Source organism: Urocitellus parryii, chromosome 4 (assembly GCF_045843805.1).
Source record: "Urocitellus parryii isolate mUroPar1 chromosome 4, mUroPar1.hap1, whole genome shotgun sequence".
In the NCBI taxonomy this organism is placed as follows: Eukaryota; Metazoa; Chordata; class Mammalia; order Rodentia; family Sciuridae; genus Urocitellus; species Urocitellus parryii.
Genome location: NC_135534.1, coordinates 111,402,908 through 111,547,086, shown reverse-complemented (window position 1 = coordinate 111,547,086; position 144,179 = coordinate 111,402,908). Strand labels below are relative to the sequence as shown.

Below are 144,179 nucleotides of genomic sequence, written 5' to 3'. Positions count from 1 at the left end.
CATTGACATGACAGGAAGTGACTCTAAGTTTGGCAGAAAGAACACTGGGATGCACAGACTTTGTGTGGGGTTAACTTTTTTAAGGAGAATTAACAGGATGAAGGCAACTTCACAGATCAAGATCAGTAGATATTTCAGCCACAATGCCGCACCTCTTCTCCATATAGCTGACACCACCCCTGGATTCCACTGCTGCCATGCAAATGGTTTCCAGTGGTTCCATATGTTTGCTTTGTTGCAGATATAATTCTCAGGTAGGAGCATGCAACGGATTGAACTTGAGTCAAAGTACTTGTACAATGATATGAGTGTGTCCCCCCCAAAGGTTTGTGTGTTGGAAGCTTGGTCCCCAGTGTGGCAATGGTGGGAAGTGGTGGAACCTTAAGAGGTGGGGCATAGTGGAAGGTAATTAGCTCATGTTGGGCACCATCTTTGGTAGGGATTAGGGCTCCTGTTTTGGAGTGAGTATTTCATGAGGGCAGATTGTTATAAAGCAAGGGTTCTGCACAGGCTTAGCTTTTTTGCATGCAACTACTTCCTTGTCAGCTTTCTCATAGTGCTGTGATGCAGCCAAGGAGACCCTCACCAGAGGCAAAAAAGAGAGGGCCAGTAAATCTCAAGACTTTCAGCCTCCAAAACCATAAACTTTTTATTATGAAGTTGTTAGCTTCAATTAATTGTTATAACAACACAAAATGGAGTAAGAGAGCCTGTTTCCTGGCTGCTAGGGAATATGGGTCTTCTTTCCCATGTGGTTTCCATGGCTGGAAGTTGGACACTGCATCCCACCAGCATGACATCGAATGGAGAATTATTCCCCCCAAAATACATACCCATATAATTGTGTTTCACATGCATAAGGAGAAAAAAGATTTTTAACTCTGGTTATTTACATAATACCAAATATGACATTTGGAAGCAGTGTGCTTGCTATTTTTCATTGCATATGATTAAATTGATGTCAAGGATTCAAATAATATTCCTCTAACTTATTTCATATATTCAATTTGTTTCCACATATTTTTAGATATTTAAAAAAATTTCTGGCAGATGCATTGCATATTGATGGAATCAAATACTAAGCTGGTTGGCAAAGTAAAAATGTAATATTCAGAGGCACATCACCAGGCTCATAAAAGTATAGAGACAAATTCATGTGGGTCAAAGAAATAGGTACTAGTAGAGAAGTTTAACAATGCTTACCAAGTTTAGAAATATATATACCCTTAGACTTCATAATTGCACACTAAGAATTTATACATATTCCTGAAGATTTATGTACTGAGTTATTCATTACAACTTTCTTTGATAATAGCAAAGGACTGGGATTAACTTTGAAATTAATCAAAGAAGGACTAATCAAATGTATGTTTGTATAAAACATGCTATGAAGGTATTAAACAATGAATACATCTTCATGTGTGAATATTAAACTATTTCTGAAATGTATTGGTGAGTGATAAAAACTTTTTTATACTATGTTTCAGTCTGTGCTGGTTGGCCTACAGACTAGTTGCACAGATATCATGTGGTACTCTTCTTCATTACTCTTCTGCGTTTATTCTTTCCCAGATCCTAAATCTTATTCATTCTCCAGGTGTTTCCCAAGAAATGGTATATATCAGAGTTGGGGGTTAGAGGTAGAAGAGATTTTGGTTAAAGGCTACATAGTTACAGTTAGGAGAAATAAATCCAAGTAATCTATGGTACAGCATGGTAACTATAGTTAAGCAACTGCAGTTAATTCTACTCTTGAAAAATTCAATAAGAATGGATGTTAATTTTTCTTAGCACAAAATGACAGCATTTGAGGTAATGAATCTGTTAATTAGCCAGGTTAAAGGAGTTCATAATGTATATACACTTCAAAACATTATGTTGTACATAATAAATACATGCAATTTTAGATATCAATTATAAATAAATAAATTTGGAAAAAGTAATTGACAAACAGTGCATATATGTTACTATTTGAATAAATTTGGTAGGATAATGCACAATGATTTTATTACAAATGAGTAAAATGTACTGATTGTAATTGATCACATTTGTTGTCTCCAGGGGGGAAAGAGATGATAAGGGACAAGGGTAGAAGGGAAACTTTCACCTTCATATCTTTTTTAAAATTTTTGACTTTTTAACCATGTGAATGCATTATGGACAAATGATTTTGAAATCTTCAATACTAAGATATGTCTGGAAAGGTGTTATGGGCCAGGCTATATGGGCAATGACCAAACAGACTCCATTTTACCCTGAGACTCCATATCATGTAAGAAATATTTCTCCCGTGGGAGAGCTCCACCTCTGTACCCATTCACAGTTACCTAGCATAACATACTTGGCAACACAAAATAGCAATACTTATACAATATAAACTGTTCTCTTTGCTTTCCATTTTTCTTGGGCAATGTACCCAAGATTAATTGTGAGAGATTAATTGTGTAGACATTAGTAACCATTCTCTAACTAGTACTCAACTAAGGTCATTTTGACCCACTTCTCTTCTGCTTGCTTGCTGCTTGCCAACCTGGAGAGTCCTGTGGGAAATACCAATGTACCCATTGCATTGTCTCATTAACTGCCCAATTCAGCTTCTGAACTTGTTTGCTTTCATTGGCTAAGCCCCCAAATGTCCCTTTTGTGGCTTTTTGAGGTCAACTGAAGGTGGGCGCACCACTCTATTTCGTTCTTTAGAGAGCAGAGTGTCTGCTGCTGGCCAGCAATAAAGGCTTAATTGGAATGGCAATGTGGGTCTGAGAGTTATTTGAGGGTCTTGGTATTGGTATAACAAGGCAGGTAGGGGACAGGTGCCTGCTACCTAAGATACAGTCAATATGAGTGAGGTTCATGACTGAGGAGGGCAGAACATATCAGAGGCTATTTTTCAAGTGGTGTTTTAGTCATCTTTTTCACTCCTGTGACTAAAGGACCTAACCAGAACAGGAAAAGTTTATTTGAAGGCTCAAGACTTCAGAAGTCTTAGTTCATAGAAGTCAGGCTCCATTCCTCAGGGCTGAAGGTGAGGCTGAATATCATGGTGGGAGAGGATGGCAAAGTGAAGCAGCTCACATCACAGTGATCGGAAGGCAGAGAGACTCCACTTGCCAGATACAAATATATACACAGAAGCCACACCTCAATGCCCACCTCCTCCAACCACACCCTACCAATTTAGTTAATCCCATCAGGGATTAACTCTCTGATTAGGCTTAGGCTATAACCCAATCCTTTCTCCTCCAAACCTTCTTGCATTGTTTCACATGGGAGCTTTCGGGGGACACCGTACATCCAAACTATAACAGGAAGTATTCTAATACTTTATATAGAAGAAATCATTTAAACCTCATAGCAGCTTCTATTCTAATTTTACAGATTAGGATACCAAGGATAAAGAAGTTATATAACTAGCCTAACATATCAAAATTTGGAAGTGGAGAAACCCTGTGGATTTAAATTCAGACAGTCTGACTTGAGAGTTCGCTCTTTTTAAAACCAGCAGAGCATTTTTTCCTGTGGAGCTCTGTATTGAATACAAGGAGAATGGCCATGGGGGATACCCTCTACTCTACCCCTGGCATCAAGAATTCCTGGTGGGAAATTACAAATTGAGTACACCTATTGAGTTTCAAAGATCTAATGTTAGGCCTATTATGTAGGGTCTATACACAGGCTCAGTAAATCTACCCTCAAGGGTTTCATCCAACTTGGGAGGAAATCATAAAGGAGAACATAATTCTCTGTACTTCTAATTAACTTTCCTAGAACTATGGGTCATGAGATAGATTCCCATGTGAATGAGGTTATGTTTTGGAGGCTCATGTGAAGTTATTGTTTTGCTTCTTGTAAGTGAAAAGAACCTTATGAAAACATTTTCAAATATAAATCCTGACATATTAGAGTTCCTCTCCCTAGCATGTGAGAGACTGATCTAAGCTCATTGCTATTACTGCTCTCATTATGAGACACTTTGTCCCCTCAGGATAGGGAAGAGGAAGGCCCTTGAGGTCCAGCATCAGTGAAACCTCCAGGGGAACTAGGTAAGCACTGAACCATCTTTGTGTTGAAACATTCCCTTCAAACCAAAGCTATATAATTCATGGATCTGGAAAAGTCCACACTTTAGTTGTTCTTTTTAGCCTTAATGAATTGAAGTGAACAGTGGGAGGAAATGCTGGCCAGAGACACTGGGAGGTCAGTTAACATTTTTTCCTTGACAGAAAAAATAGTTGGGAAATGGAGTAACTGAGGATTTCTACAGGATCATAAGAGGAAGTTTTGGTCTTTGGAGGCCTTACTGTGTGTCTTCAGACAACCCTAAGCTTGGAAACCAGCAGCTCCTGCTCTCCTTCTGGTATTGAACAGTAAGGGTTCATTGCTAACATCTCTTTTTATTCTTTTTTTTCTATAGGTCCCACACCTGAAGTCAGAAGCTATGGAGAATGACTCCTCTGTGACAGAGTTCATCCTTATGGGACTAACTGACCAACCTGAGCTGCAGCTGCCCCTGTTCTTCCTGTTCTTGGTGAACTATGCTGTCACTGTGGTGGGAAACTTAAGCTTAATGAATTTAATTTTCCTGAATTCACACCTTCACACCCCCATGTACTTTTTCCTCTTCAATTTGTCCTTCATTGACTTCTGTTATTCATTTGTCTTCACCCCCAAAATGCTGATGAGCTTTGTTTCAGAGAGGAACATCATCTCCTTTGCAGGATGCATGACTCAGTTATTTTTCTACTGCTTTTTTGTGAACTCAGAGTGCTATGTGCTGACAGCCATGGCCTATGATCGCTATGTGGCCATCTGTCAGCCTCTGCTGTACAGGGTGGTCATGTCCCCTAGGGTCTGTTCTCTGCTGATGTTGGGTTCTTACTTGATGGGGTTTGCTGGTGCCATGGTGCACACAGGGTGCATGATCAGGCTCAGCTTTTGTGACTGCAACCTCATTAACCATTATATGTGTGACATTGTCCCACTGCTCCAGCTCTCCTGCAGCAGCACATATGCCAATGAACTTGCAAAATCTGTTGTTGTGGGGACAGTTATCATTGTATCTAGCCTCATTATCTTCATCTCCTATGCTTTGATTCTTTACAATATCATTCATATGTCTTCAGCTAAGGGTTGGTCCAAAGCCATGAGCACCTGTGGTTCTCACATAGTAGCTGTTGGCCTGTTCTATGGATCTGGGCTGCTCACTCATGTGAAGCCATCATCTTCTGGGTCTGTGGACCAGGGGAAGTATTTCTCACTTATTTACACTTTTGTGGTGCCAGCGCTGAACCCTCTCATTTACAGCCTCAGGAACAAGGATGTCAAAGTTGCTCTGAAGAGAACCCTGAAGAGAGTCACAAACTGAGCAGAACCAGTGGGGATGCCTTAGTTTCTATTCCCTTTGTTGAATTTTGTTGCTTCTTGCTCCTTCTACTTACTTTCCTTCTCTTCTTTCTTCTGTTCATCTTTCTTTAAAGACCGGGTAGTATTCTGATGTAACACCTTTCCCTCTCTCACCATACGACATAACCATGTGGGCTTAGTGGCTTTGCGAGTCCCGTCCAAGGAGGCTTCAACTTGATGTTTATTTCCCGTATAAAATGAGCCACTGGGTTGATATTATTCTTATCTAAAGATAACATGACCTCCTGTTTTCATTCTTGTATATCTTCTCTATCCAGGGAAGCCCAAGGAGTTGTGTTTTTTCTGACAAGTTTATTTATTTCTCCCTCTTCGGAGACAATTGTACAAAATTTTTCCAGTTTTTGGTGTTTTATTACCTATAACTGCAAGAAAACAGAGGTCAAGGCAAAAATTCTGGACAAAGTCATTGTACATTTTTTCAGGTTTCTTCAACATGATTTTAGTGATGTGCCTCTTCTGGGGATTTATTCTTATATCTGTGATGATACTGTGATTTATTAGACTATATTTCTATTCCTATGGATATGTGAGGATGGATGAGACCCACCACTCTGCCCACCTTTGTCAAAACTCACCCATAGTGACACAACATTGGTTGATTGCTAGACTGTAATAAATAGAACTGAAATTGTCACCTATTTGTCCATGTATTTGTGGATTGTGTCTTTGGCTTTGCTTCAAATTTGCACAATGATATTCCTGACTTAGGCCTTGTGGTATTGTGTAAGGTCAATGTCCTTTGTCTTCCCAGCTGCATACTAAGTATTCCTTTTTACAAAGGAAAGTGTACTTTTACCTTTAAAAACACAAAACAAAAATGTATGGGATAAATATTACCCAACTGCAATTTATTTTTTCAATTTGATTTATTCTAGTCTGTTAGAAGTCTGTGGCCCGTATTATCTGCTTCATTCTTTTCAAATAACTTTTAAATGAATATGTTGTTTTCCTGTTCCCTGTATCAGGAAATGATTCTGTGATTTGCTTATGGCTGTACACCTAATGATCCAGATTCTCTTGTGCATTTAAACATTTTTGGTGGGAGAGGCTTTTGGGCATCCTAGGAAGAAAAAGGAAGGTAGGTAGGAAGGAAGGAAGGAAGATTAAGGAACAGAGTGAACTTCTGGAGAGTCGTTTCAGCTTGAGCCTGAAAATTGGGTTTTTATGGGATGATGTCCTGAGTAAGATTCCCATAGCAGGGATGATCTATGAGGCTTTGATGGCTAATGAGAAACATGCCATGCACCTGCAATATTCTGATTTATAGTGTAAACTGGACAACCTACAAGGAAAACTTTCATCTCAACCTTTTCTAAAAGTAAATATTTTCTGAGGATGTGAGGCTGAGGTCATGCCAAGGATCTCTGGTGAGACGTGTCATTGTTTCCATAGCAGCATAATCCTGTCAGACATTATGCTATTGTTTAGAGTAAATGAAAAAGTTATGTATAGTAAAAAGAATAGAAAATTGTGCTTTTATTAATTTTCTTGTTGTGTGTGTTACAGAGAAGAGAAATTATTTATTTTCCATAGTGGATGAATCCTTGTCAGAAGACAACAGTTCATTATCCCTGAGATTATTATATTTGTTATTTTTCTATGGTTCTACAATATTGGTTCATAAGAAAAACCTTAGAAGATAATGATGCCAACTAAGTACTTTAATTCAATCTTTACTGCAATATTTTTGTCACTATTATAATGTTTTGAAATGCTATTTCTCTAGGAGTGGCTCAATGACCAGTGTCTAGTTTCATTCTTTCATCTATATTTAGCACAGTGCCTGGTTTAAAAAAAGAGCTTACCACTGTTTTGAATTTCACTCTAAAAATATCTATTTTAGTAAAGACATAGAATGCTTTCACTAGGACACAGAATGAGCTATATTACATCCACGTTTATGAAACACTGCATAATTAACAAAAAGGTGAAAAGTGAGTCTCAGACATAGCACATTATCTGTGATCTGAGAATGATATTGGAGTCAGTGGTACAGCCTGGTGGAGAACCAATCAGAGGTAGCCTGGCTCTGTACTGTGATGTCAATGGCTCAAATTTTCAGGTTAAATCTATAGTATTGACCTGGCAAATGCAGTTGATTTATTTTTTCAGTAAAAACCAAATTTAGCCAGCTGTGGTGGCACATGCCTTTAGTCCCAGCAGCTCGGGAGGCTGAGGCAAGAGGATTGCAAGTTCAAAACCAGCCTCAGCAAAAGCGAGATCCTAAGCAACTGAGACAGTCTCTAAATTAAAAAAAAAAAAAAATACAAAATAGCACTGAGGATGTGTCACAGTGGTTGAGTGCCCATGAATTCAATCCCTGGTACCCTCCCATACCAAAACAAAAACAAAAATAAAAATAAAAACAGCCCCCCCTAATTTAGCAATATCTATACCTAAATTACTTAAATTCAAGGTAAGTTTTATGAATTAATATAATATGTAAATTTAACATAGACTAATTTTAGAACATGTATGTTTATTTGATAATTATTAAATATTTAGATGTTTTGTATGTGTTGTCGATTAAACATATTTATATTGCCATGTACTACTTTCTTCTCCTACTGTTTTTTCATATTGGCAATTTCAAATGTAAAATCTTCGTTCCACTGATATTGAACGCTGTATTAACACAGGTTAAAGACATGTGAATATTGGCTTATTAATGAAAGGTTTTTAGGTACTTCTACACAGTCCTCAATCTTTGTCCCTCATGAATACAGTCCAGAACAGAGCTATTTAACTATATAGCATGGCCGACAGAATGGCAAGTGGGGCACAGAAAAGCATCGTGTATGCCCAGAATCGTCAGCTTGGACCTTGTACATTTGAGGTTTCTCTTTGGGTGTCCTGAGAGGTCAAAAATAAGGATATCTGATATGACAGTGTACCATGTGTTTGGCAGGAGTAAGAGGATGAGATGAAGTGAATTCCCTGCTCCATTATAATAGCAGAAAGAGGTGCCTCGCCACCTGGATGTCAGGTAGAGCAGTCACAGGAGAAGGAACGGAGCCCACTGTGGGCAAAAGAACTCTGGACTGTTGGTGGAGATTATGTTTCATGTGCCCAAGGAGCACAGGTCTTTGACACCCACCTGTAATCCTAGGCACTTGGGAGGTAGAGGCAGGAGGAAATTCAAGGCCAGCTTCAGCCATTTTCCAAAACCCTGTTTCAAAATACAAGAGTTGAATGTGCTGGGGATATAGTTGAATGGTAGAACATTCCTGGATCCAATCACCAGTACCCCAGTAATAAGAAGTAGGTAAGTAATTAAATAAATAGTAAACAATAAAATAAAATTAATGTTAATTACCTTCAGTAAAAATAAATAAAAACTATATAATTTTCTGTAAACTAACCTAGAGTTAAAAATGAGCTTTTATAGTCTTTCTTATAGAACGACTCAAATAATTCCATGTATGGCTTTGTATTTTCTGTAAAACCTGCTTGAATTTTAGTATTCTAATCAGAGAGGTGCTTCATTGCCTTTTAAAAATGTCCCTCAAAGCCTTGCTGTGGATCTTGTGCCATGCCTGATGTTAAAAGTCTAGCAATGCTTAAATTCTATAGGAACTTAAAACAACTTTAAAAATGCATTAATAAATGAAACCCAATGGACAATGATTGATGAGTTCTTAGCAAAATTTACAAAGAATGGACTTAAATAATAAAGATTTCATGTTTTATAAAGACGAGTTCCTATGTTTTCTGCTGATTTTTCTTTTCTTTCTTTCTTTTTTATTGCTTAAAACAAAATTAAGTCCTAGAAGAAATCAGGTTTATTCAAGCTTTTATTTGTTAAAAAGATTATTTTGGTTTTCAATTCTGGTTACATGAGCTACCAGTTTTACAATGAAGTGTTATGTGTTATTGATACAAAACCTATAAAACTTACAAAATCTAATAGTCTGGATATAATGCTGTAAATCTTGATTGTTATCTTAATAACTGAATTTTGCTTGTTAAGTCACAAAGTTATGAAAGTATTAATCAACCTTACATATGGTTTGTAGCCATTTTAAGTAGTGTGAACAAGGATAAAGGCAAATCTGCTTTATTCAACCTCCGTTTCAAGACAAATTTAAGGTTTAGCAATGTTGATATAGGATATGTATAAGACTGTCAGTTTTTGAAGGTTTTTATTTTTATTTTTATTTTGATGAAAACTGCTTATTAATATAATAATATATAATATATCACATATAATAATTTATCTTGTTTACAAAGTACATTTAATTATGTATGGATGTTCATAATTGGAAGAATGACATTAATTCTTGTGTACTATGTTCCAAGTTTTTACACTCTAAAGATGTTAGGACATATGGGTTAAACAGTCTACCCACATGGGGATTAACTGTGATTTACATAAGCAGGACACCAGCTGTTAGACCCTCTTTAGGCAGATCTGACAGGACTGCTTTTTACAAAGCTGGGCTTGTTGGTTGGATAAAGAAGATAGAACTAAAGAGACTGTGCTTAGTAGTTCACATGTATTATGCAGACAGGATGGCTTTGCTTTTATTAATGTTTTTTAGTGCTTTTATTAATGTTTTTTAGTTTTCTGGCCTAAGAGATGATTTTTCAAAGAACTTCCATTGCTTAATATTGTCTAAAAAGGGGTCTTGAGATATTAATCCATAAACTGACAGTTTCCCTCTTACATGGGACCACTAAGGTCAAAGTACAGGACAAAGGTCCTACATCATGAGACAAGAGATGCTTGTCAAATAATCAGCGACGTACTTAATGAAATCATTCAGAGATCATGGCATCATTTGTCGAACTCCAACAAAAATAAAAATTTTCTCTAGTTTATAAATCTTTGCATTTTTTCATGTATTTTAACTTTTTGCTGTTTTTCTTTGCAATATCTACATAACCATTTTTCTTTTAAATAACCTGTGTTGGAAATACATAGCATGCTATTTGTTGTTACTGTTTTATTTTTTGAATGGACCATTTCTGTACAGGCAACGCACAATGTATGATTGTGATAGACTATTTTCACGATGTACATAGTATAATCCTGTCTGATTAGCACATGCCAAACCTTGAGGACAAGTATATGTTGATAATAGTCATTTTACCATAATCTTTGAAGAAAATTATTTTAAAAAAATCTTTCATTTTCTCCTTGATGGTACAATTGATAGCAATTCTGTTGGATCTCTTTTCACTGCATTGGAGAGCGCATATAAGATTAAAACCAAGCAGAAGCAAGCAATACAAATGTTGGGAGAGAGACACAGCCCCACAGTAAGACTAAACCCTGCCTGGTTAATATGAAACCATTTATGTCCTTGTACTATCAGCTCCCTGGGTCTTCTGGCACAGGTTGCCCTGAGGAGATTTGACTTGGATTTGCTGTATTTATGGTTAGGTTTGATGAAGAATGGACAGCCATGTAGAAATGTGATTGGCAAAAAAGATTACATATAATATACTTGAATAAAAGAAGAATCTCAGGAAGGTTGTGTGTTCTATTTCTTAGTCTCTATGTGGCATTCCCTCCTCCTGAACATGGAGGTGGAAATTTGTGGCATAAGGAAGGGTCTTATGGTCTTCCCTCACACCAGGAAGATCAGAGAATTACTTTATGTGCAGCTCCTACAAAGAAAGGTGAGAAAAGATTGGAATTACATTTCTAGGCTTCATGGCTTACTTTGGGGAGAGGGGTTCTAATTTCTCAACCTGCCTACTTTGAGGAAAGTAATTGTTATTTTCTGTGACCTGTCTTGGGGGATTAATGAAAATAGGAAAAGAAGTGAGACAAGGTCAGAAATAAACTTCATTCTGAACACTTCAAATGTCTTTCAGTTCAAATTACTCTGCATGCAAAAGTGCCATTGGAGTATTGTTTTCAGAACTTCTAGACTACCCCAGGGACATTTCACAGTATCTATAGAAAAATTTGATGATCACACTAGTATTTTATTTGCATATGTACACAGGAAAGGGCTATCACTGTCATCTGATAAGTGCCAAGGATGTGGTGCATTCAACAGCCCTACAGCTAAGCCTACCTCCTTCAAATATCAGTAGTGCCAGGCTTAAGAAACCCATGTGTGTGGCACAGAGGAATATGTAAGTGGTACTATCAGGTCTTTTTATATGCCAGGCAAGAAGCTAACGGTTTGCCAGAATCATGTTATTCCAACAACCCTATAAGATAGCATTTTATGGACCTCATTATATGGACAAACATAGGCATTTATAGTTGTATTTGAATAAACAAGAAGTCAGAAAAGTTCTATCATTTGTTGCAAGTCTCTTTGTTAGGACATTCAAAGTCTGTATTTAACTTCAGACTGATTTAAGAACTTACCCCTATTCTTTGAGACTTTCTGCTACAACATTCTTCATTAGTATGAACTCCAAAGTATGTAGAGTTTTAAATCTATGGTCTAAAATTTATTAATGCAATCCTTTAGCCTGAAGGAATATGCTGGAACTGGCAAGTGACTATACCCTGGATAGTCCTCCTGTAGAGCTCTGCATTGGATGATGAGGGGAATGGCCATGGAGACCACACCCTACTTTGCCCTGGGGATCAGGAATTCCTAGTGGGAAATTACAAATTGAGTATTCCCTTTGAATCTCAAAAGACCCAATGCCGGCTCATTAATTTCTAACCTCAAGGTGCTCATCCAACTTGGGAAGAAATTGTAAAGGAGAGCATAATTCTCTGTGCTTCTAATTAACTTTCTAGGGGACATGAGATAGATTCCCATGTGAGTGAGGTTATGTTTTGGAGGTGCTCATGTGAAGTTTTTATTTTCCATTTGCAAGTGAAGAGAAACTTCTGGAGATATTTTCAAATAGAAATCTCAGTATATTTTTGAGAGTTGCTCTGCTAGCATGTGGGAGACAGATCTAAGCTGATTGCTATTATCTCACTCATCATGAGAAATTTGTTCTCTTAGGACAGTGGGTAGGAAGGCCCTTGATGCTCAGCATTAGTGAGGCCTCCAGGGAAACGAGGTGAGCACTGAACCATCTTTTTGTAAAAATTTCCCTTCAAGCACAAAGCTATATAAAGCATGGGTTTGAAGAATACCAATTATTTATTGCTATTCAGCCAGAGTGAAGATTGAGTGAAGGGACAGAAAGAAATGCTCTTCAGAGGCGCTAGGAGGTCAGTTAGCATTATTCCTGGACATAGACAAAAAAGGAAATGGGAAATTTTCAAGGATCAGCATAGAAAAATCTTGTGTTTTGGAGGCTTTGCTGTGTGTCTTCAGAAAAACTTGAGCTTGGAAACCAGCATTTCTAGATCTCCTTCTGGGGTTAAATAGTAAGGGTTCATTTTTAGCATCAACTTCTATTCTTCTACAGGTCTCATCCTTGAAGCCAATGGCTATGGAAAATGACTCCTCTGTGACAGAGTTCATTCTTATGGGATTAACAGACCAACCTGAGCTGCAGCTGCCCCTGTTCTTCCTGTTCTTGGTGAACTATGCCATCACTGTGGTGGGAAACTTAAGCTTAATTCATCTAATTTGCTTGAATTCACACCTTCACACCCCCATGTACTTTTTCCTCTTCAATCTGTCCTTCATTGACTTCTGTTATTCATCTGTCTTTACTCCTAAAATGCTGATGAGCTTTGTTTCAGAGAGGAACATCATCTCCTTTACAGGATGCATGACTCAGTTATTTTTCTACTGCTTTTTTGTGAACTCAGAGTGCTATGTGCTGACAGCCATGGCCTATGATCGCTATGTGGCCATCTGTCAGCCTCTGCTGTACAGGGTGGTCATGTCCCCCAGGGTCTGTTCTCTGCTGATGTTGGGTTCTTACTTGATGGGGTTTGCTGGTGCCATGGTGCACACAGGGTGCATGATCAGGCTCAGCTTTTGTGATTCTAACCTCATTAACCATTATATGTGTGAGATTTTCCCCCTTCTTCAGCTTTCCTGTAGCAACACCTATGCCAATGAGCTTGTGAGTTCTGTTGTTGTGGCAACTGTTGTTATTGTGTCTAGCCTTGTTATCTTCATCTCCTATGCCTTGATTCTTTACAATATCATTCATATGTCTTCAGCTAGGGGTTGGTCCAAAGCCATGAGCACCTGTGGTTCTCACATAGTAACTGTTGGCCTGTTCTATGGATCTGGGCTGCTCACTCATGTTAAACCATCATCTTCAGGGTCTTTTGGCCAGCGTATATTTTTCCTGGTGTTTTCAGTGTTTAATACTCTTGTGGTGCCCATGCTGAATCCCCTCATTTATAGCCTTAGGAACAAGGATGTCAAGCTTGCTCTGAAGAGAACCCTGAACAGATTAAACTGAGTGAATAGTGGGGCTGTATTTTATCTGTCCCCATTTATGTGTCTTTTCTCCCCCTCCTGGTCCTCCAGCTCAATTTTTGTCTATTTCTTTTCTTCTCTTCATCTTTCTTTCTATAGTATGGAAAGGACTTCTACTTTAGTATTTTTCATTTTCTCATCATGTACTATTGTGTGGGCCTAGTCTTGGAACGGAAACTCATTCTGAGTCTCATGATAGCTTCAATGTGGTCCATATTTCCCTTACTAGGTTGAGACACAGGCCGGATATATTTTCCAACCTAAACGTAATATTGCCTCCTATTTTTCTCTTGTATATTTTTTCTTTTCTTCTTATTTTTTAAAAAATATCTTTTTTTGTTCCACATAGGGAGAGCCAAGATTTGTGTATTTTCTGACAAGTTCATATATTTTTTTCTGAAACAATTAAAACTCTTTTCTGTTTCAAGAGTTTTATTATCTGTAACTATATGGAAACAGAAGGGATGACAAAAATCATGAACAAGATCAATGTTGAAAAAATTTGCCACTTTCTCAGCATTTTTTTTTTTTTGATACTGGGGCACTCAACCACTGAGCTACATTCCCAACTCTATTTTATATTTTATTTAGAGACAGGGTCTCACTGTCTCACTTTCTGTCATTATCTTGAACAATTCAGGTCAGAGGTCTTTAGGAATTGTATTATTTTCAGGGAATAATGATAGATTATCCCTGAAGTTTTTATGTTTATATGAAGATATCATGGATTTTGAAAAGTTCTAAAACTTTGGTTTATTAGAATAGCCTTAGAAAATAATGATGCAGTTAAGAACTTTAAGGCTTGGAGCCTCATTGTTGCTGAGACTGGCTTTGAACTTGAGACTGACTGCTTCAGTTTCCTGAGCTGCTGGGAGGCATGCACTACCATGCTCAGCTTTTCTCAGCATTCTTTTGGTGATGTTTCCTATTTTGGAATTTTATCTGTACAACTATGATGGATCTGTATGCTTTACTTGACTAAGGATCTATTCTTATGGTTGTGTGAGGCTGGATGAGCCAAACCTACCCATAATGAAAATACACAGCTTGATTGTATTTATTCATAAAGAGAAATGAAATTCTCACCTATTTTCCTTGTTTCTGCGGATTGTGTCTTTTTGTTTTAAAATTGCACAATGATTCTCTCCTGGCTTAGATTACAGTATCATGTGTAATGTCAAGATTTTTTTTGTTTCTGCCCTTTTCAATGAAATTTCTATTTTCCTTCTTTAAAAAACACAAATAAAAATATATGGGATGAATTTTGTCCTATTGGGATTTGTTCTTCTCAATGTGTAATTTTGACTTCTTTTTCTCTCAGAAGAATACTTTGATTTGGTGACCATATCATACTCTATTCTTTACAAATCCTATTAAACCATTTCCAGAGGAAGAAATGATTAAGTTACTTGCTTAAGGGCATAAAGCTGAAGACGCAGAGCCCAGTACTTGATCCCAATATGATTCCTGTTGGGGGGAAAATGGGAAGGAAAGAAAGGAGGACTGTGAAGGAACAGAGAGGGCTTCCGGAAGTTGTTTTGGTGTGAGACTGATATTAGGGCTTCAATAGTGATAATGTATGGGGCAAGATTTCTATAGCAGAGAAATGATCTATAAGACTTCAACAGCTAACTAGAAAAAATGTCATGAACCTGTAGATAAGTCTTATTTTAAATAGGGTGAGCTACAAGGAAACTTCCCTCTTGATCTGTTAAAATAGTGAACATTTTCCTGGAGTGGCGAGGCTGAGTTCAGGTCAAGCCTCTCTAATGAGACAGATTACTATTTCCATAGTAGTCCAATCCTGTTAGAAAAAAATGCCATAATTTAAACTAAGAGTTATTTATAACAAAATTATTAGAAAATTAGAACGGGGCAAATACTCAGTGGTAGAGTATTTGCCCATCATGTGCAAGACCCTGAGTTCAATTTCAAGAACCACAAAAAATTAGAAAATTGTGCTTTACAAAATTTTCTTCCTGTGTGTTATGCAGAAGATATGTGGTCTACTTTCTGTCACTATCTTGAACGAGTTCAGGACAGAGGTCTCTTAGGAAATGTATTATTTTCAGGGGATAATGATACATTATCCCTGTAGTTTTTATGTTTATATGAAGATATTATGAATTTTGAAAAGTTCTAAAACTTTGATGTATTAGAATAGCCTTAGAAAATAATGATGCAGTTAAGAACTTATTCAATCTTATTAAAATTATTGCCCTCAGAGCAGAGAGCAAAGTATTTATATGTTTCCCAATATTTTTGTCACTCTTATAATGGTTTGAAATGTTATCCTCATGAACTGTCTTAATGAACAGTGACTACTTTAACATTTTTAATTTGTTTTAGTTAGTTATGCATGACAGTAGAATGCATTTATGCACTTTGATATAAATCAGACATAAGTGGGGTATAATTTCTCATTTTCCTGATTGTCCATGTTGTAGAATCACATCAGTCATGAAGTCATACATGTCCATAAGGTAATAATGTTTGTTTCATCCTACTGTCCTTCCTATCCCCATATCCCCTCCCCTCCCTTCATGCCCCTCTACCTAAAGTAGCTCTATTCTTCCCTAGTGCCCTCCCACTTCGCTGTGAATTAGCATCTGCATATCAAAGAAAACATTTGGCCTTTGGATTTTTGGAATTGGTTTATTTTGTTTAGCATGATGCTCTCAAACTCCATCCATTTACCAGCAAATGCCATAATTTAATTCTTCTTTAAAGCTGAATAACATTTCATCGAATAAATGTACCACATTTTCTTTATCCATTCATCTATTGAAGGGCACCTTGGTTGAGTCCATAGTTTATCTATTGTGAATTGAGCTGCTATAAATATTGATGTGGGCATGTCACTGTAGTATGCTGATTTTAAGTTTTTTCATTTATATTCGTCACAGTGCCTGGTTTTAAAAAACCTTTACACTGTTTGGCTTGAATTTTTCTCTAAAGCATATATTTTAGTAATTATGCAGAATGCTTTCATTAGGGCATAGAATGATATATATTACATCTATGTTAATAAACCCTACAAAATTAACAACAAGGTGAAAATGAGTCACAGACATAGCACATTGTCTGCAGTTCGAGAATGATATTGGGGTCAATGGCACAGCCTAGTGGAGAATGAATGAGAGGCAGCCTGGTTCTTGTGCTGTGATATCAAAGGCTCATTTGTAGGTCTATAGTATTGACAAATACTAATACATGTAACTAACAAATATAGTTGATTTAATCTTTTAATTAAAACCACTGTAATAACACTTATATCTAAAATTGTTTTAATTCTAGATTTGAGTTTTAAAAATTAATCTATAAGTAAACTAAATGTAAAATGATTTTACAACATGAAACTTATTTAATGATTATTGAATATTTGGATGTTTTGTAATTGTAGTTCATTAAAAATATAAATATTGACATATACACCCTTCTTATCCTCATGTTGTTGATTTCTCCATATGCACAATTTACATTGGAAAATCTTTTTTCTATCTACATTGAATCTCATATTAACACAAGTTAAAGGCATAGCAACATTTTTATCTACAATCTTAATTTTGTTACGAGTTGATATAAGTAGATTTGGGAACAGGAATGTAAAAGGGCAATATACCAAGCTTTGCCTTTCAGGGAACATATGAAATTAGAAATCTTAGAAACTGGATGTTTTGGGCTGACGTAATGGTACCTATTTACCCTCAAGTTCTTTTCATCACCCAAAGGGATTGAAAAGGTACCAGGTCATTTACTTGACATGTCATCAATGTTGACTTAGTAAAGTTTGTAGGTACTTGTCCACAGTTCCCATTCTTTCTCCTTTAAAAATCAAGATGGGACACAGCTTTCTGAACACTGCAAGGCAGACAGTGTGGCAAATGGAGTAGAGGTGATTGTATTGTGTTCAGGCCAATCAGGTAGGACCTGCTACAATTTGGGTGTCTGGTTACTCTTGCAGATTGTGGTCCAGAAGGGAATAACTTTTAATGTCATACCGAATGGCAGGATAACTGTGGTTTACAAGAATTATAATCAATTTTGTATTTTCAAATATCTAGAAAAGAGAATTTTAAATGTTTCCAATTCAAAGAAATTTGGAGTGATGATATGCTGATTGCCCTGATCTGTTCGTTATATGTTGTGTATGTAATATTAGACTGTCACCCTGTGCCCCATGAATATTCACAGATATTATGTGTCAATTAAAAATAAAACTAGAAAAATACATTGTTACTAAAAAAAATTTTGCTGCTTCTACTGTGACCACTGTTGAAGAAGGCAAGGCAAAGATTTTTTTCTTGACTTTGCTCATGTCCTCTGAGGTCTCATAGAATGACTAAACTTCTACCTTGCTTTGGGAGTAAAGGGAGACCCTTGTCTTCTTTTGTCCTGTTTTTCCCCAAAGGTGGAGTATCGGCTAATGGAGGAGGCTAATACTGGACCACCTTTTGCTTTGAGCGAGTCTACTCTGCAGCGGAGAAAGGGATCAGGCTAACTGAGCTTTCCTTCCATGCCTGTTACTCTTTTCTCAACAATCCCTGTTTCATGTGCATGGATCTTTTAAAAGTTGCCTTTTCTCCAACCTGGAAGGAGAGTACATTGTCTGCGCTCCTCCCCTCCCCCAGGGGGCAGCCTGGTTCTGTGGCTGAGATTTATTGCTGCTTCTGCCTTATTTTTTCTTTCTGGCACATTTGCATCATCTTGGCCTTCCGTTTCATGGTGGTAGTATAATTTGCCGATTCCGCTGCAGTGTGTGTGAAATTCAGAGATTCAGTGGGAGAAAAAAGGGGAACTCATTTTGGGCTCAGATTTCAGGCCCATATTTCTGTCCAGCTTTGTTCTGAATCCTGTTTGAAAAGCCCTTCTATATAAATATATAAACTATAAACATGTCTGATGTTTCCCTTTAGATTTTTAATTCTTAGGGATGAACTCCTTTGTGTTAGAAATGAAAATTAAATTCACACTAAAAACACATTAAGATGAAATCCATTTTGTTGAAGCTTCATAACTTTTCCTTAAAATGAAATTCTCTTCCTTCCGTTTTTACTTTCCCCCTTTCCCTTCCTCTTTCTTTTTATATTAAGCACTAATCCTTTCTTAAAAATAAAACATTGCTCATTCCTTCTTTGTTGAATATTTTCATGTTCTTGGTGTCTCAGCTATTTTGCTCGATTCTCTGCTACTTCTACTAACAAACACATACACACACGATTGACTATACCTGCTAACAGCACAGACCTCCATCCCTTGCCCCTTCTTCTGACTGTAGATAAACACTCTTAAGTTCGTGTGTATTAAACACTCTTAAGTTCATGTGTATTACTTTTTACAATTTTTGAAATTCTGCTCCCTACTTGTGAGCACATAAATTATAATCAGAATAGTGTTATGTTCAAAAATGTACATACTGTCTTCATACTAAGACCAATCTTTTGCATCTTCTTTGTAAATTCAAAGTCATGTTTTTAATGTTTTTCTTCATGTTAGCTTTGATATAAGCAGCAGGTTTTTATTTATTTTTAATCCTGGATGACAAGGCCTGTGTAGGAGCATCTGCTGAGGTCGCCTGGCACTTAAGCTGAGATCCCTTCCCTGTGTTGTCTATCTCAGTCCATTTCGCTTTCACTTGTTGGAAAGGCTCTTCTGCCTTTTCCAAAGTTCATGTACTTTCATTAAGATCAGTTACTTTGTCTCTATTTAAATAGCCATACACCTGTTAAATAATTGCTATAGACACTGGCCTAAATTTTGTATTCAAAATGTGGTTACACATATAGCAGCTTTAGAATTACTTGGTAGCCTAATTAATTGACATCCAGAATATATAAGTAATTAAAAAAGCAGAACACACACACACACAAATAAGCACATACACACACACACACACACACACAAAAAAAAACTCCATAAATAACCCTATTAGAAAATGGGCTAAAGAACCAAATAGACACTTCTCAAAAGAAGACATACAGATGACCAAGAAGCTTATAAAAATAAGTCCAATGTCACTAATCATCAGGAAAATGCAGATCAAAACCAGAATGAGATATTATCTCACCTCAGAGTGATTATCATCAGAAAGACAAACAAACAAAACACAAAAGGTACATAGTGTTGGCAGGAATGTAAATTAGTGCAGACATTATGGAAAGCATAATGTCCTCAAAAAACTAAAAACAGAACTATCATATGATCTAGCAATTCTGCTACTGGGTATGTATCCAAAGGAGATTACATCATATTACCAAAAAGATACTTGAGTCCCCATGTTTATTCCCGCACTATAATAACTAACATATGGCATCAACCCAGATGCCCTTCAACGGATAAATGGATAAAATAATGTGTTTTTTTTTATTTATTTAAAAAATAATGCCACAATGGATACTTATTCAGCCATAAAAAAGAATGAAATCCAGTCATTTGCAGTATGTATGTAACTGGAGGTCATTATGTTAAATTAAATAAGTTGGACACTAAAGACAAACATTACATGTTCTTACTCATTTGTAGACACTAGTAAATAGGTCTCATAGAAAAATGGAATTAATAATGGTAACTAGAGACTAGGAAAGAGAGGAGTGAGAAGAAGTGGAAAAGTTCAATAAGGGGTACCAAAACACACAGTGGAGGGGTTACTTCTAGTTTTTTTTGTATAGTAGGGTAACTCTTGGTTATGAGTCTATCATATATTTCAAAATTACTAAAAAAGAAGACTGCAAAATTACCAACACATGAAAATGATTAGTGTTCGAAGAGATGAAAATGCTTATTACCCTCATTTGATTATTACACATTGTATATATTTCTCAAAGTATCACAATGTACTCCATAAAGATGTACAATACTCTCAGTAAAAATAAAAAATGTTAGTATATCAGATTCCATCCTAAATATATGGAATGAGAGTCTGTCTTCTCTTTTATTTTTTATTTTTTGCAAACAAAGATTTAATTTTTTCTTATTAAGCACAGATATATATTTACATTTAAAAACATTGGCAGGTGTGGTGGCACATGACTATAATCACAGCAGCTCAAGATGCTGAGGCAGAAGAACCACAGATCTGAAGCCAGCCTTCACGATTTAGCGGGTCTGTAAGCAATCTAGTGAGACCCTGTCTCAAAAAGGAAAAGAATTAAGGATGTGGCTCAGTGGTTAGACACCCTTAGATTCAATTCCTGGTATAAATATATAAATAAATAAAATAAAAATATAATAGCCAACATTTCTAAGCATTCATAGAAGATTAGATGAGTGTGATATAATCCTGTAAATCAAAAGTCCAGAAATGCATATTTCTCATTTCTATAATTTATGAAAATATAGTGTAATATAAAGATTTTTGAGTTAAATTATCATTGACTTTGACAAGGTTGAACATCCTGTGCTTGAAAAGAGGTTCAAGGATGATGTTGACTAAAAGTGGTGAAAGAGAGTATCCTTGTTTTGCTCCAGTTTTTAAAGGGAATGCTTTCAATTTTTCTCCATTTAGAATGATGCTGGCCTTGGGTTTATCATATATAGCTTTTATGATGTTGAGATATGTTTCTGTTATCTCTCATTTTTTATAGCGTTTTGAACATAAAGGGTGCTGTATTTTGTCAAAGGGGGGATTGGCTTACTTCTGCATCTATTGAGATGATCAGGATGCTTGTTTTTAAGTCTATTGTTATGATGAATTATGTTTATTGATTTCTGTATGTTGAAACAACCCTACATCCCTGGGATGAACCCTGTTTGAAGGTGGCACACTATCTTTTTAATATGTTTTTGTATGTGATTTCCCAGAATTTTATTTAAAATTTGCATCTATGTTTATTAGGGATATTGGTCTGGAGTTTTCTTTCCTTGATGTGTTTTTGTCTGGTTTTGGTATCAGGGTGATATTAGCCTCATAGAATGAGTTTGAAAGTGTTTCCTCCTTTTCTATTTCATGGAATACCTTGAGAAGTATTGGTTTTAATTCTTTTTTGAAAGTCTTGTAGAACTTGGCTGAGAATCCCTTTGTCCTGAGCTTTTCTTGGTTGTAAGGCTCTTGATGTTTTCTTCTATTTAATTGCTTGAAATTGATCTATTTAAATTGTGTATGACCTTCTCATTCAGCTTGGGTAGGTCATATGTCTCTAGAAATTTGTCAGTGTCTCCGATATTTTCCGTTATTGGAGTATAAATTTTCAAAATAGTTTCTAATTAGCTTCTGTATTTCAGATATATCCGTTGTGATATTTCCTTCTTCATCACATATTTTACTATTTTTAGTTTTCTCTCTTTTTCTCTTCATTAGCATGGCTAGAGGTTTATCTGTTTTATTTATTTTTTCAAAGAACCAACTTTTTGTTTTGTCAATTTTTTCAATTATTTCCTTTGTTTCAATTTCATTGATTTCAGCTTTGATTTTAATTATTTCCTGTCTTCTACTGCTTTTGGTGTTGATTTGTTCTTCTTTTTCTAGAGCTTTGATATGTAATGTTAGATCTTTTATTTGTTGACTTTTTATTCTTTTAATGAATGAGCTCAATATAATGAACTTTCCTCTTAGCACTGCCTTCATAGTGTCCCAGAGATTTTGATATGCTGTATTGGAGTTCTCATTTACCTTTAAGAATTTTTTAAATTTCATTCTTGATTTCTTTTATTATCCATTCATCATTTAATAGTGTATTATTCAGTCTGTATTTGTTAGAGTATCTCTATTTTTTATTTTATAATTGATTTCTAATTTCATTTCATTGTGATCTCATAGAATGCAGAATATTCTCTCTTTTTTGTATTTACTAAAAGTTGCTTTGTGGCAACTTTTAGAGAAGGAGTCATGTGCTGCCAAGAAGAAGGTATATTTGTTTGTTGATGAATGAAATGTTCTATATATGCCTGTCAAGTCTAAATTATTGATTGTATTATTTAGTTCTATAGTTTATTTGTTTAGTTTTTGTTTGGAAGATTTGTCCAGTAAGTGAGAGAGGTGTGTTAAAGTCACCCATTATTATTATGTTGTGATCTGTTTGATTCTTGAAATTGAAAATGGTTTCTTTGATGTACATAGATGTTCCGTTGTTTGTAGCATAAATATTTACAATTGTTATGTCTTGATGATATATAATTCCCTTAAGAACTTATGAAAAAAAGTTCTTTATCTCTTCTGATAACTTTGGCTTGAAGTCCACTTTATCTGAAATGAGGATGGAAACCCCTGATTGTCAAAGCAGTTTGATTGATGATTTTAGGCTATTAACATTTAAGGTTATTATTGAGATAATATTTGTATTCCTTATCACTTTAATTTATTTATGGTTTAATTTGAATTAGTTTCCCCTTTGGTTGACTGTTTGTTTAGTGTAGTTCCTCCCTTTGCTTGTTTTCACTTTTTTTACCCCACTTTATCCTCAGGGACTATTTTGCAGAGAATGTTCTGTAGTGCAGGCTTTGTGAATTCAGTTGTGAATTCTTTTAATTTTTTTTTTATCATGGAAGGTTTTCATTTCTTCTTCAAATTTGAAACTCAGTTTTGCTGGATATAAAATTCTTGGTTGGCATTAATTTTCTTTGAGCTTAAATATATTATTCCAGGACCTTTTAGCTTTGAGGGTCTGGGTTGAGAAATCAGTTGAAATCTGAATTGGTTTCCTCCTATATGTAATTTGATTTTTTCTCTCATGTCCTTTCAGATTTTATCTTTATCATTTGTGTTAGTCATTCTCATTATAATGTGTCTAGGTGTGAGTATGCTGTAATTTTTGGTACAAATGTAAGCCTCTTGTATTTGATTTTCCATTTTATTCTTTAAGTTTGGGAAATTTTCTGATATTATATTATTGAAAAGATTGTATATTCCTTTGGTTTGCATCTCTGTTCCTTCATCTATTCTGATAACTCTTAAATTTGGTCTTTTCAGGTTATCCCATAATTCTTGGATGTTCTGGTCATGGTTTCTTACCATCTTCTCTGCATGGTCAACTCTATCTTCAAGATTATATATTTTGTCTTCATTGCCTGAGGTTTTGTCTTCTAAGTGGTCTAGTCTGTTGGTGATGCTTTCCATTGAATTTATAATTTGATTTATTGATTCCTTCATTTCAAGAATTTCTGCTTGTTTTTTTTTTCTTTTCACAACCTCTAACTCTTGAAGTGATCGTTTACTTCTGTATTTTTTCTTTGATTTAACTCCTTATACTATCCTTTACTTTGCAGATCAGTTTAGCTATATACAATCTGAACTCCTTCTTGGACATTTCTTCTTGTATTCTGTTGTTGAAGCATCTTTGTTTGGGGCACTTTAGTCCCTTGTTTTTCCATGTTATTCCTGTGTGTTTTCTCATCTAGCAGTATTGATCTGAGGCAGTACAGATTCTACCCAGGAGACCTAGAGTGTCCCTGAAATTTTCCAGCACCTTTGAGACCAATATCAACAGAACCCAGTGTACACAATACATAGCCTTAAACCTCATAGCTCCCACTAAGGCATCTACTGCTTTCTCAGAATACCCCAAAATTATGAGTTCAATAACTGTCTACAGTATAAACAGAAAATTTGCTGAAATGGTTTCCAATTTAGAATGGTGGATGAGACAACAGAAGTAGCATAGTCTGCAATGTTCATAAGGGAGGAAAAGAGAGACTAGAAGCAAAAATTCACAGGAAGAGTAGAAAAGGAACCATCAGAGATTGTCTGTTGGTGGGATAATAGGTGGAAAGAGAATTCAGGGAAGAAGATGAGAGGAAGAATAGCAACAAATAAAAAAATTAAAGACATAATAATACAACAAACTGCAAAACACCATTTATATACCATTGTCCTCCACACACTGATGCATAAAAACCACCCTGTTCCAAATATAGTAGAGATGTTAGTGAGTAGAAAAATAAAATAAATGGAAAAAAATCAAACTGTCTTCATCAGCATCCAAGAATTTCACATCCCTGTCTCTAATGTCTTACGGGACCAATAGGCCCAAATCATCCTTCTAGACCCAGTCACTATCTCACCTGTCTGGGCTTCAGATACCCCACACTTGGCCATGCTGCAGACCCAAGATCTCAACACTACTCCAACTTGCAGAGAGACCACCGGGGATATGCTCAAACAAATGAGCTTTCCTGGATGCAGCAGCAAGACAGAGGCCACAAGAACTTCCAGCAGGAAGACCCCAGGCATAGCCAAACCTGAGGCATCCCCACACTGAACCTCCAGGTCCAAACTGGAGTCCCTAGACAGAGGCAGTTTTGGTGACAAACCTTCTGGCATCTTGCCCTCCCAGGCCCTGGGTAGTGTCCCAAGATGGATGTGTCCACGTGCAACCAAACCTTAAGTCTCCCTGGTAGCAGACCTCTGGGCAGTGATGGCAATGGTAATGGCAGGGTTGATGGTAGCAGGTGCTGGATCAACAGCAGCTGTAGTGGAACAGTGGCAGTCATGGCTGTGAGGACAGCATCACCCAGGTGATGGGGGGCAGTAGTGGTGTCAGGGGCAGTGGCGTTGGGAGCTATGATGTCTACAGCAGTGGCAGTGGGTTGGGTGAAACTGTGTGGGCAGTGGTACCCAGAAAGAAGATCTCCAGCTGACCTCCGGGTGGCAGCCGTGTTGGCTGTATTGGTGCAGGTGCAGCAGCAGTATCAGAGAAAAGACCTCCCAGAGTCAGTTGCAGCAGCCTGGGGGTAGTGGTAGTGCGCCTAGAGCAATGACCTTGGGGCACGGAAGTGGCATTTGTGGCAGGGCCTCTGCTCTCTTCCTTCTTCTTCTTCTTCTTTTTTTTTTTTTTTGAGAAAGAGAGAGAGAGAGAGAGAGAGAGAGAGAGAGAGAGAGAGAGAATTGAGAGAATTTTTTAAATATTTATTTATTTATTTATTTTTAGTTTTCGGCGGACAGAACGTCTTTGTATGTGGTGCTGAGGATCGAACCCAGGCCCCATGCATGCCAGACGAGCGCGCTACTGCTTGAGCCACATCCCCAGCCTTCTCTTCCTTATTTATAAAGACTTTCATTTACCATCCTCTTACATTGTTAATCTCAATTAACTGTATTTAAAGCATAGATTAGAACTATTTGGTTTATATAACTTCTTCCCCATTCAGTTATGTTGCTACAGTTATTAGTCCTATGGATAAAATAGTTGACACCTGCTGTTTAATGGAAGATCTAGTACATAACTACTTATTATTTTTGCTCTTGGTATTTGCCAATCCTATAATTTCAGTTTTTGTGGTAATTAGTGTTGTATTTTAGTAGGCATTGTATATTTACTTTAATGCTCTACATTATGTTTTCCTGTTGTCACTATTATTTGTTTCCCCCTTTTCTGTTGGGTGCTGGTAATCTATAGGAACACAACAAGTTTACAGGTTAGAGACTCTGTAGCTAAATAAATATAGCCAAAGGTGAGCACATCTTGCTTCACACACAAACTATCCACACTAGAACTTCAGTTATATCTCAATACAAAGAATAGAAGAGAGAAAACCCAATACTAACAACTAGGCCCCAGGTAGAAATGGATAGGTGTGGGCCTCCACATTCCACTCACAGATATCTACTCCTATGGTAAAAACAGAGAGAATTAACACAAAGGCTGTGGATAATACCACACCTCTGAGGGAGTCTCAGTCTAAATCACTCAGGGACATTTTGGCAAGTTAAGATAGTCTCTAAAAAGGCCCACATAATAGTTGAAGAGAAAACCTGTTCCAACAGATACATAAAACCCGACAGAAGAATACAAGAAATACGAAAAAACAAGGTAATACGACACCTCCTAAAATTCATAATTTACCAGCAACTGACCTCAAAGTCATTGAAATGGATGAAATATCAGATGAGGAATTTGAATAATGATTATAAAAATGATCAAAGAATTTCAAGAGAGTACAGAAAAACAATTGAATGCATTAAGAAAGTCAGTACAGTATGTGAAGAAGAAATTCAATAAGGAGATGGAGAGGTTGGAACAGAATCAAACAGAAACCTCAGAAATTAAAGACACAATAAATTAAATAAAGTGCTCAATTGAAAGTCTCTCTAATAAATAAAATAGACCATGCTGATGACAAATTCTCAGAGCTGAAAGAAATAGTGGCTAACCTTGAATATTCTGACAGTATTAAAGAATAGAAAATAACAATGATCAGAATATACAGAAACTCTGGGACAACATTATTTGAGAATCACAGAATCAAAGAAGTTTGTGAAATGCAGGTAATGGAATGGACAAACTCTTCCAGGGAAATAATAACAGAAAATTTCCAAATCTTCAGAGTAAGATGAACATTCCGATACAAGAGGCATTCAGAACCCCAAATCTTCAAGATCATAAAAGAATCTTTTCATTACACATTATGAGTAAAATACATAACATATAGAACAAGGATAGAATTTTAAAAGTCTCAAGAGAAAAATGTCAGGTCACACTTAGAGGCAAGTCAATCAGAATTACTTCTGGTTTTTTAAACTCTAAAAGCCAGGAGGATTTGGTTTCCACAGTGATGTAGTCTAAGTCTTGAAAGAAAATAACCTAACCAAGAATACAATATCCAGTAAAGTTATCTTTCCAAATCATAGAAGAAATATAAAACTTTTTAAGATAAGCAGAAATTTTAAAAAACTAGGATTACAAAACTAGAGAACTTAATCAGAGAAGTACTTCACACAGAAGTCAAAACCAACAGTAGAAGCATCAAGTGAACAAATATTTTTTGACAAGTAGGTAAGCAAATAAGAAACAAGACCAAATTAAACATTAGAAATAAATCAAAGTCATAGGAATTAATAAAAACACCAAATGTAAATGGTCTCAACTCTTCAATGAAAAGACATATAGTAGTAGAATGGATCAAAAATCAATATTCAACTATAAGTTGCTTGTAAGAAACTCATCTTACAGGCAAAGATAGCCACAGGCTGAAAGTGAAGGAGTGAAAATTCATATACCATGGAAATGAAACCTGAAAATAAGCACAAATAGCTACTTTCACATCTGACAAAGCAGATTTCAAATAAAAATTAATCAGAAGAGTGAAAGAAGGTTACTTTATACTGGTAAAGGGGAAAATCCCAAAAGAAGATATAATGATATAAATATTTGTGGTACAAACTTCAGTGAACCTAATTACATAAAACAGACAGTACTCAAATTAGACTCAGATAGACCCCAGTACAACACTGATTTCAACACTTCTCTCACCAATAGATAGATCATCCAGACAGACACAGTGAAGACTGTACCTGAAAATGCAAATCAAATGGGCTTCACAGACATCTATAGAATATTTCACCCAACAAGAGCTGAATACATTTTGATCTCAGCAGCTCATGGAAATTTTGTGAGTTTCTTGAAAATAGACCACATTTTAGGACACAAAACAACTCTTAGAAAATACAAAAACTAATATAATTCCTTGCATCTTATTATATCATAATGGAATAAAATTAGAAATAAACACTAAAACACCATACAAAAACAATATAAATACATGGAGATTGAAAAATATGTCTTCGAAGGAGAAATTTAAAAATTCTAAGAATCAAATGAGAATTGTGGTTTAATATACTTGAAACTCTGGGACATGATAAAGGCAGTTTTAAGAGGAAAGTTCGTAACTATGAGTGCCTACATGAGAAAATCAGAAAGATCCCAAATAAACAAACTAAATGCATCTCAAAACCCTGGAGAATAACAAACAAATTGCATGAAAGAAAAGGAAATAATTAAGATCAGAGCTGAAATCAATGAAATAGAGAGAAAATAAAACAAAACAATACAATTTACTTAACATGTGCAAGTACCAAACAAAACAGAATGAAACCAAAAACCAAAAAACTATACAAAAGATTAATGAAATTAAGAGTTGGTTAATTGAAAAGATAACCAAGATTGAAAAGTCCAAAATAAAGAAAATTAATAATAAAAAGGAGAAGCCACCACAGACATCACAGAAATCCAGAGGATCATTAGTGACTTTTTAAATGCTTATGCTGCAATAAATTGGAAAACCTAAAATAAACAGAACATAAACAGACCAAACATAAATAGACCAAAAACTAGCCATGAGATAAAAGCAGTAATAAAAAGTCTTTCAAAAAAGACAAACCAAGACCAAAAGTCTTCTCAGCTGAATTCTATCAGACCCAAAGGACTTAAAATCAGCATACTATAGTAACACAGTCACATGAATGGTTATTCAGCTCAATTCACAATAGCTAAGCTTGGATTCAACCTAGGCACCCTGCTGATTTTAAGTCCTTTGGGTTTAGACTGAGGAGTGGGATAGCTGGGTCAAATGGTGGTTCCATTCCAAGTTTTCTGAGGAATCTCCATACTGCTTTCCAAAATTGTTGCACCACTTTGCAGTTCCACCAACAATGTATGAGTGTACCTTTCCCCCCCCACATCCTTGCCAACATAATTAGATGCCAACACTGAAACTAATTAATTAAAAATACAAGTAAAACCACATCATTGTTACTTGCATTCTTGATAATTAGATGCAAAATTCTTACTAAAATATTAGCAAATTATAGTCGACAACATACTAACAATATTGCACATAATGACCAGTTGATTTTATCCCAGGAATGCAAAAATGGCTTAATATATGCAAATCAATAAATGTAATTCATCCACATAAACAGAATTAAAGACAAAAATCACTTAGTCATCTCAATAGATGCAAAAACATTCTAAGACAAAATTGAGCACCCATTCATGATAAAAACTCTGAAGAAACTAGAGACAGAAGGAACCTATATCAACATGACAAACCCCAAACCAACATGTGGGGGAAAACTGAAAACATTTCTTTTAAAATATGAAACAGGACAAAAATATTCATTCACACTACCCTTATTCAATATAGCACTAAAAATTCTTTTTTTTTTTTTTTATTCTTAATACTGACAGTGTTGTTGAGAAACCAGAACGACAGATAGACTTGTGGGTCCAGACATCATATGGAAATTATAACCAGTCATTCTTTCTAAAAGGTCTTTTCTAGGCATGAAATAATATAAATATAGCTGAGAAACAGCTGAAGAGCCAAATATAGACTTGGTCAGGTATCCCACTCAGTCTAAGTTGTGCCAGACACACCACTTAGCAATGCTCACATTTGACCCACATGAAAGGGATAATTACCTTGCTCTCACAAGCAGTGAGTTGAAACTAATCACAGGTAGCCAATCTGGATCAACACATCTCTTAACACAAAGATTCTATTCAAGTTCCACAGATTAAGTAACATCCTATAATTTTTTTTCCATTTTTTTTTTATTGGTTGTTCAGAACCTTACACGGCTCTTGACATATCATATTTCAGACATTAGTTTCAAGTGAGTTATGAACTCCCATTTTTACCCCAAATACAGATTGCAGAATCACATCAGTTACACATTCACCTTTTTACATAATGCCCTATTAGTAACTGTTGTATTCTGCTACCTTTCCTATCCTCTACTATCCCCCTCCCCTCCCCTCCCATCTTCTCTCTCTATCCCATCTACTGTAATTCATTTCTCTCCTTGTTTTTTCTTCCAATTCCCCTCACAACCTCTTTTATGTAGTTTTTTTTTAACAATGAGGGTCTCTTTCCATTTCCATGCAATTCCCCTTTTCTCTCTCTTTCCCTCCCATCTCGTGTCTCTGTTTAATATCAATCTTTTCTTCCTGCTCTTTCTCCCTGCTCTATTCTTAGTTGCTCTCATTATATCAAAGAAGACATTTGGTATTTGTTTTTTAGGGATTGGCTGGCTTCACTAAGCATAATCTGCTCTAGTGCCATCCATTTCCCTGCAAATTCCATGAATTTGTCATTTTTTAGAGCTGCGTAATACTCCATGGTGTATAACTGCCACATTTTTTTAATCCATTCATCCATTGAAGGGCATCTGGGTTGGTTCCACAGTCTAGCTATTGTGAATTGTGCTGCTATGAACATCGATGTGGCAGTATCCCTGTAGTACGCTCTCTTAAGGTCTTCAGGGAATAGACCAAGAAGGGCAATAACTGGGTCAAATGGTGGTTCCATTCCCAGATTTCCCAGGAATCTCCATACTGCTTTCCAAATTGGCTGAACCAATTTGCAGTCCCACCAGCAATGTACAAGAGTACCCTTTTCCCCACATCCTCTCCAGCACTTGTTATTGTTTGACTTCCTGATGGCTGCCAATCTTACTGGAGTGAGATGGTATCTTAGGGTAGTTTTGATTTGCATTTCTCTGACTGCTAGAGATGGTGAGCATTTTTTCATGTATTTGTTGATTGATTGTATGTCCTCCTCTGAGAAGTGTCTGTTCAGGTCCTTGGCCCATTTGTTGATTGGGGTATTTGTTATCTTATTGTCTAATTTTTTGAGTTCTTTATATATTCTGGTTATTAGGGCTCTGTCTGAAGTGTGAGGAGTAAAAATTTGTTCCCATGATGTAGGCTCCCGATTTACTTCTCTTATTGTTTCTCTTGCTGTGAAAAAACTTTTTAGTTTAAGTAAGTCCCATTTGTTGATTCTTGCTGTTAACTCTTGTGCTATAGGCGTCCTGTTAAGGAATTTGGAGCCTGATCCCACAATATGTAGATCGGAGCCAACTTTTTCTTCTATCATAAGCAGAGTCTCTGATTTGATATCTAGGTCCTTGATCCATTTTGAGCTCACTTTTGTGCATGGTGAGAGGAGGGGATTCAGTTTCATTTTGTTGCATATGGATTTCCAGTTTTCCCAACACCATTTGTTGAAGATGCTATCCTTCCTCCATTGCATGCTTTTAGCCCCTTTATCAAATATAAGATAGTTGTAACTTTGTGGATTAGTCTCTGTATCCTCTATTCTGTACCATTGGTCCACCCGCCTGTTTTGGTACCAGTACCATGCTGTTTTTGCTACTATTGCTCTGTAGTATAGTTTGAAATCTGGTATTGCTATACCACCTGATTCACACTTCCTGCTCAGAATTGCTTTTGCTATTCTGGGTCTTTTATTTCTCCATATGAATTTCATGATTGCTTTATCTATTTCTACAAGCAATGCCATTGGGATTTTGATTGGCATTGCATTAAACCTATAGAGGACTTTTGGTAATATCGCCATTTTGATGATGTTAGTTCTGCCTATCCGTGAACAGGGTATATCTTTCCATCTTCTAAGATCTTCTTCTACTTCTCTTTTTAGGGTTCTGTAGTTTTCATTGTATAAATCTTTCACCTCTTTTGTTAGGTTGATTCCCAAGTATTTTATTTTTTTTGAGGATATTGTGAATGGAGTGTTTTTCCTCACTTCCGTTTCAGAAGTTTTGTCACTGATATACAGAAATGCCTTTGATTTGTGCGCGTTGATTTTATAACCTGCCACTTTGCCGAATTCATTTATTAGTTCTAGTAGTTTTTTTGTAGACCCTTTTGGGTCTTCTATGTATAGAATCATGTCATCTGCAAATAGTGATAATTTAAGTTCATCTTTTCCAATTTTTATGCCTTTAATTTCTTTCGTTTGTCTAATTGCTCTGGCCAGTGTTTCGAGAACTATATTGAATAGAAGTGGTGATAAAGGGCATCCCTGTCTCGTTCCAGATTTTAGAGGGAATGCCTCCAATTTTTCTCCGTTCAGAATGATGTTAGCCTGTGGCTTAGCGTAGATAGCTTTCACAATATCAAGGTAAGTTCCTGTTATCCCTAGTTTTTCTAATGTTTTGAACATAAAGGGATGCTATACTTTGTCGAATGCTTTTTCTGCGTCTATCGAGATGATCATATGGTTCTTATCTTTAAGTCTATTGATGTGGTGAATAACATTTATTGATTTCCGTATATTGAACCATCCCTGCATCCCAGGGATGAATCCTACTTGATCATAGTGCACAATTTTTTTGATGTGTTTTTGTATCCGATTCGCCAGAATTTTATTGAGGATTTTTGCATCTAGGTTCATCAGAGATATTGGTCTGTAGTTTTCTTTCTTTGAAGTGTCTTTGTCTGGTTTCGGAATCAATGTGATGTTGGCCTCATAGAATGAATTTGGAAGAACTCCCTCTTTTTCTATTTCCTGAAATAACTTGAAAAGTATTGGTATTAATTCTTCTTTGAAGGTTTTGTAAAACTCCGCTGTATACCCATCTGATCCTGGGCTTTTCTTGGTTGGTAGTCTTTTGATTACTTCTTCAATTTCATCCATTGATATTGGTCTGTTCAAATCGTGTGTGTCCTCCTGACTCAGTCTGGGCAAGTCATGTCTTAAGAAATTTATCGATGTCTTCACTATCTTCTATTTTATTGGAATATAGGTTTTCAAAATAATTTCTAATTATCTTCTGTATTTCTGTGGCGTCTGTTGTGATATTGCCTTTTTCATCCCTTATGTTAGTAATTTGAGTTCTCTCTCTTCTTCTCTTCGTTAGCATGGCTAAGGGTCTGTCAGTCTTGTTTATTTTTTCAAAGAACCAACTTTTAGTTTTGTTAATTTTTTCAATAGTTTCTTTTGTTTCAATTTCATTGATTTCTGCTCTGATTTTAATTATTTCTTGCTTTCTGCTGCATTTACTATTGTTTTGCTCTTCCTTTTCTAGGGCTTTGAGATGAAGTGTGAGCTCATTTATTTGTTGGTTTTTCCTTTTTTTGAGGAATGACCTCCAGGCGATGAATTTCCCTCTTAAAACTGCTTTCATTGTGTCCCATAGATTCCGATGTGTTGTGTCTGAATTTTCATTTATCTCTAAGAATGTTTTGATTTCCTCCTTTATGTCTTCTGTAACCCCTTGATCATTCAGTAACATATTGTTCATTTTCCATGTGATATTGGATTTTCCCTTCCTTCTTTTATCATTAATTTCCAGTTTCAATCCATTATGATCAGATAAAATGCATGGTATAATCTCCACCCCTTTATATTTACTAAGGGTTGCCCTATGGCATAATATATGGTCTATTTTTGAGAAGGATCCATGTGCTGCTGAGAAAAAAGTATATCCATTCGATGATGGTTGATATATTCTATATATGTCAGTTAAGTCTAGGTTATTGATTGTGGTATTGAGTTCTATAGTTTCTTTATTCAACTTTTGCTTGGAGGTTCTGTCCAATGGTGAGAGAGGTGTGTTGAAGTCACCCATAATTATTGTGTTGTGATCTATTTGATTCTTGAACTTGAGGAGAATTTGTTTTATGTATTTCGCAGCACCATTATTTGGTGCATAAATATTGATAATTGTTATATCTTGTTGTTTAATGGTTCCTTTTAACAGTATATAATGTCTTTCCTTATCCCTTTGGATTAACTTAGTCTTGAAGTCGATTTTATTCGATATGAGGATGGCCACACCTGCTTGCTTGCGCGGACCGTGTGCGTGGTATATTTTTTCCCAACCTTTCACCTTCAGCCTGTGTATGTCTTTTCCAGTCAGGTGTGTCTACTGGAGGCAGCATATTGTTGGATTTGTTTTTTTAATCCATGTTACCAGCCTATGTCGCTTTATTGGAGTGTTTAAACCATTAATGTTTAGAGTTACTATTGATATATGGTTTGTACTTCCAGCCATGTTTGATTATTTATCTCTTTTTTTTTTTAATATTTCGTTTGTTTCTCCATGATTACCTTTCCCCGCTCCGTCTGTCTTTACTGAGGTACTTCCCACTGTTGGCTTTGGTTATTGTTTTCCATTTCTTCCTCGTGAAGTGTTTTGCTCAAGATGTTTTGCAACGCTGGTTTTCTGGCTGCAAATTCTTTTAGTTTTTGTTTATCGTGAAAGATCTTTATTTCGTTGTCGTATCTGAAGCTTAATTTTGCTGGGTACAGAATTCTTGGTTGGCATCTGTTGTCTTTCAGTGTTTGAAATACGTTGTTCCAGGATCTTCTCGCTTTCAGCGTCTGAGTTGAAAAGTCCGTTGTTAACCTTATTGGTTTACCCCTGAATGTAATCTTTCTCTTTTCTCTTGCAGCTTTTAATATTTTCTCTTTGTTCTGTATATTGGATATCTTCATAACAATGTGTCTTGGCGTTGGTCTACTGTGATTTTGTATGCTCGGTGTCCTGTATGCATCTACAATTTGTATATCTGTTTCCTTTTTTATTTCTGGAAAGTTTTCTGCAATTATTTCATCTAGTAGATTACTCATTCCCCTGGTTTGAATCTCTATCCCTTCCTCTATCCCAATGACTCTTAAATTTGTTTTTTTTATATTATCACATATCTCTTGTAGGTTTCTCTCGTGATTTTTAACCAGCCTATCTGAGTTGGCTAGACTCTTTTCCAGATGATATATTTTGTCTTCGTTATCTGACGTTCTGGCTTCTACTTGCTCCACTCTATTAATGATACTCTCATTTGAGTTTTTAATTTGGTTTATAATTTCCCTCATTTCTAAGATCATTGTTTGATTCTTTTTTATAGTCTCTATCTCCTGATAAAGATGCTTAACTTCTTGTTTTATCTGTTTATGTAATTCCTTCTCAATGTGTTCTTTCGCTGCTTGAATTTGCTGTCTCGTATCCTCTTTAAGGTTCCGTTCCATCTGTCTCAGGTGATCCATGAGTTCTTTATATGACCATTTTTCTGGTGACTCTATATCCTCCTGAATATTTAGGCTGCCCTGCATTGTTTGCACTCCTTTTCTTCCTTGCTTTTTCATGCTGTTCATATTGTTTCTTGTTCTGTTTGACTGCTGAGTTACTGTTTACTCCTATAAATTTATTTGATGCTTGGGAGGAAAGGTATTAGAAGGGATGGGAAGAAGTCACTAAAGAGAATGAGAGTACGCAGGTAGAATTCAAGGAAGGGGGAATAAGAAAATTGAAAAGAAATGTAAAGGCAGGAGAAAAGAAGGAAAGAACAAAATAGAAAATTTAAAAGAATTTAAAAAAATAATAATAGTAGAAATGAAAAATGAAATTAAAAAAATAGAATAAAATAAAATAAGATGGATTAAAAAACATTTAAAAGGACAGCAAAAAAAAAAAAATTGTAAATGTAGTCCTAGAGTTCGATTAACTGCTCTTCCAGTAGATGGAGCTATGCCTACCGGGCCAAGTCTCTCTTCTCAGTAGGCGGGAGTCAATCACTGTGCAGCAGTTCTTCCTCCCGGACTGGGCGAGTCTCCACTCCTGCTGTGGGCGGGGCCTTTCCCAGAGCTGGTCAGGGGTCCTTTGCAGCACTGGGCTGGCAGGTGGGGGGTGGTCGTCTGTAGCTCCAAACCACCAGAGGAGGTTCACAGAGGTTCACAGAGCGCCCGCTCCCCCACTCACTGCAAGGTTGCAGGCAGCGGCTGCTTGGCGCCAGCCGGCGGCAGTTCACAAAGCCGCGGCGGGCGTGGGCCCTGGCAGGCAGCGCCCGTTCCTAAGTTTGCTGTAGCGTGTGGGCGGCTGCAGTTCACAGAGCCGGGTGGCGGGGGCCCAGGCGGTCAATGTCTGCTCCTACCTTCGCTGTGACGTGTGGACTGCAACCACCCGGCAGCGGCCGGTGGTGGATCACGGAGCCTGGCCGGTGTGGGCCCAGGCAGGCCGCGCCCACTCCTAAGCTCGGTGCACCCTGTGGGCCGCTCATCTGGCAGCGGCCAGCAGCGGTTCACAGAGCCAGGCCAGTGTGGGCCCAGGCAGGCCTGCCGGCTCCTTAGATTGCTGCTATGTGTGAGCAGCGGCTGGCTGCGGTTCACAGAACCAGGCAGCGGGGGGCCAGGCGGTCAATGTCTGCTCCTACGTTCGCTGCAACTTGTGGGCTGTAGCCACCCAGCAGCGGCCGGTGGTGGATCACGGAGCCGGGCCTGTGAGGGTCCAGGTAGGCCCGCCCGTTCCTTAGATTGCTGCTACGTGTGAGCAGCGGCTGGCTGCGGTTCACAGAACCGGGCGGCGGGGGCCCAGGTGGTCAATGTCTGCTCCTATGTTCACTGCAGCCACCCGGCAGCGGCCGGTGGTGGATCACGGAGCCGGGCCGGTGTGGGCCCAGGCAGGCCACGCCCGCTCCTAAGATTGCTGCTACGAGTGAGCAGCAGCCATTTGGCGGCTGCTGGCGGGGCTGTGCCCCTGCTTTGCGTTGCCGAGATTCAGTAGTCTGTGACAAGCAGACACCTCCAATTAAACTTACTAGTTCCCGGAAGGTCTCCTTTCAGTGGACTTTTGCTTGAAGTTTCTCAGCCTGACGCATGTGGGTGTATTAATGAGTCTCTCTGATCCCCTTACCACGGACGCATTGAATGTGCTGCCTCTTCGCCGGCGGCCATGTTCTTTCTCAACCAGCACTAAAAATTCTGACCAGAGCAATTAGGCAATAAGAGGTAATAAAAGTAATAAAATAGAAAAGGAAGAAGTCAAACTATCATTGTTTGTAGATGACATGATCCTATACTTAGAAGATTCAAAAAGCGTCACTGTAGAAGTAATAAACAAATTCAGCAAAATAGCAGATTATAAAATCAACATACAAAAATCAATAGCTTTCCTACACAATGTATCTGTTGAGGAAGAAATCAGAAGAACAATTCAATCCACAATAGTCTCAAAAAATTATCAAGGAATAATCTAATCAAGGAGTTAAAAGATGTATACAATTAAAATTATAGAACATTGAAGAAAGATGACAGAAGATAGAAAGACCTCCCATGTTCTTGGATAGGCAGAATATATTATATTAAAATGTTCATAGTACCAAAAGCAGTAAACAGATTCAATGCAATCCCCATCAAAGTACCAAAGGGATTCTTTACAGAACTAGAAAACAAAGTGCTAAAAATTTATTTGGAAGAATAAAGGACTCAGAATAGTCAAAGCAGTTCTAAGCCAAAAAAACAAAAAACAAAAAACAAAAAACAATGCTGGAAGCATCACAATACTGGACTTCAAATAACACTATATACTGCTATAGTAACAAAAACTGCTTGGTACTGGCATAAAAATAGACACCGACCAATTGTACAGAATAAAAAGACAGACACACCCACACAGATACAGTCATCTGATTCTTGATGAAGTTGCCAAAAACATACTTCGGAGAAAAGACAGCCTTTTAAACAAATGGTGCTGGGAAAACTGGTTATTGATATGTGGAAGAATGAAACTAGACTCTTATCCGCACAAAAATTGGCTCAAAATGGATCAACAATCTAGAAAATAGACCAGAAACTTTACAGCTCCTAGAAGAAAATGTAGGATCAACATTCCAATATCTGGGCATGGGTAACAACTTTCTCATTAGCACCTCCAAAGCTCAGGATATGTCAAAAGTTAATAAATGGAATGGCGTCACATTTAAAATCTACTGCAGAGCAAAGGAACAATTAGGAATGTGAACAGAGAACCTATGGATTAGGATAAAATCTTTGCTATCTACTCTTCTGACAGAGTATTAACATCTTGAATGTATTAAGAGCTAAATACTTAATACCAAAATAAGTATAACATAATTAACATGTGGACAAATGAACTACCTTTTGTGAAAGGAAAAAATATATATGGCAACAAATGAAAAAGTTTGTCCAACATCTTTAGCAGTTATGGAATGCAAATCAATGTTACATTAAGATTTCATCTCACTCCATTCAGAGCATCCATCAAGAATACAAACAATAATAAATGCTGGAAAGGATGTGAAGGAAAAGGAACACATTTACATTGTTGGTGGGATTGTAAATTAGTACAACTACCTTGGAAATTGATCTGGATGGTCCTCAAAAGGCTAGGCATGGAATCACCATATGACCCAGCTAAACCACTCTTTGGTATTTATCATAAACAATTATAATCAGCACACTATAGGAATACATGCATGCCCATAGTTACAGCATCACAATTCACAACAGCCAAACTATGCAACCAAACCTAGGTGTCCATCAGTGAAACAATGGATAAAGAAAATGTGGTGTATGTACACAATGGAGTTTTATTCAGTCATCAAGAGTGGAATTATGCAATTTTCAGAAAAATGGATGGAACTTAAGAACATTAAGTTAATGTGCTAAACTCAGAAAGTCAAGAGTTGAGTGTTTTCTCTCATATGTGGAAAACAGAGTAATGTACTTGGGATATCCAGTTGTTCAAAACTGAATGTATAAATTTTATCACATTTCCAGTCTTTCTGAGTTGCCTTTGTAGTAATACCATAATTTATCCAAATACCTAGGCTAGTATTCTGGGAAATTGTATTATCTATTTATATTCCCTTTGTGAGAAGTCCTGCTGAATCTTCTCTTGCAATGTCTCTTGCAGATCTTTGCTTCTTATAACTTTTCAAAGCAGCAGCCTTAACCCAAGAAGTTTTTTCCTTTCATTTGTTATTTTCCAAAGTCATTCATTTTTGTAATTGCTTAAGCAGCTCATTCTACCTTCATCTCTCTAACACTAGTCATTCCTACCAATGCCACCAAATTAATCCTTATTTCCATTATTTTTATTTTAAAATTAAATAAAAACTGGAGTGACTCTAAATGTCCTACTAAAAGGAACAGGTTCTGATTTAGGCACCTAGAGCTTCCTAGACCACCTGATCCAAATCTGCCTCTGATCTGAGACTATGCTACATTCCTGTAGGAGAGATGTTGGGGGCTTGCAGAGAGCCTGTGCAAGTTCTCAGGGTGACATTCAGAGAGGGAGGAGATGGCAATATTCCTTTGAGCTCATCGACTTGGACCTGGAGTGCTCCTAGATGACCCTTTACAAGTCCAGCAGTGGTCCTTACGTGTCACATTGATATTTTTCTTGTCCTGCATTCTTGTCTACAACTAAAAGCACTGGAACTACATAAACCTCTGCCAGTGGAGCCAAAAGTCTGTGCGGTTTCCAGTACAGGTTCCAGGAGTAATGGAAAAGGCATCCTCAATCACCCAACTTTTATTATTTCTTAAGTACCTTCTGTAAATGCTAGTATTATTCTAGGTACTGCAGACCTAGAATGATAAAACAGGACTGAAGAAAAACAGAAAAACAGCCATGCCATTATAAAGCTTATATTCAAATATATGTAGGTACATGAATTGAAGGAAGACACAACAAAGAAATGAATGAATATATAGTATTTAATCTAGTTGTAGATAAAAGGAAGAATCCACTTTGGATATGGGACAGGTTTTCTTGCTTTCTGTTTGTGGATGTGCCACATTTGGGAGGAAATCAATATGTATGCACAATGATATGCTTCATTTTATTATCATGAACTGGAGGACTACAAATGCAGGGTAGATATGATCTTTTAATTGCAAAAAATGATCTCTGAGGAAAATACTGGGGGAAACACAGGTCTTCTGATTTTTAATCAGGTCCCTAGGATTTCCAAACTTCTTTTAAAAACCCCTTGGGTCCTATTAGCAAGTGGCTCTTTTGGCAACAGTAGAAGCTATTTACCGCCTTGTAGGGGGAAGAGGACATTGGACAAAGCTACCACCAGAAATCATGATCCATATCTTATGACTTTTCTGAGCCTGGAAGACTGAGGACTGTGTTCTGAATTCCTTTGTCCAAAATTCATCCCAAACAAAAGCAATATCAGAAAAAATCTCTTTACTGGGCTGTGTACCTCTAAAATCCATCAGTGCTACCTATTACTCTGTGAGAATAGAGCAGAAGTGTTATCAAGAGCCTCTCCTGGAGTCCTGATGCAGGAGGGTGAGTGCTGAATTGTACCTATCCTGCTGTTCTTCTTCCAAACCTCAACTGTGGGAGCCAGAGAGTCCTTGAAAAGCCTCATCTGCTCCCTGTGGTGGGAGGTCCACTGTAAAAGCAGAGTGGAGCTGAGCCTTATTCCCTCAGAAACTACCTTCTGTGTGTGTTTTAAAGTCTTCATTGTTATACATTTTCTGAAGATTATAAAATGGAGAAAACAGAGGCAGAGAGAAGGGTGAGCTTGAGTTCATCTCCCCATCTGGGTCTCAACCTCATTGTACTGGGGCTGGGTAGAGAGAGCTGGCTTCTCATTCTAATATTACTATTTCTCCTTCTCTCACAGACCAGATCCAGGGAGGAATGGCCTCAGGCAATGGCTCCTCAGTGACCCAGTTTATCCTGCTGGGTTTAACACAGCAGCCAGAGCTCCAGCTGCCTCTCTTCCTCCTCTTCTTAGGAACCTACATGGTCTCTGTGGTGGGGAACCTGGGCTTGATTGTTCTGATTGTTCTGAATCCTCACCTGCACACTCCCATGTACTACTTCCTCTTCAACCTTTCCTTCATTGATCTCTGCTACTCCTCCGTCATAACCCCCCGAATGCTGATGAGCTTTATAAATCAGAACATCATCTCTTATGCAGAATGCATGGCTCAACTCTTTTTCTTCTGCTTCTTTGTTATTGATGAGTGTTATATTTTGACATCAATGGCCTATGATCGATATGTGGCCATCTGTAAGCCTCTGCTTTACAAGGTCACCATGTCCCATCAGGTCTGCTTCATGCTGATGGTGGGTGTGTATACCATGGGGTTTGTAGGTGCCATGGCCCAAACTGGATGCATGCTGAGACTCAGCTTCTGTGGTGGCAACATCATCAATCACTACATGTGTGACATACCTCCTCTCCTGAAGCTCTCCTGCACAAGTACCTCCATCAATGAGCTGGTGGTCTTCATTGTGGTGGGTGTCAATGTAATAGTGCCTAGTCTTACCATCTTTATTTCTTACACCTTGATTCTGTCCAACATTTCTGGCATCCATTCCACAGAGGGTAGGTCCAAAGCATTCAGCACCTGCAGTTCTCATATTATTGCTGTTTCTCTTTTCTTTGGAGCAGCAGTATTCATGTACCTTACACCATCTCCTACTGGGTCTCTAGATCAAGATAAAGTATCCACAGTTTTTTATACCATTGTGGGACCAATGATAAATCCTTTAATCTACAGTTTGAGGAACAAAGATGTCCATATTGCACTGAGAAAGACTTTGAAGAAAAGGGTGCTATCCTAAATAGAAGCTGTATTTGTTAAATATGTCAAATCTTATGTTAGGCAAATGATATTTAAAACTATGGAGTAAGCTGGGGGTGTAGCACAGAGATACAGTGCTTTCCAAGCAGGCATGAGGCCCAGGAATTGATCCCCAGCACTGAAAAACAGCCTCAGTTGCAGTTACAACCATCCAAGAAACTAAGGAAAGTATAGTAAGAAATCAAAATAAATGCAAGTGATTCAATATTACACAAAATTAAATTAATTGTAGAAATCATTTCAGAAGTGAAGACAATATATTCAGGAAGCTTAGTCTATCATCCTTTCAGAGAGTAGAGAGACCAGTTAATTCTGTCATTTTCCAGAAATTATTTATATGTACATATATATGTATATGTACTTAAATATATTTGTTGCAGAGCTGAGAATTGAACCCCCACTCTTTGTGCAAGCTGAATTCCAGTGAGCCCTACTCCTAGACCTAGAAATCATAAAATTTTAAGTACAAAATTTGGACGATAATAAGCCAGAAATGGAAAAATTGTCAAGCTTTTTAATCTAAGTCTTTTTGCTTTGTTGTCCAACAAACCTAGTCTGTTGTCCATGTTGGCAAGAGGCTTTTCTGGTGAGCCATGCTCCCAGGACTGTTGTGAGATTTTTTGACAGGGACTCATCTAGAATTCCTGCATAGCTATGACATGGAGAATATGATTTTCACAGTCTTAGAGTCAGTAACTCTAAGATAGATAAAACTCTATCAAGTGTTCTAGGAGACTACGTTTTGGGAAATACCTTTGTTTCTATAAAGGGGAGAAATACGGATCTCTGGTCAGTTCCCTTAAGCCTCAAGGGAATGTGGTATAGTGAGGCCAAAGATTTTCTTGTGATCCTACTTCCTAAGGACAGGAAATGAAGGAGCCACTCAGAGCAGCCAGAAAAAGGACCCTCCACTGGATTCACCCCTAAGACTTCAGGGCAGAAACGTGGGTAGGAGGACACATTATTATCTTCTTTCACACGCAGTTTGCTGCTGCAAATGTTCACCAACTCCCAGTAGAGGAATTTTTGTTCTTTATTCAAGTAGATTTTATAATTTCAATTCATGAACAGGTCTTTCCCTTTAACATTTTCATTCTCATTTTGTCTCAGAGTTTTATATGGTACAGATGATGTAGTTTATTTAACTGGCAGGTATAAACTGAGAATATATGCTGTTTTAGACACAAAAGCATCCAGGATCTGTTTTAAATATAAAAAAAGACTGGTGAGGAAGAAAGAAAGCACCTGTGCTCTCAGAGTGCTCATTTTCTAGGGTGAGGTGCACTTGAGGTGCAGGTGGGCCAGAGGGAGAGGTAGCTGATAAGCAAAAATATATACACACATGTGAATCTATCAGAAAATGCTATACAAAGTCTCAAATTAAGATGATGGTACAGAAAGTCACTGTGTTTTACTTTGGAATGGGTGGTTATGAGGGGATTTTTCTGAGGAGGTGGCATATGAGCAGAGACAGCACTGACAGAGGAAGACAGTCACCTGTAGACCATTTCCCTCACAGGGTAGAGCTGGGTCACAGTCCCAGAGGCCGTAAAAATCTTGATGATTATGAGGGACAGAAAATAGACCAACATGTCTGTGGTGTAGTTGAGGTGTGTGTGGTACATAGTTAATTAGGAAATAGGTCCATGTATTAGGGGTTTGTAAGGGAAAAGAGTGGATGCTGTTAAAGCACAATAAAATTTATGTGTTATTAACCACACAAAGGACTTAGCTCTCTTTCTCCTTCTCTGTTTTGAAGCTTTGTCTATGTGGTTTCAACTGATCTGAAAAAATGTTAAGGGTTCCATGACTAATTTCTAGTGAAATTCATGAAGTGCTATACCTAGGATTTTCAAACTACTCATAAAACCCCTTGGGTCTTATTAGCAGGTGGCTGTTTTGGCAACAGTCGAAGCTATTTACCACCTTGTACGGGGAATGTTATTTAACAACAAATTGCCAGGTTGTTCAGGAGGGAAGATGATTTTTTCCTAGTTTTGCTAACCTGAAAGATGAGTCAGAGGTTCTGGATGTCAAGTGAAACAGGAACAAGAATTCTGTGGAAGAGCCCTGGGTCCTGTTTTTTCCTTCTCTTGGTACAAATGTCACAAAGTGGAAGGACAACTGGGATTGGTACCATGTGATCTGATTTGGCTCCAGATTCTTGCAATTTTTGTGTTTATGTTCTCTCAGTCTTGGTGTCTGCATGGAGAACATTTCAAAGTGTATGGTGCAGCTGAAATGAAGTGGCACATATTTAAAAAGTGCTGTCTATGGTCAGTGTAATGATATTCAAGGGTCAGATCATATTCAGGGATACTAAGATGCAAATGTATTTTCACATAACTTCCTTAAAATCAACATGTATATTACACTCAAAGACATCTCACTGTTGGTGTGCTGGCAGTTATGAATGTTTTATATATACATGTATATTTTCTTTAAATATGAGTTAAATTTTTTATAGGTAAAACTTCAATTAAAGGTAAAATATTATGCTAAAGTATAAAGTTATCACACACACATAAGACTATGGAGAAGTGAAAATTTCTAATAATTAAGGAAATACATTTTTCCTTCTCTTCTTTCTTGCACACTGGGTTTAAAACTCAGGGCTTTGCTCAGGCTAGGCAAGCCCTCTACTTCTGAGTTTTAATCCCAGCTGGAAATATACCTTAATAATAGAATAATAACAGTTTTATTTATTCATCAATTCATTCATTCATTGTGAAACAATACTTGAAAAAGCAAAATATTGGCAATTTGCTAAACATGTGTCATCATTTCAGAGACAGGAAAAATGCCTTACATTATTAAGAGTCATATAATTGGAAGCAGGATAACACTGGACTATCTATAAATGTTAAAAAGAAGTATCTTTATTAAATATGAAATGGACATTCTAAGTAGCACATGACTTCTTGCCAATTTATGTTTGACAACCTCTTACTCTCAGAAAATCAAAACATGATATCATGTCCATCAAGTTTTGATGCTGATATTTCAGTGAAATTCCACATTATCTTTACCTTGTTTAGTGAACACTGGTTATCTCTGGCTTAATTGTGTTCCTGCAAAATGAGGTGTTGGTGTTCATTCCTCTAGGACACTATTCTTTGTTGATACTTATATAACTGGGTCTTTAATGATTATTTAAATGAACCTTTTGGGCGCACCCTAATCTTATCTGACTGGTGTCCTTATACGAAGAGGATATTTGGATGCATGGAACCAAGAAAATGCACATACACAGCTGAAAAATCTGGTGAGGACACAGGAAACGGGCAGACATCTTGAAGCCAGGCAGGGAGACCTCAGAAGAGAACAAATCTGCTGATAACAAGAGTGAGAACTTCCAGCCTCCAGAGCTGTGAATAAATAAGTTTCTGCCTTTTAAGTTACCCTGTCTATGGTATTTTGTTATGGTAGACCTAGCAAACTAATACAAGAGTAAAATATAACTTTCTCCTTTAAGAAAGTATACTGAGAAAAACAAAACAGTGAAACAAGGAAAAAGATAAAACAGACCAAAACATTGAAAGTACTAGATTTTATCCAAAGAACGAGAATTCTAATTCTTCTTCTTCTTCTTCTTCTTCTTCTTCTCCTTCTCCTTCTTTTTTAATTGAGCTGCTGGGGAGTCAAAGATAGTCACTTTGGGTTCCATTCATGGTCACTAAATATATTACCCTAAGAGGCAAGTTGATGCAAACCAAGTGTGATAATAGTTGATTTGAGCTACAAAGTGTTTGCCACCCAAGGCAACACCGATTCTAGTTGCCTAAAATAAATTCTCCCAAAACGAAATCCAAAGAATCTACATTTTAATGTATTAAAAAATAAAACAGACAATGAGATTACAGCAAACTGGTTGTTAAAATTGCATTGATGTACATGAATAGCATAGGATAAGGATTGGTCATTTATCACTTATGCTATTCATTTCAGGTAAGAATTGCCATAAGCTGGAAATGTTTTTATTAGGATTACTTATTATCTTCATGGCATCAGGATGTCTGTAGAAATCTGCTGTGCAAGGTTATAATGACCTCAGTCACTGTGGTCTCATGACTTGTGTTTCCCTGGAGGTAAAGAGTTTTGTGATGCCATCCTTTTGACATTAGTGTTCTTGCTCAATGTATTCAATGGTACTAATCGAATCAAGTAATTAGTATTTCCATCACTTTAAATATTTACCATTTTTCATTGTTGGTTACCTTTAATTTCTCTCTTTTAGTAAGAAAGAGAATTTTTTTTTCAGGAGTAAAGTCTTCCTACCTGAGGGGAATTTATCCCCTTGGAAGATCAGGTCAATTAGAAAATCCTCAAACTCCTTAAAATAAAAGAATCCTGACACTTTTACTGAGGTTTTAATCTACACACAGGTTTGGTTTTTAAGATATGAATTATTTTGAGTTTTTTTATAACTTATATATTAAATGTGAGAAAAAGACTAAGAAATGCTGCTCAGTATACTAATATCCCATGTGGAAGTGCATGATTAGCTCCCCAGGTGACCTTGCTGGCCTAGTGGGGCATGGGCAGCAGTGCACCTCAGTTCAGCTCCCTGCTTGGCCTCACTGATGTGGCACTGGCATAGAAAGTGGAATTCCGACGAGCATCGCCCTGTTTAACTTTGTTGCTCGTGGGAGAGGGAGGAAGTTTGGATTTTTCTTAGCCTCAGTGAGGGCAATGGGTTTCCACCTACTACCTCCAGACACGGGGCAAAGCTCAGCTTCCACATGGCCCTGCTGATGTCACCCATGAAGGAATCAGAGAACCCCCTGCTACCATGAAGCAGGAAGTAGAACTTTAGCTCTCCACTTAGCCTGATGACATGGGGGAGAGGCAGCATTTTCTTTAGTTTTGGCTGTTGTAAGTAGGTATTATATTAAAAAATATATATTTTATATTTGTTCCTGCCAGCTGCCAGTATGTGTGGTGAGTAGGGGATTGTGTACAAAACTCAGGCTAAGTTTAATTAATGTGTAACTTATCCTATGGATGTTTCTATCTCCAAGGAGCATCTATGGAGCCTCCTGGTCTCCCAGGAATGTGTGGATGACAGGTTCTTTCCACTCTGTGCTGTGCATTCCTGCAGAGTCTAGAGCATACTTGCTCTAAGCATAACTACAACTGCAAGCTAGTGGAGTCACTGACCATCTCTCCTTGCCTGTCACTAAGAGTAACACACAGCTACAGTACATGAGGTGTGTGTTGCATCTGCTCACTGTTGAGTCAGCCTTCTGTGCAGGATGGTTGCTAATCCTTATCTGCACCCACCTTTGCATGATTTTTGCATCAACCACATTGATGGGGAGAGAGAGGTGATTGATTAGAGGGTTATGCAAAAATGCAAAGATTCCCATTGCTTTTATACATATTTCATACTGAAATTCCTTTTCTTTAGTGATTTGCTTATGTCAGATAATTATGTTGTATACTTTTACAAAAAGTAATGGTGGTACATATTCTGTGTTCACCTTGTCTTTGACAGATTTTGAGACCTATGTAAATCTGAGGGTGACAGTCTTTAATCTTGGAGGGGAAAGAAAGAGACTCACTTGACTTACAGAACATCTGGGGGGAACCAGACTCCATTGTGATCTTTCACTCCTTCCCTGAAACATTTTCCACAAATAACCAGATTTAGTTTTGTGTCAAGACAGATACTTAGTATGTGTGTTTGTGTGTGTGTGTGTGTGTGTTTCGGGGGGTGGGTACTTGAACCCAGGAGTGCTCTACCTCTAAGCCACATCTCTGGCCCTTTTTACTTTTTTTTTCGAGACAGGGTCTCACTAAGTTGCCCAGGATTACCTTGAATTTGCCATCTTCCTGCTTGAGACTCTCAAGTAACTCAGATTACAGTTATGCACTAGCATCGCCATCTAGTTTTAATTCTGATATCTCTTGAATATTATACAATTATTTTGTTTTTAAAAAACCCTTATTTATATTTACTGTACTTAATCTAATGAATTCATGATTGGTCCAGTGTGAGATTGTAGAGCAGATTAATAAAGTGGTGGTTTCTGAACTCCTAATAAAGAAAGCTGTGACTATCAGAAAGCAGCACACATTCAAAAATAGCAAGTTCCATTGGATTAACTTTATCTCCTTGTTAGTGTTACTATCAGGGATGTGCACCTGCTTAAGGCATTAGTTAAAGTATTATTGTTATTATTAGTAGTAAGAGTATTTTGGTACTGAGCATTGAAACTAGGAGTGCTTTACCACTGAGATACATCCCCAGTCCTTTTCACTTTTTAAGATGTGAAAAAGGGTCTCCCTAAGTTGCTGAGGCTGTCCTTAAATTTTTCATCCTCCTGCATCAGCCTCTGAAGTAGCTTAGATTACAGGCATAAGCCACTGTATCCAGTGTCTAGTATACTTTAAATTGCTAAAAATGGCTGAATAAACTTGGTTTGTCAAAAATGGAATACTACCCAACAGTTAAAGGAAAAATTGTTGATACGCCAACAATTTGGATGGACCTAGAAAGAGTTATGGTTAGAAAAAAAAAATCTCAGTGGTGACACATTGTGTAGGTTTATACATCATTTACAGAATGAAAGAGATGGAGAACAAGTTTGTTGTTGCCAGGGGACAGAGATGAAAATGGGAGGGTTTGGGTGGAACAATATAAAGGTAGTGCCAGGAAGTTCAATTATTGTGGTGGAACATTTATGAATCTTGGTCATGGTGATGTTTGCTCTAAGTACATAGGACTGAATCACATAGAAAAGTAAGTTCTATATATGCAGGTTGAGTTTCTGAGTTATGCGGGGTAATTACCATTATTATGCAAATGTCACTTTCTTAATTTTGTTTTTGTTCTTCAGTGGTGGAAAATGTCAATATGGGAAGAATTTGGGTGACAAATTCAAGGGAACTTAGTATCACTTTTGCAATTTTCTGTGAATTTATAGCTATTTTAAAATAAAAACCTTAAAAAAGTAGATATACTCTCACAAGCACAAGCACATATTCATGTATACAGAGAAATTCTAAAGTCATATTTTCTTGAAATGTCAGCCAATGAATAGTGATTTTTTTTTTCTTATTTTGTTTTGTTTTGATTTTTGCAGTGCTGTCAGCCTCATGAATGCTAGGCATGCACTCTACCGCTGAGCTACACCCCAGCCCACAGATTTGATTGCAATCTGTTAAACACAAAGACTTATTGCATCAGAATACTCAAGATAATTACATTTTCATGAAATAAAGGATCACTCTTATAATACAAACTTTTTTCTTAAAATACCTGAAATCAAAGTACATTTTTTCTTTGTGTCTCTAAAATATGTATAGTTACTAATCATTTAAAAAGATTCAAATTATTAAAAATGAGCAAAAAAATTACAAAATTCTACATACTTTTTACTAAAATTGATGTATTACCTAGGATTATAATCAGGGAATATTAATTATATTTACATCTTTATGAATGAGAGCAGAGGCTTCTATAATATGCCTGGGGACTGTAGAATCCTTGGTGGCTAGTTCACACCTACTTTCATGAATTAGGGTGTAAACAGAGACACCATTAGTTCCTCCCCTCCTAGCTCATCACCAAGAGGAGGTCCTAGGAGACACTCCAGGAATTCTAATCAAGTCCACAGATTAATAAGCCTTAGCAATGGCCATGTATATCACATAGTGGCCTTGGTGTCAAGTCTGTGGCTTACCTTCACCTCCTCTGGACAAATTTATAGCTAGAAATTTGCTTTTACTTCAGAATTAGCCCCAGAAGACTCAGATTAGGAGATCTGTTCTCTGACAGTTTTGCCAGTCAAGTAAGAAGAAGGATCTGTGACTGCATCTGATCCGCTCTGATAACCTGGAAGCTAGTTCCTCCTCCAGAACAGTGGAGGTGAAACATGAATAAATAACTTCCACTGAGTTCTCTGAGTGGCAGGTGGGTGAGTTAACTTGGTCTCTGTCTCTCTCACTCTCCATGTGTGAAAAAACGCGAAGAACTGTGCTTTTAAATAACAGCTCAGCAGCTCAGAGCTCTGACTCTAGTTCCTTTTCTTGTCTCATCTTAACCTGTAGGTTGGCTCCTGCCTCAATCGGGCCAGAAGACAGACCAGCAGCTCCAGGTGATACACGAGAAACATAGCAATACCACAGGGAGGAGACATTTGTCTTTTTAAAAAGTGTTAATGTGTGCTATGCATTTAAGAGTTTAAGCGTCTTAAGAGTAGAGTTTGGCATTTTTTCAAACTTTACAATTAATATAACAAGCATCTGAATATTTTCTTTTATGCCATCATAAAAATACCATGGAAAGCATATTTACCATTCTTTCTTTTTCCTCTAACTAGGGAGGAATAGAGGGAAATGTGTAGAAACACTCAGGATTATGGTTAAATATAAACCTTACTTATGAAAGAACTCCTCATCTTTTATCAATTTTTTACTTTATGTATCCTTGTAATAAGGTGCGTGTAATCTATTCAGATAGGAGGGACTCCTTCTAGGAAGAGTATTGGTATGGTCTCTGCCTTTGAGGAATCATCTCTTTTTTGCTAGTCATTGCAAGGGAACCGAGATGTCTAGTAGAATAAAGGAAATATGAGTAGTAAGTAAAAATTGAAGGGCCAGATGAAGTAGAGGTAGAGTTGACACAGGCGTCTCCACTACCTAAGCTCCTCAGCAAGCTGTAGTTTCATCAGTCTACCTCTTTATTATTTAGTAAGGACAGGAGCCATAGTTTGCCACATTTCCCTCACAGACAAAAGACAGAGGGGGAGCATGTAGCAGTAAGCATTTGGATGCTGCAAACAAAGGAGAACTTTCTTCAGTTTAGTTACAAGTCCCCCTTATTGTAAATATGAGTTTAGAAACAAAGAGCTGTGTCCTCAATTAATGAAGATTTGTTCTGTTCTCCCAGACTCTCAACAAAGAGAATGCTGACTGGAAATGACTCCCTGGTGACTGAGTTTGTTCTGGCTGGATTAACAGATCTCCAGGAGCTTCAGCTTCCCCTCTTTCACCTGTTCCTAATGATCTACATTGTCACCATCGTGGGCAACTTTGGCTTGCTCACACTTATTGGTCTCAGTTCTCACTTGCACACCCCTATGTACTACTTCCTCTTCAACCTGTCCTTCATTGATCTCTGTTACTCTTCTGTTTTCAGCCCCAAAATGTTGATGAACTTTGTCTCCAAGAGGAATGCCATCTCCTATGTGGGGTGCATGACTCAGCTGTTCTTCTTTCTCTTTTTTGTCATCTCCGAGTGCTACATGTTGACCTCAATGGCCTATGATCGTTATGTGGCCATCTGTAACCCATTGCTGTATAGGGTCACCATGTCCCAGCAGGTCTGTTCTGCATTGTCTCTTGGTGCCTATGTGATGGGATTTGCTGGAGCCACTGCCCACACGGGCTGCATGCTTAGACTGACCTTCTGCAATGCCAATGTCATCAACCATTACTTGTGTGACATACTCCCCCTCCTCCAACTTTCTTGCACCAGCACCTATGTCAATGAAGTAGTGGTTCTTGTTGTGGTGGGCATTAATATCACAGTCCCCAGCTTTACCATCCTAATTTCTTACATTTTCATTCTTATCAGCATTCTTCACATCAAATCTACTCATGGAAGATCAAAAGCCTTCAGTACCTGCAGCTCTCACATCATTGCTATTTCTCTCTTTTTTGGATCAGCTGCATTCATGTATCTTAAATATTCTTCTGGGTCTATGGACCAGGGAAAAATATTTTCTGTTTTCTACACTAATGTGGTGCCCATGCTCAATCCTCTCATATACAGTTTGAGGAACAAGGATGTCAAAATTGCACTGAGGAATGCTGGGATTAAAATTCAGAGCAGAGGCTTATTCTAATTAGAAGCAATAATCATGTCCAAAAATTGAAAGGTATTAAGTTTTTATTGATGACTTCTGTTGATAGTCTTATGTGTGGTTCAGTAGAGTTGTCTTACCACCTCTCTTACAGCTAATCTAATCTCATTTTTCTTTATCTCTGGCACTTTTCACAATTTTCAAAACAACTAAAGGCATGGTCTTAAAGCAACATATGTACTGATGTTTTTTATTATTCTTTTATACCCTTTCTGTCTCCTGAGCTATTCCTTATTCTGGAAAAATATGGTGAATTTTTGTATTACAAAATGCTCAGAAACATGGCTTCCTATCTCAACGATTGTGGGAGGCCATCCTTGTGCGTGATTTGAGTTACCTCCCTGGCTGGGTGAGAGGCTCTAGACGCAACTGTGTCAGAGCCTTTGTCACCCTGTCCCATGTACGAGGGTTTGTCCATGTGGAGGCATGCCTGGACACTGACCTGAAGACCCAATAGCTGGCCTCGACCTTGGGATGCTGTCCCCCTCGACCTTCATTGGATGGGATTTTCCCTTGAATTTTTTGTTCCCAATAAAAGCTCACTCCCTGGCGTGCTCTTCCTCTCTCCCTAGCCTCTTCTGTAAACCTCATAACAGCATTAGGTGGCTGGAGATGGGACCTAGGAGAAGCCGTCTCCGGAGCTGGGAATTAAAGGTAATGAGAGTATGTCTCTTTAATTTTAAAACTCACTAGTAAATTTCTATGCTTCGAACCTTCTTTTATGAAGCTCAAGCACTGGTCTCGAGGCAGAAACAATGAAGTGCCAAATTTTTCAGAGTCTTTTTCATTATTATGAATATTGTTACTGCTATAGGTAACATAATTTGATAAATGTCTTCATTATGTGCTGTGTAAAGTTTAAAGCAGAATAAGATCCCTTTGATTTTGGCTGTTTCTATTTTTCTCACCCTCCTTCCTTAATCCTTCTGATTTTTTCATTGTCTTTGATAAATGGCACAAAATTTGTAGCATATGCTATCTGCTTCTGACAACCTTTAGCAGTCCAATACATTAAATATTGAAAAGTTAATGTTTAACTTCATGTTTTGTTGCCTGAAACAGCTATAACAGAGGATCAGAGCGAAATAATACAAGTGTATCTCTGTATCCCAACAATGGGGTATGTTGGATCACCTCATAAAATTTATATTAATACCACATGAAATAGTAAATATTGAAAGAGAGCCTGTGGTTCTTATTGTAAATGTTTTTTTTTCACTTGGTGGGAACAGAATAGACATTAAGTTAATAAAAGAATTTTAGCCATAGTTTACTTATGAAGTGAGTTTTATCATGAAAATTAATTGTATGTGAATGATAATAATCCATATTTCTACAAACATTTCTTTAGCTTATTTAAACTTTTTATCATGAATAAGACATATGGCACTTTTAACATGGAATCCATTATATAGTTTCTTTATTCCTGAAGTGCTTTTTCCATCAGTATATTTAGAATGTGTGATATACTTTATATTAAGAAATAGCTGTTAATTGAAGTGTCTTATTTAGATAATAAATTTACTATTTAATTAATTATTAATAAAATGTAATGAATGAAGATATTAATAAATTGAAAACACTTTAGTGTTTCTTTTTTGGAAGCGAACTGTCATTGCCTTAAATAATTCTAAAAGAAGGCATGCAAATGGCCTGCATGTGCACATATGCTTAACTTGCAGCACCTGGTTAGTTGTGTAGACAGTATCTAGATAGCTTTCTCTAACCCACCATGCAATCTGCCCTTACTGCATTGCCTAGGCATTGCCAGTAGAGTGTCTAGAACACTTGTCAGGCCTCACATCTGGTCTCCTCCATTGGGAACTTCTATTACAGAATGCCAAGCATCAAATCTAGGTCACCTTCAAACCTACTGCAATCCAAGCAGTAATCCTTTGGAGCTCCTCTTATATTCCAGTATCTAGTTCTCCTTTCTTTTCTATTTTTCTCACTAGATCTGGGAATGGTAGTGTTTTTCCTCTAATCTATAAATCTTTATATTTTTACATTGTTAACATTTTGCTCTTTGTCTCTTGTAATATTGGTACAACTAATACTCTGTTTTAATATCCTCTGTTGAAATTGCATAACATTCTATTTATTCTCATTTTATTATTTGATTGAATTATTTCTGATACAGGGAACACACTTTATTCAATTTTGATAAACAATGTTCTCATGAGACATGATATAATCAAGTCTGATTGACACAGGCCAAATCTATGACAAGGATTCGTTAAAAATAGTCATTTGGGGCTGGGGTTGTAGCTCAGTGGAAGAGCACTTGCCTAATCATTGTGAGTCACTAGGTTCAAGCCTCAGCACCACATAAAAATAAATTGATACAATAAAGTATTGTGTCCATCTTAACTAAAAAATGAAAAAAGAAAAATAAATAGTCATTTTTCTGTATTCTTTACAGCCACCTAGGGATTCTGTTATTCCTCTCTTTACTACCTGGGAGAGATCATCTGATATTAAAACCAAGCAGAACCAAGCAGAATAAATAGTGGGGAGAGAGACCTTCCCATCTTCAACAAATCAATTAAGTCCTTGAAATAGAACATGAACATGATGATGATGGGTGATCTCAAGATTTTGTATGATGATCTCAGGTTTTGTATCATGGTTAGAAGATAATCTTTCAGTAGGGGAGGGAGTCAGAAGCTCCTGAAAATTTTATTTAAGAAGATAAAATTGAATACCCATGACTGAATGTACTAAGGAAAGATTTAAAAAAAATTGGGAAGTTGGAAATACATCAGAACAATACAGGGAACAGTATGAAAACCAACAAGAAAGGGGGTTATGGAAATGAAAAAATGAAAGAATATAATTAGTTGTGGACATCTTCTTAAATAGTCTTCATAATAACAGAAATATTGACATAACTCAATTTATAATGATAATCATTTTGTTAGTTATTAAATTGGGAACAGGAAGAACAAGGGATGTGTATATGCAGTGGTGGTGATGAATAGTTACAAATATCAAATGAGAATCTGCAATAGGTGTCCAGGCTATAAAACTTTTAGAGTAAACTAAATGTGAGGTAAAGAGACTATAAGTTCTAGTCTGTGATAGTCCAGACCTTTAAAGGACATGGATCCTTTACCTCTTTGAAGATAGGATAAAGACAGAGAAGGGGTTGAACTTAAAAAATGGGCTGAGGAAGAGCAGCCCTGAGAATCATAAGAAAATGTGAATTCAGTTTGGGGCACATTGACCTTGACACACATAAAGAGATATTACATAGAACTCCCTGTGGGGTAGACATAGCTGGAGGCCAGGCTGTACAGAAAGACCAGTGGTTCTCAAACATGGACAATTATGGTTCTGTAGGGATGGGAAGTTGTGATCCCTTTTTCCCACCCTCTTCATAAGGGTCATGGCCAATACTCTTATAATGAAAGACAGGTTAATGAGGAAAAGAAATAACAGATTTGCTTAATCAAAATTTTATTTGACAAGGGAAACTTCAGAAATGAGAACCATAAACCAGGGAAACCTCTCCATTCTTATGGCTGGGTTTGGTGAAGAAAGGAAAGTTATATAGAAATGTAATTGGACAAAAGTGCAGAAACTAATGTAATATCTGAAAGGGGAAAACCAGCAAGTACTGTCTTCTGATTCTTCCTAAAGTCTCTGTGTGGTATTCCTTCTTCCTGGGATAGTCAGAACCCCTTCTAGGATGAGGCTCTTATGATCATGTCTCATACAAGAAACATCTGAGTATTTCTTCATGACCAGCTATTACTCTGAAAGTAAGGGGGAAGTTGAGGGTAATATTTCTATGACTTAGGACTGACTTTGAGGAAAAAGGGTTCCATTTTTCTATAACCCACCTTGAGGAAGGGAAATTCTTGTTTTTTTTATGGCCTGCACTGTGGGAGAAGGAGAATAGGAGGGAGAAGCACATCATAAGTTCAGAAAAAGACTTATGTTCTGAGTCCTTCCAATGTCCTTCAGTTAAAGTACTCAGCATGCCATTGTGCCATACATTGGCACATCTTTTTCTAAGCAGCAGTACATCCCAAGGAATCTATCACTGGAGAAATTACTATTGGTCACAAGTGGTGAGTAGGTTTGGGTAGGGAGGACAGTACAAGCATTTAAAGGGCAGGGACTAGGGATGCCATGCATTGCATATTACCCAGGATAGCCCCACAACAAGACTCAGCTCACCCAAATTTTAATGGTACCAAAGTGGAGAATCCATGATTCATATGAAGAAGCAAATTGAAGAAGGGAAGGGTTACTAATTTATATTAGGCTGTTTTTACCTGGCAGGCACAGTTTTAATACTTTATGTTAATCATCTCATTTAATTCCCACAACATGATGAAATTGCATTTTTAATGTGATTCCAATTTTATAATAATTATTATTATATTTTGTTATGTGGCTCAAGTTGAGGTCCTTCTCTTTCTTAGGCAAAAACTCTATTCAAGAGACATACACCTAGCTCTTTTTGATGACATTCCTTTCATAGAGGTAAACACACACACACACACACACACACACTGACTCAACGTATAAATGTAAAACCTTGGTGCTGCAGAACATGCCTATAATTCCAGCTCCTCAAAAGTCTGAGGCAGAGGGTCACAAGGGAAACTTAGTGAAACCCTGTCTCAGCACCAAAATGAGGACCCACATGGGAGTCTAGGCCCAGGTTAGGCCCAGGACAGCCCTGATGACCAGCAGACCTACCCAGGAGCCCAGGATTGCCCCTGCTGAACAGTGCAGGGGACCCAGGCCCAGATCAGGACCAGAACCACTCCACTGACTCACCTGGGAGCCCAGGCCTAGCTTACCTCCATCTTGACACTGTAGCCATTATCTTAGCTCTGTCCAAGCAGTAGCCTCCACCTTGCAACAACAGACAGAGCCTGGAGGCAGCTGTTTCTATGAACAGGCAACCCAAACCCATTTTAAGTCCTGCCCTTTTAGCCCTATCTCTGAAAGTGGTTGCATCCATCTTGGGACACCCTTACTGCTATCTTGAGTTACTGCTGCTATTGCTGCCACCACCTTTAGTTGCAGTAGCATCCAAAGTGAGACACCAGTGGGGACTGGAAGCCCAACACCAAGGTGAGGTACAGGTAATCTTCAGGGGGCATTACAAGATTATAGGGTAGAAACTATAATACCTTAGATATGAACTGCAAGAAAGGAAGACACACAGACAACATGAATAAACAAGGGAAGAAAGTGCCTCAAACAAACCAAGATGCTACAATACTAGAATTCATGCACAGCACAGTTGATGAAATGTCAGAGAAGGAGTTCAGAATATACATAATTAGAATGATCTGTGAACTAAAGAATGACCTAAATGAGCAAATACAGGCAAAAATTGATCACTCCAACAAAGAGATAAAGGAACAAGTATAGGTAGCAAAAGATCACTTCAAGAAAGAGATAGAGATTCTGAAAAAAAATCCTTGAAATGAAGGAAATAAGGAAAGGGAGAGAAAATTGAACATGGCAGCAGGCATGGAGAAATCAAGTCTCTGACCTCTTCAGTTGTGCAGGCATAGGGAGTCGTAAACCGTCTAAATGCTGTTTTCTCAGGATCACAAGGCAATGCTGAGCTGACGTGGATCTGGGATGAACAGTCTGGGCCTCTCAGAACACACACCGAGCCCGGATTGGCTGAATTCAAGCTCTCATTTGCCTTCCTCTTGCAGACAAACCGTGGTGACTCAGCACTAAACCATTCCGCTGAAACAACTGGTTGACCCTTCTGAACCTGCAGAGGTTAATACCAATCGAGCCTTCATAGGCAGTGGCCACAGGATTGAGACGGGGTTTGGGAGAGCCAGTCAGGACCCACCAGTTGCATTGGTCACCCGGCAAAGGGAATGAACTGTCGCCATTTGCATGGGATACCACCATGGCAGAGAACTGACGTCACCAGAATGCGGCGGAGGAGATAACTTCATTGACAGGTGTGTAACCCCCTAGCCCTCCCTCTCCATACAGTGCGGAAACCTTAAGGGCCCCTCCCAGCTCTCCTGTAAGGGCCCCTCCCAGCTCTCCCGTGAGCGTGATAGTCAGACCGAGGGAATCAGGAGTGGCGCGGGACACGCGGCGCGGGACCCCCAGTACAAGAGAAAGCTACAGGAGAAAGGAGGCAGATTACATTCAGGGGTAAACCAATAAGGTTAACAATAGATTTTTCATCACAGGCACTGAAAGCGAGAAGACCCTGAAACAAAGTATTTCAAACACTGAAAGACAATGGATGCCAACCAAGAATTCTGTATCCAGCAAAATTAAGCTTCAGGTATGACAACGAAATAAAAATCTTTCATGATAAACAAAAGGTAAAAGAATTTGCAGCCAGAAAACCAGCATTGCAAAGCATCTTGAGCAAAACACTACACGAGGAAGAAATGAAAAACAATAACCAAAACCAACAGTGGGAAGTACCTCAGTAAAGACAGAGGGTGGGGGGGAAAGCTAATCATGGAGAAACAAACTAAATTAAAAAAAAAGATAAATAATCAAACATGGAAGGAAGTACAAACCATATATCAATAGTAACTCTAAACGTTAATGGCTTAAACTCTCCAAAAAAGCGACATAGGCTGGTAACATGGATTAAAAAAACAAATCCAACAATATGCTACCTCCAGGAGACACATCTGATTGGAAAAGACATACACAGGCTGAAGGTGAAAGGTTGGGAAAAAAAATATATCACACACACGGTCCTCGTAAGCAATCCGGGGTGGCCATCCTCATATCGAATAAAATCGACTTCAAGACTAAGTTAATCAAAAGAGATAAGGAAGGACATTATATACTGTTAAAAGGAACCATTCACCAACAAGACATACAATTATCAATATTTATGCACCAAATAATGGTGCTGTGACGTTTATAAAACAAACTCTCCTCAAGTTCAAGAATCAAATAGACCACAACACAATAATTATGGGTGACTTCAACACACCTCTCTCACCATTGGACAGATCCTCCAAACAAAAGTTGAATAAAGAAACTATAGAACTCAATATCACAATCAATAACCTAGACTTAACTGACATATATAGAATATACCAACCATCATCAAGTGGATATACTTTTTTCTCAGCAGCACATGAATCCTTCTCAAAAATAGACCATATATTATGCCATAGGGCAACCCTCAATAAATATAAAGGGGTGGAGATAATACCATGCATTTTATCTGATCATAATGGAATGAAATTGGAATTCAATGATAAAAGAAGGAAGGAAAAATCCTACATCACATGGAAAATGAATAATATGTTACTGAATGATCAATGGGTTACAGAAGACATAAAGGAGGAAATCAAAATATTCTTAGAGATAAATGAAAATACAGACACAACATATCGGAATCTGTGGGACACAATGAAAGCAGTTTTAAGAGGGAAATTCATAGCCTGGAGGTCATTCCTCAAAAAAAGAAAAAAACAACAAATAAATGAGCTCACACTTCATCTCAAAGCCCTAGAAAAGGAAGAGCAAAACAACAGCAAATGTAGCAGAAGGCAAGAAATAATTAAAATCAGAGCAGAAATCAACGAAATTGAAACAAAAGAAACTATTGAAAAAATTGACAAAACTAAAAGTTGGTTCTTCAAAAAAAAATAAATAAGATTGACAGACCCTTAGCCATGCTAATGAAGAGAAGAGAGAACTCAAATTACTAACATATGGTAAGAAAAAGGCAATATCACAACAGATGCTACAGAAATATAGAAGATAATTAGGAATTATTTTGAAAACCTATATTCCAATAAAATAGAAGATAGTGAATGTTAGAGTCTGTAAACAAGTCAGGATGGTGCCTGGCATTTTGCCAGGGGGATTGGTTTGTGAGGTGGCGCCAGCGAGCCATTAAGTGTGGAGATTCCTTATTGGTTGACTGCTGTATCTAATGGATATATACCCCTCGTGTGCTAGAATAAACAGCTCCCACTCCTGCTGTATCAAGGTATACAAGTTGTTTGTCACCCCCTGGTTATTTTGCTGCAGCTGGACTGCAGCAAGTGAAGACATCAATAAATTTCTTAAGTCATATGATTTGCCCAGACTGAGTCAGGAGGATACACACAATTTGAACAGACCAATATCAATGGATGAAATTGAAGAAGCAATCAAAAGACTACCAACCAAGAAAAGCCCAGGACCGGATGGGTATACAGTGGAGTTTTACAAAACCTTTAAAGAAGAATTAATACCAATACTTTTCAAGTTATTTCAGGAAATAGAAAAAGAGGGAGCTCTTCCAAATTCATTATATGAGGCCAACATCACCCTGATTCCAAAACCAGACAAAGACAATTCAAAGAAAGAAAACTACAGACTAATGTCTCTAATGAACCTAGGTGCAAAAATCCTCAATAAAATTCTGGTGAATCGGATACAAAAACACATAAAAAAATTGTGCACCATGATCAAGTAGGATTCATCCCTGGGATGCAAGGATGGTTCAATATACGGAAATCAATAAATGTTATTCACCACATCAATAGACTTAAAGATAAGAACCATATGATCATCTCGGTAGATGCAGAAAAAGCATTTGACAAAGTATAGCATCCCTTTATGTTCAAAACATTAGAAAAACTAGGGATAACAGGAACTTACCTCAACATTGTAAAAGCTATCTATGCTAAGCCTCAGGCTAGCATCATTCTGAATGGAGAAAAATTGAAGGCATTCCCTCTAAAATCTGCAACAAGACAGGGATGCCCTATATCACCACTTATATTCAATATAGTTCTCGAAACACTGGCCAGAGCAATTAGACAGATGAAAGAAATTAAAGGCATAAAAATAGGAAAAGAAGAACTTAAGTTATCACTATTTGCAGAAAGGATGATTCCATGCCTAGAAGACCCAAAAGGGTCTACAAAGAAACTACTAGAACTAATAAATGAATTCAGAAAAGTGGCAGGATATAAAATCAACACGCATACATCAAAGGCATTTCTGTATATCAGTGACAAAACTTCTGAAATGGAAATGAGGAAAAACACCCCATTCACAATATCCTCAAAAAAAAAATACTTGGGAAGCAACCTAACAAAAGAGGAGAAAGATTTATACAATGAAAACTACAGAACCCTAAAGAGAGAAATAGAAGAAGATCTTAGAAGATGGAAAAATATACCCTGTTCATGGATAGGCAGAACTAACATCAACAAAATGGCGATATTACCAAAAGTTCTCTATAGGTTTAATGCAATGCCAATCAAAATCCCAATGGCATTTCTTGTAGAAATAGATAAAGCAATCATGAAATTCATATGGAAAAATAAAAGACCCAGAATAGCAAAAGCAACTCTAAGCAGGAAGTGTGAATCAGGCGGCAGAGCAATACCAGATTTCAAACTATACTACAGAGTAATAGTAACAAAAACAGCATGACTGGTACCAAAACAGGCAGGTGGACCAATGGTACAGAATAGAGGACACAGAAACCAATCCACAATATTACAACTATCTTATATTTGATAAAGGGGCTAAAAGCATGCAATGGAGGAAGGATAGCATCTTCAACAAATGGTGCTGGGAAAACTGGAAATCCATATGCAACAAAATGAAACTGAATCCCTTTCTTTTGCCATGCACAAAATTTAACTCAAAATGGATCAAAGAGCTTGATATCAAATCAGAGACTCTGCATCTGATAGAAGAAAAAGTTGGCTCCGATCTACATATTGTGGAGTTGGGCTCCAAATTCCTAAACAGGATACCCATAGCACAAGAGTTAATAACAAGAATTAACAAATGGGACTTACTTAAACTAAAAAGTTTTTTTCTCAGCAAGAGAAACAATAAGAGAGGTAAACAGGGAGCCTACATCCTGGGAACAAATTTTTACTCCTCACACTTCAGATAGAGCCCTAATATCCAGAATATACAAAGAAATCAAAAAATTAAACAATAAGATAACAAATAACCCAATCAACAAATGGGCCAAGGACCTGAACAGACACTTCTCAGAGGAGGACATACAATCAATCAAAAAGTACATGAAAAAATGCTCACCATCTCTAGCAGTCAGAGAAATGCAAATCAAAACCACCCTAAGATACCATCTCACTCCAGTAAGATTGGCAGCCATTATGAAGTCAAACAACAACAAGTGCTGGAGAGGATGTGGGGAAAAGGGTACTCTTATACGTTGTTGGTGGGACTGCAAATTGGTGAGGCCAATTTGGAAAGCAGTATGGAGATTCCTGGGAAAGCTGTGAATGGAACCACCATTTGACCCAGCTATTGCCCTTCTCAGACTATTCCCTGAAGACCTTAAAAGAGCGTACTACAGGGATACTGCCACATCGATGCTCATAGCAGCACAATTCACAATAGCTAGACTGTGGAACCAACCCAGATGCCCTTCAATAGATGAATGGATAAAAAAAGTGGCATTTATACACAATGGAGTATTACGCAGCACTAAAAAATGACAAAATTATGAAATTTGCAGGGAAATGGATGGCATTAGAGCAGATTATGCTAAGTGAAGCTAGCCAATCCTTAAAAAACAAATGACAAATGTCTTCTTTGATATAATGAGAGCAACTAAGAATAGAGCAGGGAGGAAGAGCAGGAAGAAAAGATTAACATTAAACAGAGACATGAGGTGGGAGGGAAAGGAAGAGAAAAGGGAAATTGCATGGAAATGGAAGGAGACCCTCATTGTTATACAAAATTACATATAAGAGGTTGTGAGGGGAATGGGAAAAAAAACAAGGAGAGAAATGAATTACAGTAGATGGGGTAGAGAGAGAAGATGAGAGGGGAGGGGAGGGGGGATAGTAGAGGATTGGAAAGGTAGCAGAATACAACAGTTACTAATATGGCATTATGTAAAAATGTGGATGTGTAACCGATGTGATTCTGCAATCTGTATACGGGGTAAAAATGAGAGTTCATAACCCACTTGAATCTAATGTATGAAATATGATATGTCAAGAACTATGTGATGTTTTGAACAACCAATAAAAAAAGGATCAGAAAAAAAAGTAAAAAAAAGAGAAAGAAATGAAGGAAATAATAAACCAAATAAAAAACTCAATAGAAAGCATTACCAACAGCATAGATCACTTAGAAGACAGAATATCAGGTAAGGAAGACAAAGTATACAATCTTGAAAATAAAGTTGACCAAATAGTGATGGTAAGAAACCATAAATTGAACATCCAGCAATTATGGGATAGCATCAAAAGACCAAATCTAAGATTTATTGGGATAGAGCAGGGCACAGGGATTCAAACCAAAGGAATGCACAATCTCTTCAATGAAATAATATCAGAAAATTTCCCAAACATAAAGAATGAATTCGAAGATCAAATACACGAGGCTTACAGGACACCAAATGGACAAAATTACAACAGATCTACACCAAGGCACATTACAATGAAAATGCCTAGCATACAGAATAAGGACAGAATCTTAAAGGCCACAAGACAGAGAAATCAGATCACATAAAGGGGGAGACCAATTTGGATCTCAGCAGATTTTTCAATCCAGACTCTCAAAGCCAGGAGACCCTGGAACAACATATACCAAGCTCTGAAAGAAAATGGATGCCAACCAAGAATCTTATAGCCAGCAAAATTAAGCTTCAGATTTGATGATGAAATAAAAACTTTTCATAATAAAACAGTGAAGAATTTACAGTGAGAAAGCCTGCATTACAGAGCATTCTCAGCAAAATGTTGCATGAGGAGGAAATGAAAAACAACAATGAAAATCAGGAAAGGGATGAACTACACTAAAGGAAAGGCCAATGGATGGAGCAAATTTTTGCCACACACACATCAGATACAGAAGTAATTTCCAGGATATATAAAGAACTTTAAAAACTTAACACCCACAAAACAAATAATGCAATCAGTAAGTGGGCTAAGGAGCTGAACAGACACTTCTCAGAAGAAGATACACATTCAATCAACAAATATATGAAAAATGTCCAACATCTCTAGTAATTAGAGAAATGAAAATCAAAACTATTCTAAGATTTCATCTCACACCAGTCAGAATGTCAGTTATCAAGAATGTAAACAACAATAAGCGTTGGCGAGGATTTGTCGGGGGAAAAGGCACAAGCATACATTGCTGGTGGGACTGCAAATTGGTGCAACCAAGCCGGAAAATATTATGGAGATTTCTTTAAAAGCTTGGAATGAAACCACCATTTGACCCAGATATCCCACTCCTTGGTCTATACTTAAAGGACTTAAAATCAGCATGCTATAGCAACACAGCCACATCAATGTTTATAACAGCTCAATTCACAATAACTAGACTGTGGAAGCAATCCAGATGTCCTTAAATAGATGAATGGATAAAAAAGACTGTGGCATTTAAAGAGAATAAAATTATGGCATTTGCAGGTAAATAGATGGAGTTGGAGAATATCATGCTAAGCAAAGTAAGTCAATCCCCCCAAAACAAAGGCCAAATGTTCTCTCTGATAAGTGGACGCTGATCCATAATGGGGGGCATGGGAAAAATGGAAGGACATTCATTAGGCAAAGGGGAAGTAGAGGGGGTAGGGGAGTGGGGGCAGGAAAGACGGTGGAATGAGATAGACATTATTACCCTAGGTACATATATAGCTGCACATACTGTGCAACTTTACATTGTGTACAACCAGAGAAATGAAAAGTTGTGCTACAATTGTGTACAATGAATCAAATTGCATTCTGCTGTAATATATACCTAATTAGAACAAACAAACAAACAAATAAGTAAATAAATAAAAATGAAAAAGGGGTGGTGGGTGCCTGGCACAGTTACTCATGCTTGCAATCCCAATGATTTGAGAGGCTGAGGCAGGAGATTCACAAGTTCAAGGCCAGCCTCAGCAATTTAGTGAGATCCTCAGCAACTTAGCCAGACACTTGTCTCAAGATAAAAATTAAACAGGGCTGGTGGGTTTAGCTCAGTGGTGCAATGCCTCTGTGTTCAATCTCCAGTAACTGAAATACAAATATGTAAACAAACAATGTTTACTGAAGTGATGATACATGCCCACAGTCTAACAGGAACATGAACAAGCTGGATTTAAACTCATACTGTCTTGAGTCTTTACTCCAATTCTTGCAATCTCTTTGCTGCAATTCTGTTTGATCTAGTTAAACATACAATTTAATGTTTCTTAATGAAATCCAGAGGGTTGTTAGGAACATGCCAGGAAAGGAAAGTGATTCTGCCCTGGACTTCCCTCTCAGGGCATTAGGAGAAGATCAACAATAGGGGCTTTGTAATTCCTTTGTAATTCACTCTGGTGATCAGGAATTTCTGGTGGGAAATTATACACTGAGTAGAAGATTAAATCCCCAAAGGTCCAATGTTAGTTCTATTACACAAGATGTAAACATGGACTCAGTAATTTCAACTCTCAAGGGGCTCATCCAACTTGAGAGCAAATTAAAAAGGAGAACATAATTTTCAGGTCTATGGGGCATGAAATATTCTTATTTACATTTTGGAGGCTGACGTAAAGTTATTGTTTTCCTTCATCCAAAGGAAGAGAACTTTCAGGAGATATTTTCAAATAGAAATCCAGGCACATTCTTGAGAGTTTCTCTTCTAGCACGTGAGAGACAGATCTGGCTTGATTGCTATTACCTCCCTCATCATGAGAAACTTTGTCTCAGAATACTGGGGTGAAGGTCCTTGATGTCCCACAGGAGTGAGAGCTCCAGGGGAACTGGGTGAGCATTGAATCATTTTTGTCTTGATAATTTCTTTTTAAGCCCAAAGTTATATAAACTATGGAGAACACCACTTATTTGTTATTCATTTCCATCCTAATCTTCACTGAAGACTAAAGAGAAGGGAGGAAATAATGTTCAAGACACTGGGAGGTCAACTATTCTCCTTGAATAGGGACATGCTTGTGGGAGAAGCAGGAAGGAAATGGCTACTCCTCGAGGATCATCATAGGAAGTCTTGCTCTTTGGAGGCCTCTTTGTGTGACTTTGGACAATCTTGAGCTTGGAAACCAGCAGCTCCTGGGGTTCATTCTTAATGTCATCTTCTATTCGTGCTTCTATAGATCCAACCTCTGAAGTCAGTGGCTTTAGAGAATGACTCCTCTGTGACAGAGTTTGTTCTTATGACTCCACAGACCAACCTGAGCTGCAGCTGCCCCTGTTTTTCTTGTTCTTGGTGAACACTGCAGTCATTGTGGTGGGAAATTTAAGTCAACCTAATTTGCCTGAATTCACACCTTCACACACCCCTGTACTTTTTCCTCTTCAATCTATCCTTCACTGATTTCTGTTTTGCATCTGTCTTTACTCCCAAAATATTGATGTTTTTTTTTCCCCTGAGAAGAACATCATCTCCTTTACAGGATGCATGATTCACATATTTTTCTTCTGATTTTGATCAACTCAGAGTGTTATTTGCTAACAGCTGTGGATATGATTGCTATGTGGCTATCTGTCAGCCTCTGCTATACAGAGACATCATGTCACCTACGGTTTTTACTTAATGGGGTTTGCAGGTGCCATGGTCCACAAAGGATGTATAGTCAGACTCAGGGTTTGTGATTTTAACCTTATTAACCACTACCTTTGTGAGATCTTCCCTCTCCTTCAACTGTCCTGTAGCCGCACCCACATCAATGAGCTTGTGAGTTCTGTTTTTGAGGGGACAGTAGTCATTGTATCTAGCCCCATTATCTTAATTTCTTATGCTTTGATTCTCTATAATATCATTCATATGTCCTCAGCTTAGGGTTCATCCAAGGCCATGAGCACCTGTGGTTCTCACATAGTAACTGCCTATTTTATGGATTTGGGCTGCTCACTCATATTAAACCATCATCTCCTAGGTCTGTGGATGAAGGGAATTTTTTTCTTTCTTTTTTAAATTGATTTTTTTAAAAAAATAAATGACAGTGGAATGCATTACACTTCTTATTACGCATATACAGCACCATTTTTCATATCTCTGGTTGTATACAAAGTATGCTGACACCAATTCATGTCTTCACACATGTACTTTGGATAATGATATCCACCACATTCCACCACCCTTGCTAACCTTCTGCCCCCTCCCTTTCCCTCCCACCCCTCTGCCCTATCTGGAGTTCATCTGTTCCTCCCATGCTTCCCCTCCCTACCCCACTATGAATCAGCCTCCTTATATCAGAGAAAACATTTGGCATTTGTTTTTTTGGGGGGGATTGGCTAATTTCACTTAGCATTATCTTCTCTAACTCCATCCATTTACCTACAAATGCCCATGATTTTATTCTATTTTATTGCTGAATAAAACTCCATTGTGTATATATGCCACATTTTTTTTATCCATTCATCTACTAAAGGGCATCTAGGTTGGTTCCACAGTTTAGCTATTGTGAATTGTGCTGCTAATGAACATTGATGTGCCTGTGTCCCTGTATTATGGTGATTTTAAGACCTTTAGGTATAGACCAAGGAGAGGGACAGCTGGATCAAATGGTGGCTCCATGTCCAGATTTCCAAGGAATCTCCATACTGCTTTCCATATTGGTTGCACCAATTTGCAGTCTCACCAGAAATGTATGAGTGATTTATTTCATTTTGTTGCATATGAATTTCCAGTTTACCCAGCACCATTTGTTGAAGAGGCTATCTTTTTCTCCAATGCATGTTTTGGCACCTTTGTCTAATATAAGATAATTGTAATTTTTGGGGTTAGTCTCTGTGTCCTCTATTCTGTACCACTGGTCTACCAAACAGTTTTGGTGCCAATACCATGCTGTTTTTGTTACTATTGCTCTGTAGTATAGTTTAAGATCTGGTATAGTGATGCCACCTGCTTCACTCTTCCTGCTAAGGATTGCTTTAGCTATTCGGGTCTCTTATTTTTCCAGATGTATTTCATGATTGCTTTTTCTATTTCTATTAGGAATGTCATTGGGATTTTGATCGGAATTGCATTAAATCTGTATAGTGCTTTTGGTAGCATGATTATTTTGATAATATTAATTATGTCTATCCAAAAGCAAGGTAGATTTTTCCATCTTCTAAGGCCTTCTCTGATTTCTTTCTTTAGGGTTCTGTAGTTTTTGTTGTATACATCTTTCACCTCTTTCATTAAGTTGATTCCCAAGTATTTTATTTTATTTATTTTTTGAGGCTATTGTAAATGGGGTGGTTTTTCTCATTTCCTTCCCAGAGGATTTGTCACTGATATACATAAATGCTTTTGATTTATGGGTGTTGATTTTATAACCTGTTACTTTGCTAAATTTATTTACTAATTCTAGAAGTTTTCTGATGGAGCTTTTTGAGTCTTCTAGGTATAGAATCATATCGTCAGAAAATAGTTCTAATTTAAGTTCACCTTTTCCTATGCATATCCCTTTGATTTCTTCTGTCTGTCTAATTGCTCTGGCCAGTGTTTCAAGAACTATGTTGAATAGAAGTGGTGAAAGAGGGCATCCCTGTTTTGTTCCAGTTTTTAGAGGGAATACCTTTAATTTTTCTCCATTTAGAATGATGTTGGCTGGGCTTAGCGTACACAGCCTTTACAATGTTGAGATATATTCCTGTTATCTCTAGTTTTTCTAGTGTTTTGAACATAAAGGGGTGCTGTATTTTGTCAAATGCTTTTTCTGCATCTATTGAGATGATCATGTGATTTTTATCTTTTAATCTATTGATGTGCCTGGTTTTGGGATCAGGGTGGCCTCATAGAATGAGTTTGGAAGTGCTGATTATTGGCCGCATAGAATGAGTTTGGAAGTGCTGCCTATTTTTCTACTTCTTGAAATAAATTGAAGAGTATTAGTATTACTTCTTCTTTAAAGGTCTTGTAGAACTCTGTTGTGTATCCATCCGGTCCTGGGCTTTTCTTGGTTGGTAAGCTTCTGATAGCGTCTTCTATTTTATCACTTGAAATTGGTCTGTTTAAATTGTGTATATCATTCTGATTCAATCTGGGTTAATTGTATGACTTAAGAAATTTGTCAATGCTTTTAATGTCTTCTATTTTATTGGAGTATAAGTTTTCAAAAGAATTTCTCATTATCCTTTGTATTTCTATAGTGTCTTTTGTGATATTACTTTTTCATCATGTATGCTGGTAATTTGAATTTTCTCTCTCCTTCTCTTCATCAGCATAGCTAAACGTCAATTATATTTATTTTTTAAAGAACCAACTTTTTGTTTTATCAATTTTTTCAATTGTTTCCTTTGTTTTGATTTCATTGATTTCAGCTCTAATTTTAATTATTTCTTGCCTTTTACTGCTTTTGCTGCTGATTTGTTCTTCTTTTTCTAGGGCTTTGAGATGTAATGTGAGGTCATTTATTTCTTGGATTTTTCTTCTTTTAAGGAATGAACTTCATGCAATGAACTTTACTCTTAGTACTGATTTCATAGTGTCTCAGAGATTTCTGTCTGTGTTCTGTCTGTGTTCTCATTTAACTCCAAGAATTTTTAAATCTCCTCCTTGATGTCTTCTGCAACCCATTATTGTTCATTCAGTAGCATATTGCTTAGTCTCCAGGTGTTGGAAAATTTTTATTTTTTGTTGTTGATTTCCAATTTCATTCCATTATGATCTGATAAAATGCATGGCAGTATCTCTGCTTTTTTTGTATTGGCTAATAGTTTTTTTGTGGCATAGTATATAGTCTATTTTAGAGAAGGATCCATGTGCTGCTGAGAAGTCTATCTGCTTGATGCAGGTTGAAATATTCTATATATCAGTTAAGTCTAAGTTATTGATTGTATTTTTGAGTACTATAGTTTCTTTATTCAACTTTAGTTTGGAGGATCTATCTAGTGGTGAGAGAGGGGTGTTAACGTGACCCAAGATTATTATGTTGTGGTCAATTTAACTCTTGAACTTGAGAAGAATTTGTTTGATGAACATAGCTGCACCATTGTTTGAGGCATATATATTTATGATTGTTATGTCTTGTTGGTGTATGGTTCCCTTGGGCAGTATGTAATGTTCATCTTTATCCCTTTTGATTAACTTTGGCTTGAAGTCTACTTTATTTGATAGGAGGATGGAAACCCCTGCTTGCTTCCGCAGTCCATGTGAGTGGTATGATTTTTCCTAACCTTTCACCTTCAGTCTGTGTATGTCTTTTTCTATTAGATGAGTCTCCTGGAGGCAGCATATTGTTGGTCTTTTTTTAAAAACCAGTCTGATAGCCTATGTCAGAAACTAAGGCATCCCCAGTGGTTCTTCTCTGTTTGTGATTCTCTTCAGAGCAAATTTGTCTTCCTTGTTCTGAGGCTATAAATGAAGGGATTCAGCAAGGGAACCCCCAAAGTATAAAACACTGAGAAATATTTCCCCTGGCCCACAGACCCAGGAGATGATGGCTTGACATATATGAGCAGTGCAGACTCATAGATGAAGCCATCAGTTACTATGCGAGAACCACAAATGCTCATGGCCTTGGATAAACCCTTAGCTGAGGACATATGAAGGATGTTATAAAGAATCAAAGCATAAGAGATTAAGATAATGAAGCTAAATATCCTCCAAAACATCACTTCACCTAAATGAGAATCTATTTCCTGCCCCTCGGTTCTGGGAAACTTTATTAGTAGCACAGAGAATTCTGCTGTCCTTTGTGATTTCCTCAGTTGGATGAGCCACTTGAGAGAAGAAATTACTGAGTCTCTATTTCCACCCTGAATAACAGAACATTGGATCTTTTGAGAATCAAAGTTCTACTCAACTTATAATTTCCTACCAGTAATTCCTGATATCTAGGGCAAAGTACTGTGTGGCTCCCAGAGGCCCCCTCCTTGTCATGCCTTGCTCAGCTCTTCAAGAAGAAAGTCCAAGGCATAGTACTTGCTATTTCTATTCCTTTCCTACAAGCCTCTGGTTGTGTTAATAATCATTGGGTCATAACTTTAACACTCAACATGCTTGGGCAATTCACCTTAATAAAGAGATGTTGCAGCAGAGGCTGAAAGAATAAAAGTAGGCTTTCAAGTCTGCATGAGTTTAAATAGACTTTTCAACTCAATGACTCTAAAACTTTTGACAAGTGATAAAACTTCACTGATCCTTGTTTATATTTGTTTCTACATATACATGTGCATATCTACAAAATGAGGCTCATAAATGACCTACCTAATTGAGTTGTGGGAATTAAGTTAGATGATCATATCAGATCCATGTCTGACATGTAAAAAATGACTGATAGATGATATTACCTTTAATCCCTTCCCTTGTTCTACATAAATATTCATTATAAAGTAGGGCTTCTCAATCCTAACACTTTTGACTGATGAGGTAGGTTTTGGGGGGCTAATTTTGTATAGTGTAGATTGCACAGAATTCCTGGTTTCTGCCCATTAGATGATAGTACTATCCTGTCCCAACTCCCACATATTTTAAAGAAAATAACTAGTTGTGACCATCAAAAATTTCCCCAGATATTGTGAAATGTCCCCTTGATAATTTTGGAACTCAGAGAATGATTTCCAATATATAGCACTTTGTCATACTGGGTATTTGAACTGAAGGACATTGGGAGGGCTCAGAAAGAAGTCTCTTCCTGACTGTCTCCCATATTTCTTCCTTCTGTTCTCCTTGATTCCCCAAAGCAAACCACAGAAACTAAGAATTCCTCTTCTTAAAGGCATGCCATAGAAACTAGGGCCCCTCTTTCCCAAGGCCAATCATGAGACTTAGAAACATATTCAAACCTTTTCTCATCCTTCTGTATAAGAAGTGGACACAAAGAAATCCCCTGACCTTTCTGTTCAGATAGTAGATCATAAGACTCTCATTCTAAATGACATTATCTCTCTCATAGCCAAGAGGAAGGAATGCCACATAGTGAAGCAAAGAAGAAACAGCACAGACAAGATTTGTGAGTTTCCTTTTTCAATCCAGTATATTAGATGGTCTATTTTTGTCCAATCTCATTAATTTTATATGATTGCCCATTTAAAAAAAATATTTATTCTAATTTGTTATACATGACAGCAGAATGCATTTCAATTCATTGTACACATTTAGAGCACAATTTTTCATGTCTCTGGTTGTTTACAAAGTGGAGTTCCACCATTTGTGTATTCATACAGGCAATGATTTCCATCTAATTCCACCTGCTCCATTCTTCTTCTTCCCCTTTCCCCTATCTAAAGTTTGTCTATTCTTAACATGGTCCTCTGACATTGCCATTATGAATCAGCATCCACATATCAGAGAGAACATTCAGCCTTTGGTTTGGGGGGATTGGCTTATTCACTTAGCATTATATACTCCAACTCCATCCATTTACCTGTAAATGCCATGATTTTATTCTCTTTTAATGCTGAGTAATATTCCATTATGTATATATACTACAGTTTCTTTATCCATTCATCTGCTGAAGGGCATCTAGGTTGGCTCTACAATTTAGCTATTGCATATTGTGCTGCTATAAACATTGATGTGGTTGTGTCCCTGTAGGATGCTGTTTTTAAATCCTTTGCATATAAACCAAGGAGTGGGATAGCTGGGTCAAATGGTGGCTCCATTCAAAATTTTCTATGGAATCTCCGTTGTGCTTTCCAGAGTGGTTGCACCAATTTGCAATCCCAGCAGCAATGTCAGAGTGTGCCTTTTCCTCCATATCCTCTCCAACACTTATTGTTCTTTGTATTCTTGATAGCTGCTATTCTGACTGAAGTGAGATGAAATTTTAGAGTAGTTTTGATTTGCATTTCTCTAATTTCTAGAGATGTTGAACACTTTTTCATATATTTGTTGATTAATTACATATCATCTTCTGAGAAGTGTCTGTTAAGGTCCTTGGCACATTTATCAATTGGGTTATTTTTTGGGGGGGTGTTGAGTTTTTGAGTTTTTTATATACTCTAGAGATCAGTGTTCTATCTGATGTGTGAGGGGTAAAAATTTGCTCCCACTTCTGTACACTCTCTATTTACCTCACAGATTGTTTCTTTTGCTGAGAAGAAACTTTAGTTTGAATCCATCCCATTTATTGATTCTTGATTTTAATTCTTGTGCTTATAGGAGTCTTATTAAGGAACTCAGGACCTAATTTGACATGATGGAGATTTGGGCCTACTTTTTCTTCTCTTCAGTGCAGGGTGTATGGTTTAATTCCTAGGTCCTAGATCCACTTTGAGTTGAGTTTTGTGCATAGTGAGAGATAGAGGCTTAATTTCATTTTGTTGTATATGGATTTCCAGTTTCCCCAGCACCATTTGTTGAAAAGGCTTGCATTTCTCCAATATATGTTTTTGGCACCTTTGTCTAATATGAGATAACTGTATTTATGTGGGTTTGTCTATGTGACCTCTATTTTGCACCTATGGTTTACAAGTCTATACTATGCCATTTTTGTTTCTATAGATTTGTACTGTAATTTAAGTTCTGGTATAGTGATGCCACCTTCTTCACTCTTTTTGCTAAGAATTGCTTTAGGTATTCTGGGTCTCTTATGTTTCCAGATGAATTTCATAACTGCTTTTTCTATTTCTATGAGAAATGTCATTGGGATTTTGACTGGAATTGCATTGAAAATGTATAGTGCTTTTGGTAGTATGGTTGACTTCCCATTTTCCCTCAAACCTAACTATAAAAATAGAACTTTTCCCTGTTCTTTGGGTAATGGCTGTTGGTCCTGTATTTGACTAAATAAATTTCTTAATGTTTTCTTTTGTTAATCTGTGTTTTATTGTAAGAGTGTTGGTCATGACCTCTATGATGAGAAAGAAAACAATCACACTTTTCCATCCCTACAATGAAATTACCCTCTTTGAGAATCACTAGTCTATCTGTACAGTCTGGGTGCCTGCTATATCTAAATAAATTTCTTAATGTTTTCTTTTGTTAATCTGTGTTTTATTGTAAGAGTGTTGGTCATGACCTCTATGATGAGAAAGAAAACAATCACACTTTTCCATCCCTACAATGAAATTACCCTCTTTGAGAATCACTAGTCTATCTGTACAGTCTGGGTGCCTGCTATATCTACCTTACACATAGTTCTATTCAATACCTACTTACATGCCTTTAGCTCATTTTATCCAAGCTGATTATTCAAAGAAAATCTTCTAAAATTCCTGAAGAATATAATCCTAGGCTTCAACATTTTGTGACCTGAGTGAAGGAAGAAGACTAATGGTTCTAATATTCATGAGTCAAAACTTCTACCTTCTTGCTTTGTTTTAAATATAATAAACAATTTTTACATGAACATACGGTCTTCTGGTAGAGAAACTCTGCTTTACTTCTTTAATGAATAAAATTTATTCTTTTACTTAATGTAAACAAAGGTAAACATTTGGCTACATGAGGAGATTAAGGGATCTGATGATATAATTTCTTCTGAAAAAAAAAAAGACTTTCTCACCTTCATTTCTTCCAAAGATACCTCATGCCAGGGAGTTCTGAGCATATGATTGAGGGTACAGTGTAAATCAGAAGTTTCCTTGGTTTTCCATTTCTATCTTAGCATCAGAAGTTGTGAGAATGCCAAACCAAATATTGTCCACTCATTTACTTTATAACTTCTTAAATTTGGAAATTGTGATTCTCCATGATTTTTTTTATTGTTATTATTGTTGTTCTTTGTTTGTTACTTGTGAGTTACTGCCATTTTTAATCACTTTTTGCCATGTTAATGAATTTGAAGGGGAATAAAGACAACATGTCTACATTAATTACTCCACCTTTAATAGAGTCCTTTGGTTATATCACCAGGACAACTTTGAGCACACTATAACCTGGACACCAATGCTTAAATCTCCCATGTCTCAAACACCTCTGGTCTACTCAGAGCAGAAGGCACATGTGGCCTAAAACCCATAGTCTCTTTTGATTTCAGAGTTTTAATTCTTTATTTTATCCAATAACTTTTTTTTTGATGATCAGGAAGTCACTGTGAAAGCAAACTGAGTAACACATAAGCCTTGCCCTGGGGTACCTCAGTCTGACAAGAAAGATGGTCATGGTGCTAAACTCTTTATATACCATCCTTCATCTCATGCTTACAGTTACCCTCTGAGCCAACCATCCCTGTCTCACACACAAGGAACCCAGAGCTGGGAGGTACTAACTCATTGTTCCAAGTCATATTTAGACCCAAAAATCCAAAATTGCTCTCTTTAACCACTATATATGCAGAACTGTGTTATACAGCACAGAAAAAAACAAGTTTGTACCATGCACATTCAGGGATCTTTCAATTTAAGTAATGAATCTAAGTCAAACTTGCTTCTACAAAGCAGCCTATGCCAAAAAGATGTGGGAAACTGATAAATCAAGGATGTAAATGGCTTCCCGTAACATGGGCAGGGTAGAGTCATGTCATCGGGCTGGCTCTCTCTTCACACTTTTTTCCTGTTTGGTCCTGTTTGGTTTTAATTTCAGTTGAGCTTTACCATGTGTAAAAAGAGAAACAATAAATCCCTACATGTAATTGAAACTTCAGGGGAAAAAAAGGAGGGAGGAGGGAGAGAGAAAGAGAAGGAGAGAGAAATGACTTTAAAAATATTTTTTTTTTGTCAGAAACAAACTATTATCAAATTACTATATTTAATGACTCCTTGTCATCAGGGTTTTGGCATGAACTAATTGGACAGGATTATATTATGTGATGTGGGAAGACAGTCTATTTGTATAAAGCATGTTTCTTGTATCAAAAAAAGTCAAGTTAAAAAGAAGAAGTAAGCTATACATTTCCAAACAAAGGAATTTAAAATAGAGAAGCAGTTATACAGATATTGCAAGGAGAAAAACAAGAGGTTAACAATGAGAAAATACAAAGATATTTAACCTAGAGAAAATAGGTATTATTCCAGGACTGGTGCAAACAGAAAAGAAAGCATAATCAGATTCTAGAATCTAAGAAAAGAAGTTTGATAGATTGGTCCTTGGACTACTAAAGGCTGAACGTGTGCCAGAGGTGGTGCTTGGACTTCTGAAGTAGAGGCCCCACCCAGGTGAGACGACCATGGATACTGGCATAAAAAGACACAGAGGGATGGAATGGAAATTAACCCAGAAATTAATCCATATTCATATCGTCAACTGAGTTTTGACAAAGTCACCAAGAACATACAGTGGAGAAAAGACAGCCTCTTCAACAAATGGGGCTGGCAAAATTGGATATACTTATGCAAAAGAATGAAGATAGATTCTTTCCTCACCTCATGCACAAAAATCAACTCAAAGACCTAACTACAAAACCTGAAAATATAAAATTACTACAAGAAAATATAGGGAGAACCCTTCAAGAATTTTGTGTAGGCATTGATATTTTTAGATAGGACTCAAAAGATACAAAGTAACAAAAGTGAAAAATAGACAAATGAGAGATATTACCAAACTAAGAAGCTTCTACACAGCAAAGGAAATAACCAACAGAATTAAGAAACAATCTACAGAATGGAAGAAATGTTGCAAGATTGAGATCTCAAAATTCTTTAGCCCAGGGCAAATAAAAGCCATAAGATATCCTCACCTAGGTCAGACTGGCATAGCACAATAGGTCTGAGTACTCCCTGATCCATAAAGATAATAAGTAACCTCAGGACAGGTATTTCCTTCTTATCTCAATTCTTACCCAGAACATATGACATATATTACCAGTTACCAATAAATGCCCTGAGTTATTATTATTGGTGACTGATGCAATTGCAACAACAAATTTGCTGTAAGCTGCTTCTTCTTCATTTCATTGTTGTTGTTGTTGTTGCTGTTGTTGTTTTAACCTGTAAAACAACAAATCTGGTGATACAGACAAATGCCCAAAGTGACTGTCCTTGCTTCCCAAGAACTCTCTCTGGACCAAGCTGTTGGATTGAACCCACTGTGTTCTCTGGCTCCAGTGGCTCAACTGAGGCCCCCGGGGATAGAAGACTTCTCTTGGGACACCAGATCCTTATTTAAAATATTAAATTATCAATTATTGAACATAAGTGTAAAATTATATTCTTTAACATTTTGTTTATATGATTTTTAAATGTAAAGTATATTGGGTGCATTTCCACATTCAAGATTTATGTAATGAAAAAGCACATCTTTCTAGAAATTATAAATTTGTGTTCATCTACAAGGCATTGATTCTCAATTTCTAAGAATTTTACATATTAAATAAAACTAAAACTAAGAAGGGAAATGATTCCTTTTTGAGAAAATGGAGATGTATTTGATCAAGTTATATGTATGGAAGATTTATTTTTTTAAAGAATTAAAGTAAAATTTAAAAAAGCAATTTTTGTTTGAGAAAGAATCTGTTGTGGTCAAAATGATTAGAGAAAGAAAGGTAGAATAAAAATGAAGATTAAGCAAATTGCAGTTAAAGCAAGTTGTAGGGTTTTTTTTGTTTTGTTTTTTTTGTTTGTTTTTGTTAATAAACCTTTATTTTCTTTACTTTTATGTGGTGCTGAGGATCAAACCCAGTGCCTCACTTGTGCTAGGCAAATGCTCTACCACTGAGCCACAACTTCAGCTCCAAGTTGTAGATTTTTGGAAGATAAATCTTATGAAAGCAATTTTATGTGTCATCAAGTTTGCCAAAAATCATACAGCATTATATATATAGATTAAGTTTTATATAAAAAATATACTAATATAAATATAAATAATAATCTTCTGTATTAAAATGATGAGGGTTTCCAAGTGTATTTATTTATTCATAATAGAAAATACTGAATTCTTTTTCATTTTTTAGGTAACTTACCTAGGACAGAAAGATTCTGTGTTTTAGCAAGATAATTTTTGTGCCATCTTTTATTAAGTTCTGATTCTTTAAGAAAAGTGTGTCTTTTCAATCTTGAAAGAACTGTTTTTGTAAAACTGAATAATCTAATTTGCCCTTACAATTTTTTTCATTTTGACTAAATATCCTAATGTTCTTGATATTTTTAACATGTTTCCAAAAATTAAATTCTAAAATTAAGTTCTTTGACCTAGAACTAGATTTGGGGTGTTCAATGGCATATGGAACTATGAGAGAATTATTAGACTTATGCTTATATAATGTATTATAAATATGTGTTCCAAAAATGTATGAGATTCCTAAAAATCAGATGCAACTTGATGTTGTGAGCCAGCCAAGGTCAGTGTGTGAGTTATGAACATTAGAACTCATGAGGGGACTGGACTGATGTTGCTGCTCTGACTGGGCTATGTGACATGTGTCCTTTTCCCAGCACCTGAGATGGGTGTGGCCTTCTAAGATGTCAGTCAATCTGCTGACAGCAAGACATCACCAAGCAATCCCCTGAAACCCAATCCCTTGCCTTATTTGGGTTGAAATCTCTCAAATGTCTTCCCCTCAATAAATAGGATGGTTTCAGGTGTGCTCTCTCTCTCTATCTCTCTTTTTATTTGCATGCTTCTCTTGCCTCCCTTGTGGGAGCTGGGGCAGCGAAGTTGTCACTGAACCCCAAGAAAAAGGTATTTTCTGTGTCTCTGTGTCTATGTGATTATTTAGTGCCAGCCCAATTCACCTGGAGTGACCCTAACTGATTTTGTCTTGTGTTGTGGCATCTTGGCATGGTATCAGTCATAACTCTAATAATAAAACTATTGGATTCTACAGGAATAACTAAATTTCAATGTCAATTTTGAATAGTCATCAGATATCAACATGGCTATTCTAAATTTAGCCCATAGTTAAGTTGCTTTACCTAAATTAACATGAATTTCAGAACTGCTCATCTGGAAACCGTGTCTTTAAGAAATTTCGTGGAATAATTCTGCAAATTCATGCTTCTGATAACTTTAAAATAACTCCATTGGACTGTATAAGGATATTCAGAACTCTAATGATAATAACCCATGGCCTTATGAAATTGCTCACCTAAATCAGGCAGAACAAAAATTGCTCAAAAAGAGACAAGAGACTGATGAACTTAAAGAATTGGAGCCAGGGTGGAGTGGGGTACCGGCAGCCCTGTGATCTTTTGTTTAAATTTGTATTCATAACTCAAATTTCCAAACATGAAATTGGACTATGCTCTCCACTATTATTGAATTTTTTTTTAAAAAAGACTACTTTCCCTTACTCTTTAAATTCCTGAGAAGGATATTTATTCAAATCAAGCTTAATTTTCACCAACTCCTAAGACTAACACCAGTGCCTCCCTAAAACTCAGTACACGCCTCTCACCATACCACATGGTACTATAACTGTATTCTAGGTTAAGGGTACTCTTGTGATCAGTATTTCAAACTGTTATTTTCAAATTTGTTCTTCTGGAAATATAGTTCAGTGTGAAGTACCCCTGTGTTCAATCCCCAATGCAGAAATGAATTAGAAAATGAAATGAAATGAAATAACAAAATTATACCCTCTGCTCTTTTAACCATATCCTTGCATGTATTTGATAGCTAAATACTTCAATGCTGCATTAAATTTATAGTGAAGTTACAGTTATAAAAACTGTATAACTCATTATGTATACATATATTTGTATATGTACATATATACATAAAATTATATATATATATACTTACAAGAATCTTAAATGACAATGAACTATCCCCCTACACAATTCTCCTGACACACTTGCAGTGACAGCAACATTGATACATATGATCACGTTTGCCAGACACAAGCAATGATAGCTAGATCTAGCAAATCAGTAACAATGAGATGTCATTGAGTATAAGGTACAATATTGATTTCAGGTAAGTTATGTGAAAAGATAGGTGCTAAGTTCTTAGAATCACTTCAGTATAATTTTTAGAACACTAAGCACTTTGTAATGATGTAACATTTTATTTAATCTCTACCACAGCACTTTTAATATTAGCCATGCAGAAAGTAAAACTGAGAGAACAGAGAGCACAACACTTGCGGAATCTGCAACCAAAAGCAGATCCTGTAGTACCCATTCCACTGTTCTTTCCTGTTGGGCCATTTGTACTGAGGGTGAAAGCACAAAATTAGGGGAGTTTCTCCTTCTATTCTTGTTCCAGATGAGAATCTGTAGATTCTGATGCATATTTTGGTATGTGTAGAAAATTAGCAAAAGAAACCATTATCTTTCCTGCAGGATATGACACTTTGGTGTTAGAGTATATTATTTCATGGATTTCACAAAAATCACTGATAGAACTGTTAACTTATTTTCAGGGTGGTTATAAAATGAACAAAAGCAGTCCTTCCAAATAGAGGAGGAAGAAGAAAGCTAAATCTTTTGTGTGGTTGATATCACCTGGATTTTTTGTGCTTTCAAAACACCCACTCTTCCCTTATGAGAGTCTAATACTTCAACCTCCTCTCCTAATTCTTTTCCCACATAATACATACATATCCTTTTGTTTACCCCTTTCCCATTACACCCCTGACACACCAACCTCTTTCCTATTGCTCATACTTAGATGTCAGTGCTGCTTAGATTTTGTATCAATTCTTCCCTCTTCCTGGAATGTCCATGTGGCTGTCTTCCTTTTGCCCCTGAGATCTCAGCTCCCATGCTCCTTCCTTAGTAGAGCCCGTCCTGACCTCACTCATTAAAGTAAATACACAGTTATTCTCTTTATTATCAGCTTAACTGAAAACTTTCTATAGTTTTTTTCTGATATATTCATGTACACACACACACACACACACTCATTTTCTATCTTCTTCGCCACTATATTTTTCTCATTTACAATAAACCCTTGATATTTTGATGTCTAAAATAGAATAGAAACTCAGTTTACATCTGACAGTTATTAAAGAAGCTACAATTATATCATGTAAACCTCAAAAGACAAAAGAGAGTGAAATGTTAGCAGGAAAGATCTCACTGCTAATGAATTAAGACTGTAAATATTATTTGAGGAAAAGACACATATATCTCAATGGTAATATCTAGACGTGTCCTAGTCAAAATCTCACAATCTTACCATTTGAGAGAATAACTGTGTACTTACTTCAGAAGGGAAGAGAATAACTGTATACCTATTTTAATAGATGATCAATATGGACTCTACTAAGGAGGTGACATGTCAACCGAGATCTCAGTGATAGGTGCCACAGGAACATTCCAGGCAGAGGAAACAGATGGTACAATAACTGAGAGACAGTGACATCTGAGAAGGAGGAACAGAAATGAAGTTGGTGTGTTGGTGTGCAGAGGGAGAGAGGTGTTAGGAGATGTATGCATTATGTGGGAAAAGAATTAGGAAAGGAGGTTGACGTGTTAGGATCTCATAAGGGAAAAGAGTGGGTGAACAATAAAATTCCTTGTGATATTAACCACACAAAAGATTTAGCTTTCTTCTTCCTCCTCTATTTTGAAGGCCTATGTTCATTTTACACCCACCCTGGACATAGGTTAATGTTTACCTGAGTGATTTATAGTGAAATCCATGCAGCAACTGATAATTGACAAACATTTGCAGTAAACTTCTTCTCAGCGAAGAAATAGCATGTCTTCCTACACACAATCCTCTCATGGACTCCATGAGGTCAAACCCATGGAAGTCCCTTTATCCTGGCTTCTCTAAAAGGTGATTTAGGAACTAAGATCACAAGAACATCTTTGACCTCCCTCCCTTTACCTAACTCCCCTCAGAATGAAGCAAAAAGAGAAAATGTCCTGAGAAGAGCACCCCCCAAGGCTTTCCTCAATTATGGAAACAAAATAAAAACCACTTAATTACCAAAAAGAGGGTTATCAAGTGAAAGACTAAATGACTAACTCCAAGTCCACAAAAGTCAAATATTTCCATGACACAGCTTCTCAAGAATTCCAGATGTGTCCTAGTCAGATCTCATCATCTTACCATTTCTTGATTTAGTATCATGAAACCTTATTCTACTTAACACTTTATAGTTTCTGAGAATAACCCAGAGAATGTAAGACAGACTTACTCTCCCTTCTCTCAGAAAGAATGAAGAACTGACCATCCTTTTCCTTATGTTGCCTTAGCCAATGAACTGATTCGTATAATTCATGATTAACTATATTATTACATTATTTGCATTTTATTTCCGTTTCTTATTATTCTTTCCATGATTCACTTCTCATTTGCCCTAATGAAGATCAGGCATCTATACCAAACACAGTTTCTGTTTAGGAAAGCATGCTTTTCTTCAAAGTCTTTCTCAGTGCAATATGGACATCTTTGTTTCTCAAACTGTGAATGAAAGGGTTCATCATGGGTTCCACAATGGTATAAAAAACTGTGGAGGGCTGGGATTGTGGCTCAGCAGTAGAGTGCTCGCCTAGCATAGGCGAGACTCGGGGTCGATTCTCAGCAACACATAAAAAAATAAAAAAGGCATTGTGTTGTGTCCATCATCAACAACAACAAAAGATTCTCTCTCTCCCTCTCTCTCTCTCTCTCTCTCTCTCTCTCTCTCTCTCTCTCTCTCTCTCTCTTTCTCCCTTAAAAAAAACTGTGGAGACTTTATCTTGATCCAGAGACCCAGTAGGAGATGGTGTAAGGTACATGAATGCTGATGCTCCAAAGAAAAGAGAAAGAGCAATAATATGAGAGCTGCAGGTGCTGAATGCTTTGGACCTGCCCTCTGTGGAACGGATGCTGGAAATGTTGGACAGGATCAAGGTGTAAGAAATGAAGATGATAAGGCTAGGCCCTATAACATTGACACCCACCACAATGAAAACCACCAGCTCATTGACGGAGGTGCTTGTGCAGGAGAGCTTCAGGAGAGGAGGTATGTCACACATGTAGTGATTGATGGTGTTTCTGTCACAAAAACTGAGTCTCATCATGCATACAGTGTGGGCCATGGCACCCAGAAGCCCCATAGCATACACACCCACCATTAGCAAGAGACAGACCTGATGGGACATGGTGACTCTGTAAAGCAGGGGCTTATAGATGGCCACATTTCGATCATATGCCATTGATGTCAAAATACAGCACTCATCAATTGCAAAAAAAGCAAAGAAAAAGAGCTGAGCCATGCACTCTGCCTAAGAGATGATGTTTTGGTTTATAAAGCTCATCAGCATTCGGGAGTAGCAGAGATCTGTGAAGGAAAGGTTGAAGAGGAAGTAGTACATGGGAGTGTGCAGGTGAGGATTCAGAACAATCATGCCCAGGTTCCCCACCACAGAGACCACGTAGGTTCCTAAGAAGAGGAGGAAGAGAGGCAGCTAGAGCTCTGGCTGCTGTGTTAAACCCAGCAAGATAAACTGGGTCACTGAGGAGCCATTGTGAGGCCATTCCTCCCTGGAATGGGTCTGTGAGAAAAGGAGAAATAGTAACATTAAAAGGAGAAGCCAGCTCTCTCCACCCAGCCCCAACACAGTGAGATGGAGATGCAGAATAGAAGATGAATTAAATCCTTCTTTCATCCCTCTATGCCTTTTCTCCATTTCATAAGTTTTAGATAATCTGTAAAGGTTTTTTAAGGTAATTTCTGAGGGAAAAAAGGTCAGGAAGGCAATGACTACTTCATTTCAGCTAAACTTCTTTCTTTACAATCCACCTCCCACCTCTACCTCAAAGTCAATGGTGGGCTCAGCAGAGAGGTTTTTCAAACACTCACCAGCTTCCAGAGATGAGATCTAGAAGAATAGCATGATGGGTACAATTCAGCTCTCAACCCTCTGTGTCAGGACTCTTGATAACACTTCTGCTCCATTCTTATGAATGGCAGGTAGCTCTGATGAATTTACAGACCAGAAAACACACATTTTTTGTTGGTATTGCTTTTGTTTGTTATAAATTATGAACATAGAGAGCCAGAGAACAACTCTCTATACCCAAAACTCTGAAACACCCTAAGGTACAGATCATGATTTCTGATGGTGCTTTACCTAATGTCTTCTTTATCTCGTGAGGTTAGGTAAATAGCATCATCTACTGATGCCAAAAGATCCCAAGAGGTTTTTGTGAGTTTGGAAATCCTAGGGAACTGACTGAAAATCAGAAGACCAGTGTTTCTCCACAGATTAGTTTCACAACTAAAATAAATTATCTTCCAAACAATAACTTATTGGTAGGATACCATTTTGCATATATTTTGATTCCCCACCAAATGGGATACATCCCCAGAAAAGACATATAAGAAAAACTTTTCCATATACAAATGGAATTTTCTCTTCACCTATTACTAGATGAAATACCATAAATTCATTTTTTTACTTGTTGTGTCTTCCCCCAATACATGCACCTACATATGTTAGAGTCTAGGCTCCCCAAAGGCAGGGATTTTGTCTATTTACTTCAGTGCTATTTCTGTATCACCTAGAGCAATACCTGGCATATCAGTAAATGCTCTATGTGTAAAATTAAAGAAAGAATTAATGAAGATCTCTTTATTATTCTTGGAACTTGTCCTGGATACAACACAGATATTTTGCCCCATTGGCAAAGGCTTATACAGTGCCAATGGTTTTAGTTGTAGATAAGAATGCAGGACAGAAAAAAAAATCAGTAAGATGTTTACATAAACGCCAGTGCTTGACCCACAAAAGTCATCTAGGGGCACTCCAGATCCAAGTTACTGAGTTCAGAAAAAGACTGCAGTCTCCCCACTCCCTGAATGTCACCCTGAGGACTTGCACAGCCCCTCTGTGAGCTCCCAACATCTCTCTTACGGGACTGCAGCATAGACTCAGATCAGAACATGGATCAGTGTAGTGTAGGAAGCTCCCAGGTACCTAAATGATGGATTATTCCCTATAGGAGGCCACTTAGGTCTTTATTTATTTATTTTTAGCAAAGAACAGAAGTAACCACAGTGCTGCCTTATAAGCATTAATGTGGGGGCACCTGTAGGAATGACTAGCATTAGAGAGACAAAGGTTAGATAAGCTGCAGAGGCAATTATACTAGTCAATGGATGATTTACAAAAAAGAAGAGAAGAAAGGAGAAGGAGGAGATGAGGAGAAAAGAAAGAAGCCAGGCAAGGTGTCACATGCCCATAATGCCAGTGACTCAGAAGGCTGAGAAAGTTCTCAAACTCAACTTATTAGACCCTGTCTCAAAATAAAAAATAAAGTTGGACAGGAGATTTGGTTTAGTGATAGATTATTGCTGGGTTCAATCTCCAGCACTAAGAAAGCGAAACTAAAACCAAAAATCATCATACAAACCTTTGTGTTTTTTATTAATTAATTAATTTATTTTAATTAGGTATGTATGACAACAGAATGCATTTTGATTCATTATACTCAATTGCAATACAAATTTTCATTTCTCTGGTTGCTCATGATGTAGTGTCAAACCATATGTGCAGTCACACATGTACATAGGGTAATGATGTCCATCTCATTCTACCATCTTTCCTGCCCCCATCCCTTCCCCACCCTCCACCCTTTACCCAATCAAATTTACTTAATTTTTCTGGTGAATGCCTCTGCCCCATATTATGAATCAGCATCCACATATCAGAGAGAACATTCAGCCTTTGGTTTGGGGGGATAGGCTTACCTCACTTAGCATGATATTCTCCAACTCCATCCATTTACCTGCAAATGCCATGATTTCATTCTCTTTTAATGTTGAGTAATATTCCATTGTGTATATATATACCAGTTTTTTTATCCATTCATCTACTGAAGGGCATCTAGGTTGTTTCCACAGTTTAGCTGTTGTGAATTGAGCTGCTATAAACATTTATGTGGCTACATTACTATAGTATGCTGATTTTAAGGCCTTTGGGTATAAACCAAGGAGTGGGATAGCTGGGTCAAATAGTGGCTCCATTCTAAGTTTCCTAAGGAATATCCATACTGCTTTCCAGAGTGGTTGCACCAATTTCAATTCCACCAGGAATGTATTCCACCAGGAGTGTACCTTTTTCCCCACATCCTCACCAACACTTATTGTTGTCTGCATTCTTGGTAACTGCCATTCTGACTGGCATGAGATGAAAATCTTAGAGTAGTTTTGATTTACATTTCTCTAATTGCAAGAAATGTTGAACATTTTTTCATATATTTGTTAATCAAATGTATATCTTATTCTGAGAAGTGCCTTTTCAGCTCCTTAGCCCATTGGTGATTGGATTGTTTGGTTTTTTTGGTGTTAAGTTTTTTGAGTTCTTTGTATATTCTGGAGATTAGTGCTCTTTCTGATGTGCACATGGCAAAAATTTGCTCTCCGAATGTAGGCTCTCCATTCACCTCAGTGATTGTTTACTTTCTGAGAAGAAATTTTATAGTTTGAGTCCATACCTGTAGGGACAAGTGAATGGAGTACTACATACATAGCATATGTTAAGGGCATCTGAGGGGCAGGCCACTCCCCTCATGCTAGTCACGTGAGCTATAGGACACTTACCCTGTAGGCATAGCCCTGGGCATGAGGCCATGTGTTCAGTCCCAGTGCTTCCTCCACAGCCCACTCCTCAATTGGCTACTTCAAGAACAGTTAGTAAGAAATTGTATTTATGGCTACCTGTAATCTGATTAACTACTGCCTGAGTATATATACATGGGAACTGCACAATAAAATCAGACCTGCTTCCTGTGTGGTCTCTGGAAGTCTTGAATAGTGACTCCACAGCCACAGTCTCCTCTTCCCTGTAATGTGGACCTCCTTGCTGGACCAGAGCACACATCCCATTTATTAATTCTTAATTTTATTTCTTGCACTTTAGCAATCTTGTTAAGGAAGTTGGGGCCTAATTTAGAGTACTATTGTAATTCCAGGAAACAAACAGGGGACCTTGTAAGAGAAGATTCAGCAGGATGTCTCACAAAGAGGATGGAATAGGTAATAAAATTTCCCAACATATTTCTCTAGGTGTTTGGGTAAATTAGAGTGTTAATACAGAGAGAACTCACAAAGACAGGAAATATTGCTATAATTATACATTCAGTTTTGAACAAATGGCATCCTGGTACAAGTATGGAGGAGGAGATATATAAATAAGGCTAAATGAAGCACAGGAGAAAGATTAGAACATGAAAAAGTGTTTGTGGGTCATTTCCAATTAAATCATGGGTTGGTACACTCAGTGAGGAAGTAAACTAAGAAACACCAAAAGCAAGGGGGAAAAACTGGAGCTCCCCCTATTATTTTACCTTTAACATTACACATTATATTTTACTCAAGATAATAGAAAACCCAACTATTGCGGAAAAATGAATCTCCATTATTATTCTCAGACCCAAAATTACTAAGGGAACAAAAATTACTAAGGGAACAAGAATTCCTTGGGGGAAACTTGAAACATTCCACATGACAGACATTCCTTCAGTAACAACCTTGAAGAGGACCTTGGTGATTCATTAAAATGTGTATTTTCTATGGAAATCCTAAGAAATCTTATTTAGGAAATGCAAGAACATGAAATGCTCCAAGTTCACATTTTAGAAAATCACGACGTGAGAAGAGTTTTAAATCAGGCTATAATTAGAGCTTAAGATGAAGGTCATTCTTTTGCTTTTAATACCTCCAGGGTATCTATGGACAAACATTGAATGAATGTAAAGATTCTAAGCTTCTCCTTGTATTGCAAAATTTATTCCTTTCTTTCTTCCATTTGCATAACAGTTACATCACACTGATTCAATTATAATGAAGTACATCAAATGGTCATTCTTCTTACTGAGATGTGCCACAATATCTTTGTTCATTTCTCTTTTCAAACTCAATATGTTCAGTTTCTCAAAGTCAGTGGGAGTTTAACTTTAAAAGCTTTATATTATGCTCCATTTTCATGAAGGTGCAGAAAAGAAAACGTAGTTTTAGGACATAGAAGAGGAAAACTGTATTTTGGCTCACAATTTCATAGGTCTCAGTCCATGTGTGGCCGACTCCATTGCTTTGGACCTGAGGTGAGGCAGAACATCAGGTCAAAAGGACATGGCAGAGGAAAGAAACTCAAGATATGGCCACGAAGAAGCAGACAGAGAGCTCTGCTCAACAGGGACAAAATATAAGCCCCATCAACATGCTCCCAGTGACCTATTTCCCCTTGCCTACCTGCCTACAGTTACCACACAGCAAATCCATTTCAGTGGATTAATCCACTCATTAAATTACACCTTTTGTGATCTAATCATTTCACCTCTGAATATTCTTGTACTGTCTTACACATGAACTCTTAGAGAATGCCTCATATCTAAACTATAACATATCTGAAAACATGTCTGAGTGTTAAATCTTTTCCTTTAAATTCTTTTTTTCTTTTTTGCAATCCTGAGCATTGAACCCCAGTGCAATATCACTAAGCAACATCCCCAGCCCTTTTTACTTTTTATTTTGAGATGGGTCTGACTAAGTTATTTAGGCTAGCCTTGAACTTTCGGTTCATCTACCTCAGTTTACCATGTGGCTTGGATTACTGGTTACAAGTTATGTGCCACTTCACCTGGCTAAATAATTTTTAAGACCATTTGAAAAATTTAAATTGAATTATATTTAAATAATGTAAGAGTTATTCTTACAGTGACTTATTTAACTTTGAACAAATATTTAGAATCACTTTCACTTTTTTCCAAGTATTTCAAAATAACTAAAGATCTCTAATCAGTAGAAGGTTGTGGATAGTTATAGTAAACATTCTGCAACTATATTAGATGCCATTAGACCTCTGTCAGCTAATGTAGCTAGAAATGGGCAGAAGTTATGTGCCCTTGAAATATGGAAGTTTGAGCTTCTTCCTGAAGAAGTGGTTGTCATGGATTCGCTTCCTGGCATCCAGCTACCATGCAGGACAGGTCCTGAGGATTAGCACTGTGCTCCTTGGACAACTGAATCATAAACTCCAGCAGCAGCCCAAAGACCACTTGCCAACTGTAGGCTCTGTCTCCTCGGCCTATGACTGCTGCAGCACCACTTTGGATACGAGAATGGAGCAAGGATGCCATTTTATCTCATTGTTCTTATGCCTACTAAAGATATGAAGCACTGTCACATTAGACCTACTGACTCTCGACTTCCTAAGAGCCCCATTTGGGGCTACAAACTTGTCAGAACTGAGTCAGGTTATTTGTTGGTTCATTGTCTACCATGCTATGCTTCAGAATACAATATAGTGCTCAGACCAGCTGCCCAGGGCTTATAGACATGGATGGTGTACATTTCATTCTGTTTTTATAAAAACATAAAAAGTCGTTACTAAAATATGTGCCACAAAACAAAATTCAAACCAGTGTTAAGCTTTTTGTTTCACAAATCATTGTTATGAATGTAAATAAAAAAGTAGAATTGGATACTAAGCATTCAGAATCTGTTTGCAGAGTATTTTTTAAATTAAAATAGTGAAATTATTATAATGAATATAAATAAAAACTCTTCTCTCATTGTAATGATTTTAATCATACTGAAGTTCTTTAAAGAGGCCTCACTTTCTTTTAAGGGCATTCTTTTATACCAAGGATTTTAGAATTTTTCAAAAATTATAATATCTTCATATAAATATAAATATTACAGCGATAATGAACCATTTACCAAGACAAGGATATAGTCACTGAGGAGCATCTGTTCTAAACTGATTCAAGAAATGTATTCATTTTATCTTCAATTTATCTTCTTTCGACATAAGAAATCTTAAAATTTTATAGAGGACAGATTTCTATTATTTTTATTATGAATAACTCCGAATGTTAGCATGATATCTAAAAGACTTTCAGTACAATGGAAAGATTGACAGGTCTCACCAAAAAAGGCTTGACCTAAACTGCTATCCCAGAAAAATAATCACTGTCATTAAAAGATCAAGATGAAATGTTCCTTCACACCTTACCCTTCTTAACCCACTTTAAACACATTAAAAGCAGACTTCTGTAGATACCTGTACATTTTTCTAGTTGAACATTGACATCTTGTAGATCATCTCTCTGGTATTGGCATCTTGGCTCAGGACATCATTTTCATACAACCTCTGCTTTTTGGCTCATTCTGAAGCAACTCTCTAGAAGTTATCCCTGGTCTTTCACAATTTTCCATTTTTCCTTCTATTTTTTCAGAAGATGTGCAATGAGTTAAAAAACTGGACTCTAGTTCTGAGGCCTTAAATAACATAGCATTCCCTTATATGGAGAGCAGGAATATCTCCTTGGAAGAAATTGCCAAGAAATAAGACATGTAAGGTATTAATTATGGTAAACACCTGTGAAGGATAAAACGGAAGAGAACAGAACCTATTGATGAGCAACTCAGACCAGGATGAAAGTGTCACCTTAGAAAGGACAAAGAAATGGAAGGACTGGGTAGAAAATATCACACTGCAGTACAGTACTAAAAGGTCATGGTGAGGATGATAGGAAGTCTGCAAGCAAAGATTCCCATCAAAAGAGACCTGTGTTAGGCAGAAATCAGCCATCCCCAGCACTTCCCACTCACCTTGCTGGACCATTGTGTGAGTCTTCTCAGAATAAGCATGGCCTCTGGCTGAGCACTATGGTTCACCCAAAGGAGTATTAGCTATAGATTTCTCTGCCAACTATATTCCTCACCGCTGGTTCTCTTGACAGGAGCTAAGGAGGATTTTATAAAGCTCACATTCCACAAACAAAAAGGAAATTAAAATGCAAAATTTTTATGATTTATTTTTGTTGCTATCATTTATTACATTTTATATTCATTAAACATAATTGTAAATTTATAATTTTTGTTAACCAAACAACACTCTTCAAGTGAACATTTTTTAATGTCTGTATAGTAACAATCTAAATATGAAGATGACAAAAGTGTTGGAGGAATACAGAAATGATATGACACAGCCCCTATGTTAAAGGTGTTTTATGTCTTATTCATGATACAAAGTTTAAGTGAGCTCACAAAATGTTGATAAGAATATAGTTTATTAATACTAACATATACTTATTTTTTCTAATGACCCTCATTGGATGACTAAAACTCTGGCTTACATACTTCTATTAACTTAATGTATAGTACATTTGTGTTAGTGATCAAAAGAAAAAAACAAAGAATTGTTATGAGAATGTTATGCTTCTTATGAAAATGTTGGAAGCCATTTTAGATTGTAATGGATGCAATATAAATAATATGAACTATCATACCCCTTACTGGAAATCTGGGATACACACATATCCTGTCTCTATTAATCTTCTGATAATGCCGCTTTGTCAGTAATAAGGGTGTAGGTGTGTATATACTCTTCAACAATAAATGAATGATATAGAGTGTCCTGTGATACGAGTTTTGCCATTCCATTCACAAGGGTAACAAAAAGCAACAATAATGAGGAAAGGAAATCCAAAAATTCCTTCTATTTTATCTATCTTATTGTATCAAGCTTTACAGAGATAAGAAATGAAGACTTTCCACCATATCCTCATGACTAACACAATATTGATAACAATGAAAATGCTTCAAGCACTTTTAACAATTTTTTAAAATAATTAATTGCTGAGAGCCATCTGTGGGTTGTGTGTGGACTAATCTGCATCGCAACCTAGTGAATAGGAGAATCTGGTATTTGGGAACTTCCAGTGGAAATTTCCTCTGGATAAGACCACCTAGATGCATTCTGAGTTGTATTCAAGCTCTACCTGGTCCCCCACAGCTTTGTAATGGGATGACTTGCTACAACTACCCATCCACACAACTTGTCAGAGACAAGTGTGACCAGGCAAGATGTCAATCAATCTGCTGATTGCAAGACACCATGAAGCAAGACTCCACCCCTGAAACCTTATCCCAAACCACATTTGTCATTTGTATATGTCATTTGTCATATTTATATATTTAGGTGAGAACACCATAATTTTAAATTTTTGTAACTTATGAAATTTTCTATATATTTTCAGATTAAGAAGAGCCCTGGAAATAATCCAGAAAGGGAAGAAATAATGGTGTCTGTATTTAATCCTAATGAAAAATACCAGGGTGTATATTGCTTTGCAAACATGTTATTAATTACGGGGAGGCATCAAGTGCCTCATTAGAGGGATTTTCTATGTGCTCAGGAGGATGTATGTCACCTAAGAGGTTAAAATCTAGAACAATAGTGAAGAACAAAGACACAGAGTCAGAAAATATAGTTTTAAAGGATTAAGTACCTGAAATTTTGAGCCCACACAGGAGCTGGTGCTAGATAATTAGAAAATGGCTCTCAGGGTTTATTTAAGGGAGTATGTCAAAGGCAGGTATAAGGTTTCAGATATGGAATCTTTCTTCATGGTGTATTGCAGTCAGCAAGTTGATTGACATCTTGGTAGGTCACACCCACCTCTGATAGGCTGTGTGTCTGGGAGGTTGTAGCAAGTCATCCCATCTCCAAAGCTGTGTGGGACCAGGCAGAGCTTCAATAGAACTTACAATGTGTCTGGATGGTCTTATCCAGAGGAAATTTCCTCTGGAAGTACCCCAAAACCATATTCTCCTATTCACTAGACTGCAATGCGGATGTAGTCCACACACAGCCCACGGATGGCTCTTGACAATTAATTATTTTTTAAAAATTGCTAAAAATGTTTGAGAGAGAGAAACAAAACAATGAGATTTTAAGAGAAATGTCAAAACAACAGGGGTAACCACATAAAACACTATCTGCAGAAATCACATGAGCAAAATCTTTTCATGAAAAACACCAGTAGAAGTTTTAAGATCCTTCAATTTCTCTATACAATTAGTTCCTCTAATTACAATTTGTCTCTCTTTTTAATTTTAGTCATGACTTCCCTAAGTGCAACTTGGACATCCTTGTTCCTCAAACTGTAGATCAAAGGGTTGAGCATGGGACCCACATTAGTGTAGAAAACAGAAGAAATTTTTCCCTGATCCATAGATCCAGGAGAAGAATATCTAAAATACATGAATGCAGCTGATCCAAAAAAGAGAGAAATAGCAATGATGTGAGAGCTGCAGGTACTGAAGGCTTTTGATCTTCCATGAGTGGATTTGATGTGAAGAATGCTGGTAAGAATGAAGATGTAAGAAGTCAATATGGTAAAGCTGGGGACTGTGATATTAATGCCCACCACAACAAGAACCACTACTTCATTGACATAGGTGCTGGTGCAAGAAAGTTGGAGGAGGGGGAGTATGTCACACAAGTAATGGTTGATGACATTGGCATTGCAGAAGGTCAGTCTAAGCATGCAGCCTGTGTGGGCAGCGGCACCAACAAATCCCATCACATAGGCACCAAGAGACAATGCAGAACAGACCTGCTTGGACATGGTGACCCTATACAGCAATGGGTTACAGATGGCCACATAACGATCATAGGCCATTGAGGTCAACATGTAGCACTCGGAGATGACAAAAAAGAGAAAGAAGAACAGCTGAGTCATGCACCCCACATAGGAGATGGCATTCCTCTTGGAGACAAAGTTCATCAACATTTTGGGGCTGAAAACAGAAGAGTAACAGAGATCAATGAAGGACAGGTTGAAGAGGAAGTAGTACGTAGGGGTGTGCAAGTGAGAATTGAGACCAATAAGTGTGAGCAAGCCAAAGTTGCCCACGATGGTGACAATGTAGATCATTAGGAACAGGTGAAAGAGGGGAAGCTGAAGCTCCTGGAGATCTGTTAATCCAGCCAGAACAAACTCAGTCACCAGGGAGTCATTTCCAGTCAGCATTCTCTTTGTTGAGAGTCTGGGAGAACAGAACAAATCTTCATTAATAGAGGACCCATGTATCTGCTTTTGTCATTGATGGGGAGGGTACTGGCAGATTTCCTGTAAATTATCCCTTGCTTCATGTCATATGAATAAACCCTCCTTTTCAACATTTCAGTCACTCTCTCATTTTTCTGTATTTACTGAAAGTGAAAAAATAATTGCTCCTGTCCTGGCTAGTAGAAAGGTGGAACCCCTGTGACACACACCCACCTGCTGGTGAGCTATGTAGTGGGGATATCTCTCTCCAAACTCCCTCTACTTCATCTCTTCCCTCAATTACTTGCCCCTAATCATATTTCCATTACTCTACTAGACACCTCAGTTCTCCTGTGCTAACTAAGGGAAGAATTATTTTAGGGAAGAGAATGTATCAATATTATTCTTCCTAGAAAGGAGTATCCCCTAGTCTGTAGAGATCCCATATACCATACAAGAATCCATAAAGTCAACAATTGATAACAGGTATGGAGAAGATCCTTGGCAGCTTAAGATTCAGAATGATATATACCTCAGTTTTGGTACACATATTTTTCTACTGCATCTTGGCTACACAGAGGCCAGAAAAAAAGATGACAAATGTGTTTTCAAAGATCAAATATGAGGAGATGAAGCAGAATCATAATTTATATGAGTGCTGATTATATTAGTTAAGTTTGAAAAATTTGCCCAACTGTGTTCTTACAACATGTAAACTCTGTATGTATAGCACACAGCAGTATTTGTAAAGGGCTGTATGTTGGTGTGTTCCTGTTATACTCCTGAAACTGCTGCTGTATCTGTCCTATTACAAAACCGAGAGAGAAGCCAACACAGCAAGATATAGATGAGAAAAATGCAAGCAGTAGATCCAGGGCTCCATGCTGCTAAATTTTTTGTTATTCAGTGTAATAATTCTATTCATTCTTTACTTACATGGAGAGTGAGAGATAGAGATCAGAGGAACTCACCTCCTTCCACTTAAAGAACTCAAGTGATCACCCTTTATAAATATTTCACCTCTACTGTCCTGGAGGATGAACTGGCTTCCAGGTATCTGAGCTGATCACTTGCTTTGCAAGATTCTTCCTCCTTACTGAAAAAGGTATCAGAACACAGATTTCACAATCTGAGTGTTCCAAGACTCATTCTGAAATATAGGTGAAACTTCTAGTTATAAATTTTACAAAAGGGTATAAAGAAAAGCCATGGGCTTGACATCAGAGCCAACACATCACAGAACATATTGCATTTGATGAGGACTTATAGTTCTTTGGGGCCTGATTAGAAATTGAGGAATGTGTGGTCCCTTAGGATGAGATCACCCCATGGTGATAAATGAGGAGAAAAGAAACATTGGTGTTTGGGTTTACATACTAGTTGACGACAGTAGACATGGTCCTCCCCTCAAGGGCTCTTGAATCCCAAGGGCACATAGTAAAGGAGCCTCTGCTGTTATTTATCAAGATGTAAACATAATTAAAACCATTAAAATTTTCACTAATCATGAATCTAGGGGATATAATAGTTTTACTAAAACTTCATGTATAATTTGGTTAAGTTTATTTGTTATGCTCATTTTAAAAAAATTTAGTCCCTTAAATAATCAGTAATAAAGTGTGTATATTTTATAGGAAAAAGTACTCATTGGTCACAGGTATTTTAATAATAATATTATCCAAAATAAGAATATTTTTTCATGACAATTTAATTATTTTAGAAAGTTCTAACTCAATATATTTTTGTCAATAGTTTAAAATCAAATAGTTGCACAAATCACTATTCATGAGCTACCATTTTAAGAAAACATTAGAGTTTCCTATATATATGGACATGTGCATGTAGCAGGGCATCAAATTTTTAACTTTTTATCTTGAAATGCTTATAATTCATAGGAACTTGCTTAAGTGATACTCAATTTTTGTTATACTCCTCACTCAACTTCACCTATAAAGAATCTTACAAAGTGTAGGACTTTCCAATTTTATTACCCCTCTGACCTAGGACTCCAGCAACACTTTGACTGTTTGGAGCTCTTTTAGTTTGTTCCTGTGCCTCTTTAGGATGCCCCACCCCCAAATTGAGTGTGTGTGAGTGTGTGTGTGTGTGTGTGTGTGTGTGTGTGTGTGTCTGTGTGTTGGAAGTTGTTGTATAGTACTTTATTTTGTTTTACTTTCATGGGAATAGAATCCAAGACTTTTCATGTGTTGGCAAATACCTTAGTAGTGAGCTATACGCCCAAAGTCCTTGTAGTTTTGAGCATCTCTTTACTTTCTGACATTATAAGAGGCTGAAGCTCCATCCTATAATCATCCATTTCTATAAAAAGCCTGATTTCTTTTATTGAATAATGATGTTATTAGAAAAAAAAAAACAGCTGGTGCTGGGGTTGTGGCTCAGTGGTAGAGCACTTGCCTGGCATGTGTGGGGCACTGGGTTCAGTCCTCAGCACCACATAAAAATAAATAAAAGGGAGGTATTGTGTCCATCTACAACTAATATATATATATATATATATAAAATAAATAAATACAATGAGCTGATTTCTATGTGTGCTCATTGTTATCAGAGCTTCATTTCTTTTAGGCTCCCTTAGTTGAAAGAATGAAGAAAAATACTGGCATACTAACTCATGCATAAACACATACCTATAAATGTTTCCATATGAAACTATCTGTATTTCTATTTTTATATTAAGAGAAATTAGAGTTTTACTAATGTCTTCGATAGTAATCTGTTATCACATAGATCATTCTAGCCCTTCTTCTTGGGTATCTTTAAATTCCAACTCCAATAGTTAAAATTGGCTCCCACTTCATCATCTATTTATATAGCTGTTCACTTCCACTATACAGGTACAGCTGTCTCAGAATTGCTAACTTGTGCTCAACAATAAAAATTTCATTACCAACAGGCTTGTATAATTCATAGTAACTTGCTAAAGTGATACTCAATTTTTGTTATACTCCTCACTCAACTTGTAAAATGTGACTTTTTCCTTTAGCTTTACATACTCCATTCATTTTTCACATTATTTAAGTCAGCGTCTATTCCTCTACTGTCCTCAGTGAAGTTGTTTCATGAATTTGTAATACAATTAGGTTCTCTTTTTATAATATGCATTTCTTTCTGAGATACCTTGAATTTCATATATTCATGTTCACTCTTTGTGCTATGAAGTTATATAGGTTTGGAAAAATGCATTGTATTGTGCAGCCATCCTGACAGTGCTATTCAGAAGAATTCTGACATAAAAATTCCATGTTTCTCTATTTTTCCCTTCCTGCTCCCTCCAAAGCTCTAGCAACCATTCATATTTCACTGTTTTTACAGATGTTTTTTGTTCCTATTGGGCCATATAATTTGTGCCTGGTATCTAGCTTTTTCAGACTTGCTTTTTCAGTTAGCAATGTGCAATTAAGACACCTGCATACCTTTTGGGAATTCAGGGAGATCATTTCTTTCAATTCTCTTGTAAGGACATTCTGCAATTTGTTTCTCTATTTCCATTTGAAGAACATCTTTGTTACTTTGAGTTTGGGACAAACATAAAATTATTATAAACATTCACATCAGGTTTCTGTGTAGAAGGATATTTTCAAATCAATTAAGTTAATATCCTGAAGAAGATGGATTGTACAATAATACTGTTTAATTTTATAAGAAATTGATAGAGTCTCCTCCAAAGTGACTGCACCATTTTGGATTCCTATTAGCTATCATTAGAAATGAATGAGATGCTAATTATCATATAACCTGTCAAAATTTGGAATTGTCAGTTTTTCAAATTTTAATCATTCTAAAGAGTTGTGTACTAGTATCTGTTTTCTATTTTTTATACTAGTGTACTTTTAATAATTATTTTAGTGCATTGCATAATTGCAGGATTTTATCATAAGTGCTTATGATGTAGTTTTACCTATTTCAACCCCCAGTTCTATCCCCATTCCTTTCCTCCTCACTTCCCCTGACCCCCTTCCTCTATTCAATTGATATTCCACTTATTTATTTGTTTGCTTCCTTGTTTGTTTTTAATTGGTGCATTACAACTACATAAAAATCAGACTGAATTGTGACTTCTTTATACTTGTACATTTCACAATTCAGTCAAATTTATTTTCCAGTTCTTCCTTCACCCTCAGTTCCCTGCTTCTACTCTATTGCTCTTCCTTATATTTTCATGAGATCCCCTTTTGATGTCTTATTTCTCTTTAGTTTCCCCTATACGGGGAAAATGTTTGAACCTTGGCTTTCCAAGTCTGGCCTATTTCACTTAGTATTATGTTCTCCAGTTCTATCCATTTATCACCAAATGACATAATTTCATTTTTCTTATTGGTTGAGTATAACTACATTATGTATATATGCTATATTTGCATTAACCATTCATCTCCATTCATCTACTGATGGGCATCCAAGCTGGTCCATAACTTGGCTGTTATGGATTGTGCTACTATAAACATCAGTATGTATGTATCATTATAATATGCTGATTTTAGGATATAGGGAGAAATGTACACTCATAATGTTAGTAGGACTTCAAATTAGTACAATCACTCTCGAAAGCAGTATTAAGATTTCTCAAAAGACTAGAAATGAAATTACCACATGACCCAGGTATCCTACTCTTTGTTCTATATCCAAAAAACCCTATAATCATCATACTGTAAGGATACAGGCACTTTCTTTACAGCAGTATAATTCACAATAACCAGCCTATATACCTGTCCACAGAGAAATGAATAAAGAAAATGTGGTATATATACACAATGGAGCTTGACACAGTCATAAAGAATAAAATGATGATGGCATTTGCTGGCAAGTGGATAGATTTGGAAAATATCATGTCTTTTCAATTCAAATTATGTTTATAGAGAAACTATGGTAACACTATAAGAAAATATATGTGTATATATATATATATATATATATATATATATATATCCTATCTTTAAAAACCATTTTATGTCTATATTCAAGTAGGTGCTTAAGAAAAAGTTGCAGTTTTAAGAACTGTCTAAACATGCAGTATAGTGAATATAAACAGAAGAGTAGAAGTAGACATTATGCATTCAGACTATGCTTGAGAAATTCAATTCAAGTATAACAGTATAATGAAATCACAATAATATAAATTCTCAGCTCTGCTCTAATAACAATACATTTAATCAGAGTGAATTCCAGTTTCTAACTGGCATCATTTTCTTCTAAGGTAATTAATATAAACCAATGTTTTAGAATTTTTCAAAACTCACTATCATCATATGAATATTTAAATTACAGTGATAATGGAATGTTGTTCCAAAACTAAGTTATATCTACAGAGAACACTTGCCCTGGACCTATTTTAAGTAGTGTTTAACAATAGATAGCATACCTTGCGTGCAATATACACAATAAGAACATTTAAAAAATATTTATATTTTAGTTGTAGTTGTCAATACCTTTATTTTATTTATTTCTTTTTATGTGGTGCTGAGGATTGAACCCAAGGCCTTGCACGTGCTATGCAAGTGCTCTACTGCTGACCCACAACCCCAGCCCCACAATAAGAAAGTTAATAAAGCACAGTTTTATACAGCTTTCATCTAAATAATATGTATTCATCTCCAAATAATAATGTAACAACTAATAGATTTGTTAAAGTACATATACTACTGAGGAAAAAATTACACATCTCACCAGAAAAGCTTGACTTAAAATCTTCATATTCAACATCCTTAAAATTGATCACAGTTATAAAAGAATGAAATGGAATGTTGCTTTGTAGTTCACCCTCTTTATCCCACTTTAAAATGAGATTTTGCAGCAGATGCACATTTTTCTAGTTGGGCATCAAGCCTTGCAGATTGTCTCTATGCTCTTGGTATCTTGGTTCAGGACATTGCTTCTATATAATTCCCACTTCTAGGACCATTCTGAACATGTCTCCAGAAGTTCTCTCTGTTCCTTCATAATTCTCCATACTTTCCTTTCACTTCTTCATAAGATGTGCAATTGCGTCAAAATATGTATTCTGTATCATCAACTTTGATGTCTTAATTATGTCACAAGATTATCTTTTCATCTACAGAACTAGGCAGCACTTACCTTTAAAAGGGTGAGCATAAACAGGGGGTGGGTTTTGCTTCTTTGGTTTTGTTGGTATTGTTTGGTGGTTTTCCTTTTTCTTTTTTTCATTTTTTTAAAAATTTTTATTTTTTGGTGCTAGGGATTGAACCCAGGATCATGTACATGTATATACTTTACTACCAAATTAAATACCCAGCTATTGTTACGTATTTTTGAAAGTAGCAAATAGAACTCCTTTTCCAAGGAGAATTCTTATATGAGAGGTGAAACAAAAAAAATGCTGTTATAGGTAATATTGTGAATGATAGTGAGGAATGTCATCCTCTAATTTTTTAAAAACATGGTAGATAAAATCTAGAAATCAAGAACTATCTGATGAGAATTTCAGTTCTATGTATGAGAAAAACATCGTTTAACTAAGACATTGTCATTATTGGTGGGATTTGAAGAAACCTGGGCAGGGTTGGGAGAGTGCAGTTGGTAGAGTGCTTGCCTAGCATGCACAACACCCTGGGTGCAATCCGCAGCACCACCAAACAAACAAACAAACAAACAAACCTGGGCAGAGAGCTGAGACTCATTTATCCTCAAATACCCATAAGAATGAAAACTTTGTCAAATAAAGTGAGGCTAAAATTCTAGAATTATTCAGTTTATCCTTTTAAAATAAACTGAATAATTCTAGAAATGTATACTTTACCATATCAACAATTTTGGTTATTTCTTCCTCTTTTAGTGCAGTTATATGAAAGAAAGCATTGAAATAGGAAATGGATCTACAAAATCATCTCAGAAGAGCAATAAAAAATGAACTTGTAAGAAAGCATTCAACTCACTGATTTCATTGGACAGAGAAAACATATAAAAAGTACTAGATTGTGTTACATCTAGAAAGAAATGGACATCAGCCTAATGTCTACATCTGGTACAGGGAATAAAGACCCTGTTGGAGATAGATACCTTGGGACTAAGGATGAGGCTCAAGTTCAAGAGTCAGCCCACATAGTTATACTGCATGCTGAGAAAAACAAATTATAATAGAAATCATGCCCAAACTGTAGAATGAAAGATGAAGAGAAGGAAGGAAGAACAGAAGGAATGTCGTGAACAGGAGCAACAATGGGGAAGAATTGGGGACAGTCCTATTTCATCACTCAGTTTGTGATTCTCTTCAGGGTTCTCATCAGAGCAAGTTTGACATCTTTATTCCTGAAGCTATAAATGAGGGGATTCAGCATTTGCACCCCAAAAGTATAAAACACTGAGAAAAAATTTCCCTTCACCCACAGCCCCAGCAGTTGATGGTTTAACATGAGTGAGCAGCCCAAATCCATAGAACAGGCCAACAGTTACTATGTGAGAACCACAGGTGCTCATGGCTTTGGACCAACCCCTAGCTGAGGACACATGAATGATGTTGTAAAGAATCAAAGCATAAGAGATTAGGATAATGAGGCTGGATACAATGACTACTGTCCCCACAACAACAGAACTCACAAGCTCATTCAAGTGGGTGCTGCTGCAGGACAGTTGAAGGAGGGGAAGGATGTCACACATGTAATGATTGATGACATTGGAGTCACAGAAGTTGAGCCTGATCATACATCCTGTGTGGGCCATGGCACCAGCAAACCCCATCAAGTAAGAACCCAACATCAGCAGAGAACAAACCTTAGAGGACATGACCACCCTGTACAGCAGAGGCTGACTGATGGCCACATAGCGATTATAGGCCATGGCTGTCAGCACATAGCACTGGGAGTTCACAAAAAAGCAGAGGAAAAATAGCTGAGTCATGCATTCTGCAAAGGAGATGATGTTCCTCTCTGAAACAAAGCACAGGAGCATTTTAGGGGTACAGACAAATGAATAACAGAAATCAATGAAGGACAAGTTAAAGAGGAAAAAGTACATGGGAGTGTGAAGGTGCAAATTCAGGAAAATTAGAACAATTAAGCTCATGTTTCCCACCACAGTGACTATGCAGTTCACCAAGAACAGGAAGAACAGGGGCAGCTGTAGCTCAGGTCGGTTTGTTAATCCTGTAAGGAAAAACTCTACCATGGAGGAGTCATTTTCCATAGCCATTGCTTCTGGAGTGAGACCCTTAGAAGCCAGAGTGGAAGGCAATGTTGAAATGAACCTCAAATCTTTGACCCCAGAAGGCAAGCAGGAGCTGTTGGGTTCCAGGCTGAAGGTTGTCTACAGACATGCAGCAAGGCCCACAACGTGTATGACTTCCTATGTTGCTACTTGAGGATTTGCCATTTCCTGCCTTCTTCCTCCACCCTTCATGTATGTCTCATCAAGGATGAGTGCTAGCTGACTTGCCAGTGTCTCTGAACATCATTTCTTCCCTCTTCATTCTTCTGTAAGGATCAAGGTTGAAAAGATAAATAAAAAGGTGGTTTTTCTCCACAATCCATGATTTTTAGAGCTTTGACTTTGAAGGAAAATTATCATGACAAAGATGGTCCAGGGCTTACCTAATGCACTGGAGGTTCTTGCTGATGCTGAACTTCAAGGGCTTCCTCCCAAGTGTCCTAAGAGGACAAGTTTCTGATGATGAAAGAGGAAATAACAATCACCTCAGATCTTTCTCTGACATGGTAGAAGAGCTACTCTGGGGAATATTCCATTTGAGCATTTCTGCTGTAGTTACTCTTCCTTTGCAGAAAGGAAAACAACCATCTCATACCAGCCTCCAAAACTTCACCTCACTCACTTGAGAATCCCCATGATTCCAGGAACGATCACTAAAAGCACAGAAAATTATGCTGTGTTTTATGACTTCATCCCAATTTGGATGAGCCCCTGGAGGCAGAAAGTACTGAGCCTGCATTTACCACCTGTTTAGGAGACCTAAAGTTGGGTCTTTTGAGAATCAAAGTTCTACACAATTTGTTACTTTCCTCTAGGAATTCCAAATCCCCAGGCAGATTAGGGTGTGGTCTCATTTGTCAATTTCCCCCTCAGCCAGCCCTACAGAACCATACAGAACTTGTATATTTCTGCAAACCTCTGAGATTGCATTAAGAAACATTACATCATGTGTTTAACATATGATGTTAAAAGAGAAGTTGTAGCAAAGAGATTAAAGAATAGGAGTATATCTTCAAATCAATCTGTGCTTCAATCCAACATTTTAGTCATTCTATGATACTATACATACATAGTATATGTTTTTATTTTTTTAATTAATTAATTTTTAAAAATACATAATCGCAGTGGAAAGCATTACAATTCTTATTACACATATAGGGCACAATTTTTCATATCTCTTTATATAAAGTATGTTCACAACAATTTCTGCCTTGATACATGTACTTTGTTTTGTTGTTGTTGTTTTCCAATTCTTAATACATATATATACCACAATTTTTCATATCTCTGTTTTTATATAAGTATGTTGACACCCAGTTCAAGTCTTCATACATATACTTTGTATAATGATGTCCATCATATTTCACCATTTTTGCTAATCCCCTGTTGCCTCCTTTCCCTCCCGCCCCTCTTCCCTATCTATAATTCATCTATTATTCCCATACTCTCCCTCCCTACCCAACTATGAGTCAACCTCCTTATATAAGATAAAACATTTGGCATTTGTTCTTATGGGATTGGCTAAGTTCACTTAGCATTATCTTCTCCAATACTATCCATTTACCCGCAAATGCCATGACCTTGTTCTTTTTTAATGTTGAGTAAAACTCCATTGTGTATATATGCCACATTTTTTTTTATCCATTCATCCACTGAAAGACATCTAGGTTGACTCCACAGTGTAGCTATTATGAATTGTGCTGCTATAAATATTGATGTGGCTGTGTCCCTGTAGTATGCTGTTTTTAAGTCCTTTGGGGATAGTCTGAGGAGAGGAAGAGCTGGGTCAAATGGTGGTTCCATACCCAGTTGTCCAAGGGATCTCCATACTGTTTTCCATATAGGCTGCACCAATTTGCAGTCCCATCAGCAGTGTATGAATGTACCTTTTCCCCCACATCCTCGCTGACACTTATTGTTGTTTGTCTTCATAAGAGCTGCCATTCTGACTGGAGTGAGATGATATCTTAGAGTAGTTTTGATTTGCATTTCTCTGATTGCTAGAGACGATGGGCATTTTTTCATATATTTGTTTGACTGATTGTATATCCTCTTCTGAGAAGTGTCTATTCAGGTCCTTGGATCATTTGTTGATTGGGTTATTTTTTTTTTTTTGTGCTTAGCTTTTTGAGTTCTTTATATGCCCTAGATATTAGTTTTGCTCTAGAGATTAGTTTTGCTCTATCTGATGTGTGAGGGATAAAAATTTGCTCTCAGGATGTAGGCTGTCTGTTCATCTCACAGATCGTTTCTTTTGATGAGAAGAAATCTTTGAGTTTGATTCCATCCCATTCATTGATTCTTGGTTTTAATTCTTATGCTATAGGAATCTTATTAAGGAAGTTGGGGCATAATCCCACATGATGAAGATTAGGGCCTACTTTTTCTTCTATAAGACGCAGAGTATTTGGTTTAATTTCTAGGTCCTTGATTCATTTTGAGTTGAGTTTTGTGCATGGTGAGAGATAGGGGTTTAATTTCATTTTGTTGCATATAGCTTTCCAGTTTTCCCAGCACCATTTGTTGAAGATGCTATCTTTTCTTCAGTACATGTTTTTGGCACATTTGTCTAATATATGATAATTTTAATTTTGGGGGTTAGTCTCTGTATCCTCTATTCTGTAGCATTGGTCTACCGACCTGTTTTGGTGCCAATACTATGCTGTTTTTGTTACTATTGCTCTGTAGTATAGTTTAAGGTCTGGCATACTGATGTCACCTGCTTCACTCTTCCTGATTAGGATTGCTTTAGCTATTCTGGGTCTCTTATTTTTCCAGATGAATTTCATGATTGCTTTTTTTTATTTCTGTGAGGAATGCCATTGGGATTTTCATTAGAATTACATTAAATCTGTATGGTGCTTTTGGTAGTATGGTCATTTTGATAATATTAATTCTGCCTATCCAAGAGGAAGGTAGATCCTTCCATCTTCTAAGACCTTCTTTGATTTCTTTCTTTAGGGTTCTGTAGTTTTCATTTTATAGATGCTTCACCTCTTTTGTTAAGTTGATCTCCCAAGTATCTTATATTTTTGAGGATATTGTGTATGGGGTAGTTTTACTCATTTCCTTCTCAGAGGATTTGTCATTGATATTCAGAAATGATTTATGGGTGTTGATTTTATATCCTGCCACTTTGTGAATTCATTTACTAGTTCTAGAAGTTTTCTGGTGGAGTTTTTTTTTTGAGGGGGGGTTTTGTAGGTATGGAATCATATCATGAGCAAATAGAGCTAATTTAAGTTCTTCTTTTCCTATACATATCCCTTTGATTTCTTCCATCTCTCTAATTGCTCTGACAAGTGTTTCAAGAACTATGTTGAATAGAAGTGGTGAGAGAGGGCATCCCTGTCTTGTTCTAGATTTTAGAGGGATTTTAGAGGGAATGCCTTCAGTTTTTCTCTGTTTAGAATGATGTTGGCCTGAGGCTTAGCATAGACAGCCTTTACAATGTTGAGATATGTTCCTGTTGTCCTTAGTTTTTCTAGTATTTTGAACATAAAGGTATGCTGTATTTTGTCAAATGCTTTTTCTGTATCTATTGAGATGATTATATCATTCTTATCTTTACGTCTATTGATGCTATGAATTACATTTATTGATTTCCATATGTTGAACCAACCTTGCATTCCTGGCATAAATCCCACTTGATGATGGTATACAATCTTTTCAATATGTTTTTGAATTCAATTTGCTAGAATTTTATTGAGAATTTTTGCATCTATATTCTTTAGAGATATTGGTCTGAAGTTTTCTTTTTTTGAAGTGTCTTTTTTCTGGTTTTGGAATCAGGGTGATATTGGCCTCATAGAATGAGTTTGGAAGTGCTGCCTGTTTTTCTATTTCCTGAAATAAATTGAAGAGTATTGGTATTAGTTATTCTTTAAAGGTCTTGTATAATTCGGCTGTGTATCCATCCACTCTTGGGCTTTTCTTGGTTGGTAATCTTTTGATGGCTTCTTCTATTTCCTCACTTGGTATTGGTGTGTTTAAATTGTGTATATCTTCCTGACTCAACCTGGGCAGATCATATGACTTAAGAAATTTGTTGATGCCTTCAATGTCTTCTATTTTATTGGAGTAAAAGTTTTCAAATAATTTCTAATTATCCTGTGTATTTCTGTAGGGTCTGTTGTGATATTGCCTTTTTCATCACACATGCTGGTAATTTGAGTGCTCTCTCGCCTTCTCTTTTTAGCATGCTTTAGGGTCTGTCAATTTTATTTATTTTTTCAAAGAACCAACTTTTAGTTTTATCAAATTTTTCAATTTTTTTGTTTCAATTTCATTGATTTCTGCTCTAATTTTAATTATTTCTTGCCTTCTACTGCTTTAGCTTCTGATTTCTTCTTCTTTTTCTAGGGCTTTGAGATGTTGTGTGAGGTCATTTATTTGTTGACTTTTTCTTCTTTTAAGGAATGAACTCCATGCAATGAATTTTACTCTTAGTACTGCTTTCATCGTATCCCAGAGAGTTTGCTTTGTTGTGTCTGTGTTCTAATTTACCTCTAAGAATTGTTTAATCTCTGCCTTTATGTCTTCTGTAACCCACTGTTCATTCAGTAGCATATTGTTCAGTCTCCATGTGATACTGAAATTTTTATTTTTTATTTTGTCATTGATTTCCAATTTCATTCCATTATGGTCTGATAAAATGCATGGTAGTATCTCCACTTTTTTGTATTTGGTTAAAGTTGCTTTGTGGCATAGTATATGGTCTATTTTAGAGAAGGATCCATCCATATGCTTCTGAGAACAAAGTGTACCTTCTTGATGCCGGTTGAAATATTCTATATATGTCAGTTAAGTCTAAGCTATTAATTGTGTTATTGAGCTCTATAGTTTCTTTATTCAACTTTTGTTTGGAACATCTATCCAGTGGTGAAAGAGGTGTGTTAAAGTCACCCATGATTATTGTGTTTTGGTCAACTTGACTTTGAACTTCAGAAGAATTTGTTTGATGAACATAGCTGCAACCATTGTTTGTGGCACATACATTTATGATTGCTATGTCTTGTTGGTGTTTGGTTCCCTTGGGAAGTATGTAATGCCCATCTTTATCCCTTTTGATTAACTTTGGCTTGAAGTCTACTTTATTTGATACGAGTATGGGGACCCCTGTTTGCTTCTTTAGTCCATGTGAGTAGTATAATTTTTCTCAACCTTACACCTTCAGTATTCAGTATTTTCCTATCAGATGAGTCTCCTGTAGGCAGTATATTGTTGGATTATTTTTAATCCAATCTGGTAGCCTGTGAATTTTGATTGATGAGTTTAAGCCATTAACATTTAGGGTTACTATTGAGACATGGTTTGTATTTCCAGCCATATTTTTGTTGTTGTTGTTGCTTGCTATTTAACTTGACTTGTTTTTCCTCTTTGATTAGTTTTTCCTTTAGTGTACTACCTCCCTCTGTTGGTTTTCATTATTGTTTTTCATTTCCTCTTTATAAAATATTTTGCCAAGTATGTTTTGCAGTGCTAGTTTTCTAGCTATAATTTCTTTTAACTTTTGTTTATCATGGAAGGTTTTTATTTTGTATTCAAATCTGAAGCTTAGTTTTGTTGGATAGATTCTTGGTTGGCACCCATTATCTTTCAGAGCTTGAAATATGTTGTTTAAGGATATTCTAGCTTTCAGGGTCTGTGTTGAAAAATCTGCCATTATCCTAATTGGTTTACTTCTATGTGTGATCTGATTCTTTTCTCTTGTGGCTTTTAAAATTCTCTCCTTATTCTGTATACTGGGCATTTTCATTATAATGTCCCTTAGTGTAGGTCTGATGTGATTTTGTACATTCAGCGTCCTGTAGGCTTCTTGGATTCAGATTTCCATTTTATTCTTCATGTCTGGAAAGTTTTCTGATATTGCTTCATTGAATAGATTGCTTATTCCTTTGGTTTGGACCTCTATGCCTTCCTCTATCCCAGTAATTCTTAAATTTGGTCTTTTTATGCTATCCCATATTTCTTGAATGTTCTGCTCATGGTTTCTTATCATTTTTGCTGTGCTGTCTATGTTCTTTTCAAGATGATATATTTTATCTTCATTGTCTGATGTCTTATTTTCCAAGTGGTTACTCTGTTGATGATGCTTTCATTTGAGCCTTTAGTTTGGTTTATCATTTCTTTCATTTCAAGGGTCTCTCTCTCTCTCTCTCTCTCTCTCTCTCTCTCTCTCTTCTTTTAGAACCTATATTTCCCTGATGAGGTCATCTTTTGCTTCCTGGATTTGTTTATGTAGCTCATTGTCTAAGTGATCTTTCACTGCTTGTATTTGATCTCTTATATCTTCCTTGAGTTCACAGAACATTTTAACCATGTGTACCCTTACTCTTTCTCTGCCATTTTTTTCTGCTGTGGCTGCCAATGATTCTTATGATGTGGTGTCTTGATTTATTTGTGGTACTCTCTTCCTCTTCTTTTCATGTTGCTCATGTGTCTTTCTTTCCAGCTTTTTGGGTCTGGAGTTTTATTGTTTTTACCCTATAGGTTTGTAGTGCTCTTGTAGGGTTCCAAGATCCCTCCTTTGTGGGGAAGGATAATGTGAACTGATCCCGATATCAACAATATATCATCTATGAACAATTTGTTGTTATTAAGACACTATAGTTTAGTCTCAATGTACAGAGATGTTGGATTCAATTGTTATCTACAATATAATAAGTAGTGTTGTAAAATGGTATACAGTTTCTGACAATGGAAAATCAACTGGGGGTGGGGCATAGGACATTTGAGGAAGGATGTGAGGATATAGAGTTAATATATCTTAGGAAGTGTGAAAGAGAAATCTAGTGAAGAGGATTAGTAGCAAGAGAATAGACAGGAAGTAATTGAGGGTAGACAAGTACATGGGAAGACATTAGAGTACATAAAAAAACACACATGTATAAGAAAAATACAGGATGTTAAAATAGTAAAATTTGGAGGGGGAAAGAGAGATGAAAGAAGAAAGAAGAGGGGGGAAAGGGCATATAGAACACTTTTATATTATATTATTCAGATGGCTCAGTCCTCAAAATCCTATTTCATGCAAAGTTCTTGGTTTCACATATGTTGGGGAAGTGAGGGCCAGAGGATAGAGCAGTAGAAGAGAAAGAGAAAAAAAAACTTGAGAGAAGAAATCAGGGTTGTTGCTAGTTTTAGAGACCCAAATCTATTTTGTTTCTCTTCTCACCCAATAGGTGGGGTTGTCTGTTTTAAGTTGGTGACTCTGCCCTCAGGATGGTGTAGGTAACCAGGGTGGAAAGGCTGATCCTAGTGTAGGGCATCTGGAAGCATAGAGTGCCACCCACCAGTCCCTGCAGAGAGATTGCACTTCATGGGTCTCTTCTTGGGACCACTCATCTGACTTGTGCACCTGCATTCTCTCTCTCTCTCTCTCTCTCTCTCTCTCTCTCTCTCTCTCTCTCGCCTGGAGATTTCCCAGTTCCTGGTCTCTCTGTTAGGCTCCAAACTTTAGTCCCATCTCCCTCTCACTTAGCATTTCCCCACTGCGGGACCTCTCACACCAAGGTTCACACCAGGTGGGCAGCTCCCTGGTGGCACTGCACACCTGCCCAAATAAGATCTATTTTTGTGTTGAGTGGTCACTGTGCTGAGTTATCACCCACTGAGGATGGGGGGTGGGAGTTGGATACCTGGTACCTGGCCAGATGGAGATTTGATCTGAGAGCTGCTCCCACCAAATATGTCAAGAAAGGTTATCCAAGAAGGTGGTGGTCTGCTTCCAGCACCGGGGTGTCTGGTGAGGTGGGGGAGCCAGGTGATGGAGTTGTGCTGTGGGTAGATAGTAGCAGAGTGACCTGTGTGGGAGCAGAGCTCATTCTAGAGTACTGCAGAGGTGCCAATAGGTGATTCTGCTAAGGCGCTTGCAAGCCATGCATGGGCTAGAACTATGGGCTTTGTGTTTAGGGATCAGGAGTCTGGAGTCCCACTCGACCATTAAGGCTCTGATCCCTGCATGGGGGTCACAGTGCTGGTGATTTCTGCAGAAATCAGCTATATAGGGGTCTTCTTACACTCTCTGAGATGCAGTATTCTGACTAGGTGAGATCTGGGTAACAGAGCAACACAGAATGCTGCCTACCTCTGGCCCGCCATCTTGGAATCAAGGAAGTTTTTTCAATGTTTTGCACTTTTGGCCTTCCCATACTGGACTCCCTCATTTATAGTCTCAGGAACAAGGATGTCAAACTTGTTCTGAAGAAAACCTTGAAGTGGATAACAAGCTGAACAGAACCACTTGGAATACCCTGGTTCCTGTCCACATTTCAGGATTTTTTTTCTATTTATTGTTCTTCCTACTCACCTTTCTTGTATTCTTTCCTTCTCTTCATCTTCCTTTCCACAGTCTGAGATAGTTTTCTAATGTAATATCTTTTCTTATCATGCAATGTAACTCATTGAGCTTATTTTTAGACTCAAGTCTCATGTTTAGATCCAAAGTGAATCTATCCTGGTGTATTTACCCATACCAAATGGAGACACTGGACTCTTGTCTTGCCTATATATACTATTTTTCTAACATTTATTTTTTAGGTGTAGATGGACACAACACAATGTCTTTATTTTTATGTGGTGCTGAGGATCAAACCTGGGTCCCACCCATGCTAGGTGAGCGCTCTACAGCTGAGCCACAATCCCAGCCCGCCTATATATACTATTATTTTGTAAGTCTTCTTCATCTAAAGAAAGCCAGTTGGTTGGATGCTTTCCATCATGTTCATTTCTATGTTACTTTTCTGAGACAACTTAGTGGGGCCATTTCTTCTTTCAAGTGTTTTATTTATTATCACTGCATTAAAAGAGAGAGGAATATAAAAACCTGGGAACATGGTAAAGTAAAAATTTCCAGAATTATTTGGGTTATTTGAAGAATGGTTCTTCTTTAGATATTAACCTCACTCTTGTAATGAAATTTTGAACTTTTGAACTAAGATTCTAGTGATATGAATTTTTGAACATGAATTATATCTATTTCTTCTCCCTGGAACCTCAAAACCCACTATAAATGACTATGCTTCAATCAAATGATATTTTGTCATGATTAGAACTGAAGTTGTCACTAGCTTGTTCCTGACCCCTAGATTGTATCTGTCATTGTTTTAAAAATTACAATATGATATTTCTCACTACAAATTAGTGTCACCTCTAAAGTCAATATTTTCTTCTCCTGGTGCATGTCAAAAATTGTCTTTTGCACAAAGAGGTTTATTTGTTACTTTAAAAACAAATAAATAAACAAACGAAAATTCTTGCCATGTAGTTTAGTGGTACAGTGCATTCTTATACATGGTACTGGGTTAAATTTGCCAGCATCAAAGAAGGAACAAAAAAAAACAAACAATAATCTCAACATGTGTATGGATTCTTACATTTTTACTACTCAATGCAATTTCTCTTTATCCTGTTCTTCAGATCAAGAAACACAGACACAAACTTTACCTTTAAGCAAGCATCAGGATGGCTTCTCCACTCTAGGCCTCAGGCTCCCTAAATGGGAGAGCAAGAGAAAGTCATGAGAGGCTGGTGAGAATGAGCAAGAATGTTCAGAAGTGGGCTTTTATTGGGGGAACCCTTGTTCTTAGAAAGTTCTATCCAAAAAAAGGCCAGAATAGACAGGTTTACAAGGGACAGGTGAGTGTAATTCAACCCAAGGGGTGATACCTACATCAGAAGATAGGCCCTTGACTTCCTGAGCTGGGACAATGCTCAAATCACTATGAAATGTAGTGATTGGTCAGAGCCTCTTGCTTCTGAATGGAAGGAGCGGGTCATTCAGAGTGGCTCTCCACAAAGCAGATCTGATTTTATTGTGCAGTTACCATGTATATATACTCAGACAGTAGCTAAGCAGATTACAGTTTCTGGGCAACTGTCCTTTCAGTGACCAATCGAGGAGTGGATCCTGGAGCAAGCACTTGGACTGCAACACATGGCTTCATGCCCAGGGCTGTGCCTATGGGTAAATGGTCTGCCACTCACACTCCTAGCACGAGGGGAGTGGCCTGTCATTCAGATGCCCTTAATGTATGCCCTTTATGCACTTGTCCCCATATGTCCCCCCTCTGACTGTGCTACAAGGACTTCATCCAGCATTGCTGTTGTTCATTTGGTGGGCTTTACATGGTTATAAAAGTGTATCACAACACAAGAAAAAAATTATCACTATTATAAATAACAGTAGGGCCAGCATTATAGGGATTAGTTAATTTGGCTATCAGGTTTTTCCAATGTTCAATCAATCCCTGGAAGAAAGAGGAGGTTGTCAAGATAGACACCTTAGTCTCATTGATTTTCACAGTTGCCTTACTAAGGTTATGCATAGTCATAAACACAGTTAGCATCCCAAGCACCCTTAATATACTGAGAAAAACTGGAGAAGTGTAAGGTTACATTTTCAGATACAGCATATTGAATAACACAAATACTATGAAATTCGGGGTCACAAAGTGAGCTTTTGCAACATAAAGAGAATATCTAGTTGTTCCTGGTGGAGGTCTAATTCTTGCTGAATGACTAAAATAGCAGCTTGGGACAGTTTGCTAAAGTCATTTTGAACAGCAAAGGCTTCTGCAATGGCAGTAGACAAATTGTTTAAAGTCTGAGCAGTCTGGATACTCTGAGTGAGCGAAGCAGCAGCAGTGGCTGTGGCAGCGATGGTGGCTACCAGGGCAGTAATCCCCACCATGATGAGGCTAATTTTACGCCTCGTCCAGTAGAGGTTCTCATTCAGAAGATTCTTCATCTCCATATCTCATGGACTCCCCTACTCTCTGGACAGGTTCACTGAAAGCCAGATTGCTGAGGGCACTAGGAGGATAAATAAAAGTTTAATTTTCATAGCAGAGGTTAGACAATTTGTGAGTCAGCAGGATGTATTGACTGCAAAAGGGATCTCTGTATGGTGACACTTATGCCATCAGTATCATTGATTATTAGCATAGCAAAGGGTGGCGTAACAGAGGCTTGTGCATAGTGGGTATGGGTATAATTTGGCATAAAGGCAAATCCATGGTGAGGATCTGAACTCAATATCCACCCATTCATCCAGCTAGCTGCTGCCTATTTGATGAGTCTAGCAGCCAGCAATATTGGTGTGATATCCATCATGCCATATTGATTTCCTGCATACCGGTTGGTAATAGCTTGTCCCAAGTAGCAGGTACTGCAGTAGCCCAGGTGGTTTTGGGGCACATCATTTACATTCCAGGGAGCTGTGCCCACACAGGTGCATAGAAGTTGTTCTTCCTTGGAGAAATTCCTCATATTAAGGAGATAAGGTATGGCAGTGACACATTGATTCCATGGGATGTTATCATTATCTAAGGGGGGCTTTCCAAAAAGCATTGTTGGGCATGTTGGCAGTAAGGGTTTCTTTCATTTACCATGGGGAGTCTATGGCTATCAGTAGCATTAACTACAACTCTAAGGTCAGTAAGAGACAGCCCAACATATGACTTATTATAGTTATTGGCAAGAGCAAAACAGAGGGTACTGTCTGGATAATAGGCTTCATTATCTACTACGGAGAAACAAATGGGCAGAGTTGGAATGGAAATGCTGGCACTCCAGGGTACAGTCACCATCTGGATGAATAACTCAGGATCAATAAGGTTGTAATTATTGGAAAAGAGCTTAGGCAGAGCTCCTTCCTAATTGGCCACTGCCAAAAGTGGTGTTCTAGTGACCAAAGCCCAATTTACCTGATGGGAGGCTTCACTGTTAGCAGTGAGCATTGCACACAACAGAACCATCATCATAGGCCCAGGGATGGGTTTTCCCCCAGGCAAAGGGGCCAATCTGGTGGCTTGTTCAACAAGACCTTTAATATCACCTCAGGTTACTTTATGTGAGGTCCATTTGCATTGGTGAGTCTTTGTTTGTGAGGTTTCTCCTCCAGAGTTAGTTCCTTCATCTTCTTGGTGGGTGGTTCTTGGGGTCCAGGGCTTGACTTTCTAGCAGGCACCAAGATGGGGTTGTAAAGGTCGGGCGAACGTCGGAGGAAAAGACCACCAAGAGACTGTCTCATGCAACAGCAAAGGGTTTATTGGGGGTCCAGCATGCTGGGGCTCAGAGCTCACTTCAGAGGAGCAAAGAAGAAAGAGCCCCAAGAAAAATTTAAGCAGAGTTTATATACATTTTTTTGGAGAGGGCAGGGACTTTACATACATCATAGCATCCCTTAGCAAATCATCACATGTCACGGGAAAATCAAATAACAACTCTAAAACATGATTAACACATTCACTGGCGGGAACAAGTCAGGTGGGGGGTGATTGGTCAGTACTAAGAAGGGGTATACATTCAAACTGATTGGTTTAAGCCCTGAGGTGTATACGTGCGGGACTGCACGGTTTCTGAGGAAAGGTGGTTGTTCTCGTTGAGCAACTAGGTGGTCAGGGGAGATTTCGACACACATCTAATGGGCAGTTCCAGGAATTGTTTTACTGCCACATGAATTTCAGGTTCCGAATGCAACTTAAAAACTTTTCAGGACAAACCTTATCTTTTACATTTCAATTTTTTTTATCCTTTCATTTCCCACTCCTTTTTCTGACTACTTTTAATCTTAAAAGTAATAAATCATAATTATTGAGGGGTCTCACATTCCATTTCTGTCAGTGGAGCATATTGTTGTCTGATTACCATAAGTTTTACCTGTCCAATCTGAGCCTGGAGAAAGGAAACTACACAGTTAAGCAAACAGTGTCCCACAGTTAGCAACAGTATGAGGATGATTAAAGGACCAGCTAGGGCTGATAGGAGTGTAGTTAGCCAGGGGGACTGGGTGGACCAAGACTCAAACCACCCTTGTTGGGTTTCTCTCTCTCTCTGGCGCTCTTCAAGGCGCTTTCTTAATTTACTCATAGATTCTTTTACAACTCCAGTATGGTCAGCATAAAAACAACATTCTTCCCTTAATGCCCCACAGAGGCCTCCTTCCTTCATAAAGAGGAGGTCTAGCCCTCGCCTGTTCTGTAGAACAACTTCAGAGAGAGAGGTTAAGGATTCCTGCAAAGCTGTGATGGAGGTCTCTAATGTCTTCAAGTCTTGATCTATTGCTCTTTCTAATTGGGCCATTTGTTGTGACCCGTGGATGATAGCAGCTGTTTCCGTACCCACTCCTGCAGCAGCTCCTATCCCCAATAGGATGGCTAGAGTAAGGGACACTGGCTCCCGGCAAAATAGGGTTGTTTGTCCCCCTATTAGACCTTCAAATGATTCTGCATCATGATAGAGCACCCTGGGGAATATCTGCACCATTACACAATAATTTACAGAGCTGTCGAATACCTGGGCTGAAATGCAAGGAGTTAGCCGAGAGTCACATGCCCACCAGGTTCCTTTTTCAGGGACTAGGAAGCCCTGCGTGGTGTTGTTCTCTTCTATCTGGGTACATAAGTGTTGTTTACTTTTGGGTGGGGACCCCAGGCATAAGCCTGCCCCGGTTACTTCTGGGAGGGTTAACTTAGGATTTTCACCCCAACTACAGGAGGAACTCTGCGCCTTTACGACATAAGTCCCGTTGACTGCTATCCCTTCATAGTAAGGAGGTGCAGCAGAGAGACAGAGCCAACAGACTGAGTGAGGTCTGGTTGCATGGAATTCAGCACCAAAAAGGTTCCTTCAATCAGTCCCCAGGGGGAGGGGTTGGTTTCACCCTGGTTTGGGGAAGTAGGTGGGAGGAGTGGAGCCTGGGTTTCGGATAGTGGTGGGACCTTGGTGGTAAGTTGAAGCATGGGAGATCTGGGGGATTTGATTCCTGGCTTGAGGGGGTTGGGTCCTATGGCTGTGGGGTTTAATTCCTTTTTAAGTCGGATGGTGAACCAGAGACCAAAATCATACCCCACAGCATAAAATCGCATCCCATAGGTGTTCCCTGAGATCCATGACTGGGCATAACCTTTTCCTCTAGGGGTGATAGTTATATTTAGAGGGTTACATAGGATATTGGCGTGACATTGGGTCCCAGTAAATAGAATCCTTTTATCAGGGCTGCTGTCAAGGGAGGGACAGCTCCGAAGGTTCATTCGGGGTTTGTTTCTACCTACCCAGATGAAACTGTCAGGGGAGTCTGGTTTCCACCCGACTGTCCCTGTTTGTTCACATCCCAAGGACTTGCAGTAAAAGTCATTTTGTCCTCTGCATAATCAGGCCTGTTGGCGGCTCCGATGGTCTGCAGGACAGACGTAGTAACCAAGGCTGGCTAACCTGCAACGGGCCTCTGGGGAACTGCAACCAAAGGTCCCTGGGTCTTTTGTGCCTAATGGGATTTTGGTGGAGTCCTCTACGTCAGGGATATCCCAACTGGGGAGGCCTATCGCAAGCTGACAGATGTCCGGGTGAAGAGATGGCCATCAAGTCCATAAGGGAGCTGTATGTGAGATGGACCACACTATTTGCCCGGTAGGATTTATAATTTGCCATTGTTGCTGAACAGGCTGATGGGGATTAGGACTGCTGGTGGTCAGGGGAAGAATCCATAGCCCTATCCCCACGACGGACACGCAACTTGAGAGGGTTACCAGTCTGTTCCAGTTTCCAGTCAGAGTCTGGACAGGGCGCAGGCTTGAGATGGGAGGCATGGATCCAGGAAGCGATCCCATCCACTTTCACCACTGTAGGTGTTATAAGCAGCACCTGGTATGGTCCTTTCCAGCGGGGTTCCAAGGATGACACCTGATGCCATCTCACGTAGATGAAGTCTCCCACTTGATATTGATGTGGGGTTCCCTCTTCTCCGGGTTGGTAAGCAGTGGCCAACTGTTTCCACAGGTATCGCTGGTTTTTTTCAAGGGCTTTAAGTCTGTCAAGCAAGGGCGTATGAAAGGAATCATTGAGTCTCAGAGTTGGAGTTAGGTTCCTTACTGGAGGAGGGGCACCATAGAGAATTTCATAAGGGGTGAGGTTACACAAAGAGATGGAAGGAGTGTTTCTTGCACGAAACAGTGCATAAGGTAGGAGCATAGTCGAATCTTTTATGCCGCTCTCTAAGCTTAATTTTGTTAAGGTCTCTTTCATGGTTCTAGTCATCCTTTCTACCTGTCCTGAACTCTGGGGTCTATAAGCACAATGTAACTTCCAATTAATCCCCAGGGTCCTGGCCAATCCCTGACTTACCTGGGCCACGAACGCGGTCCGTTATGGGACCCTATTACCTTAGGCAGGCCGAACCTTGGAAAAATATCTTCTAGGATCTTTTTGACCACCATCTAAGCCATTTCTTTCTTCATAGGGAAGGCTTCGACCCATCCTGAAAAAGTATCTACAAAGATTGGAGATATTTAAGTCCATACCTTGCTGGCTTAATTTCAGTAAAGTCCACTTCCCAGAATTGTCCTGGTCTGGTTCCTCGTAAGCGCTTTCCTGCAGGAAGCTTGGATGGGTAAGCATTAACTAATTGGCAGACCTGACAAGCTCTGGTTACCTGCTCAGCTATTTCTTTCCTCTGTGAGTCAGTCAATAGAAAGTCCTTTCTTTGGTCCTTTAAGAGTGCCTGTAACTTCTTTGAGCCTAAGTGGGTGAGCTGGTGTACATCTTTGACATAAAGTTGGGCTTTTTGAAATTGTAAACTTGGCTCTGTGGGGTCCCAGAGTTCTGTATCTGTATCCTCAGATGACAAGTTTCCTGAATGTTCTGGCATGGCCAAGTCCCCTGATTGTTGTTCCCCCAGTGTGGAAAAAGTTAACAGGGTCACTCCGTTTAGGGCTGCCAATTTAGCTTCCTCATCTGCCCTTCTGTTTCCAACCACCACGGGGTCGTTTCCCTCTGGTGCCCTGGACAGTGCACTATAGCTAGTTCCTTAGGGCCCTGCACTGCTGAGAGAAGGCGGAGGATCTCATCTTTGTTCTTTATTTCTTTCCCGGCTGAGGTTAATAGCCCCCTTTGCTGGTAAATAGCCCCGTGCACATGAGCAGTGGCAAATGCATAGCGGCTATCAGTGTATATGGTGGCCCTTTTGCCTGTTGCTAGTTCCAATGCTTTCGTAAGGGCAATCAGTTCTGTTTTTTGAGCTGATGTCCCTTCTGGGTGACCAGAGGACCAGATGACATTAGTTTTGCTAACTACTGCTGCTCCAGCCCGCCGCTTACCATCTTGGAGGAAGCTGCTGCCATCCATAAACCATATGACTTCAGGGCGAGGCAGTGGCTGATCCTTCAAGTCTCATTGTATACTGGTTTCCTCTGCCAGTATGTGTTGACAATCATGAGCGACGGGTCCTGATGATTCTTCTGGCAGCAGTGTAGCCTGGTTGAGTGGGGCAAGGGGTCCCAGCGTTATTCTCTTTGTCAAGCAAGAGGCTCTGGTAGTGCGTTATTCTGGAGTTTGATAGCCACCTGTCTGGAGGCTGACGATAATGCTCTCCAGGGCATGGGGGGCTATAATGGTTAGCTTCTGTCCCAGTGTTAATTTATCAGCATCTTTTATTAGAAGGGCTGCTGCTGCTATAGCTCTTAGGCAATGGGGCCACCCGCTAGCCACTGAGTCCAGTTTTTTTGATAAGTATGCTACCGGCCTTTTCCAAGGTCCCAAAGTCTGAGTGAGCACTCCCCGTGCTATTCCTTTCTTTTCCTCTATGTAGAGAGTAAAGGGTTTTTCTACATCTGGGAGTGCTAAGGCCAGAGCAGATAGCAGCGCCTTTTTGATATTATCAAAAGCTTGTTGGTGCTCAGGGGTCCATTGGAACTGGGCATCCCCCTTTATCAGCAGGTAAAAAGGGGCAGCCAGAGACGCAAACCCAGGAATCCATAACCTGCAAAAGCCGGCAGTCCCAAGAAACTCTCTGAGTTGTCTCTTATTAGATGGGCGGTATCTGCACAACAGTTTGTTTTCTGGGCTCAGTGAGCCATCGTTTGCCACCCCTAAGAGAATAACCCAGGAAGATTACTTCTTGCTGGCAAATTTGGGCCTTTTTGGCAGAAGCCCTATATCCAAGCTGAGCAAGCTCAGATAATAGTTCTTGGGTCCCAGACTCACAGTTCTCCTTGGTGTCGGCTGCCAGTAGCAGGTCATCCACATATTGGAGTAGGGTGACTTCGGGGTGCACAGTTCTGAAGTCATTTAGATCCCTGAGGAGGGCCTCATCAAATAGAGTGGGGGAGTTTTTGAACCCCTGTGGGAGTCGAGTCCAGGTTAGTTGGCCAGATGTTCCTGTTTCTGGGTCTACCCACTCGAAAGCAAACAGTAACTGACTGTCCTTATGTAGGGGCAAGCAGAAGTAAGCATCTTTTAAGTCCAGAACAGTGTACCATTTCCGCTCCGGATTCAGAGTGCTAACCAAATTATATGGATTAGGTACCGTGGGGTGAATGTCCTGCACTCTGTTGTTGATCTCTCTTATGTCTTGAACAGGACGGTAGTTCCCAGTTCCTGGCCTTCTTACTGGTATCAGGGGGGTATTCCAGGCCAATTGACAGGGCCTTAGGACCCCAAGAGCCAGGTATTTCTGAATATGGGGCCTTATCCCATCCTTAGCTTCTTTGCTTAGAGGATATTGTTTAACTCTGACTGGAGAGGCAGAGGCTTTTAATTCTACTACTATTGGAGGTTGTTTTATGGCTAGACCTAACCCAGCAGTTTCTGCCCAGGCATCAGGATAATCTTTCATCCATTTCTGGGGTAGTTTGCCTTTTTGATCAGTCCTAGGGGGCGTGAAGAGTTGATGTTCATCTTCTACTGACATAGTCAAAGCCGTGACTATGGGAGTTTTTACTGAAGGATTTAGAAACTCCACTTGGGGACCATCAGGGTTAAAGGTTATTCTAGCCCGGAGTTTGGTAAGCAGATCCCTGCCCATCAATGGGGCTGGGCATTCTGGGATTACTAGGAAAGAGTGGTGGACCTTTACCTTTCCTAGTTCCATAGTCCTCTTAGTTGTCCAAGCCCGATATCTATTGCCATTAGCCCCTTGAACTAGGGACCTTTTATTTGATAGGGGGCCCAGTGGGGTCTTAAGGGCTGAATATACTGCTCCTGTATCCACTTCAAAGTTCACTGGGGTCCCCTCCACTTCAAATGTTACCCTGAGCTCGGGGAGGGGATCTGAGCCCTGACTTTCCTAGTCATCTTCTAGAGTCAGCATGGCAGGCTGGCGTGGCTGCTTCTTTTTGGGGCACTCTTTGGCCCAGTGTCCTTTTTCTTTACAGTAGGCACATTGATCTGAGGCCTGGGGCAGCCTTTGGCGTGGGCCCAGGTATCCCTTCCTGTCTCCCTGCTTTTTAACTTCTGGCCTATTTGGTGCTGTGACCAGGACCTTAGCCAATGCTTTAGTCTGCCTTTTGCTCCTTTCATCCTCCTTTTGTTACCTTTCTTTTTCTCTCCTCTGTTCCTTCTCTTTCTCAGTTTCCCTCTTATAATACACTTTCTCAGCTTCTCTGACTAAATCTCTTAAGGTCATATCTTGTAATCCATCTAAACATTGTAATTTTCTCTTAATATCTAGGGCAGCCTGCCTGATGAAGGCCATTGCAACAGATGCCTTTTGGTCCTCTGCCTGAGGATCAAAAGGAGTATATCTCCTATATGCTTCCATAATTCTCTCTAGAAACATAGAGGGAGACTCATTAGGCCCTTGGATAATCTCTCTTACCTTGGCCAAATTAGTCGGCCATATGGCGGCCGCTCAGAGACCCGCTATTAGAGCCCGGCGATAAGTGGACACATGCTCCCTACCTTCAAAGGTGTTGAGGTACCAGTTGGGTCGGTTTAAGGGGAAGCCAGCTTCAATGATGTTGGGAAGTTGGGTTGGTCACCCATCTGGTCCGAGAATATTCTTTCTGGCTTCCAACAGGATTCTCTCTCATTCCTCTGTCGTGAAGAGAGTCCCCAGGAGTTGTTGGCAGTCATCCCAAGTGGGCTGGTGTGAAAACATCAGCGACTCAACTAAACCTGTGAGTCAGGTGGGGTCCTCAGAAAAAGGGGGATTGTTATTTTTCCAGTTATATAGATCTGAGGAGGAAAAAGGCCAATATTGGTAGGCTTGCTTTTCCCCCTCCATGGCCATCATTAATCATGGGCCCGTAGGGGCGGAGGGGGAGGATCACAGCTTCAGGGTTTTCAATCATTCGCCACCGGCGTGTTCCTTTAGCTGGCCCAGCTTCCTCCAGGGGAGGAGGGGCTGGGGCTGCTGCGGGGAAGTCCTCTGGAGGGCGCGTGTCTGGCCCAATTGCCTCCGGCGGCGGAGAGGCTGAGTCAGTGGCGGGAGGATCATTCAGAGTGTTGGGGGTTGGGGAGCTAGGGCAGGGGATAAGGAGGGGGAGGAGAGTCCAGTAAAGTTAAATCTTGTGACTCAGGGAGAATGGAGGGAAGATGGGGAGGAGCAGAAGGTTTGAGTGATAGGATCGTGGGGGAAGGGGTAGGAGTGGGGGCAGCGACAAGGAAAGCCTTCACCCATGCAGGAGGAGATTCACAGAGGTCCTGCCAGGTTAAGATATATGGCTGTTGATCTGGGTGGCCACGTGGCCCCGGCTGAAAGACAATATCTCTGACTTTTCAGATTAGAGGGAAGTGGAAGGATCGTTCTGGGGGCCATCCAACTCCGAGGGTGGGCCATTCTGAAGTACAGAGAGTCTGCCAGGTCCGGCGTTTTACTGAAAAAAAAAAAGATTCTGGGCCCTTGAGTGGACTTCAGTCCAATGATCAAGGGTCAGGGACAGAGGTGTGGAAGTGCTTTGTCCCATAATGGGTGATACACAAACAGTGACAGTAACAACACAGACGCCACACAGACGATAAAGACAAACAGTAAACATTTAACACGAGTCCGAGACAAAGATTAGAACTGAGTAGCTGGCAAAACCTGATGGGCTAGACAATAAAGACAGGCAGTAAACTCAACACGAGTCCGAGACAATGAACAGAACTGAGTAGCTGGCAAAACCTGATGGGCTGGCAAACCAAATCCGAGCAAAATATAACAGAGTCGAGGAAACTACTGTTCCTCGATTTCCTGAGTCCTCTGGAGCGTCCCCCAGGGACGTGGCCTGTGGCTATGTGACACGTCTGTCAGCCACCGTTGGAGAGGGCTCACGCTCTTCACCTACAGCCACTTTGCCAAGCCCTAACCTGAAACCCGAAACCAGAAAGAGGCACCTTATTTACCCCGAGAGGAGTCCATTGGGGTCTTTCGTCTGCCGCTGCCGGATATCTTGCTGGGGCCTCCAGATGTAAAGCTCGGGTGAATGTCGGAGGAAAAGACCACCAAGAGACTGTCTTATGCAACAGCAAAGGGTTTATTGGGGGTCCAGCATGCTGGGGCTCAGAGCTCACTTCAGAGGAGCAAAGAAGAAAGAGCCCCGAGAAAAATTTAAGCAGAGTATATATACATTTTTTTGGAGAGGGCAGGGACTTTACATACATCATAGCATCCCTTAGCAAATCATCACATACCACGGGAAAATCAAATAACAACTCTAAAACATGATTAGCACATTCACTGGCGGGAACAAGTCAGGTGGGGATGATTGGTCAGTACTAAGAAGGGGTATACATTCAAACTGATTGGCTTAAGCCCTGAGGTGTATACGTGCGGGACTGCACGGTTTCTGAGGAAAGGTGGTTGTTCTCGTTGAGCAACTAGGTGGTCAGGGGAGATTTCGACACACATCTAATGGGCAGTTCTGGGAATTGTTTTACTGCCACATGAATTTCAGGTTCCGAATGCAAATTAAAAACTTTTCAGGACAAACCTTATCCTTTACATTTCAATTGTTTTTTTATCCTTTCAGGGTGAGGCTCCTATTAACATAGGCAAACCCTTGGCCCATAGTTAGGAGGGGCACTGGGCCATCCCATGCATTTGTCATGGGATCCTCCCATGAGACCATAGGTAGATGGGAGGTCCCTGTGAGGGCAGCCCAATGCTTGTGGGCTGCTGTTTCTGTAGAAAATTTTGAACTTGAAATTTAAAGAAAATCTAAAGTAAATAAGGTTTTGTTAAAGGTGTTGTGAGGGGACTTGGTGTAGTGTCTCCCCTCTGTTTTGTAGCATGGTCTTTAATTCCTTGTGTATTTTTTATGATTTCTTGAGCCTGAGGATTATAGGGAATCCCAATTAAGTACTGTATATGCCAATCATTGAAAACTGCTTGAATTGTCTTTCTAGTATAGGCTGGCCCATTGTCAGTTTTAATAGAAATGGGAATATTCATAATTCCAAAACATTTAAGTAGATGAAAGATGACCCTTTTGTGGTTTCTCCTGTGGAGGCTGTGGCCATTACACAGCCTGAATAGATATCAATGATTACATGAATATGTTTTAAATTTCCAAAAGGTGCATAATGATTGACATCCATTTGCCATAAAGCATTAGGTCTTAACTCTTGGGGATTTACTCCAGCAGGTTGTAAAGGTCAATGGGGAGAAAGGGTGCATTTTTGAAGTCTCTGACTAGCTGTTTGCAAGCTTCCTTAGTCCTGCTTTTGTACAACTGCCATGGCTGAGACCAGCAGAGAGGGTTGAGCTGCTTGTGTCTCTATATCCTGGGTAGCCAAAATACAGTCATCCAGTGTTCCATTATGTACTGGTGCCACTGCTACTCTATTATCCTTATTTAATATTTTTCAGTTTAACTCCTTAGCTAGGGCTTTCCTACCTCCTACATGAGACACCTTCCCTTCTATGCCTTGTTTACTCTGTCAATAAACTATGGCAAGCCTTCAGTGGCTTTCTGCCTTAAGCCCTGTATAGAAACTGTACCTCTCCCAGCTAGTAACTTCCTCCAGGCCCTTAGAGCACAGAGTCACACCTGATTGAAATAATTTGGTGGACCTGTAGTTTGTACCACAGGGGAACTGTAGATTCCTTCTCCCTGCAAGCATTCAGCTGGGAGGTTGACATTTGTGGTATGGTTATGATCCCCCAGCTGTTCATATTCAACATAGAAAAATGCCATCCACTTCAAAAATGTTGTGAGCTCAAGAGCTGCTCTGGCTAGGTCTTTCTAGTCTTGAAGGCAATTAAGTTTAAGACTCCCTGATTGAAGCATTTGCTCTGCAAGCAACCCCCAGGACCCATCCTCTTTTACTGCCTTCTTTAACTCCTTCAGGGTACCCAATCTGTGTGGATACCAAGGGGCAGGGTGCTGTGTTGTGGGGGCAGTGTTGACTGAGAAGTCTTGTATTCCCTTACCCCATTTTTCATCTCTTATTTGACATAGATCTTCAAAAGGACATCTGGCCTCTTGAAATGGTTTCTGGGAGATCATGGCATGAGCCTGTCTGGCAGCCTGGTAATTTCTAAGCTATCATAGTCCCTTGCTGGCTTTGGCATTGCCTCATAAGGAAGCAGTTGCCATTGACTTAGGAAAGGATATAAGCTTTGCCTGTCAGTAGAAGGCACACTTGCACCATTTGTGGTTACTTCTTCCTGCACCATGAAGGCTAGCTGTCTATCTCCCTCCTGAACCTGTTGTGGTTGCTTGCTTTGAGGTAGATTTTCAACCCTGCTTTTTTCCCCTTGTCTGTCTCTCACAGCCTCATCTTCTCTCAGGGCCATCTCATTTGGTAACTTCTCTCAGTTTGCCAAATGGCTGTCACAGTAGGAAAAAAAATGTAGTGGTAAAGTATATCCCTGTCTCACTTCAGCTTGCCACACATTTACCATTATCTTGTATCATATTGTAGGATCAAAAACATCAGTAGTGATAATCCACGGGCCAGTATCTATCACTACATCCCAAAGAATAGGGTACAGGAGAGTGTGCCTGTAGAATCACTAATGAGGACCTTCAGAGACAGAGCAGAAAGCAGGTCTGGTTTTATTGCACAGTTACCATGTATATATACTTGGACAGTAGCTAAGCAGATTGCAGGCAGCCAACAATACAATTTCTGGCCAACTGTCCTTTCAGTGACCAATTGAGGAGTGGGCCCTGGAGCAAGCTCTTGGACTGCAACACATGGCCTCACACCCAGGGCTGTGCCTATAGGGTAAATGGTCTGCTGCTCACCCACTTAGCATGAGGGGAAAGGCCTATCACTCAGACGCCCTTACTGTATGCCATGTATGGAGTACTCCATGCACTTGTCTCCACACCTGCATGTACATATAAACTTATTTGTTCATTAAAAATCAAGCTTAATTTTTATCATAATTTCTTTTGCAATTTTTCATTGATGGTAAGTATGAAAGAAATTAGAGATATAATCTTTAAAATTCTTGATCAAAAATTGCAAGTATCTGTTTCAATTACAAACCTTAGTATAACAATTTATTGTCCAGAAACAAGTCCATATTTTAATTAGTAATTATGATAATGTCTCATTTGGAAATATTTTATAAGAAACAGGAACTATCATTTATCTTCTCCTGGGAATATTTTGAAATTTTAATCATTCTATTCATGAAGTATATTATGTATATTCTATTTTGTTTTATTTTTTCATCTACAACACAATCCTTAACAACCTTACAAGGTTATGAAACATACTCTAGCAATAATGAAAAATATGGAAATTATATAATCACAAGCCAGGCTATAAAACATAGTATTGCAACATATTTATTCAATAGTTCTTGCTGTGTTTAGTTGGTGGTAAGGCCTTAATAATGTAGCCTTGAAAAATCAGATATAGAAGTTGTTATGTGACTTATTTTGTCAACTTATTTCATTGTTAAAAGAAGGAAAATGCATATCTGGAATGAGAGGAAGTGTTTGTCAAACATATATTTGATAGAGAATTTGTATCCACAATATCAAATGAACATTAAAACACAATTATTAAATAATATGATTAAACAATTGAAATAGACTAAGTGAGAATATACCAAGGTGGTGGAGATGTCTGTCACAAAAGAATGCTTGGCTAGCATTCAGAATTCTGCATTCCATGTCCAGCGCTGCCCAAATCAACAACCACAAAAAATGCTTAAATTTTGCCATTTTCCTGTCAGAATACAGGAAAACATTAACATTCTTGAATTATCAGTTTCATACATCTTTTTGGCACAGGTGGATTTATCTATGCACACTAAACATTGGTCTTCTCACTTCAACTGAAAAAGCCCTGATGCACATGGTAGAAAATCATGGGACAGAATATCCTGTCCTGTATAACACAATTCTGTATAGTACAGTGGTTGAAGAAAACAATGTTAGCTTCACAGACACTGAGTAAGAAACATGCTCTTCCAGTTGTTTTGCCTTTGGAACTCTCAATTAATTTTTCCTAGCTTTGGGTTCCTCATGTGTGAGACAGGGATGGCGGTTCTGGAGGGTGATTGTGAGCATGAGCTGAGGGAAGGAACATAATTTGTACCATGACTGGCAAACGGTCTCAACTTCCTTGGTTGGGTCTTATGGGACTGAGTGGCAGAAGGGCCCTGCTGATATCATCCTGTGATTGTCTTCACAATGCCTTACAACTGTTATGTGAAGAAAGACAGTGTTTTGGAGCAAATGAATCAGTAAACCTCTGAAGTAAAGGAAGAACTATGAGGTTTCTGTCTTCATGCACCATCTTCTCTGAGTAATATGAACACATTTTCTACTCCTTCCTCAAAGCCACTGAAACATGGCAGAGAAGGAATGGAGTTTTAAAAATAATTGGAGTTTAAAAATAATTAACTCACAAGTACAAAACAAATAAAAATGGATTTGTCTCTGTGTCTTATATTCTGTTCCACTGGTCTTCATGTCTGTTTTTAATGCCCTTTTTTTTTTTTTTTTACTATACCTTAGTAGTATAATTTAGGGTTTGGTATTGTGATGATGCTTTCTGCTTTACTTTTCTTGCTAAGGAATGCTTTGGCTATTCTGGGCCTCTTATTTTTCCAAATGAATTTCCTGACTGCCTTTTCTATTTTTATGAATAATTTCATTGGAATTTTAATAGAAATTGTATTAAATCTGTATAGCATTTTTGGTAGTATGGCCCTTTTGTTAATATTGATTCTGACTAGCGAAGAAATGGGAGATCATTCCATCTTCTAAGGTTTTCTTCAATGTCTTTCTTTAGTGTCCTGTAGTTTTCATTGTAGAGGTCTTTCACCTCTTTTGTTAGATTGATTCCCAAGTACTTTTTTTGTTTGTTTGTTTGGAGTCTATTGTGACTGGGATAGTTTTCCTAATTTCTCTTTCAGTTGATTCATCATTGGTTAATAAAAACATGATTTATGGCTGTGAATTTTATATACTGCTATATTGATGAATTAATTTATGAGTTCTAGAAATTTTCTGGTGGAGCTTTCTTGATTTTCTAAATATAGAAACATGTTGTTGGCAAATAGGGATATTTGGGTTCTTCTTTTTCTATTCATATCACTTTATTGTTTTGGCTAGAGTTTCAAGAACTATGTTGAATAGAAGTGGTGAAAGAGGGCATCCCTGTCTTGTTCCAGTTTTTAGAGGGAATGTTTTCAATTTTCCTCCACTTAGAAAGATGTTGTCTTTGGGTTTAACATATGTAGCTTTTAAAATGTTGAGGTATACTCCTACTATTTCTAGTATTTCTAGTGTTTTGAACATGAATGGATGCATTCTTCAGCATCTATTGAGATAATCATGTAATTCTTGTCTTTTAAGTCTATTGATGTGATGAATTACAATTTTGATTTCCATATGTTGAACCATTCTTGCTTCCCTGCGATGAACCCCACTTGGTTATGGTGCACTATCTTTTAAAATATATGCAGTATTTTATTAAGAAATTTTGTGTCTATGTTCATCAGAAATATTGTTTTGAAAATTTTTTTTCCCCGATGTGTCTTTGGTTTTGCTATCAGGGTGATACTCATTTCATATAATGAGTTTGGAAGGGTTTCTTCCTTTTATATATCATGGAATAGTTTGAGGAGTATTGGTGTTAGTGTTTTTTGGAAGCTCTGGTAGGACTTAGTTTAGAGTCTCTTTGGTTCTGGGCTTCTCTTTAATGATGTCTTCAAATTAATTGCTTGAAATCTATCTGCTTAAATTTTCTTTTTATTCTTGATTTAATTTCGGTAGATTATATGTCTCTAGAAATTTGTTGATGTACTCAGGATTTTCTACTTAATTGAAGTAGAAATTTTCAAAATAGTTTCTGGTTATTGTCTATGTTTTAGTAGTGTCTATTGTGATATTTCCTTTTTAATCACAAATTTTATTAATTTGAATTTTCTCTCTTTCTCTTTTGGTGGTTTGGCTAAGGGCTTATCAATTTTATTTATTTTTCAAATAACCAACTTTATGCTTTGTTGATTTTCTGAACTTTTTTGTTTTAATTTAATTATTTTCAACTCTGATTTTAATTACTTTCTGTCTTCTGCTGCTTTTGGTGTTGATTTGTTCTTGTTTTACTAGGGCTTTCAGATGTAATGTTAAGTTATTTATTTGGTGACTTTCTATTCTTTTAAAGAATTCACTCAATGCAATAACTTTTCCCTTTAGAATTTCCTTTTAGTGTCCCAGAGATTTTTAAGTTGTGTCACTATTCTCATTTACCTCTAAGTATTTTTTGTTTTATCCCTAATTTCTCCTACTATCCAGTGGCCATTCAATAGCATATTATTTAGTATCCAAGTGTTAGAGTACCTTCTATGTTTTATTTGATTTCTAATTTCATTCCATTATTAATGGTAGAATGTAAGCCACAATGCAACAGAATAGAAGACACAGAGACAAACCCACATAAATGCAGTTATCTCATACTAGACAAAGGTGCCATAAACACACATTGGAGAAAAGATAGCCTATTCAACAAATGGTGCTGGGAAAACTGGAAATTCTTATGTAGTGAAATGAAATTGAACTTTTATCTTTCACCCTTCAGAAAACTCAGCTCAAAGTGGATCAAGGACCTGGAGGCATTAGAACAAAGACCCTGTACTTCATAGGAAAAAAATATAGGCCCAACTCTGTTTCGTTGGCTTAGGAATTGACTTCCTCAACAACACTCCTTAAGTACTCAAAGTAAAATCAAGAATCAGTAAATGGGATGGTATCAAACTAAAAAGCTGCTTCACAGCAAAGAAAACAATTAAGAACTTGAAGGGAGAGCCTATAAAATGGGAGAAAATGTGTGCCACTTGCACCTCAGACAGAGTATTAATCTCCAGGATTTGTAAATAACTCAAAAATTTAGCACCAAAACCAAACAAACAAACAAAAATGAAACAAAACAAAAAGCAAAAACAAAACAAAACCCAAACCAAAAAAAAAAAAAAACAATAAATAAATGGGCTAAGGAACTGAATAGATAGTTCACAGAAGAAAAAATACAATCAATCAACAAATATATGAAAAAATGTTCATCATCTCTTGCAATTAGAGAAATGCAAATGAAAACTACTGTAAGATTTCATCCCATTCAAAGCAGAATGGCAATTATCAAAAATACTAGCGAAAATAAGTGTTGGCGAGGATATGGGGGAAAAAGTACACTCACACATTACTGGTGGGACTGAAAATTGGTGCAACCACTCTGAAAAGTGGTATGGAGATTCATCAGAAAACCCAGAATGAAACAACCATTCGACCCAGCTACCCCACTCCTTAGCTCATACCCAAAGGACTTAAAATCAGCATACTACTGTGATGCAGCCACATCAATGTTTATAGCACCTCAATTCACAATAGCCGAACTATGGAACTAACTTAGATTCCCTTCATAAGCCAAATAAAAAAATGTGGTATATGTACATAATGTAATATTACTCAGCCTTAATGAAGAATGAAATTATGGTATTTGTTGGTAAATGGATGGAGCTGGAAAATATCATGATAAGCAAAATAAGCCAATTCCTCCAAGAAAAAAAAACCAAGCTTAAATGTTTTCTCTTATATGTAGATGCTAATTCACAATAAGGGGAGAGGGTGTGGCTAGGGAAGAATAAAGGTAGTTTGGATTAGGCATAGCTGATTGAAGGAAGGGGAGGGAATATGGAGGTAAAAAAGGTAGTAAAATGAATCAGACATTATTATCGTATCTACATGTATAAAACCACATGACTTGTGCAATTCCACATCATGTACAACCAGAGGAATGAGAAGTTATACTTCATTTATCGTGAAGTACAATAATGTATCAAAATACATTCTACTGTAATGTATAACTAATTGGAACAAATTAAAAAGAGCAAAACAAAAATAAAACTGCACTGAGATTCCTTTCTACTTGAGGTAGAATGGTAATTATTGAGAATACAAGTAACAAGTGTTGGTGAGGACGTGGGGAAAAAGGTACATTTATACATTTTTGGTGGGACAGCAAATTGCTGCAACCATATGGAAAGCAGTATAAATATGTCTCAGAAAACTTGGAATGGAACCATCTATTGATCCATTTATCCCATTCCTCAGTATATACCCAAAGGACTTAAACATCAGATGTAATGTCTTATAATGCAATCCCAAAGACTTGTAGGAGCATACTAGAAGTGGTTAGTGACTCTTCCTTAGACTTTTCTTTTTGTAGCTCTGCAGGGCATCATGAGATTGATGATGGGAGACACACACTAATCTCCACTGGGGATCAGGAATTCCTGGTGGAAAATTATAAATTGAGTCTCAAAAGATCCAGAGTAAGGTTTGCTGTACAAGATGTAAATACTGGCTCAGTAATTTCCTTGGAGGGAAATCATGAAGGACAACATAATTTTAAGTGCTCCTAATCAATATTCCCATAACTATGGAGCATGTAATAGGTTTTCATCTGAGTGAGGTGACAATTTGAAGTCCCATTACAGAGCTGTTGTTTTCTTTTCTTTTTCTTTCTTTTCTTTTCTTTTTTTTTTTTTTTTTTTTTTTGCAAGTGAGAGAAACTTCTGGAGATATTCTTAGATACAAATTACGGCATTTTCCCTGAGGACTTCTTCTTGCATGTCATTGTCAGATCTGAGCTGATTGCTAATTACCTCCTCAGCCCCAGAAATTTTGTCTCCCCTGAGGATGGTGGTGATGAGGAGCCTTAAGGTTTATGATAGTGAGGCATCCAGGGGAACTAGTTGAGCACTGAATCATACTTGTGTTGACAATTTACCTGCAAGTCTAAATCTATATAAGTCACAGATTCTGGAACACCACCTACTTTTATCTCTTTTCATTCCTAATTCTTAGAGTAGACTGAGGAGAGAAGATGCTGGGAGACCAGCCAGCATTATTCTTGGACAGAGAAACATCATGGGTGGGAGAACCAGGAGGGAAATGGAAACTTCTCAAGGATCAACATAGGAAGTCTTGCTCTTTGGAGGTCTTGCTGTGTGTCTTCAGACAACCTTGAACATGGAAACCAGCAGCTCCTGCTCTACTTCTGGGGTCAAGGATTTGAAATTCATTGTTAATAGCATCTTCTACTCCTGCCTCTATGGATCCTACTCCAGAAGCAATGGCTATGGAAAATGACTCCTCTGTGACAGAGTTCATCCTTATGGGATTAACAGACCAACCTGAGCTGCAGCTGCCTCTGTTTTTCCTGTTCTTGGTGAACTACACTGTCACTGTGGTGGGAAACATGAGCTTAATTAATCTAATTTTCCTGAATTCACACCTTCACACTCCCATGTACTTTTTCCTTTTCAATTTGTCCTTCATTGATTTCTGTTATTCATTTGTCTTCACCCCAAAAATGTTGATGGGCTATGTTTCAGAGAGGAACATCATCTCCTTTGCAGGATGCATGACTCAGCTATTTTTCTTCTGCTTTTTTGTCCACTCAGAGTGCTATGTGCTGACAGCCATGGCCTATGATCGCTATGTGGCCATCTGTCAGCCTCTGCTGTACAGGGTAGTCATGTCCCCCAGGGTCTGTTCTCTGCTGATGTTGGGTTCTTACTTCATGGGGTTTGTTGGTGCCATGGTGCACACAGGGTGCATGATCAGGCTCAGGTTTTGTGATTCCAACATCATCAATCATTACATGTGTGATATCTTCCCCCTTCTTCATCTCTCCTGCAGTGATACATACTCCAATGAGCTTGTAAGTTCTGTTGTTGTGGCAACTGTTGTCATTGTATCCAGCCTCATTATCTTAATTTCTTATGGTTTGATCCTTTATAATATCCTTCATATGTCCTCAGGTAAGGGTTGGTCCAAGGCCATGAGCACCTGTGGCTCTCACATAGTAACTGTTGGCTTCTTTTACGGATCTGGGCTGCTCACTCATATTAAGCCATCATCTTCTGGGTCTGTGGGCCAAGGGAAATTTTTCTCTGTGTTTTACACTCTTGTGGTTCCCATGTTAAACCCCCTCATTTATAGCCTCAGGAACAAGGATGTCAAACTTGCTTTGAAGAGAACCCTGAAGAGGATAACAAGCTGAGCTGAACCACAGGGAATGCCTTGGTTCCAGTATCCATTGCTGGATCTTTTTTTCTACTTCTTGTTATTCCTGATTACCTTCCTTCTGTTGTTTTTCCCTTTTCTTCATCTTTTATCCTACAGCCTGGGTAGCATTTCTAATGGAATATCTGAATATTTCTAATGAAATAATGCAGCATAACCAGTAGAACTTATTCTTGGATTTGAGACCCATCCTTCATCTAAATATGGCTCCATCCACCAGATGGAGATACTGGGCTAATGTGTTTCTTATCTGTAAGTAACACTATCTGTTATTTTTTCTTATATTTCTTCTCCATTCAAGAAAACCTGATGGTTTGGATGCTTAGCAAGTTAGTTTTATTGAATTTCTGACATAATTTTGTTGATCCATGTCCTATTTTAAGGTTTTTTTAATTTCCTATTACTGTATTGAAAGACAGAGAGTGATGATAAAAATTGTGGTGTGGTAAAGTAAAAATTTCCAGAATTATTCAATTTTGTAAAGAATAAATGACTTTTGTTCTAGAATTTTAGCCTCACACCTGTAACAGTACTGTGAACTTTATTGGACCATGACTTAGTCTTATGGATACTTGAGAATGGATTTACTTTTGCAAAATCAGTTCTACATACTTTTAAAATGCAAGCTAAATCTGAGCATTAGTGCAGTGGTTAAGTGTTCACTTGTATGTGACCCTGGGTTTGATACTCAGTACCAAAACAAAATATAAACAGATAACCTCAAGGTATATTTGGGTTTTTATGTTTATCCTTTTAAATGTAAATCTTTCTTCTGTTCTCCAGATGAGGAAGTAGTCATGGGAGATGGTTAAGGCTGCAAAGTTGATGATACAGAGCACAGTTTTTTGATTCCATTGTGCATCCTATAAAGAAATAGAAGGAAAGAAAGAAGAATTGTAGAGGAACAGAAAGAACTTCTGGAGAGTTGTTTAGACTAAGCCTAAAAGTAGGGATTATATGGGGACAGTGCTGTGAGCCAAGATGCCAAAAGCACAGGGCTCATCTGCAAGGCTTTGATGCCCAGTTAGAAAAATCCACATCTGCTACAGAAAAGTGGGATAAATAGGGCAAGCTACAAAACAGCATTCCATTTTATTTATTTTTCAAGATGGTGAGGCTGAGCAGTTTTGGTAATCTTTCTGGTCAGGTATGTAATTTTTCCCTTAGTGGTATATGTTGTTTAACATATGATATCTAATACATATGATGTTATTTTATTGGAGACAAAATGAATTATTCAAATAAATAATAAGAGTAGGAAACTGCTCTACAAAATGCTCTTATAGTGTATGTTGCCTGTGGTTCACCAGTACCTACATTGGGTTTAGGACAGATGCTCTCAGTAGTTATGTCTTAGTCAAGGGACAGCAGCCAATTATCAGTGTAATTTTCATATTTATACAAAGATCACAATTTTTGAAATGTTCTCAGCATTTGATTATATGAATATTTTTAGAGGGAAATAGTGCCAGCAAGAACTTCAGTTCATCTTGCCAGTTGAGCAGAGAATGAAAACTTTACATTTATTATCATTTTTCTTACTGTTTTAATGTGTATAAAAATTTAATTTCTCAAGCATTGTCTCAATGTTTGGTGTCTACTTCTATTCATGAGTTTATATTCATTATAGCATTGTTTGGGCAGAGTTCTTAGAACAGTTTGAAACTTCCTCTGAAGTACAAATTTGAAAAGAAAAAGAATACTTATTAAAGAAAGAGAATGAGGTTATAAAACATCCATGTTTATAAATCCTGGGTCCTTAATCAAAAAGGAAAATGTGAGTCCCAGGCATAACTCATGACTCTTACTGGCATTCTAAGTACTACATTATCATCATCAGCACATCCTGGTGGAGAAAGGATCACCTAATAGCATGACTCAGTTTTGTGAAATCAATAGGCTTATTTTAAAGATTGTATTACTTTTACTGACCTTGCATATCTAACTGGTTTCACATGGTAATCAAAACCACACCTAGTGAATCTGATACAATTTTTCTATGTACATATGTGAATATACCACAGTGAATCTCAACATTGTGTATATCCATAAGACTGGGATCCTTATTAGAATAAAATATATTCCATGCTTGTATAAATATATCAAAATAGATTCTACTGTCATGGAAACTAAAAAGAACAAACAAAAATAAAAAGAGAAAAACCACACTTAAGAATACTTATAATTAAAATTGCTTCCAGATTTTTTAAAAATTATATGTCAATTAGATTGAAACTATTGGAGCTGGTTTCAGTCTGGTTTCAGTGGAGTTTCAGTCTGGTTGCTCTGGAAGATTTTAAACCAGAAACAGGTTCCTGGGAGGTCAAAAGTAAAGAGATCCCACTATGACTGGAAGGAACAAGAACAATGAAATAAAATATGTTTCCTGCTCCAGTATAATAGCCCAACCAAAGCAGATCCCCATCATTTGGACAGGGGCTACAGCAGTCACAGGCAGAGGTACACAGCATGTGTGGACAAGAGGCCTTTGGGCTGCTGGTGGAGTTTGTGTTTTGGGTGCCCAAGGAGCACAGGGCTGAGTCTCAGGTGCTGTACTACATGGTGGTGGGTGGCCAGGTGGGTAACCTGGACAATCGCTTCTTCAGATGAAAGTACCAACTTCTATCTCCCTAGGGCAGATACTTCTGCCCATTTATAGTGACAGTGTTTAAGTGTATATGCAACAGTTGAAGTGTGATTAATCCAAATTAGTATAAGCCTTCTGTAAATTAAGGATCATTCATTATTTTCAAATACTTAAAATGAAAAGTGAAACTAATTCAGAGTTTATTCAAAGTTAAATGTGTCAATGAGAGAGAAGAGCTCTTACATTATCTAAATGTAATTCAATTATGGAGTTTTAAATGATGTTTAAAATGATTTAAACTTGCTCACATTTTAGATGTCATGAATAAATAAGAGAGATCATGCAGAGCCTGTCTTTCTGTGCCGATTGACCTCATAGATCAGAGAGTAGGATAATGCTGAAGAGAGGGTGGGGAGGTGGGTAGAAGAGGAAAGGGAAGGTTGTGCCCAAAGGGACAAAGGTTCAGTTTGGAGGAATAGATTTTAGTCTATTGCAGGATTGTTGACTATAGTCAATAACCATGTTGTAATATTTCAAAATTACTGAAAGATAGATTTTGAATGTTCTCACCACAAATAAGAATAACTATGGAAAGGGTTAATTTGTATGATTTTAACACCCCACAATGTAATTGTAATCATAACATTTTATTGTATCTCGTGGATATATACAATTTTATTTGTCTATTAAAACAATCTCTATCATATTTCCTTTCATCATTTATTATTGATAGTGATTTTCAAAGAAATTAGAGATATAGTCTTTAAAATTTGTTGATTAAGAATTATAAATTTCTGTTTCAAACACAAGCCATGATATAACTAATTATTTTCCAGAAAAAAGTTTGTGATTTCCTAAGTAATTATTAAAATGTCTTTGGCATAATTTCTAAGAAATAGGAAAAACAATTTGTCTCCAACTAGAGATATTTTAAATTTTGAACAATTATATTAGCATAGTATATAATGAATATACTAGGTTTTTTGCCATCTACAACATAATCCTTAAAAATTTACAAGTTTATGAAACATACCCTGCATATTATGAAACCTATGTATTCACAAACCAGATCATAAAACAGAGCATTGTACTATATTTTATTCAGCAGTTTTGGTTGTGTCTAGTGGGTGGTTAGGTCTCAATAATGTAGATCCAAAATATCAGAGAAAGAAGCTCTTATGTAACTTATTTTGTCAACTTTCAATCATTGTTGAAAAAGGAAAAGCATATCTTGGAATGATAGGTAGTATTTGCAAAACAGATTTGATAGAGGAATTGTGTTCACAATATAAAATGAACATTTAAAATGCAACAATAAGGAGTTAATTAAATCACTTAATTAACTTTTGAAATAGGTTAAGTAAAAAATGGACCAAAGGGGTGAAGATGTATGACATAGAAGAGTGCTGGCTAGAACAAAAAATTCCTGGGTTTCATGCCCAACTCTGTCCAGAAGAGCAACAATTTCACAAAGTTGTAGAGTATCCTTGCCTTCAATCCCTAGTATGGAAAAAAAAAACCACCATTTTTTTTCCAGAACATAAGGCCATACACTCCAAAATGGACTTAATTATCCTCTTAATGTATGAATATCACACATGTGAGGTGCAACTTTGCAAAGGTTCATATCAGTGACTTCTAAATCTTAAAACTTTCCATAATGTACAGAAAGTAAAACAAACAAACAAACAAACAAAAAACAACAGCAACAAAAACACCACTTTTTATAAAGAAAAGAGAAATTGGTATTGATCTCAGATTTGATGGACATCTTGAAAAAATTGAAAGACAATGTGGGTGTCCAATTAAACACTAATTGGTGCCTTGTAGGGCTTGCAATCAGATAAGGACCCTAAATAATGGGGTCATGAAGGAAATGGAGAGCAGAAGCAGTCCTCTTCCCTTATATCCACTCTTTAGGTGAAGATAAAAGCAGAGTGACTTGTGGATGTAGTAAAAGATACTCATAAAACATTGAAAGAACTCCATCTGCACAGTGGGCATGCAACCTATCCTATGAATTGTAGATTCAGTGCCCTTTGATTGTATCCTGTCCTGCTACTATAAAGGAGCATGTGAGTAATAAAATGTTCAAAATCTCTCTGTTGAGTCCTCCAAGTTCTTTCTTTGGGATTGGTGAATAGTACTCTGAAACACAGTTCTTAGGCTAAACAGGCAGTGACTTCTAAATTATCTGTACATTCCCATGCAAAAGGGCTAAATATTATGGTGCATAAAGACAATTTTGGACAAAGAATCCCAGTATAATTGCCATCCAGGTACTGTTTTTCAAGGATCTAAAGTATGATGTCTTATAACCAATGAGATCCAGGAAATAAAAGATCCAGGAAATGATGAATAAAAGTAATCCCAAACACGAGGTTGACAGATTTTAAGAATTCATATTTTGTACTACAGTCAGAAGATAATCTATCAATTTGGGAGTGGGTAAAGAAACCCCCGAAAATCTTATTTAAGAAGGTAAAATTGAATACCCATGGCTGAATGTACTAAAGGGATACATACAAAAAAATGAAGAAGAAATTGGAAAACATTGAAAGGAATACATGGAATAGTATGAAAACCGACACAAAAGGGAATTATGGAAATGAAACAATCACAGGATATAATGGATTAGCTGTGGACATGTTTTTTAAAGTAGCATTGAAAACAACAAGAATATTGATACAACTGAATTTATGATTACAATCATATTGTTAGTAATTGTGAGTGGGGAATGGGAAGACCAGCAGTGTGTGTATGAGTGGTGGTGTGTGGTTACAAATCCTCAAATTTTGAAAATAATTGAGAAAATGATGAGCTCATGAAGAGCAGCCTTGGGAAGCATAACAAAATCTAAGTTTAGTTTTTGGCACATTGAGCTTGTGGTACATGATAGGTATTAAATAGAATTATCTGTGATGCAGACATAGCAGAAGGACAGGTTGTACAGATAGGCTAGTGGTTTTCAAGCATGGAGGATTTTGGCACTGCAGGGTCGGAAAGCTATGGTTCACCACCTTTTCTCCATTATAAGGATCATGGTCCACAGTCTTAAAATGAAACAGATTTACAAGAGGAAACTACAATAGGCTTATGTAATTGACATTTCATGTGACAAAGAAAACTTCAGAAATGAAGACCAAGAACCCAGGGAAACCTGTTCATTCTTATGGTTGGCTTTGGAGCAGAATGGGCTGATATGTAGTAATGTAGTTAGACAAAAAGTGCATGTAATATCTGAAAGATAATGAAATACTTGAATGGGAAACCCAATTCTTGACACCTCTTTGTGGCCTTCTTCTATGTTCTAGGCCAGAAGCCTTTCTCAAATGAGGCTCTTATGATCTAGTCTCAGACAAGAAAGTTCTGAGAATTTCTTCATGGCCAGCTCTAATACACAAAGGCAGAGGGAGGTGAGAATACTATTTCTATGTTTCAGGACTGATTTGGGGGAGAGGAGCTCTAGTTTCAATAACCCACCTCAAGAAAGGGGAATTCTTGTTGTTTTTTTAATGGCCTTCCCTTTGGTTAAAAATACTCAGCAAGCCAATGCACCACATTAGTCTTCTTCCTCCACTCAGGTCAATGTTGAAAGCTGAAATACCTTGCTTCAGGAAGACTCAAAGATTCTTTTCTGGGGAGTCAAAGCAGTCCACCTTAGAAGACCACTTGGTATTTCTATTAAGTATTTCTATTGGAATGGGACAATGTACAGTGAGATGCACAGTTTTAAGTGCCAAGGCTCCACTTTGAGTTACTCATCAGCTTGTAGAACCCCTTTCCCAAATGATAGGGCAGGGGCAAGGATGCTGGACACTCTCAGGGAACCTATAGTAATACACATACAATGTAAACATACAGAAACATTTTAAATAAAAGACATTTTGAAGAAAATAAATCTTCAAAAACAAAAATATGGGATGACAATCTATGTTTTGGATATTTGTAATGAAAGCAAAAAATAAAAAAATTGTGCAAATTCCAGAAAAAAGTTGAGGTTATGTTCCAAATCATAAACTTAATCAATGAAAATGTAGAAAATACTGTCCAGAAAAAATTCAAAGATTTAAGCATTTGAAAATTCCAGAGAATGAACTCAATAAAAGGAATATATTAATAATGTATGCAATTTAAGAAATACTTTTGGAACTGAAGGCCTTGTACTTCCCAAATGGACTTAGTTAATGATCTTAATGTTCAAATAGAGAAACATATAAAATACAATATTTTGAATGTTCAAAACAATGGAAACAAATGTATGAGTGAAAGTAAACAGTATTAGAGTTACTGGGCTCATATTTGGTCAATATATTGAAAAATTTGAGGAACAATCACTTCTAAATTGCTTGGATAATGACTTCCAAATCACCTATTTATTGTCTGTTCACAAGGACAATAAATGGGATGGTGCATAAAGACAATTTCATGCATGCAAGGTTGGTGTAACTGCCATTCCAGTCACTACTTCCCAAGGAACCAAAGCACAATGTCTTTTAACTAATGAGTGAGAAAACCAAGAAATTGGGATAACATATCAAAGAGATAGAGAATCCAGGATATGATAGAGATAAAGGGAATCCCATACATGATGAAGACAGATGATCTCAAGAATTCAGAATTTTTGTCATATTCAGAAGTCATTCAATCAATATGGGAGTGGGTCAAGAAACTCCTGAAAATCTTATTTAAAAAGATGAAATTGAATACCTATGAATGAATGCAATAAAGGGAAATTTAAAAAAAATAAGGAAGACATTGAGAAGGATTCAGAGAAATACAGGAGATTGTATGGAAACCAAGCAAAAAGGGCATTATGGAAATGAAAACAATCACAGTGTATAATGGATAACACTATATATCATTTTTAAATGTCTTCCTAATGATAATAAGGATATTTATATAACTGAATGTGTGATTATGATCATAGTTATTGAGAGGAGGGAATAGGAATCACAGTGATCTGGGTATGTACTGTGGTGATGGATGGTTACAAATGTCCCATTTCTCATCTTCAATAGGTTACCAGGCTCTCATCTTCAATAGGTTACTCCTAGAGCAACCCAATTTTGAGATGGAGAGGAACTAAAGAAGTTGCCTGAGTGAAAGTACAGATCTTGGAAAGGGATAGATCCTCTGGAACTGAGAGATTAGATGAAGATAGTGAGGGAGGAAGAGGTGCTAAGTTTAAGTCGTGCACTAGTGGCTATGCTAGTGGAGAAAGTAACTGAGAAAATGATGAGCTGAGGAAGAGAAGCCTTGGAAATCATATGAAAATCTAAATTTGGTTTGGGGCATATTGATCTTGAGGAACACAGGTAAGTATTAAATAGAACTGTGTGGAGTCTATGGAGTAGACATAGCAGAAGACCAGACTGCACAGAAGGACAAGCAGTCCTCAAACATGGAAATTATGGCCCTCTAAGGAGAGGAAGTTGTGATCCCTTTCCCCCACACCCATAAGAGTCATGGCCAATATTCTTATGATGAAAGACAAGTTAATGAGAAAAATATAACAGATTTGCTTAATCAAAATTTCATGTGACAATGAAGCCTTCAGATATGAAGCTCTATAACCCAGGGAAGGCTGTCCATTTTTATGGTTAGATTTGAGGAAGTAAATCTGCTGTTAGAAATGTGATTGGACCAAAATGTATTAGGCTAGTGTAGTATATGAAAGGGGAACCCCAACATGGCCTATCTTTTCTGATTCTTCTTGGCCTTTCTGTATGGTATTCCTTCCTCTTGGTTAAAGGACACATACCTTTCTAGAATAAGGGTCTTAGAGTCTCTTCTATGACAAGAAAGATTTGAAAATATCCTTATGGGCAGCTCCTATACAGAAAGGCAGGGGGCGGTGAGTCTAGTATTTCTAGTTTAGGTCTGGCTTTGGGGAGACAGATTCTACTTCTTATGATCAGCCTTAAGGAAGGAGATATTCTTGGTATTTATGGCCTGTCTTGTGGGAGAAACAAAGCAGGAGGAAGAAGAGGATGAGAAGGACAGAAAAAAGATTTTATTCTGTGTCCTCCCAATTTCTTTATTTCAAAGTAGTTAGTATTCCAATGTGCCCCACATTGGTGCAATATTTTCTGATTTCCAAACAACCCAATATATATGTGATAATATCTTGAGAAATTTTTGTTGGTCACAACTAGTGTGAGCTTTTGCGTAGAAGGATAGTACTGGCAAATTATCAGCAGGACCAGATGTGCTCTGCATTCTGCTGTGCAGAGGACAGTCGATGAATAAAAAAATCACCAAATCCACATTACAGTCAAGCCAGAGTTGAGAAACTCTGATTTATGTGAAGAATGTGGATCAGGGGAAGGGGTACTAACACCTATTTAACTGTTTTTATATGTCAGGCACAGATATGTTATGTGAATTATCTCATTTAACTCCCACAAAACATTGAGATAGCTCTTTTATTTTACTTTTATAAAACTGTATTATTTATTTATATACTCATTTATTTATTTTTGTTGGTGCTAGGATTTACCTGAGGACCTTGGGTATGCTAGTCAAAAGTTGCATCATGTTGACAACCCCTAGCCATTTTTATGAACCTCATTTTATAAATACATACAACTATATGTACATATAAATGTAAATATAAATGAACAAGGTTCATAGAAATGATATGTATCTGCAGTCTCAGAGTTTGGTAGGGAACGTCTAGATTTAAACTCAGACTTGAGACTACTCCTTTTTTAAACTTCTTTAATACAATTTCTCATTGGTAGAGTGTTATACAACCTAGAATCTTGATGTAATCCCAGAGGCTTGTAGAACATACTAGCACTGGCAAGTGATTCTGCCCTGGACTCTCCTCTTGGTGGCTCTGCAGGGCATGAGGAGACTGACAGAGGGGACCACCCATTAATCAGCCTGGGGATCTGGGATTCCTGATGGGAATTTATAAGTTAAGCAGGTTGTGAGGTATTGGAAGATCCAGAGTTAGTTTTATTATATAGGATGTAACACAGGCTCAGTAATTAACACTCTCAAGAGGCTTATCCAGCTTGGGAGGAAATCTTAAAGGAGAACATTATTTTCTGTGCTTCTAATAAATATTCCCCAGAACCATGGGACATGAAGTAGATTCTCATTTGAGTGAGGTGATATTCAGAGACTTATATAAAGTAATTATTTTCTTACTAGTGAAGAGAAATTTTCAAATAGAAACCATGGCACATTCAACAGAATAACTCTTCTAGGAAAGCAGGTGCAGATTTTAGTTGATTGCAAGTGCCTCCTTCACCATAAGAATCTTTGTCCCCCTCAGGATAGTGGGGAGGAAGCCCTTAAGTTCCAACATCAGTGAGGCCTCCACGGGAACAAAGGTGAGCATTGAACCATGTTTGTCATGATGATTCCACTTCAAACCCAAAGCTGTATAAATCATAAATATGGAGAACACTAGTTATTTCTTGCTCTTTTCAACCATAATCTTTAGAGAGAAGAGTGAGAGGAAGAAAGGAAATGATGTTCAAGACATTGAGAAGTCAGCCATTATTCTTTTTGAACAGAGACACATATCATGGGTGGGAGAAGCATGAGGAAATGGGGACTCTTCAAGAATCAACATAGGAAATCATGCTCTTTGGATGCCTTGCTGTATGTCTTCAGACGACCCTGAAACCGATCTAGTTGTGTAGTTAAAGAGTAAGCATTCATTGTTAACATGATCTCCTACCCTCCTTTCTACAGATTCCATCCATGAAGCCAATGGCTATGGAAAATGACTCCTCTGTGACAGAGTTCATCCTTCTGGGACTAACAGACCAACCTGAGCTGCAGCTGCCCCTGTTCTTCCTGTTCTTGGTGAACTATGCTGTCACTATGGTGGGAAACTTAAGCTTAATGAATCTAATTTTCCTGAATTCACACCTTCACACTCCCATGTACTTTTTCCTCTTTAACTTGTCCTTCATTGATTTCTGTTATTCATTTGTCTGTACCCCTAAAATGCTCCTGTGCTTTGTTTCAGAGAGGAACATCATCTCCTTTGCAGGATGCATGACTCAGCTATTTTTCTTCTGCTTTTTGGTGAGTGCAGAGTGCTATGTGCTGACAGCCATGGCCTATAATCGCTATGTGGCCATCTGTCAGCCTCTGTTGTACAGCGTGATCATGTCCCCTAGGGTCTGTTCTCTGCTGATGTTGGGTTCTTACTTGATGGGGTTTGCTGGTGCCATGGTGCACACAGGGTGCATGATCAGGCTCAGCTTCTGTGACTCCAATGTCATCAATCATTACATGTGTGACATCCTTCCCCTCCTTCAACTGTCCTGCAGCAGCACTCACTTGAATGAGCTTGTGAGTTCTGTTGTTGTGGGGACAGTAGTCATTGTATCCAGCCTCATTATCCTAATCTCTTATGCTTTGATTCTTTATAATGTCCTTCATATGTCCTTAGCTAAGGGTTCATCCAAGGCCATGAGCACCTGTGGTTCTCACATAGTAACTGTTGGCCTGTTCTATGGATTTGGGCTGCTCACTCATGTTAAACCATCAACTGCTGGGGCTGTGGGTGAAGGGAAATTTTTCTCAGTGTTTTATACTTTTGGGGTGCAAATGCTGAATCCCCTCATTTATAGCTTCAGGAATAAAGATGTCAAACTTGCTCTGATGAGAACCCTGAAGAGAATCACAAACTGAGTGATGAAATAGGACTGTCCCCAATTCTTCATCTTCTTCCCCATTGGTTCTCTTCCTCACCACATTCCTTCTGTTCTTCCTTCCTTCTCTTCATCTTTCATTCTACAGTTTGGGCATGATTTCTATTATAATTTGTTTTTCTCAGCATGCAGTATAACTATGTGGGCTGACTCTTGGACTTGAGCCTCATCCTTAGTCCCAAGGTATCTATCTCCAACAGGGTCTTTATTCCCTGTACCAGATGTAGACACTAGGCTGATGTGCATTTCTTTCTAGATGTAACACAATCTAGTACTTTTTATATGTTTTCTCTGTCCAATGAAATCAGTGAGTTGAATGCTTTCTTACAAGTTCATTTTTTTTATTGCTCTTCTGAGATGATTTTGTAGATCTATTTCCTATTTCAATAGTTTGTTTCATATAACTGCACTAAAAGAAAAAGAAATAACCAAAATTGTTGACATGGTAAAGCATACATTTCTAGAATTATTCAGTTTATTTAAAAAAATGTTCTTGCTCTAGAATTTTATACTCACTTTATTTGACAAAGTTTTCATTCTTATGGGTATTTGAGGATAAATGAGTCTCAGCTCTCTGACCAGGTTTGTTTGTTTGTTTATTTATTTATTTGTGGTGCTGGGGATTGCACCCAGGGCGTTGTGCATGCTAGGCAAGCACTCTACCAACTGCACTCTCCCAACCCTGCCCAGGTTTCTTCAAATCCCACCAATAATGACAATGTCTTAGTTAAGTGATGTTTTCTTATACATAGAACTGAAGTTCTCATCAGATAGTTCCTGATTTCTAGATTTTGTCTACCATATTTTTAAAAAATTAGAGGATGACATTCCTCACTATAGTTCACAATATTACGTGTAGCATCATTTTTTTTGGTTTCACCTTTCATATAAGAATTCTCCTTGGAAAAGGAGTTCTATTTGCTACTTTCAAAAATACGTAACAATAGCTGGGTATTTAATTTGGTAGTAAAGTATATACATGTACATGATCCTGGGTTCAATCCCTAGCACCAAAAAATAAAAAATAAATGAAAAAAAGAAAAAGGAAAACTGTGGTGAGCCGTTTCTGTGAACTGTGGCCGCCATTACAAGATGGCGCTGGTTTCCCCTGTAGTCTGTGACAAACAACTCCTTATCAGAATGAGTTGGCACGCTGTGACTTGGCACCCTGTGAGAAAAGTCCACGTGGCAGCTTCGCATTGGGGCTTGAGGTGATTTATTAAGGCTGGGAGGGGCATCCGAGAGAGAGAAGAAAAGTATCAAGGACCTGAATAAACTGCTGAAAGAAGATTCCTGAGTTGCGTCTTCCTTGCGGGCAAGGGGTCGCGACAAGTGGTGCCGAGACCCGGGAACCAGAACTTTCAGTCAGTCAGGGGTGGTGCACCGGTTAATCCCAGGTAAGTGGGATCTGCTATGAAAGCAGGGATAGTCCCAGTACGTGGGATCCGCGTCCAAAGCGGGGTCAGCTCCTCTACAAAGAAAGAGAGAGCCTCATGTTTATTGCAGCTGCACTGAGTACTTTCACTTTTGTTTTCTGTGTTTCT

General features: G+C 37.8%; 7 protein-coding genes and 3 pseudogenes across 8 annotated transcripts; 7 read left to right on the top strand and 3 right to left on the bottom strand.

The window, feature by feature from the left end:
• Positions 1–4,426: 4,426 nt before the first annotated feature.
• LOC113193777 (olfactory receptor 8C8-like) lies at positions 4,427–5,362 on the top strand. Its single transcript, XM_026404547.2, has one exon. It carries the CDS (start codon positions 4,436–4,438, stop codon positions 5,360–5,362), a length of 927 nt encoding a protein of 308 aa, XP_026260332.1. The 5' UTR covers positions 4,427–4,435.
• A 7,394-nt stretch (positions 5,363–12,756) lies between these two features.
• On the top strand, positions 12,757–13,719 carry LOC113193787 (olfactory receptor 8C8-like). The gene has a single exon (XM_026404563.2). The coding sequence runs from the start codon at positions 12,781–12,783 to the stop codon at positions 13,717–13,719; it is 939 nt and encodes a 312-aa protein (XP_026260348.2). The 5' UTR covers positions 12,757–12,780.
• A 26,931-nt stretch (positions 13,720–40,650) lies between these two features.
• On the top strand, positions 40,651–41,589 carry LOC113193775 (olfactory receptor 8B3-like). Its single transcript, XM_026404545.1, has one exon. It carries the CDS (start codon positions 40,657–40,659, stop codon positions 41,587–41,589), a length of 933 nt encoding a protein of 310 aa, XP_026260330.1. The 5' UTR covers positions 40,651–40,656.
• An 8,923-nt stretch (positions 41,590–50,512) lies between these two features.
• Positions 50,513–52,730, top strand: LOC113193773 (olfactory receptor 8B3). 2 transcript variants are annotated; one of them, XM_026404543.2, is made up of 2 exons: positions 50,522–51,427; positions 52,719–52,730. In XM_026404543.2, the coding sequence occupies exons 1-2, from the start codon at positions 50,522–50,524 to the stop codon at positions 52,728–52,730; spliced, it is 918 nt and encodes a 305-aa protein (XP_026260328.2). The 2 variants fall into 2 exon arrangements, with proteins under 2 accessions (XP_026260329.2, XP_026260328.2); XM_026404544.2 differs by lacking the exon at positions 52,719–52,730 and having other exon boundaries at positions 50,513–51,463.
• A 12,131-nt stretch (positions 52,731–64,861) lies between these two features.
• On the top strand, positions 64,862–109,336 carry LOC113193798 (olfactory receptor 8C8-like; annotated as a pseudogene).
• Positions 81,496–88,222, bottom strand: LOC113193769 (olfactory receptor 8B8-like; annotated as a pseudogene).
• LOC113193780 (olfactory receptor 8B3-like) lies at positions 91,964–92,917 on the bottom strand. The gene has a single exon (XM_026404550.2). It carries the CDS (start codon positions 92,906–92,908, stop codon positions 91,964–91,966), a length of 945 nt encoding a protein of 314 aa, XP_026260335.2. The 5' UTR covers positions 92,909–92,917.
• On the bottom strand, positions 100,153–101,086 carry LOC113193779 (olfactory receptor 8C8-like; annotated as a pseudogene).
• A 21,072-nt stretch (positions 109,337–130,408) lies between the features above and the next one.
• Positions 130,409–131,341, top strand: LOC113193783 (olfactory receptor 8C8-like). The gene has a single exon (XM_026404552.1). The coding sequence runs from the start codon at positions 130,409–130,411 to the stop codon at positions 131,339–131,341; it is 933 nt and encodes a 310-aa protein (XP_026260337.1).
• Positions 131,342–141,664: 10,323 nt separating this feature from the next.
• LOC144254513 (olfactory receptor 8C8-like) lies at positions 141,665–142,615 on the top strand. Its single transcript, XM_077797770.1, has one exon. It carries the CDS (start codon positions 141,674–141,676, stop codon positions 142,613–142,615), a length of 942 nt encoding a protein of 313 aa, XP_077653896.1. The 5' UTR covers positions 141,665–141,673.
• The last annotated feature ends 1,564 nt before the right edge of the window (positions 142,616–144,179 follow it).

Excerpts from the sequence above, each read along its gene's own strand:
- LOC113193777 (XM_026404547.2), top strand. The coding sequence starts at position 4,436 with ATGGAGAATGACTCCTCTGTGACAGAGTTCATCCTTATGGGACTAACT.
- LOC113193787 (XM_026404563.2), top strand. The coding sequence starts at position 12,781 with ATGGCTATGGAAAATGACTCCTCTGTGACAGAGTTCATTCTTATGGGA.
- LOC113193775 (XM_026404545.1), top strand. The coding sequence starts at position 40,657 with ATGGCCTCAGGCAATGGCTCCTCAGTGACCCAGTTTATCCTGCTGGGT.
- LOC113193773 (XM_026404544.2), top strand. The coding sequence starts at position 50,522 with ATGCTGACTGGAAATGACTCCCTGGTGACTGAGTTTGTTCTGGCTGGA.
- LOC113193780 (XM_026404550.2), bottom strand. The coding sequence starts at position 92,908 with ATGCTGACTGGAAATGACTCCCTGGTGACTGAGTTTGTTCTGGCTGGA.
- LOC113193783 (XM_026404552.1), top strand. The coding sequence starts at position 130,409 with ATGGCTATGGAAAATGACTCCTCTGTGACAGAGTTCATCCTTATGGGA.
- LOC144254513 (XM_077797770.1), top strand. The coding sequence starts at position 141,674 with ATGAAGCCAATGGCTATGGAAAATGACTCCTCTGTGACAGAGTTCATC.